The sequence below is a fragment of the Cydia fagiglandana genome, chromosome 24, assembly GCF_963556715.1.
Source record: "Cydia fagiglandana chromosome 24, ilCydFagi1.1, whole genome shotgun sequence".
NCBI lineage: Eukaryota > Metazoa > Arthropoda > Insecta > Lepidoptera > Tortricidae > Cydia > Cydia fagiglandana.
Window position 1 is genome coordinate 2231577 of NC_085955.1, and position 120995 is coordinate 2352571.

The 120995-nt window shown below is 38.9% G+C and overlaps 1 protein-coding gene across 1 annotated transcript; it reads left to right on the forward strand.

The window, feature by feature from the left end:
• The first annotated feature begins 20108 nt into the window (after nt 1-20108).
• On the forward strand, nt 20109-96008 carry LOC134676303 (glutamate receptor ionotropic, kainate 2). The gene is made up of 21 exons (XM_063534677.1): nt 20109-20373; nt 69008-69112; nt 69889-70053; nt 73601-73735; nt 76537-76668; nt 78554-78714; nt 80134-80187; nt 81237-81398; nt 82977-83120; nt 83951-84163; nt 85000-85203; nt 85996-86100; nt 88240-88376; nt 88860-88983; nt 89693-89890; nt 90956-91156; nt 91784-91967; nt 92584-92711; nt 93264-93374; nt 94230-94344; nt 95926-96008. Exons 2-20 carry the CDS (start codon nt 69043-69045, stop codon nt 94281-94283), a joined length of 2682 nt encoding a protein of 893 aa, XP_063390747.1. The 5' UTR covers nt 20109-20373; nt 69008-69042; the 3' UTR covers nt 94284-94344; nt 95926-96008.
• The last annotated feature ends 24987 nt before the right edge of the window (nt 96009-120995 follow it).

A 120995-nucleotide genomic window follows, 5' to 3' on the forward strand; every position in this document is an offset into this window, starting at 1 on the left:
AATGCGAGCCAAGCGTGCAGTCCAAAGCGCAACTAGTTGCGACCAATCGCGCACGCATGATGCGAACCCACCAAGTCATCAACCAATCGATGCAATACAAATAACTACTCGGGTACCTCGGTTTTTGCATTTTTAGGGTTCCGTACCTAAAGGATAAAAACGGAACCCTATTACTAAGACTCGGCTGTCCATCTGTCCGTCTCTTCGTCGGTCCGTCGGTCTGTCTATCACCAGGCTGTAACTCATGAACTGTGATAGCTAGGCAATTGAAGTTTTCACAGATGATGTATTTCTGTTGCCGCTATAACAGCAAATACTAAAAACAGAGTATAATAAATATTTAAGTGGGGCTCCCATGCAACAAATGCCGTCTTGTGTGTGATGGTAGGGAACCCTTCGTGCGCGATCCGACTCGCATTTTGCGGGTTTTTTAATTTAACGGCCTACCACAAATTTATATACTTTTATTTCTTTTAAAACTTTTTTACTCGACAGTACTCATTTAATATTTAACCAACGAGCTTACTGTAAGCAGTCGAAGGGTTAAAGTAACCATGAGTGTGGGAGCGGGCAGCCGGCTGCTGCACGCGAGGGTTAAGGCACAGAGTGTTTACAGGGTGTTTTTAGGGTTCCGTACCCAAAGGGTAAAACGGGACCCTATTACTAAGACTTCGCTGTCCGTCCGTCCGTCCGTCCGTCCGTCCGTCTGTCCGTCTGTCTGTCACCAGGCTGTATCTCACGAACCGTGATAGCTAGACAGTTGAAATTTTCACAGATGATGTATTTCTGCTGCCGCTATAACAACAAATACTAAAAACAGAATAAAATAAAGATTTAAGTGGGGCTCCCATACAGCAAACGTGATTTTTGACCAAAGTTAAGCAACGTCGGGCGTGGTCAGTACTTGGATGGGTGACCGTTTTCTTTTTGCATTTTTTCCGTTTTTTTTTTGCTTTATGGTACGGAACCCTTAGTGCGCGAGTCCGACTCGCACTTGCCCGGTTTTTAAAGTTTATACTCTGTCCCCCTTATTCATAAACGTTTACTAAAGTTGACAAGCCGATAATAATCGTTTGTCCCTTTCCGACGTATTAGTATGATGGAAAGGGACAAACGATTATTATCGGCTTGTCAACTTTAGTAAACGTTTATGAATAAGGGGGTGTATCTTTAAATAAAAGGAAACATAATCTACCCTCAAATGGCTCCTTAAGCCAGTTGAGGGTAGATGAAAATATTACATGATCAAATAATCTAGGTTAAAGTCAGGTCGTTCAGTCACTGTTCCAGGCGGTTTTGTATCTGGTCGGTTAGCCAATAAATGTTATAACTACCCGAAAATTTACACATTGTTTGTATACTTTAAATAACTAAAGATACAGAGTAATAGCTACTTATATTTTTCTAGGCTTTTTAGTTTGAATAATTTATTATATACAGGGCGTCCCACGGCGATGCCACATGGAGGGAAAGTACCTTAAATATCATAGATAGCATATTTTGCTGAAAGAAGACTTCATTTTATTTTTAAAACTTAGTAAAGTTGCATTCATACTTTTTTAATTTTTTTTGAAAAAAAATGTATGGAAAAAAATTATCGCGTCATTGGAGGAAAAGTACCTTAATTATTGTAAATGAACATCTTACTGAAAGAAGACATTATTTCGATTTAAAAAAACAAGTTGAATTGCATTTTAAATAATTTCATGGTTAAACCGGGAATCGAACCCGCTACCCGAGAAAAAAAATACCTTGTACCAAAAAATAATTCTCACATTGAAGCCTTTCGATCGGTATGACAAAGCTACAAGGTATTTTTTTTTCTCGTGTAGCGGGTTCGATTCCCGGTTTAACCATGAAATTATTTAAAATGCAATTCAACTTGTTTTTTTAAATCGAAATAATGTCTTCTTTCAGTAAGATGTTCATTTACAATAATTAAGGTACTTTTCCTCCAATGACGCGATATTTTTTTTCCATACATTTTTTTTCAAAAAAAATTAAAAAAGTATGAATGCAATTTAACTAAGTTTTAAAAATAAAATGAAGTCTTCTTTCAGCAAAATATGCTATCTATGATATTTAAGGTACTTTCCCTCCATGTGGCATCGCCGTGGGACGCCCTGTATACATATTCGGCTAGATCACCCACATTATGTTATACATATATATTTTTTTTAGGTATTAGTTTTAGTTTTTTAGTTAGTTTTGTTGTCGCTCAAGCGTTTCCGGCATATATTTTGGACTACAGCGCCATCTATGGAGTATAGCTGGACGTGGTAACTCATCGGACCGACGAAGTGGCCTCCCACCACTCGAACTTCCATCACCACGCGGAGCCACTGTAGAGGAACGGAGGTGGGGACGTGATGATGGAGACCCGGGCCAGCACTTTGCCATCGAGCAGCGTCGTGAGCGGTCACAATTGTATCCTCCACTGAGTAACTTTCCCTAGCTAAGCTTATATTGATTTGTGGTAAAGTAACTTTGAATAATTTAGTCAATCATTGATCTAGTCAAGTATCCATTGCTATTAGTAATTAGTTTTGCCGATATAATATGTAGCTATAATAAAGAAATGTACTGGGCGACTATTAAGTGATTAAATATATTCGTTAATTTAAATAGAACATACTTTCACATATATTGCCTGTATTCTATTTGTGTTGCAAATAAAAGGTATTAATATGTACTCTGTGTTCATTATTTTATCAGAAGTGTTTCGTACCTCGTGCGCCCTCCACAATGCCACGTGCTCGGAAGAGAAAGGCGGAGAAAAGAAGATCGCGCCATCGGTCTACTAGCTCTGAATCATCATCTACGAGCTCCAGCAGTTCAAGCAGCTCGTCGAGCAGCGACAGCAGCCGCGCTAGGAAGCGGCGTAGACGGCAAAAGAACAAACGAAGCCGAGATGCACTGCCCGTGAGTCAAAACATTGTTTTATCGTCAGTGATACCCGAATTCGATCCGTTAATCGATGACGTTGATAGTTGGTTAGATGTAGTTGAGGCTAATGCGCGTACGTTTGGGTGGTCGAACAGTATGATAACATATCAAGCACTACAAAAATTGAAAAATACCGGTAAAATTTGGTTAGATTCTTTTCAAAAGAATGAGTGTAAATGGACAAATTGGACATGGAAACAGTGGAGTGGTATGTTATCAGACACGTTTCAAGTTAAACGGAATACCTATGTACTTCTCAAAGAGTTGATAGAATCAAAGCCGCTGCCTAAGCAGTCGTTGTATGAATTTTACTTTCAACAAAAAGCCAAAATTGACAGGCTACATTTAGGTTTTCGAGAACGCGACGTGATATCAATTATCGTTGGGTCAATAGGCGATGTAAACATTATAAGTGCGGCGGAAGCGGGTAGTTTTAAATACTGTGACGAGCTCGCTTCATTCCTGCACGGTAAAACCTACACAGAACTCGAGAAACCCGTTCCTAGTAAAAATAATACGACTAGCAAACATCCTTTTCGATCGAATAACACGATTCTAGGTCAAACCGTCACAGAAAACAAAGTTTCCAGTAGTGCATCTGATACTTCTACGCCAAGTAGTAACAAGAATGCAACTAACGGTGTTACATGTTATCGTTGCGGTGAACCGGGGCATAGAAGAATCAACTGCACTTTAAAAGATAATGTCAAATGCACTTCATGTAATAAATTCGGGCATTTAGAAAAAGCTTGCAAATCCAAAACAAGTATGAAAGTCGAAAAGGATGCGGAAGTCAAAATGATTAATGATTCTAAGCAAAAATTTTTCAAAAAAATATATTTGGACGAACTTGAATGTGAAGGTTTCTTTGATATGGGGGCTGCTTGTTCTCTTGTAACGGAAGATTTCGTCAGACGGAATAATTTGCATACATTCCTGTTAAACGCTCCTGTCAATCTTTATGGATTTAGGAATGATTTATCGGCTCAGGTGACTCACGCGGTGGCGGTTAATTTAAAAGTCGATTCAGTTGCGTTGATTACGACGTTTTATGTAATTGACACGTTGTCGGGTGGCGATATTATAATAGGTCGCAATTTTACAGAAGATAAGAGGATTATGTACGTTCGATTCGGCGAGAACTTAATATTTCAATCGGTCCAGTCATTGGAGGTGTTCAATATTGACACTAATACAATGAATAGTAGTAACAGTAAGGAGCATGAATCTATCCTGAAGGGCATTTTTTCGAAATACCCTAAATGTATATCCAATGACTTGACAGATTTGGGTAAAACAAGCTGTGTTGAACTTGATGTTGAATTGACAACTGATAAACCAGTATGTCAACGACCGTATAGAATGTCTGAGTCTGAAAGAGCCACCACTCGCGAGATATGTAATGACTTATTGAAAAGTGGTATTATTCGTAACAGTAATTCACCTTACGCAAGTCCCGCACTGCTTGTTAATAAGGCGTCAGGAGCCAAACGCTTATGCGTCGATTACCGACAACTTAACAAGATCACGGTCAAAGAAAAATACCCAATGCCGTTAATCGAAGATCTCATTGATAGGCTTAGGGGTTGTAAATATTATACCTCACTAGATTTGAAAAGTGGGTATCATCAAATCTCAGTCAAATCCGAATCGGTCCATAAATTAGCCTTCGTCACGAGTGATGGGCACTTCGAGTATGTTCGTATGCCTTTTGGGGTCTGCAATGGTCCCGCAGTCTTCCAACGATTGATGGATACAATCTTAGGTAATTTGCGTTTTGGGCGTGTCATTTGCTATATGGACGATTTGCTCATTGCCACAGAGACTCTAGAGGAAAATGTCGCTTGCTTAGACAATGTACTGCAACTCCTTGAAAACAATGGCCTAACTATAAATATGGAAAAATGTAAATTTTTTCAAACAGAGGTCACTTTCCTAGGGTATCTAGTCTCACAGGAGGGGGTACGGCCTAGTGATCGTAAATTGAAAGCAATAAATGAGTTTCCCACCCCAAAAACTGTTCACCAGCTAAGGCAATTTTTGGGACTTATAAACTATTTTCGAAAGTTTATTAAAGATTGCGCTTTACTTTGTAAGCCTTTAAGCAATTTACTAAAGAAAGACTCTGTGTGGCAATGGAGCGACGAGCAAGACACGGCGGTAGCAAAATTAAAGGGTGCTTTAGTAAATAACGTCACATTAAGCATTTTTGACCCCAAGTTGCCAATCCATCTATATACTGATGCGAGTCGCGATGGTCTTGCTTGTATTTTAATGCAAACCACGGAAAATGGCGAAAGACCAGTGCATTTTTACAGCCGACAGACAACTAATGACGAAAAGAAATACCATTCTTTTGAGCTTGAGCTATTAGCCGTAGTGACGGGTTTACAAAAATTTCGTCATTATTTGTTGGGAACACAGTTTAAAATCATTACCGATTGTAACGCTGTGAGGTATGCATTAACTAAACAGGAAATAGTGCCACGCATCAGTAGATGGGTTTTGTACACTCAAGAATTTACGTTCGAAATACAACACAGAGCTGGGTCACAAATGCAGCATGTTGACGCTTTGAGTCGCAACCCAGTTAAAAATGATGACTTGCCTACTGAAAGGAATGAAGTTATGTTAATAACTGAGGGTGATTGGCTTTTATCGGTGCAATTATTAGATTCAAATATCAGTCAAATTCGACAAATCTTACAGTCAGGCGAGGCCGAAGCGAATAAACAATTGTTTAATGAATATGAATTAGTCGGTAATAAGGTATATCGCAGAACAGAATTTGGTAGACGCTGGGTAGTTCCAAAGAACTGTATATGGCAGGTTATTCGATTAAATCATGATGATGTCGGACATTTTGCGGTGGACAAGACAGTCGAAAGAATAAGAGCTAAGTACTGGTTCCCACGGTTAAAGAAAATTGTAGCAAAATACATAAAAAATTGTCTCAATTGTATTTATAACAAACATGTCCACGGCAAAAAGCCCGGCGAGCTTTATCCTATACCTAAACATTGCAGACCGTTTCACACGCTGCATTTGGACCACTTGGGCCCCTTTGTCAAAACTACGCAGCAAAATAGCCACTTATTAGTAATGGTAGACGCATTCACTAAATTTGTGTTCATATCTGCTGTCAAGAACACAAAAAGTCAAATCGTCATAAATGAATTAAATAAATTGTTTAAATTGTTTGGGCCACCAAAACGGGTTATTTGTGATGCAGGTAGTGCTTTCACGTCAAAATTGTTTACGGAATTTTGTAAAAATTCTGGAATTAGGGCTCATATTATTGCCACGGGTGTTCCTCGCTCAAACGGACAGGTAGAGCGTTATAACCGGACTATTTTAGACGCATTACGTAGTTTAGGCGCGGACACTGATGATAATAAATGGGACCAACATATTACAAAAATACAGCAGGGAATTAATAGTACAATTAATAAAACAATAGCTGCGGTGCCAAGCGAGGTATTTTTCGGGTATCGAATTCGGACTAGTAATGACGGAATCACTGATGATGATAATGTTGAGAACTCGGTCGATGTGACGGCACTCAGGAATCAAGTCGATTCCAACATCAAAAAGAATGCCGTAATACAAAAACAAGCGTTCGATGTTAAACGTAAGAAAGCGCCTAAGTATATGGTAGGTGATTTGGTAGTACTGAAAATTCCGAGCCAGTCAAATGAAGGACAAAGTACAAAATTATTGCCGCTTTACAAAGGGCCATTTCAAGTAACTGAGGTTCTAGGTAAGGATCGTTACAAGGTTGCTGACATGAGAGGAGCAGAAAGAACTTCAAAACGATACGATGGTACTGCATGTGTTGAGAACATGAAGCCATGGATCAACTTTGGAGCAGATTCTGACTCCGAACGGGACCCGGATGTTGTCAACAGTATCGAAGGTAACATCTAACTATATATATTTATCAATATTTGCATAAAATAGTTCATTTAATATTTCAATTCGTTGATTTAAACATACTTACTCGAACTGATAAAACCTCTAACTAAAAGGTTTTTCTTGATCTAATGCAGTAGCCTCGTACAGAAAACGTAGTGTGAGTATGTAAGTTGTAGAAAATAGGAAGTGAACGTCACTTACTATTTTATCGGGTATGTGGTGATACACGACTTGTAATCTGAACATTACAAGTTCAAGCCACAATGGGGAGTGAGTTGGCCGGCGATGGGATAACAAACTCCACCCGAATAAAACAATTTATTTACTTGCACTATTCTTTTAAGGCTGCTTTATTTATACCTACAGCTGTCGAATAAAATAACTTAGACATTTGTGTTCTGTCCTCAGCTCCTGCATAAGATCCGGACGTGACTCGGGACGAGCACGTACTCCAGGCTGGCCGGATGTTGTCGCTCAAGCGTTTCCGGCATATATTTTGGACTACAGCGCCATCTATGGAGTATAGCTGGACGTGGTAACTCATCGGACCGACGAAGTGGCCTCCCACCACTCGAACTTCCATCACCACGCGGAGCCACTGTAGAGGAACGGAGGTGGGGACGTGATGATGGAGACCCGGGCCAGCACTTTGCCATCGAGCAGCGTCGTGAGCGGTCACAATTGTATCCTCCACTGAGTAACTTTCCCTAGCTAAGCTTATATTGATTTGTGGTAAAGTAACTTTGAATAATTTAGTCAATCATTGATCTAGTCAAGTATCCATTGCTATTAGTAATTAGTTTTGCCGATATAATATGTAGCTATAATAAAGAAATGTACTGGGCGACTATTAAGTGATTAAATATATTCGTTAATTTAAATAGAACATACTTTCACATATATTGCCTGTATTCTATTTGTGTTGCAAATAAAAGGTATTAATATGTACTCTGTGTTCATTCTTTTAGTTTTATAATTTTAGGTTAATTTTATTTATTATGTTATATTTTTTTAAGGTTTCGTAGGTACCAAGAACGTAAAAAGGAATCGTTATGGTGCGCTCTGTCCGTCCGTCCGTCTGTCACATTGCTAAATATTTAGTTTTATTTGTATGTATCGTTACAGATGAAAATCGTATGAAAATTCGATCAGTGGTTTTTGAGTAGTTTTATAAGGTGTAGTGAAATGACTTCTTTCTTCTTCTTCTTCGTGCTAGGGGCTGTATAAGGCTCCAAAGCCTTTGTATCACTGCGACCATCCCTGCCGGCCTAGGCAAGGTTACAATCGCTGTCGCTTCGACAACGAAAAGCATCTCTCCCATATTAGCGCGACAGTGACAGTTGCGTTTCAATCGCTACGGAACGTAAGCGATTGGCATCTTGGCTACGCGGCCTGATCTATTGTGATCGCCACCTACTACAACTCTCGACACCTGCAACTTCAAACAGCTGCAGGATCTTTCTGATCTCGAGACTTCTCCTCCGGGCGCAATATGTTCCGCCCAGGATTAAGACGAAACAGGAGCTGAGGTTTAAACATTTTAGGCAAATATACCCGTCTGGCTAACGGAAGCGGCTCCTAAAACTAGTGGGATAAGGAAAAGGCGAGAAGTCCTGCGTAAAAAACTCAGAAATAGAGGTTTCGTACTCCTCTGTTTCCTCCTCCAAAACTTAACCAATCGTAACCAAATTTGGAAATCTAAATGATTATAAAATTATCTGTGTCGGACCGTTTTGATTTTTTGGCTAATTGATATCAGTTTTTAATACCACGGCTCTCATTGCGCCATAGTCAATTAGGTCATTTTGGCCATTTTTGAAGGGCTCTAGCGCCTTAAAAAACAAAAATATCAAAAAAAGCAAAACGGTCCGACACAGATATTGACAATATTAATCTGTGTTGAAAAAATCATTGCTCTAGCTTCAAAAACCACGGAGGAAAACGAGGAGTACGTTTGTATGGAGGAATGACCACTTGACCACTCCTGTTGGCTCTTAAGTCACGAGTGCGCATAGGCAAGGGCACTCTGTGACAGACAGACTCTGAGACAGGAGTTTACTTTCACCTGTCCCGTTGTCTGTAATCATAACGTTGTTAAATTTGACCCATTTCCCGATTTCCGATGAAGTTGAAGATTTGCAAACATTTGTCGTCGAGTCGAGTCGAGTGACAATGCATAATTATGGTACCATCGAGCTGAATCTGATGATGGAGACAATAGGCCATCGGAACTGTGTGTCAACGCAACACCTAATTGTGTATGGGGTTGTTAGAATTTTTTCGATAAATACTTAATAGTTGTGTTTGCTCAGAGCAAAAAAAGGTCAACCACGGCGTTGCATGAACAAGAGATTTCCTTTAGTAGGATTGGTCCTTAGGACCCAAGGATGGATTTAAGAAGTGGAGCCACCCAGATTTTTGATGCAGGTGGGGGGTGGAGGGGTTTTAAGCGTCTGCGACGTTTGAGGTTAATAATTCTTTAAGTTTAGGTTCTAAGTCAAGTTTAGTATCATTTTCAAATAGTAAATCAAAGATGTAGACATAGATTTCATCGAAATTGGTTCAGCGTTTATTGATTTCCCATACAATCCTACACCTTACCTTTCATTTTTAAGGTTTTTTTTTTGGAATAAAAACTATCCTATGTTCTTCCCTGGGACTCAAACGATCTCTATACCAAATTTTATCTAAATCGGTTCAGCGGTTATTGAATCCCCATACAAATTTCCTCCTCCCTTTTCACACCCTTAAGGGATGATTATTGAGATTAAAAGTATGCTACGTTATTCCCTGGGACTCAAACTATCTCTGTACCAAATTTTAACTAAATTGGTTCAGCAGTTTTACGTAGCATATTTTATGTATTTTTACTTCGGAATGGTGTCATTATGATATCAGAAATGAATTCGGCACGATTTATACGGAAACGATACCAAACTTGACCTAGTAGCTTAAATGATACAGTTATCAAGATCAAGTTGAGAGCCCCCCCCCCCCCCCCCTAAAAATTACATCAAAAATCTCGGTGGCTCCACTTCTTGAATCCATCCCTGGGTCCTAAGGACCAATCCTGCCAAAGGAAATCTCTTGTTCATGCAACGCCGTATATTAGCTCCAGTGCCATCCGCTATTATTAGTTGCCTGTGGAAAGAAAAATACAGTCAGCCATAAAAGCATGTATCAAAAATGATTTCTTTTACAAAAACTTATTATTTGCTAGGCCGAAAGTACTATTCAGAAAACCTCTAGAGTAGGTTTGGAAAGAAAAATATTAATTCGTATGAGATTTCGAACAGCGCACCACTTGTGGTGTTATGGAAACTCGAAATCCCATACCCTCTAGCCGCCCATACGTCAAACCTTGCCAAGCAAAATGAGATTTTATTTTGTCAACGCAAAGTTCAAATTAGAATGGAACAGGAGACCTTTTTATAGGTCTCTGGGCGGCTAGAGGATACAAAACGACACTTAACGCAAACGCGTACGTACGTCGCGGTATCGAATGATATTTACTCTAGTGCCTCTACCATCAGTTGGCAGAGTATTTTTCACTTACTTTCAGCAGAGATATATATAACTCCGTATAAGATAAATAAAGTCTAAGAAAAAAACGTGCCTCGGACGGCCAAGGAAAAGTCATTCTCGAATAGATGGCGCCATTACCTTTGGCCTATTCTCGGCTGGATGGCGTTAACGGCACCGTTTGGTATTTAACAATTTTAACACATATCAGTGAAAGAACATGGGTCAGTATGGAACAATAAAAATTAAGAATCATTTATCCGTAAACATATTTTGATTATTTTATACATTTTCAATTTTATTTTAAGTTTTAGTCGTGTGTCGATAGATGGCAGTAAATGTACTGTGACTACAAAATTGACAATGACAGGACCCCTCTATACTATCTATTCTTTTTGCTTTCAGTGAATAAACGTGCCGTGAGTCACGTTTTACGTTTCTTTACGGTCTTATGTACCTAACTTCACTCCACTCTAAACGATGCTGTCCCTTTCTTAAGTATACTAAAAAACAGAGCAAGAGTTATATCGGAGTTTTATACAGCGCCTCTAGGATTCACCTAAAGAACTAAATAACAAAATTAACACATTTTCTCACGTCTACGTAATTTACTATCTATGCATCTGGCTCTCGCATATTAGTGCAAATGAGATGCACAGAAAGTAATGTTACATATATAGGTAGGTAAGGCTACCATTAATTTGGCATTGACATAAACGCTATCGTGAACGTAATTTACTTTCTATATATTTCTTTCGCACTAATATGTCAATAATATTCCTATGAACGTAATAATCGTTATTTGTTTTACAAGGGTGCAAAGTTGTTGTTTAACCGCTCGTGCTGTTATATTGATACCCGAGCAAGCGAAAGATTCCTAAACTGAACCACGAGCGTAGCGAGTGGTTCGAAAATTGGAATCTTGAGCGTTGCGAGGGTTTCAAAGCACGAGGGTTAAACAAAATTTGCCCCCGAGTGAAAGACAAAAATTTTCACCTCACCAACCCGAAGCAAATATTAAATGTAAAATATCAAACAAAATCAAACCAAATGAAATCCAAATGAATGTTATTAAATATTTATCATCCAAAATCATCATTTAAAAGTCATTTCTACCAGCAAACATAAGAAAACAACTCAAAATTTGCATTTGATTACTTTGCCTCACATGTGGATAAAATGCAACTTTGCTATTCGTTTTCGAAGTGCAAAGTAAGCCTTTCCGAGCTGGTGTGGTGAAAAGTAAATTATGTTCACGATAGCGTTTATGTCAATGCCAAACTGATGGTAGCCGTAAAGGCTGTTTATTTAGGTTATGCCTGTCTTTCATTTCAAAAGAAGTATGATTAACTTCATAAAGCCCTCAGAACCTTATAAAGCCGTCAAATTATAGCAAAATCACGGACCTCACTTAAATGTTTTCTTTGACTCACAAACACCGACCCTCGTCAAATTAGTCTGAATTGTATCTCAACCCTTAAGTATTAGCCCTAATTAGTAAAAAACAGATGTATACATAAACGTGATATCGCAGTTTTTAATTTTTGCATTGGCAACATTTTGTAGGGACGGGCCGAGATAACGGTTTCGTTAATAAAATAACGGTTAAAATAACGTTTTTCTGACTGACGAAAACATGTTGACGGATGTTTTAAAAGACTAGGTATACTCTGCCAAACCCACTCTGTCAGTTTAAAAAGGCGCGAAATTAAATTTTTCTATGACTAGAGTCTGGCTAGCCAAAAATTGTTGACAGATATTTTGTTGTTGTATCACCAATTTTCTATGATTAAAAAAAAGCTAAAAGTAAGTTGTCAATTTATGCCATTCATTCAAATTGTTTGCGGTTTATAATGGATTTATTAAAATAATATTAAGTGAGCATATATAAATTATGTACACTGACTTTGAGTGCACGTCAACGTATATTTAACTTATATCCTTAGGTACCGTACGTGTGGACAGAAAATCAATAATATTTTCTAGTATCAAAACTATAATTCCTACTACACAAGGTGTGACCAAACCGCCAAACACTTGTGTAATATTTCAGTAGCCAGACTCCAGTCAACCATTCGCGCTTACTTTTTTAAATTTGCCGCCTTTTCTACTGACAAAAATAGCTTGTCAAACTATATAATGTTTTGATGTAAGTATACTTTTTCAAAATCATTCCACCGGCCATGAATTCTGATGCAATATGAATATTTGGACAAATAATTATAACCGTGTGTTTTGCCTGGCATTAGAGGATAAAGATACCAGGATTCTACATGCTTGTGCTACGAGTAATTATTTTATACAGTACATATAGAACAAATAATTGCGGCGTAAAGCTAAGGTTTAGAGCATTCTCTATGTACAAAGATGTACATTTTCTGCAGCTATGCATGTGCACTTTGATCTGACCCAAAACAACATCTCCGTGCAAACGATGCATCTGTACTTTGTCCAAAAAGTAGAGCGTCATCTTGCACACGCATCGCAATTTCCCACTCAACCTAGCTGTAATTATTAATAAGATCAACATTTTGTATTCATTGTAATTTCTAACCTTGCAGTAAAAACTCGCTTCTTATATTTGACATCTTTTCGTTGGTGTTTCGGCACCTCTCCTTACATTTGACATAATTTGACATTCCTTGACAATTCATTGGCATTCGATATTGACATTCATTTTACACTCTATACTTGCATAATATCGCCGTGTGCCTGCTATACGGCCACAATTCAAAAATTTTAATTTTCTGGATTATTGCAGATTCGTATTCAAAATTGTTCAATTTACGACCTTATTTCGAGAGCCATAGCAAAAAAGGTCTTTAAGAGCCTTTTTCTCACAAGTGGCCTTATGGATTTGACCATAAATTGTCAGACGATTCCCTGCAATACAGCCACTTACCAGTCTACCGCCTGCTCCCGCGGCGTTCGCATGTGAACTGAGGGACTACCGCGAACCACGTTCGACGTGTTGCCTTCCTGTTACACTTACCTACGAATTTACAAGTGCGACAAAGAGGCAACACGTCGAACGTGGTTCGCGGTAGGCCCTCAGACGGCCCTTTTGAGTTGTGGCTATATAGTACACGTTTTAAATGAAGCTTTTGAGTTGCGTCCTAGAAAATAATAATTAGTTGAGTTACACATATTATCGCGTACAGTGATCTTGTTCCTATCAAAATTGATAAATAATAATATAATAATAAATTTCTTTATTTCAATAACATAACAACTAAGATAACAACAAGTTAAAGATACATTTAAGGCAGCGAGGTACATACATCAGTCTGATTTAGGTACCTACATAAAGATTAATTTAGTTGCAAAGTTATACATTATATTATGAGAAAGTCCTTTACTCCCCGTACTAGTTAAAACTGTATCACGGTGAAGTAAGATTCGTCACCCGCAAACATAATAAACTTGCATAGAATTTATGTTAACAGTCATTACATTACCAAAGTCTGAGAAAATTAGATTTGAATCGTGTACATATATGAGACGAACAAACAAAAACAGCTGACGGTAACTTGCATTATTTCTAGCATGCGGCATCGGCATGTTGCTAAGCGTTAACTTAAACGTAAACAAGTAGAGTATGCAAACAATACAGATGCATTCCTTAATTATAATTGGATATTTATTTACTTAATAAAAATAATATTAAAAGTTGAGAATGTATTGTGTATGTGTACGTATGTATATGTGTGTGTGTGTGTGTGTGTGTATGCATGTGTGTTCGTGTGTATGGTTAGTTGGGTATGTGTGTTTTTGCCATTTATTTTAATAATTTTTCAGTGTCTTCGTAGCTAAGGGTATTCAGAAACGTGTCTAATAATCTTTTACACTCATATAAACTTCGGTCACGCAATTGGATGTGTTTACTTATTGTATTGTATAGTTTGGGACCTAGATATTTTTGAAACTTTCGTGAAAACGCAGTCCTAGATTCGGGGATATTATAAACAATGTCAAGTCTACGGCGTGAAGTAGGTTGATCTGGTAGGTTTTTATGTTGAGCTAGGATTAGACCCTTTATAAAAGATTGTCTTATAGTTAAAACCTTCGTATCATTATAAATGGACTGTGTCGGATATCTAAAGGGTTTGAACGTCATAACTTTGAGAACAGCACGCTGAGCGCGCTCAAGTGTAATTAATATTGTTTTTGCAGCACCTCCCCATGCCGTGATGCAATAAGTTGCTATTGATTGACAAAGTGGTGTCTATGTATGTATATTAAGTATGTGTAATTATAGGTACACATAATATACACTCATAGACAAATTCGGCCTCCCTGTTTCAATAAAGCAACATGTGAACGCTTACGTACTGTCCGGCAAATCGACTGATTACTTTTATAACTTCGTATCGCGCAGCGGCTACTTTATAGGATGGAGTATCCGTTGGGCGTCAACGGGACCGACAGCAACTCATAAACCGTAATACATATGTAAAGCCAGTTAACATTTTAAAGAGTGTAACACTTTAGGTATACATTAAGTAAATGGTGGTTAGCAACTTAACATCACAAACATGTCGGAGATTCTTAAAAATATAAATAAGCTTTCTAACTCTGTTAGTTAAATTTGTAATATGCTTATTCCAATTCAGGTTTTTATCTAACTCAATGCCTAAGTATTTTATTGAATCAGTACTTTGGATAACAGAGCATGTACACGCAATCAACTGTGAGCACGAATGAGCTTTGATTGTAATCATACCAGGTGTAGGCTGGGTATTATTGCGTATACTAAATGTGATATACTTAGTTTTAGAGGAATTTAAGGTAAGAAGATTATAGTCTAGCCACTGGATTACTTGATTAAAACCTAATTGTGCTGTCTTTGCTAACTTAGACCAAGTACTATCTTGGAAAACTAGGGCTGTGTCGTCAGCGAAAGTTACAATTTGACCATTAGTTAGTTTGAGATGACACAGCTCGTCAATATATATTAAAAAGAGGGTAGGTCCAAGGACGCTGCCTTGTGGAACGCCATAAGTAACCTTTTGTTCCGAGCTAAGAAGTTCCCCTACTCTCACAGCCTGTATCCTATTTGTCAAGTAATCGGTTAGTAGTAGAAGTGGAAGACCTCGAACACCTATGTTTTCTAACCTTTTGAGAAGGATGGGGACAGAGACTGTATCAAAGGCCTTTTTTATATCAAGAAATAATCCTAAGACTTTTTTGTGGTGGTCAATTTGGTTAACTATATGTGAAGTTACATTTCTAACTGCATCACTGGTGGATTTACGTTCCCTGAAACCAAATTGGTTAGCCGAGAGTACATTATTTTTCTCCAAATGTGATCTAAGTCTATTATTTATAAGTTTTTCGATTACTTTAGATAGTGATGGCAACAAGGAAATTGGTCTATAATTGGTTATACAGTCTCTGTCCCCCGACTTGAATACTGGGATGACTACGGATTTCTTCAGAGAATCAGGAAACTTCCCTTCCTGAAAACAGCGATTAAAGATGTTTGCCAATGGTTTGCTAAGTACCGTAGCGCCCATTTTGAGGAAAATTGAAGAGATTCCATCCCAACCAGTGGCTGAACTCGAATTTAAGTTGCAAATTATTTGTTTTATTTCCCTATCATCCGTAGGTGTTAAAAACATAGAGTTAGAATTTGAGTTTGTCATTTTTATTAAGTTGGCTCTCTGATGTTCAGATAATTGAGAATTGCGAAGAATCTCATTGGCTAATTCTTTACCGATACTAGTAAAATATTGATTAGCATAATTTACCGACTCTAAGGGGCTAGATTTCAGTTTAAGTAAATTGGTGTTTTTATCTTGATTATCTATATTACAGATGCACTTGATTAGTTCCCATTGTTTTTTAACATTACGCGAGTTAGTTTTAATTTGTTGTCTTTGATAAGCCCTTTTTAGATTATTGAGAAGGTTATTGCATGTGTTACGATACCTACGATAGGTTATTTTTAAAATAGTATTCTTAGGGTCCTTTTTCAATTTTAGATGTAAATGGTCCCTATTCCGCATACACCTTATTAGCCCTGGAGTAATCCATGGCTTGATATTGTGTTTTCTACGCGACATCGTTACATACTGGGTATATTTACTTAGAATATTGGCTATGTAGGAGATGAAAGTGTTAGTCGCATCATTACTATTCTTGTTTAATAACATTTCATCCCAGTTTGTTAACTCAAGTTCTTTCATTGCAGCTTCATACTCGTAATTAATTTTCTTTATTCTATGTAATTTTTTGTCTTTTTGATGTTGACGACTAGAGAGTGAGGTCATTACACATGAGTGATCGGTAGTAGTTGTATCACATACTATAGTTATTATTGGGAGTTTAGTTTTGACAAGGCAATGGTCCAGGCATGTATTAAACCTGGTTGGTAGGGTGTGAGCCGGTAAGATACCATTAAGTGCCAACATGTCTAGGTAATCTGATACATAATTATCTTGTTTATTCTCCCCAATGTCAATATTTAAATCCCCTATCAAAATTATGTTTTTAACTTGCTTCAGTTTACTCAGTATTTTGTCTAAACCGTTAATAAAAGTGTCTAAGATTCTGAACGAAGGTGGTCTATATATAGAAATAATTGCATACTCTAGACCCAACGTAGTTATTAGGCAGTTAGCTTCTATACTTTCAGTAGGTTCAACTGTGTTAAACAACATATTATCTTTAACGTATATCACAACGCCATCGTTCTGGTTAAAGTTTCGACTAGTAGCAAAAGACCGATAGTTATGTAATTTGGGTAATACCGTACTTTTATTCAGCCAACATTCAGTGAGCACAATAACTTCATAATTAATATTTAGCCTAGTAAGGAGTACTTGAAGGTCACTAAAATTCCGATTAATGCTTCTTATATTTAATGTGAAAATCTTCAACGAATCATTAGAATTACCCAAGACACTTTTGCATTGCTCTGGGACACTCAGCGCCACTGATTGCCCGATATTGACACTATTGTCAATATCACTAGAAATTTTTTCAACGTCACACATGATCGAAATATGCAAAGTGAAAATATGTAAGTATTGTTGAAGGAGCAGCAGCACACATGGCCCAGAATACAATGCAGCATAAATTTATAAATGGCAAAACAAGGATATAATTGAGCATGTGGGGTTGTGTATAGTGTGTAATGTGTGCGAATTTAGACATTGATGTTATGCCTTGTGTGAGTAATAATAGTAAACAAAAATGTGCAATAACTAATGAAGTTAACCTACGATACATAATGTTTTCAAAAAATAGTCATATTTCACCAGTGTTAGAAGCCTCCACTTCATCCGTAGAATCAATTTGAACGGGTACAGGATTATGTTCATAGTGTACAGGTGCTTCTTCAGTAACTGCCGGTTTTTTCAGAGCTTCTACTTGTTGGACAGACTTGATCTGAATGGGAGGAGTTCCGTCGGTATACTTAACAAATACGCGTCCCATCGAAGTTCAACAGTGCTGGTAGCCATGGTCCTTACGCAGTTCCCGTGCCAGAAAGTGTAGTTTCCTGCCAGTCGGGGTTAAGGATTCACTAATATATATAGGGGTTTTCTTACCCGGCAGGTCGATGCACGTAGTATTATACTTGTCTTCTTTATGAGTTTTATTGTAAGCTTTCAATGCTTTTAATACTGCGGCACTCGCGCGAATGTTAACATATTCCACGATAATCACTTTACTCTTACTGGCTTTAATGCGCCGGACTTGCTTAATCTGATCTGAAGAGACTGGGACTTCTAATGAATTATGTAGTTTTTGTATGACATCATCCAAATTTTCATTATCAACTTCAGGCATATTTCTTATCTCTAAGGTGGATACGCGCTGGGCTCTTTGCATGTCCTCAATTTGTTCTTCAAGTGCATTAATTTTTAGCACAGATTCACTATGCCCGCCTTCTAATTTATTAACTTTCTGTTTCAAATCTTTGTATAAGTCTTGTGTACTTAAGAGTATCTTTTCTATGTTCGAATTTGTTTTCATGATCTCTTTGTTTTGTACATTTAATGCATCAATAGAATCCTGCAGCTTTTGGGTTTGTGTATCTTGGTTTTGTTTAATGTCGTCTAGCCGTTCTCCAATATCCTGTTTAAAGGTCAACAAATCTTGCATCTCTGGGTTGGGTTTACGCTTCCTGTTACTTGAATTAGACCCGTTATCTGATGTGTTTTGCTGCAACCGTGATTTGTTATCCGATAACGCACTTTGTAACTTGCCCTTTTCATCTGTCATCGTAGCGTACTCTGTACTAGCGTACCTTTTTGCAGCAACTGATAAGCGAGCCGCCAGGTGTTTGTAATCCTCTCGACTTACTTTAGGTTGTAGCACACTTGTATTAGAGTTCATTTTACTTAGTTAGTTTATTATATTTTGTGAGCAATTATCGGGAGCATGACACACAACAACTCTCAACTAGCAACAAGCGACGAATGAGCAACTAGCAACAAGAGAGGATATAAAATAAAGGGATTTTAACTATTTTGGTGTTTTTATTTATATTTGCATGGTAACCTTTATCCAATAATTTTGTGTTTAAATTTGGCCGCATCCCAAAATCTTTAAAAAACGTTTCTGCAATACGGCCACAACTCTAAATACCTGTCTTTAGGGCCTTGTGTCTTAAAAAATATACATTTCTTTAAAAAAGTGGCGTGGTCATAAGGAGGGTTATATCATTCCGAGTTAAAAAAGCTAAATTTTAAATTCATATACCTAAAACTAAAGGAGTAAGATCCTATTAAACACCCTGAACTATACTCTCACAACTTTGAGACACGATTTCTCGAAAAAACGGTTTTTTGAGATGTGGCAGTGTAGCAGGCACACGGCGATATATCAAACACAAAAGCTGCCACTCAGACACCACGTCACCGTAGTGTCAAAACTGAAACTGAACTTTATGCATATGCACGTAGGTCTATGTTGCTCTGTAGTCTGTGACCGATTAATCCGTCTTTGGCGTTGGACCTGCGGTACAGATATATCGGTCATTGGTTAGACACTAAGGTTAGATCAGTATTGACAAATACTTACACATACAATAAATATTTCTTTATGTAATTATTTTAAACGGGTTACTCGCGTATTAGAGTTAGACGAAGAAAAGTCTGCGGATATTTTGATAGCCAACGCAGTGCAAGTGTTATTTTAAATGTCAAACTTCTATGAATTTATGACGTATAAATAACACTTGCACTACGTGGGCTATCAAAATCGCTGCAGTCATTTCTTGTTCTAACTCTAAGTTGATGATATGACACATCTCTTGATCAGTAAAGGCTATGTTACCACACCAAATTTTTCACAAAACCTCTTAAAAATAACTGAATTTTTCTCTCAACTTACACAACAAATAAACGACAAAAAATATAGTTTTAATTTAAAAGGTTTTCTTTTATTGTAAGTTCTCTGTAGCTCACTATCAGTTTTCATTAGCCCAATTTGTAGGGATACAATAAAATCAAGCGTTATTATATTACATAAATAATTGATAAATAGAAACGTTAACAACTAAAGTTAAAAAATAACATAACGTTAATAATACCGTGGCGCTTTCCCAACACTAACCAAGCAATAGGGGATGGGGTGAAGAAAAGCCCTGAAACGCCTGCAAGTGAATCTCAACTCAATTTACAAGCAATAAGATATAGATTTGTAATAGCGTAGCTTTGGAATCCTAGAGTGGAACGAACAAAAATATCAAATGAAATTGTACTTTGCGGTTATTGAAGTAAGGTTGAGAATGGAATGTGAAAGCTCACCCAGTATTATTTTGTATAACTATATATACTTACGTAGAATCGCGTGAAATAATCAGTAGCAATCCTTCGTCGAACGCCGCATGTGAAAGAACCTAGATTTTGACCTAAAATCGTTGGATTTCTAACTAAAAAACTGTTGGAATGTGTTGTGATATGCACTAGTGATGTGATCAATTGATATTTTGTGTGTTTCAGTGAAGTGCTGTGATTTTGCCACGATGAGGTTTTGATGGTAAGTACTTGACAATGTTTAGATGGTTTAGTGTGGGGAAACTGGATATATTTATATTTCCTTTAGTTAATTGATGTTATAATAACTTATTTCATAAGAAAACGTTTTATTAAATAATTACTAAGATGTAATTAAATTCATGTAGGCTTCTGTTGTTATTTATTTGTAATGTAAATATATTATAAACGTTTATTTCATAACGAAAATAACACACATTCTAAACATAAAACCAATAAAAAAACTAAACTTAAATATAAGTAACTAAAGTAATAAAACTAAAGTAGTAAATTACCTGCTATCCCCAACCCCGACGTAAATTATATTATTATTGTATGTATATTATTTCTCCCGATATATTATTTCATTGTATTTAAACATAATAGACGGTAAAGCGTTTCTATCATATTTAAAAAAGAAACACAATTAGTAAGTGTATTTTTAAGGCACTTACGTCCTTCTGTTATTCTTCTGTTTGTTATATCGCCCATAATAACTCAAAATCTGTACAAATATAATTTTTTTGTTGAGATGATTTTCATTTATCTCATCAGCTTTCAAAAAAATTATGTGACCATACGAGCTTATGCGGTTAATACAAATTTATGTCAACTGGGTACTTTCCTCTACTTAAAATATCAACGGGGCCTATTTTAGATTTAAGCTAGTTATTAATTTCGTTTAGTTGTACCACTGTATATATATTGTATGTAAATAAATGATTAAAAAAAAAATTCACACTGTGCACGAAATAAAGGACCAGATAATTAATAGAAAACATAGATAGCTGTTGTTTTTAAACACTATTTCTATTTAATTAATCAGATAGAAATATAAGAAGTATGGCGCTGGCAGCCGCCGCATGGTTGCGTTCAGTTCTACGAGGCCGTGCCGTACAGCTGCGATCGTGGCCCACCAAAATGGACTCGCCGGAAGACCAGCGCCGACTCTCGGGTCAGCATTATGCTGAGGCGAGCCCATTTCGTGGTAAACAATTTGTAATTATGTTTGTATTAAAAGCCTTGCATGTTACTTTTGTATGTACACTAAGTTTATCACGAAAAATAAATGATTTATGATTTATGATAAGTAGTTGAGTTGACCGTGACGTCACTACACACGTTTTCATATAAATTCCATATTAGCAAATCGTTTTGACAGTTCTAAATAATACGCTGATTTGACTATAGTCGCACCAAGAAAAGTCTGCAGCGGATTTGATAGCCCACGCACTCTAAGTGTTATTTATACGTCATAATTTCATAGAAATTTGACGTTTGTCATTTTAAACGTCAAATTTCTATGAGATTGCACTGCGTCGGCTATCAAAATCGCTGCAGACTTTTTACGGTCTGACTTTAGTAGGAAAGTAGCCAATTTATATGCCATGTTTGCCCAGCATTTAACAGTCTTAATGGATCCCATAATTCACATAAAAATGTAAATAAGTAACATAAGCGCCCGTGTACATGTCATGTAGACCATTAATCTTTCAATTTGACAGGCGGGTGCGTACGCAGACAGGACGTGATATGGTTAAATGATAGACTTATCTAAATGTACGCTCGTATTATACGAGAAAACGTTAGTAGTCGAGTAGTAAATAAAATATCACGGAAATAATATATCGTCGTAGAGTTTAACAGGTATTTTATCGTTCACTGCGAACTATACAATTTTGTTTCCTCTTCTCACCGACAAGGAGAAAGGAGAGAGGACGATATTTTTTTTAGTTAGCGTTCCATCAATTAACCGGTTTTTGAATGAACGAAATAATATAATGGTTTTGGGATCATATTAACAGGTATTAACATACCGGTTGATAGCCCTACAAGGCTGTAGTACGGAATATATTCCATATATAATAAATAATTATCATTAGGGGACATCTTACACAGATCAACCTAACCACAAACTAAGCAAAGCTTGTACTATGGGTGCTAGGCGACGATATACATACTTATACATTATACATATAATAGATTAATACTTATATACATAGAAAATACACATGGCTCAGGAACAAATATTTGTGTTCATCACACAAATAAATGCCCTTACCGGGATTTAAACCCGGGACCATCGGCTTCGCAGGCAGGGTCACTACCCACTAGGCCAAACAATTATGTTGTATAATGAGAAGAAGCCAGTTTCCAGAATTAGAAGGTGTATCATGTTCTTAGTTAAGGCGTTTTGGAACACACTACGATCACGTGACTATAACGTGACCGACGCGTCCAAGCAAAACTGTAACGAACAAACTGACTTGTGGAATACACGGAGTTCTCAATTATGTTATTGTTTCATTGAATACTAATTGCTTGACACGATACATGGCGCAGTCGCAGTCTACTCCGTCAATCATGTCGATGTTTAACATACCTGAAAAGTTAAACGTATCAGGAAATCTGTCGGAGAATTGGAAAACGTTTGAACAGAACCTGAAAATATATTTGGTGGCGTCCGGCTTAGACAAAAGCGATGACACAAGGAAAGTGGCGATCCTTTTAAATGTAATTGGTGAGGATGGCATTAAAATCTACAATAACTTTGCGTTGACGACGACGGAAGACGTTAAGTTTGAAGATGTCATGAAGAAGTTCAAGGACTATTGTGAGCCTTAAAAGAATGTTCTTCATTCAAGGTTCCTTTTTTACACCAGAAAGCAGGAGGAGAGCGAACCATTTGACAGCTTCCTAACTGATGTAAAGAGGCTAGTTAAGAGTTGTAAATTTGGAGCGGAAGAAGATGATGCTGTTCGCGACCGACTCGTATTGGGTACCAATGACCTGCATACCCAGAAGAAGATAGTCATAGAAGGCGATGCAGAATTGGACATGGTAATCACAAAGTTGCGACTTGCCGAATTAGGACGTCAACATGCTGCAGAGGTCCAAGGCAAAGTCAAGGTTGATGAGGTGATTGAAAAAAAATCTAACAGTAAACCGGTACATAATAATAATATGGTACTGAAATGCAAATGGTGCGGAGAACAACATGAGCGTAAACTCGAAGTGTGTCCGGCTCGTGGCAAATTATGTACAAAGTGCAATCGGTACAACCATTATGCTACAGTGTGCCGCAGCAAATATGTAAAAGCTATTGCAGACAATCAGGAAGATAGTGATGGCGAATTTTATTGTGGCAGTGTTCAGAAGGTACGTTCTAAAGAATGGACACAAGCATTATTAATAGAAGACACCAAGAGTATCAAGTTTAAGCTTGATTGTGGTTCAGATGTTAACTTGATTCCGTTCAGTGATTATCAAGCGATTAAACAAAGAAAAAACCTGAAGTTGGAATCTTCTAAATGTAATCTCTATGCTTACAACAATACAGGGATAAAAGTATATGGCTCTATATTGTTGGAAGTCAAATAAACGAGTAAATGCTATTTTATAGAATTTATTGTTACAGATTCAGAGTTTCAACCAACCCTGGGCAGAGATGCTTGTTCAATGCTAGGTTTGGTTGAAAGAAAATACATTAATAAAATTGACTCACTGGAAAATGACATTGTTACAGATGATCCAAGGAAAATTGAATTAATTGCAAAGTGCCAAGATGTATTTACTGGGACAGGGAGATTTCCAGCTGAATGTCAAATACTACTAAAAGAAGGGTCTGTACCAATTTCAAAACCACCTCATCGTGTTCCTCTAAAATTAAAAGAAAAACTTAAGACTGAACTTGAACGATTGTGTAAAAAAGGTGTCATATCAAAGATGGATGAAGCCACAGAATGGATCAATAGAATTGTGATAGTTGAGAAAGACCAAAATGCAATCCGTGTGTGCTTAGACCCTAGGGATCTAAATAAGTGTATTCTTAAGAAATATTATGAAATACCAACTATAAATGACCTTAAATCTAAAATATCTGACGCTAAATATTTCTCGGTCCTAGACTTGAAAGAGTCTTTTTGGCAAATTGGTCTTTCTGAATCTAGTAAAAAGCTTTGTACATTCTCAACAGTCTTTGGCACATACAATTTTAATGTTTTACCATTCGGATTAGACATTTCAGCTGAAATATTTCAAGAAAACTGTGAAAATTGTTTTTAAAAATATAGATAGTACATTTATATACATTGATGACTTTTTAATATATGGCAAAACAAAAGAGGAACATGATGTGGCTTTAGAAAAAGTCTTATTAAGGGCACGAGAATTAAATATTAAATTTAATCTTAAAAAATTTCAATATCTCCCTGAAATAGTAAAGTATTTTGGTCATGAGATAATTAATGGTTGCCTGATGCCTGATAAAAATAAGGTTAAAGCTATAATGGATTATAACTCGCCCTCCGATAAACAAAGTTTACAAAGATTTCTGGGCATGGTAAATTATATGAGAGATTACATCCCAAGATTGTCCGAATTAACAAGCCCGCTAAGAGAACTTTTAAAAAAAGATGTTATGTTTCAGTGGGGAGCGACTCATGAAAAGTGTATTGAACAAATCAAAAACATTCTTATTAGTCCACCTGTTTTAAGAAATTTTGATCCCAAGCAACCTTTAACTATCCAGACTGATAGTTCAAAAAATGCAATTGGCTGCGTCTTGATGCAGTTTAAACAACCAGTTGCATTTGCATCTAAAAGCCTAAGTAAAACTGAATGTGAATATGGTCAAATAGACAAGGAATTTTTAGCCATTTTATTTGCTTGTAAAAAATTTCATTATTATATATATGGTAGGCATACTGTAGACCAAACTGATCATCAACCATTAGTTGCATTAATGAAAAAAGAAATTTATTCTATTGCATCACAAAGACTACGAAAAATTAGATTAAAACTAAATATACAGGGCGTCCCACGGCGATGCCACATGGAGGGAAAGTACCTTAAATATCATAGATAGCATATTTTGCTGAAAGAAGACTTCATTTTATTTTTAAAACTTAGTTAAATTGCATTCATACTTTTTTAATTTTTTTTGAAAAAAAATGTATGGAAAAAAATTATCGCGTCATTGGAGGAAAAGTACCTCAATTATTGTAAATGAACATCTTACTGAAAGAAGACATTATTTCGATTTAAAAAAACAAGTTGAATTGCATTTTAAATAATTTCATGGTTAAACCGGGAATCGAACCCGCTACACGAGAAAAAGAAATACCTTGTAGCTTTGTCATACCGATGGAAAGGCTTCAATGTGAGAATTATTTTTTTGGTACAAGGTATTTTTTTTACTCGTGTAGCGGGTTCGATTCCCGGTTTAACCATGAAATTATTTAAAATGCAATTCAACTTGTTTTTTTAAATCGAAATAATGTCTTCTTTCAGTAAGATGTTCATTTACAATAATTAAGGTACTTTTCCTCCAATGACGCGATAATTTTTTTCCATACATTTTTTTTTCAAAAAAAATTTAAAAAGTATGAATGCAACTTTACTAAGTTTTAAAAATAAAATGAAGTCTTCTTTCAGCAAAATATGCTATCTATGATATTTAAGGTACTTTCCCTCCATGTGGCATCGCCGTGGGACGCCCTGTATATGATATTGATGTCCAGTATGTTAAGGGTTCACAGATGTTGATTGCGGATGCTATAAGTAGAGCATCTTCTAAAGCTGATGCTAGTACACTTGAACAATCTTTGGACCATGTTGTTCATACTGTGAATGTATGTGATAGCTTTCTCATAGAGATTACAGAAGCACATGTAAAGATGCAGCACTATCCCAAATGATAGAATACTGTAATAATGGTTGGCCTACAAATATTGATAAAGTTACAGATCTTGTCAAACCTTATTGGAAATTAAAAAATAACATTGTAGTTGAAAATAATATTTTATATTTAGATAATAGGATTATAGTTCCTTCATCTCTTAAAAAAACTGTTATGGAAAGAGTACACTCTGCACATTTTGGTATCACTAAAACGCTGGGTAGAGTAAAGTCACTTTTCTTTTGGCTAAACATAAAAAGTGATGTCATTGATACTATAAGTAAATGTCATTTATGTGAAAAATATAGTACTAGAAAAGTAAAGGAATCCTTGTTATTAGATGAAACTACACCATCACTCCCATATCATAAAGTGGGTTGTGATTTTCTAAATTATGGTAATGAAAACTATCTAGTAGTGGCTGACTACTATACTAAGTGGTTTGATCTAATAAAAGTTAATTCTATGACTGCTGCAACAGTTATAAAAATATTAAAAACCTTATTTGCTACTCATGGTATACCAAGCATTCTCAGAGCTGACAACATGCCATGCAACTCAATTGAATTTAAAAACTTTGCAAAAATGTATAAATTCTCTGTTGTTACATCTAGCCCGCTGTATCCTAAATCGAATGGCTTTGTTGAAAAATATGTTGGTATAGCAAAGAATATGTTAAAAAAATGTAAGGATGAAAATTTAGACATACATCTTGTTATCTTAGAATATAGGAATAGCCCAGTGATAGGTTCACCATACTCTCCATCTCAATTGTTGTTTAGTCGTTTTACTAAGTCTACATTGCCAATACACAACAACTTGCTTGCACCAAAAGTAGTCACTGATTTTGATAAGTATCAAGAAAAAAGAAACATTATGAATAAAACTAATTATGATAAAACTGCCAGACATTATAATTATACTCTAGAAAAAGGGCAAGATGTTGTATATCGCAGAGAAAATGTATGGTTGCCAGCCAAAATAGTGGACTCTCACAGTTCACCCAGGTCTTACTTGATCCAAGATGATCAGGGTTCTATGTTAAGAAGGAACTCTTCGCAACTGAAGCCATCAGCAACTTCCAAGATACCATCAGATGTTTCTGTTAGCTCGCCGAGGCGATGCGTTATACCTGAGGATGGGGACTCGGAGTTGCCTATGGGTTCTGAACGAATGATGGAACCTGGACCTTCGGCTAATTGTGAAGGAAGACCTAAACGCGTTATTAACCCTCCAGCTTATCTTAAAGACTATGAGACAGACTTATCACATAAGGGGGAAGATGTATCATGTTCTTAGTTAAGGCGTTTTGGAACACACTACGATCACGTGACTATAACGTGACCGACGCGTCCAAGCAAAACTGTAACGAACAAACTGACTTGTGGAATACACGGAGTTCTCAATTATGTTATTGTTTCATTGAATACTAATTGCTTGACACGATACAGAAGGTAAAAAGGCTGGTGATGATAATGATGGAAGAGAGAAATTAGTTTTGTTAGTCAGGTAATTAAATCAAATAAATGTGAGCGCGCCGTGTCAGAAGCAGTTACCGCTATTGCCATTCTGCCCTGCCAGTTATAATAACCGTAACTGACAATACTGATATTCAAAAACTCATAGAATAGCTTATCGTATTGTTGTGCAATGTACAGACGGGAGATTTCCTAATTCAGAACTTGATTAACTTTTGCTTTTACGATATGCCGAAATTAATAAAAACGTACGCCTTGCGGTACTAAGTAAAAGTATTATACATATATATACTGGCCAGCAACCTAATGACACTCATTAATCCGCCATACTCACGAAAGTACAAGTCACGAGAAATACATTTATGTTCTAAAATTATTTATATTCTACGAGCTTCTGCCCTCGTTTCCGTCTGCGTAGAACTAACTATCCTAAAACTGTCCTATTCTCCCGGGCTTTAAATCTCCATACCAAATAAGGTGAAGGTGGTTTAAGTGTGAATAGGTTACAGACAGATAGACAAAGTTACTTTCGCATTTATGATATTAAGTAGGAATTAGCTAATTCTGTACATCGTCCGGATATGCCTAGAATATTCTAAAATAAGCCAAATGGTAATTAAGGCTTTTAGACTACTTTACTCATAATTAACCCAAGTTACTTAGGCAACTATATTATGTAATAAAGCATGGCGCGTCGTGCGATCTTGTAATTCAATACATAGAAAGTTCACTACATATTTCTCTACAGAACTCATAACTAGACCTCAAGGCTCTTAAAACCTATTCGTATTTGTAGCTCAGACTTATGTTGGTTAGTTAAACTGTGTGAGCTGACATGTAATTCTATACAGCGTGTTATTCAAAAAACATTCCCCTATTGCATTCAGTGCCTTTAACAACCTGATCTCTAGCTGCGTCGAAAACCACGCGTATATGGAGCTTAGAGTTAGCTGGTTCGCTTTGGCCGTGATGCGGGAACTAGAACGGCATTAGTGAGGCTTCTAAATGTTAGCGGCGGCCAAAATGTAAGAGATTAACTTAAATTGAGGGCGGACTTCTTAGCTTTAAGTAGAAAAAGGTTATATTTATAACGTTTATGGATTTAGTTTTGTGGTTTAGAAGAAATGTGTGACTTAACATGAAAGAGGACGAGGTAGCGTAACGGCTTTTCTATACAAACGTAGTCTCCATTTTTGTCGCTGAATATTAAAATTACAGAAAATACTATATAAGAGTTGAGATCTTGTTTTCGCTCTTAACTCTGAAATAATAAAAAAATTGTTAAAAGCTATTTAAATAGTGAAAAGCTATTGATAATATACAATAAATTGTATATAAATATTTTCTGATAGTGTAGGAAACTCCACTCCACTATCCTCTTAAACACTTGGTTCGACGTTGGGTTGTGTATAAAGGTTGTCAGAAATCTGTAACGGTTCTCCAACAAGTGATTTTTCGAAAAACTAGGTATGATTCGTTACTAACATAATTGTATAGTGCGAGCGAGATGTAAAGTAAATTACGCAGACGTTAGCGTATAATATCAGTGTTGACACTATCAGTGACTCTTGTTACGGGTAAGTACTAATGTATAAAAGCGTTTTCTACCAAACCGTGCGCTTCAGAACTCTTTAAAAAGTGCAAAATATATCCTGAGCAATTTCTCGCGACAGAACCTTGGCGTACAAAACGGCTTAACTCACGCGTTTTCCCTATTGTACTAAGTATTTTGCTCTAGGGCGTAAAATTGTTGTTTGCCCCTTTGTAACGTTTTCTTGTTTACAAGTTATCAACAGTAACGATGTTTTCGTGCACACCAAATTTTTGCCAGTTTTACTTTTGACTGCGTTCAGAAGCGTTTGTTTATTTCAAGATTATTAATACTATTGAAAACGGGATAATTACTAGGGCAATATAATATTTAAAACTTTTGCGTTCTGAATACATGTTAAGTCACACTTATAGACGGTTCTATGGCGAATATTATTTTTATAATTATTCACACCAATTTCTTTTCTGGCTAGACTAACAACGCAGCGCTGAAATTACCCGTGTAAAGATGAATCCCTAGAGGCGAAAAGGCACGCTTTTCCCCCTGAAAAGCGTCGCGGGAGACAAAAACTGGGTACAAAAGGCTTTGCTTTTGTTATTTCTCTGCTTCAGTCTGAAAGGATAATAGGTAGGAACGTGCATAAGTATGAAAACTTGCATTTGCATGCATTTGCATTTACGGAACTACCTAGGTCACTCAGATATGTTTTGCAATGGACAAATTTGAAACAAAGAGATGGCCTAACAGATATACTTTTTAAAACTATATTTCCATAGACAATTCTTTGGCAAGAAAACAATTACATTATTTTTAAATTTATTTAGTAAAAAATAGATTTGAACTTAGAAAATGCCGGCGTGGGATAGAAACGACTTACGAATATTTTATACAATATTTTCATTTCATACAAAATTGAAATCTACATTTTAGGGTTCCATTATGGACCCTGTCACTAAGACTCCGCTGTCCATATTTTGTCTGTCCGTCTACCTGTCCGTCTGTCTGTCACCAGGCTGTATCTCGATGAAACGTGATATCTAGGCAGTTGAAATTAACACAGATGTATTCTGATGTTAAAATCAGAATAAGGACTGTATCGTTTGTTATGAATACAACTTTACTTAGCCGTTTTTCCTGGTATTATATTTTTATTAAAAAATTACACATATAGTTTAATTTGTGCTTTAATAATAAGTAACATTTCGTCCTGGGAGATCACGTAAAGCATATGGTTTGGACAATATTTACCCAATCCTCCCGATTAACTACAACGATTTTGGACAAATACTACAAGAAAATTTACGGTTTACGAACAAGACGAGATATTACACAAAAAAATCGTACTATGTAAACAGCAATTACATATGAATCGTAAAGCGAAACATCTGGGCATAGTCTAATCATTTCTTTTAGTTGGAAAAAAAGTTTTGGATCTGTGCTTGGTGGCCTTTTAGAGAATATGGCATGTTACTTACGACAACCCCGACTTTGGTATACAATATAACCATCATCATGGAGCGTTTCTATCGACCTGTTCTAGCCATGGTTCAACGCCATGAATGTCCGTTAGGCTTTGGATTTCCGTAGATTCTTTTAGCTGTTTCCCTCATTTCGCTGGCGTCAGAATTTGACGGGAATCCAAAATGTTGCATAAAAAGTCGTTTTCATGTAAAGATAAAAATTCACCACATTTATTCTGTGGATGTTCAATTGAGCAATCATGAAAAGGACACTTAGATGGCATATTTTGGCAGCATATTAAACTTTTGTTTCTTTAAATCGGACCAAGGAATCGGTGAAATAGTCTCAAATTAAGTTCGATAGGCTTGTCCGAATTACATTTGCTAGAGGGTATTAAAATCATCATAAAGTCCCTAAAATAAAATAAATGTAAAACCTTCTTATATCAGATATGGCTTAAAAATACCTCCAGATTATACCTTAAGAACATAGTAATACAAAATAATACACAGGTCAACAGTTAGACCAGGTTTTATCTGTATTTATAATAAACGATACAGTCCTTATGTAAATATTTAAGTGGGGCTCCTATACAACAAACGTGATTTTTTATTCGTTTTTTACGTAATGGCACGGAACACTTCGTGCGCGAGACCGACTCGCACCAGGCCGGTTTTTTACTTTTGTAGTACGGAGCCCTAAGACACACATGGAACCCTAATTCCTGGAGACAAGCTCCACGCAATATTTTAAAAATTCAAAGGGAACTAATCTCATTCGGGATTCAGACCGAACTTGGACTAATTCAATAAAGAAGTTGATAACCACAGACAACCACTTATAGACTCTGAGGGCCTACCGCGAACCACGTTCGACGTGTTGCCTCTCTGTCGCACTTGTCAATTCGTACGTAAGTGTGACGGAGACAACTCGTCCGACGTGGTTCGCGGTAGGCCCTCTGATAGCTATCACGACTGCGTGGGCTATCAAATCCGCTGCAGACTATTCTTGGACTGACTCTACTCGGGTACTGTATGATGAGATGATGGAAACACGTAGACATTGTAAGATTAATTATTATAATTAGTAAAATCAAGCACAAAGATGATATTAGTATCGCGTTGACAGGCAGACTGACATGAAAACAGAATCAAAGAGTATATCTTTTTACAAATAATAAATCAGCCAGTCACCAACAGACTCTGCTTTTAAAGGCGTCACACCGCGAAGATATTTGAATCGTACCAAGAAAAGTCTGCAGCGGATTTGATAGCACACGCAGTGTTAGTGTTATTTATACGTCATAATTTCATAGAAGCTTGACGTTTAATATGACACTTGCACTGCGTGGGCTAACAAAATCGCTGCAGACTTTTCACGGTCTGACTATATATTCCTTCAAGTGGCGGTCAACCCGTGAGTGGCCGGAGTCTGGATTGAAAAACAATATACTGGCGGCCCACCACGCAAGGGTCGATGCGAAACCAGTAAACTGTCAGCCGAATTCAGCCGGTAAGTACCAGTTTTATGGTGGTAGTCATTTTTAACAAGGAAATTGGAAAACTGTCACTCTTCCGGAGTTTAAGAGCGCTCTTACAAGAAAAGTCGAAATAATGCAAAATTGATGATACTAGTCGACGAAATTCAGGACTTTGTGCTCATTATTAGAAACAATGAGTACTTGTTCCAGTAAAAGCGTCTTCTTATCTTTTTAAATATCGTTGTAAATATTAGAAAAAGGACTTATTAAATTAGTAATGAATTTTTTTCTGATGGTCGTTTCCGAAAAACCCCGTGAAGCACTGAACGGCAAGCTCTTATTTGGAAATGTTGAGAAGTTTACTCTGCTAAACCTGGCTATTTTGTATTACTAATACCCTGTACTTTAGGCATATCAAACGATATTTTTCCTACATACCTTTGAGAAAGAGAAAATCAAAGTAAAACGAACTCAATTTTCTCTCCGAAACAAGTGTCAATTTCTACGAAAATCTACTTAATATCGAAGTCATTTTCATACTCAAGCAATCTGCAACGTTTGCTTATACTGTTGGTATACATTAGTGTTTATGAAATTCTACTATAATTTTTTGGCAATTTTTTGAAAACTACTCTATATTACCGATGACGCGCGCTCTCCAGCTCAGTGCCGCGGCAGAGCTTGTACAGGCAGGACGTGTGTCGGTCGGCTCCGCACATTTTCAACGGCGACGACGAGGTTTTTTATCATTGTGTGCGGCGGGCGCCGTGTAAAACGCTATACTGTGTGCGTGTAAACCGCAACGAGAGACTTTGATCCTAGCACTGTTTTTATAGTATTATAATTTATAATGGTACAGTTTAATAAACTACCGGACAGGATTAAAAATATTTGAAACGACCTGACATTCTATATGTATTTATTTGACTCATGATAGTACTCAGGGTCTGATGATGGAGCCGGAAGGTGGTTACCGGTACCAATCAACCATGCAACTAAACCACTTTGTGTTTAGGCTCGTTTTATTCATCTCAACAAGATCCTTGACATAAGATAGTACTCAGGGTCTGATGATGGAGCCGGAAGGTGGTCACCGGTACCAATCAACCATGCAACTAAACCACTTCGTGTTTGGGCACGTTTGATTCGGCTCAACAAGATCTTTGACTTAAGATAGTACTCAGGGTCTGATGATGGAGCCGGAAGGTGGTCACCAGTACCAGTCAACCATGTAACTAAACCACTTCGTGTTTAGGCTCGTTTTATTCGTCTCAACAAGATCTTTGACTTAAGATAGTACTCAGGGTCTGATGATGGAGCCGGAAGGTGGTCACCGGTACCAATCAACCATGCAACTAAACCACTTCGTGTTTGGGCTCGTTTGTTTCGGCTCAACAAGATCTTTGACTTGAGATAGTACTCAGGGTCTGATGATGGAGCCGGAAGGTGGTCACCAGTACCAATCAACCGTGCAACTAAACCACTTCGTGTTTAGGCTCGTTTTATTCGTCTCAACAAGATCTTTGACACAAGATAGTACTCAGGGTCTGATGATGGAGCCGGAATGTGGTCACCGGTACTAATCAACCATGCAACTAAACCATTTCGTGTTTGGGCTCGTTTGATTCGTCTCAACAAGATCTTTGACACAAGATAGTACTCAGGGTCTGATGATGGAGCCGGAAGGTGGTCACCGGTACTAATGAACCATGCAACTAAACCATTTCGTGTTTGGGCTCGTTTGATTCGTCTCAACAAGATCTTTGACACAAGATAGTACTCAGGGTCTGATGATGGAGCTGGAAGGTGGTCACCGGTACCAATCAACCATGCAACTAAACCACTTCGTGTTTAGGCTCGTTTTATTCGGCTCAACAAGATCTTTGACTTAAGATAGTACTCGGGGTCTGATGATGGAGCCGGAAGGTGGTCACCAGTACCAATCAACCATGCAACTAAACCACTTCGTGTTTAGGCTCGTTTTATTCGTCTCAACTAGATCTTTGACACAAGATAGTAAACAGGGTCTGATGATGGAGCCGGAATGTGGTCACCGGTACTAATCAACCATGCAACTAAACCATTTCGTGTTTGGGCTCGTTTGATTCGTCTCAACAAGATTTTTGACACAAGATAGTACTCAGGGTCTGATGATGGAGCTGGAAGGTGGTCACCGGTACCAATCAACCATGCAACTAAACCACTTCGTGTTTAGGCTCGTTTTATTCGTCTCAACAAGATCTTTGACACAATATAGTACTCAGGGTCTGATGATGGAGCCGGGAGGTGGTCACCGGTACCAATCAACCATGCAACTAAACCACTTCGTGTTTGGGCTCGTTTGATTCGGCTCAACAAGATCTTTGACTTAAGATAGTACTCAGGGTCTGATGATGGAGCCGGAAGGTGGTCACCAGTACCAATCAACCATGCAACTAAACCACTTCGTGTTTAGGCTCGTTTTATTCGTCTCAACAAGATCTTTGACACAAGATAGTACTCAGGGTCTGATGATGGAGCCGGAAGGTGGTCACCGGTACCAATCAACCGTGCAACGAAACCACTTCGTGTTTAGGCTCGTTTTATTCGTCTCAACAAGATCTTTGACACAAGATAGTACTCAGGGTCTGATGATGGAGCCGGAAGGTGGTCACCGGTACCAATCAACCATGCAACTAAACCACTTCGTGTTTGAGCTCGTTTGATTAGTCTCAACGAGATATTTGACACTGAAGATACACAAGGTTTGATTATGGAGCTGAAAGGTGGCCACGGGTACCAGTCTATCATGTAACTGAACCACTTCGTGTTTAGGCACGTTTTATTCATCTCAACAAGATCTTTGACACAAGACAGTACTCAGGATCTGATGATGGAGCTCGAAGGTGGCGACGGGTACCAGGGTACCTGTCTATCATGAGTATCATGTAACTGAACCACTTCATGTTTGGGCTCGTTTCATTCGTCTCAACAAGACCTTGAACACAAGTTAGTACTCAGGGTCTGATGATGGAGCTGGACTGTGGCCACGGGTACCAGTCTACCATGTAACTGAACCACTTCGTGTTTGGGCTCGTTTGATTCGTCGCAACAAGATCTTTGACACAAGATACTACTCAGGGTCTGATAATGGAGCTCGAAGGTGGCGACGGGTACCAGTCTATCACATAACTGAACCACTTCGTGTTTGGGCTTCGTGTTTGGTTTATCACCTAGTGTCAAAGATCTTGTTGAGACGAATCAAACGAGCCTAAACACGAAGTGGTTTAGTTGCATGGTTGATTGGTACCGGTGACCACCTTCCGGCTCCATCATCAGACTCTGAGTATCACCTAGTGTCAAAGATCTTGTTGAGACTAATCAAACGAGCCTAAACATGAAGTGGTTTAGTTGCATGGTTGATTGGTACCGGTGACCACCTTCCGGCTCCATCATCAGACTCTGAGTATCACCTAGTGTCAAAGATCTTGTTGAGACTAATCAAACGAGCCTAAACATGAAGTGGTTTAGTTGCATGGTTGATTGGTACCGGTAACCAACTTCCAGCTCCATCATCAGACTCTGACTATCACCTAGTGTCAAAGATCTTGTTGAGATGAATAAAACGAGCCTAAACACGATGTGGTTTAGTTGTATGGTTGATTGGTAATGGTGACCACCTTCCAGCTCCATCATCAGACCCTGAGTACTGTCTTGTGTCAAAGATCTTGTTGAGACGAATCAAACGAGCCCAAACACGAAGTGGTTTAGTTACATAGACTGGTACCCGTGGCCACCTTCCAGCTCCATCATCAGACCCTGTGTATCTTCAGTTTCTTGTAACTTGTTTCTTGTAAATAAGCGAGTACCTATAATTTCTTTCGAGTAACATACGTTCATAAGTACGAGTATGGGGCTATTCATAAATTACGTCGTTTCAAATGGGAGGGGGGGGGGCTGGACATCGGATGATGGTAGCATGACGTAGGAGGAAACAGAGTCATCCGAAGCATGATTTTTGGATAATTTGAGGGATGGGGGGGGGGGGGGTCAAAAATAGATGACGTAATTTATGAACAGCCCCTGTGTACATTTGCACTGCAATTAGTATTTTTGTACTTATCAAATAACAGTTTTAGGACTTTATAAGTTAAGTACAGTTAGTGTTGTTATGGTTGATTTCAATATGCTTCGCGAAGGATCAAGAATGTTTAATCCATCATTGTAGTGCGAGTGTGGTAGAAGGGATCGGAATACTGAGCTCGCACGGCCTGCCGCAGCGCGTAAAATACCTAAACTCGCTCAACCCCGAAATGTAATAGCACTCTTAATTAGGTCTGGCCAAATGTTTAAACATCACAATTATGTAATTGTTATTTAGGTGAAATATGGTTTATGGACCTATACTTTCATACATATATAATTAAACTTCTTGTCTGAGTGAACAAATCGTTTTCTAAGAGCGGGCTGTCAATACGCCGTGCTGTTAAACTATCGGCCTAGGTGACTAATTAGCTGGCTAACTTAACCAGATGGCGGATATATTTTAATTATTTCTCCCCCACTGTAGCGTACAGTCAACTGCAATAATATGTTACACAACGAAAACGCAAAAATAACTGACACGATTTTATTTGTAGAGCCATTAGAGCGTGTCACATATTTTTGCGGCCTTCAATAAGTAAGATATTGTAGGGTATTTGACTGTATTTTAAATAAATTATTTTACACCATGCATGAAATAAAAATAAAGCACCAGAAGATTAATAGAGAAACGTAGACGGTAGCTATTTTTATAGTTCGTTTTTTTAGCATTAGAAAGAACTTGCAAGAAGGCAAGCGATCTTGACGTCTTTTAATTGAAAAACGCTTTTTAAAAATCAAAAACTATTACTTATGAAAGCAGAAGAATATAAATGATCGTATTAGATTTATAATTGTTACATATTTGCCAAAACTTATTTTTAAAATGTGCTTTTCAATTAAAACACACAAGATGGTTTACTTTATTTCTAATGCTAAAAAAAACGAACATAGACACAATTTCTATTTTAAAACCTGTATAAAACTAAACTATAAAGAGTAGGTAATTTGATTGAGACGTCACATGCTAGTGTATCATATAAATTCCATAGTAGCAAAATCGTTTTGACAGTTCGAAAAAAGAAACTGATTTGACTAAGTAGTAGTCAAATACCCTATTGCAGGGCTATAACCGCGAAAATCGAAGTTCGTAAATTGTGGGCAACTTTCTCTGTCACTCTAATTACGCCTTCATTGGAGTAAAAGAGAAAGATCCCCGGAATTTGCGAATTTCGGTTTTCGCGGTAGCCCCTCAGGTGACTGTAAAAGCCGATGTGCTCCATCTACTGGTAAGTCATCCGTTGCTAACTTATGCCGACCGTCGGCTTATTCCAACGCTTTCAATTCGGAATTAGACTGTTTTGAGTTCTGGGACCTTTGGGCCCTTTTCATAACATAACTTTTGACGACCGGCTTATAGTCTAACACAATTAAGGCCCACTTGCATCATTCCACTAACCCGGAGTTAACCCGTTAAACCTGGACTTACCATGGTTACCAAGTACAATTTGACACTGGGTTAACGGTTAAACCGCTAACCCCGGGTTAGTGGGATGGTGCAAGTGGGCGTAAGAAGACTATTTTGACAGTTATGAATTGACCCTTATACAGGGTGGCCCATTTAAATCGGTCAGTATGGGATAATCTGAAGCCATAAGACATACGACGATCTCTTATGTCATAGATTTTAGTAAAAACTGCATTCATACATTTAAAAAAATGTGTAGGTAGGTAGAATCGGACCAAGTCTGCAGCGGATTTGACAGCCCACGCAGTGCAAATGTTATTAATACGTCATGATTTCATTGAAGTTTGACCTTTAAAATAACACTTTTAACGCGTGGGCTATCAAATTCGCTGCAGACTTTTCTTGGTCTGACTCTACTCAGGTCGGGAATTGAACCGGGACGTGTTGAAAAATAAAAATAACACTATTTATATTTAGATATCGATTGTATAGGTCTTTAGCAATAAATGTTACTGTGAAACATGATGTCTTAAATAAATAAAATGTATTGTTATCATACCGTAGAAGGGGGTGAGTAGGTTTCGCGGGGACAGTTGGATTATGAATGGGGAGAGAAGGTTTGAGAGGGGGTTGAGAAGGGATTTTAAGGCTACTGCTACAAAAATAATGTATTCCAATTTAAAATGGGGCTATAGTAATACGCATAATAAAAAAAAATCGATCCAACAATCTTCCAAAATCACCTTTGTATGAAAAACCCTCTCACCCCAAATACGAGGCACTACGGGGTGAGGTGGGTTTTCCTCTTTATCGTCAAAGTTATGAAATGGGACTACCCAAAATAAAATACAAACTAAAATACAAACGTCCGAACCACTTATTATATACACCATTCAGTTTTCACTTGTAAAAATAAAATTTTATCGAGGTTTGAAAGTCAAATTTCTCCCAACTCATCATACCGTAAAATTTCACCCATTTTACGGTTTTTTTTTTTTTTTTTTATTATGCATGGGTTTACTCATGGCCACAGACTAGCCGAGGCGTAGACGTGGCCTACGATGGAGCGAGCTCGCCCAGAAGGTGCCTGTTCACTCTTGATTTGAAGGATCTTTTTTCTTTCTTCTTTTGAAGGAATCGGTATCTTTTAATTTATTTTAGTAACCGCCTTGATGCATCAATGCCATATCTTATTGTCTGTGAAAACTTGTCAAAAACAGTTTAAGGCGCAGTATATATAAGTTACTGTATGGTTTACTAGCTAGCTTTGTGCTGCACTCTGGCGGCAGGACATTGCAGTAATACCCCCTATTGATAACCTCCTCCTTTTTTTTAAGTCGGTGTAAAATGCATTATTGTGAATGTTCTCTAAAACCCTACACCAGATGCGGCGAATAGAGCATTACAGAAGCAATAATGGAAAAATTCAACGATACTCGTATATCGTCTAATATTCTTCCTCGTTCACATTATAGAGTTGATATTATAAAGTGACATACATACATATAGAGAAATAAGTAAAGGATAGAGTGCTAACTCCATACATCTGTGTTCTTACCAACACCAGTGGGGAGACACTCCTGACTTCGGGCAAACTCGGCTCCATTCGGCTCAGAGGGGCTACCGCGAAAACCAAAATTCGCAAATTGCGGGGATCTTTCTCTTTTACTCAAATGAAGGCGTAATTAGAGTGACAGAAAAATGCACGCAATTTGCTAACTTAGATTTCCGCGGTTATAGCCCAGCATTGCTCCGAGCAATTATTAGGGTTGGCACCACTTGACTTCCTTTTGCGTGCACGACCACAGATAAGATTATGACTTGAATTTTGACCCTAAATAGCCGAAAGCGATAGTGCCATATTCGACCCCGAACCGCTGTCAATCTTCGTTTTTGTAGGAAGTGTCCTTTCTGTACTATTATGTATTTTCGTAGTCGGCATCTAGCGTCAAGATATAATAATACGTTTATTTACTCCATGGCAACACTTCGATATCAATGACCTTTAAAAGCAAAACTCTGTTGTACAAAATCTCTTTCATAATAACAGAAGTGGGGTCTCGTTTAAAATAAGGGTACTTATAATTAAGAATTTGCGAATAATTGGGAACAAAGATGGCTGAAGTATTCGCTTGATTTGTTTGGAACAATGGAGTCCATCGATCGACTTGTGAAAGAAACAGTAGGTACGCTATATATTAAATATTAGTTATAGACCGACTGCTTAAATGAGTCCTAGCCTGCGCGGTACGGGGGCGACGGGGCGGGACGACGTGCGGGTGGCGGGGAAGGTGCGGGCGCCGTACGCCTGCCGCCCGCACCTTCCCCGCCACCCTTAGTCGTCCTACTCCTTCGCCCCCGTACCGCGCAGGCGAGGACTCATTTTAGCGGTCGGTCTATAGCCATACACGCACCACCTGTCACGTCACAGATCTGGGGCCTTATTCGAGATGTACAACACGATGTGTGTGTTATGTGATGTAGATGATGTGTGTCGGAGACCTCTCGCGTCTCTGTCTCCTCGCGAACTGTCGCTTATATGTTGCCTATGGTCAAGTGATGGTCGCGGTGTCCGGTCACGGTCTTCTGTCTCGGTCGCTTGTCTCTGTCGCGGCGCGAACCTCCACCTTAAATGTTTTTGAATCGGACCTACTGTAGAATCAAATACAAATACAAATACAAATATTTATTAATAACACCAAAGTTACAGGTCAAAATGTCTAAATAGGTACAATTTCAATGTCGCAGTATATCATTTCATATAGTACAGATTTAATTTATATTAATTAATCATTTACATTTCGTATAAAAACAATAATTACATTAAGTATATGTTAATACAACGTATGAGTATTAATAAGTTATAACCTATAACCTATTACCTATGTATATGGTAATTTAAAAAACTCCTCGACGTCATACAAAGATAAGGTTAGTATCCACTTTCGCAGTCTACATTTAAATACATCGGTGGAGGCTGCATCTCTGACCGCTGCGGGTAGTCTGTTATACTGAATCTGTCTCATTTACGTATATTTGTCTTACGAAGTGCCTTTTCAGTACTTTCCATTGTATACACGGCGAGTTGATGAGTCAGCTTAATATCTTTGGGGTTTCAATTTAAACAATTAATTTAGGCATATTTCTTTGACGACCGGTCTGGCCCAGTGGGTAGCGATCCTGCCTGTGAAGCCGATAGTCCTGGGTTCGAATCCCAGTAAGGGCATTTATTTGTGTGAGGACACAGATATTTGTTCCTGAGTCATGGTTGTTTTCTATGTATTTAAGTACTTATATATTACATATGTATATCGTTGTCTGAGTACCCACAACACAAGCCTGCTTGAGCTTACTGTGGGACTTGGTCAATCTGTGTAAGAATGCACTGAGAGAAAAATCATCACCAGGAATTAAAAAACAGTTCTGTACTGGGGTAAAAAATGAAGTTTTAGTAATAATTATGGACGTTTCACTATTTCTATAAAGTTTATTTATTTCTACAAACAGCTCAGTGATCCCAAATATAATTTCAACAAACAGATAATAGAAATTGCAAAAAGTAATAGAAATTACAAAAGTCAATTTGTTCCTACTAGTTAACTCTCCTTGTCCCCGGATTAAGTTTATTTTTGTAATTCTAAGTGTATTTTGTTGTACTTTTCTCTCAGTGTGTCCTATAATATTTATTTATTTATTCTTACAGCAAAAATAAAGTTTTAGGGTCCCGTTCATCAAAAGGCAATAATGGAACCAATATCACTTTGTTGTCTGTCTGTCTGTTCCTTTGTTATTTAATTATCTTTGTTATTTAATTTAATAATCCCTTGTCTATAAAATATACCCCGAAACCTTGGGTTACCCAATACTTACAAAAAAAAACTGTTTATTTCATTAAAGGTATTTCATTTTAACTAACTCATATTTTAATTACTAAACTTAAATTATTATTTTTTGAGAATCATTTCATATTGTAGCATTTGGACAATGCCGCGCAAGAAGTTTGAAATTTATAGTTCGTTTTTTTACCATTAGAAATAAGGTAAACAATCTAGATGTGTCTTTTAATTGAAAATCACATTTTAAAAATAAGTTACGGCAAAAATGTAATAATTATGAATCTAATACATTTATTTATATTCTACTGCTTTTATTAATAAGTAGAATTATTTAAGCTAAAATGGGACTGGGCTGGTCACGTCTGCCGAATGCCGAATGAGTTGTGGGGCAAAATCACTTCAGAGTGGGAGCCCGAAAACTCAAATCGGGGACCTGGCAGACCCTGCCGGCGATGGCGGGATGAACTAGACTCCTTCTTAAAGGAGTGGCCAGACATAGCACTTGACAGAGATTTGTGGAGAAATTGGAGGGAGGCCTTTGCCCAGCAGTGGGATACGACAGGCTCCAAATAATAGAATTATTTATTAACGAAGAAGAATTGTTTTTAAATATAATACTTATGCAAATTATCGACGACTTCCACACTAGGCCTGTGTCGTGAAAGTTAGCTACATGCGGAAATTAACCGAGTAACAGCGGCTTGAAAAATCAGTATATCATAAGTAGATAGTGCATGCAAACTTACAACTAAGTATAAGAACTTGTGTAATTTTTAAATTTATTAATAATAGTTTTTGATTTTTAAAAAGCGTTTTTCAATTAAAAGACCAGTCAAGATCGCTTACCTTCTTGCAAGTTCTTTCTAATGCCAAAAAAAACGAACTATAGTGCGGGAAAATAGGACCGTATGTACTAGAGATGCACCGGATATACGGTTACTATCCGGTATCCCGCTTATCCGGCCATTATTTTACCATCCGGCCGGATACCGGATAGTGACCGACTATCCGACCGGATACCGGATAGTAACATTGCTTGATTTCGGAGTAAACAAATTGGATTTAAGAAACAGACACGTATACTTGTTTATTAATTATTATTCTAAAACAATTTAATCATTCTACTGACTTGCACGCGCACTCATTTCGAACCTAGAAACCGAACCGAACGTTTACTAGGAAACAGGTCAAAGCTGCATAATATGCATCTGAAAAACCGAAATGTAGGTATAGTTCCGCTGGCCGAATATTCGGCGCCCGGATACCGGATATTCGGCTGATGGTCAGGCTGTTTATCCGGTATCCGGTATCCGGCCAAACAACTATCCGTTGCATCTCTAATGTACTGTAAATTAAATTACAGTATAAATTGGAACAGGTGTACAAATTAATTCTAACTAAATTATTACGGCAATACGTTACCACAGTTATTATTCGTAATTATACAGGCCGTTTCATAATACATTCGAATGGAAATTAGCCGTATTTACCAGAGTCATGCGGCTCGATTCGGGAAATGAATTAGAGACTCACTAGATATGACATAGTAAAGATATGTGACGTTTCACTGTAAAAGGTACCTTATGGCGGCTGGCGCCGCGATTCGGGAAATGAATTAGAGATCGACTAGATATGAAATAGTGAAGATATGTGACGTTCCACGAAAAAGGTACCTTATGGCAGCCGACGTTTACGCCGCATAGCGCCGCAATAATATTGGAGCGGCGTTAATAATAGCGTAAGCGCGAACCGCCATAACATACCTTTTGCCGTGGGACGTCACATATCTTTACTATATTCGTATCTAGTTAATCTCCAATTCATTTCCCGAATCGCGTTCATGGAAAATATAATGACATCGTAATTATAGCCATTACATTGAAATACGACTAAATAATATATTATGTTGGTAAAAACAGGCGCAAATAGGAATTAAAATGCACATTATTAATAAGAAATAGATATTAATAATGTGTATTATAGTTAAGTTAATTATTAAGTATTTTTGTATTTAATTTTAGTTGTAATAATATATAGTTTAGATTGTTATTTGTAAGTTTTATGGTATTATATATATTTATCGATTTTAATTTTAATGTATTGTCAATATGTGTTATTTAAATAAATTGGACATAGATTTAAGTACGTATTTATCTATTTATGTCTACTAAAAGTATCTTGTATTTTGAAAATAGGTCTCAAAATCTATCATATATATAAAATTGAAAAACCAGAACGGGATAAAAAACGAGAGAAGAAGCGAGATGGCGCCTTACAAATTTCTAAAAAGTTTTTGACACGTTTCTCGAATACGACGCACGTATGATAAGAAAAAACTGTTCCAATCTATTATCTAAATATGAGAATAGAACTAGAACATAAAATTTATCGCTTTCGATGCGTATTTAATTTACAATAAGCAAATGAAATTTTCAAAATAACTTTATTCGGCCATCTCTCGGCAACTCTCGGTTGCTTTCGTTTGGCGGTGCTACAGATTAGACCAAAAAATCCGTAAGTTAAAGTAACCTAAATTATGTTTGTCATGTTGGTATACAGGTATTTCTGAGTTTTTTTACACGAAGTAAAATAACAAGTGCTGCCAACCTCAACCATAGCCCATACGAGTGAATTATGCCATTTATGACATATCAATCAAATTAATATTATCGTATGATTATCGTGTTAATAATTTGTATTTTATTGTTTTAAATTTCTTTATGAGTTATTATTATTCAGATTGATTTTCATGGCTTCGGCAAACATTGTCATTCGTCCAGGGAAAGGGCTGCCGAGATGAGCCAAAAATACAAAGTTATAGAATGGGAGACGAGCGTACTTGGGACAACAAAATAGGAGACGCCCGATGGCGAGAGCTATCGCAAGATCGCAAGAAACATGACGTGATCTGGTATCGGAGGCCAGGTGAGTCCTTTGGATAACGATCCAAAGGACTCACCTGGCACGCAACGGCGTCACCTTAGCCGTAGTAATGTTAAGATCCAGAAAGGGAAATGGGGACTACCTACGTTTGTATGAAAAGGCGATTTATGGGTGGTGGTCGTCCATATTCGTGGCTTAAAGCGGAAAATAAGTAATCTAATGAACGCTTTTGCAACTAGGCTTACAACAATAAGTAATAATTTTATGTTAAAACAAGTTTTAAATAAATACCTACGTACGTTATAAGAAATTTTCGAATTAAGTTATCCAAATAACGGCTACCTACTTGACAAATAAGAAATCCTTATCACAGTTATAAACCCGGGCAGGGTTGAATACATAATAATGTCGGTATTTAACTAAACATAAGACAAACTCTTTATTTCATTTACGCGAGCGGAGCTGCGGGCTCGTCTAGTACTATATACTCTCTGATTGACACGGAGAGTAAATCGCGTAAAGTTTCACCAAGCTAACTGTGCATGCCATTTGTAATGACAAAGTGGGGGATTATCATCATAAATGCAAAATTTCTATGAAAATATGACGTTATTAATGACACTGCCTCACTTTGTTCTATTGAAGTCGGAGAAAAGTTAGCTTAAACGGAGTTTAATCTTTTCCTGAAAGTACTAGGCATACATGATCGACAAAGAGACTTACGCTTAGCGAAATGACTTAATATTCGGTATTCGGCCGAATAGTGTAAAGACGGCGAGCTTCAAGAAGGAAAAGACTCAGGAACTTTAATGACTTTATTTACTGTAATCACTAACAATTACGAAAACTATTTATGTTATCAGATCTTAATATTCCAGTTATAATTTTAGTAACCCACAAGCGTAGCGTCTATCTCTGCCAACGTCTACTCTCTCTCTCTAACTTCCCGCCGGCCGGCGTTAGCGGACGGTGCCTCAAACTATGGCGCCACTGTCAGTATGCGTTGGCAGAGATTAGATTTTTTTTAAACAATTTAGATACTAATTTAAATATTATGAACATTATTACATTAACAAATTAATCATAAATTGATATATAAATAAAACGGTAATTCTAACAATTCGGCCATCCGCAACATGTACGCGTCCCGTGTACAAGATAAGTAGATAAATTGACAAATTGATATACATCACGAAATCATTACTAACGGGCCAATACAATCTATATAAGTACTTTTACTTGGTTAAAATCACTTCTATTAAGAAATACATTTTTTTTTATATAATTAATTTATTATATAAACTTAGATATGCGGTACAAGTCACGTCTACCTTGAAACCGTCACCAACTTAATTAACCACGAAATTAGTGGTACAAGTCGCTACTACCTTGAAACCACGTCAATCGTGGCGCAGTTCAAGTCGCTTCTACCTTGAGCCTGCCTCTACTGAAACTATATAAAACTTATAAATGCAGTACAAGTCACTTCTACCTTGAAACCGCAATAAACAATCAACCATGAAATTAGTGGTACAAGTCGCTACTACCTTGAAACCACTAAATTACCTTACAACTAATGACAGTCCAAGTCGCTTCTACCTTGAGTCTGTCATACTCTTTATTGGCAGCCTAGGATAAAAAGCATATATCCATAACCATTGGCACAATATTCATTCATCTCATCACATTAAAGAAAACTACTGGAAAGTTACTCACGACACAGTCTCTCCTTCATCACTACTACTAGGGGAGGAATCAAGATTTGCTCTGTCAAAACTGAGCCACGCCTTCATTTTATCCACAGAAACGACAGCACAATATTTTCGGTTCGACTTCTTTGTTAAGGGCGTATCTTCTACCTGATACCGATCGTTATCTAGGACCGCGGTGACACGATATGGTCCTTGATACTTAGGTACAAGTTTTCGACTTTGACCAGTCGACGGAACTTCCCGTTTAATACTTACTAGATCGCTAATTTTGAATTTTAACGGTGTACTAGCTTTTTTGTCATATGCTTGTTTTTGTTTTTCCTGATATTCTGTAATATGCTTGTTAATATTTTCCCTTATCTCGTCAACCGTACTACTACAAATTAAATGTTCATTATCTAAATAGGTCTTGATTCTACCTTCTGAACTACCTGTCAAAGATGTACCAAATAAAGCTTGTGCGGGAGTTGTACCTATTCCTTTGTTCAATGTGTTATTTAGACCCCATTGTACGTCAGGCACACTTAAATCCCATTTACGCTCGTCCTGACCTAGGCATTTAGCTGTGAGTGCATCAAGTAACGTACGATTGTATCTCTCAACCTGTCCGTTTGCTCTTGGTGTAGCCACAGCATTGAGAATATGTTTGGTCCCCAACTCATCAATGAACGCCTGAAACTTGCTACTAGTGAAACACGATCCGCGATCTGAAATTATCCGCTTTGGTACTCCAAAGATACTAAAATAATCGCGTAACCGATCTATGACAATTGACGTTTTTGTACTTTTAACAGGCCTTAAAACAATGAATTTTGTGTACGCGTCAATTATGACTAAAATATGTGTGTTCCCCTTTGAGCTCTTCACGAAGGGGCCGACATGATCAAGATGGATGGTTCCAAACGGAGTATCTATTTTTGGAATTGGGTGCAATAATGGTTTTTTTCTCCCAGAAGCCTTGGAATAAGCACACTCTAGACAAGAGTCAACATATTTTCGGACAAACTTTTTCATTTTACCAAACCAATAGGCTTCTTTTACTTTAGCATAAGTTTTATCAAATGCAAAATGGCCAATATCATCGTGACACTGTTTTAGTATCTGCCATCTAACTCCCTTTGGTACTACCCATCTCTCACCCTCATTTGTTTTTCTGTATAACTTTTTATTGCGAACCACATAATTTTCTATCACCTCTACTACTTCCGCTGATTTTGGGTCTGTTAACATGCTAATCTTACTTTGAATTTCCGAATCTGAGCTTTGTACTGTGCTTAACCAGTCAGACTCTGTTACAACCGTATTTATTAGCCTTACTGGAACGCCGCTAGGTGGTGGATTTCTGCTGAGTGCATCAACATACGTCATTGACTTTCCCGGTCGGTATTCAATAGTGTAATCAAACTCCTGCATGGAGATCCACCACCTAGCGACCCTCGGTATTAAATCGCGTTTAAGGAAGGTCGCCCTAAGAGAGTTGCAGTCTGTGAATATTCTAAATGTGATCCCAATAAGATATACTCGAAACCTCTGTAACGACGCTACAACCGCTAACGTTTCGAGTTCATATGACGTCATGTGTTGTTCTTCGGGAGTAGTTTGGCGGCTAAAATAAGCCACAGGTTTGAGAATTCCATCGTTATTTCTCTGCATCAATATGCCTGCAATTCCGATCTTACATGCGTCAGTATGAACTTCAGTAACCGCCTTTGGATCATACAGCGATAGAGTGGGTTTTCTGACTAGTTCGTTTTTCAGAGTTGTGAATGCGTGCATCTGGGATTCACCCCAAACCCACGGTGTATCTTTCTTAAGCAGAACAGTAAGTGGTTTTGCAATAACTGCAAAGTTTCTCACAAAACGTCGAAAGAAACTACATAAGCCTATAAACTGTCTAACTCCGTGTTGATCTCGAGGCTGAGGAAAATCCTGCACCGCCTGTACTTTACGAGCGCCTGGTTTTATACCCTCTGAGCTTAATTCAAATCCAAGATAGTCTACATTCCTACTAAAAAAACAACATTTAGATAGTTTGAGTGTCAGTCCCGCTTTTTCTAACAATTGTAAAACCGATTCTAGTTTAGTGATACCTTCGTCGATAGTTTTGGAGGGTATTATAATATCATCCATATAAGCGGATGCTATTTTACTAGTCCTATCTGACGAGTCATTATCTCTGTCAACACGATTGTTAACTGTACCTAATACTGAATGAACCATACGCATGAATGTCGATGGCGCGTTAACGAGGCCGAAAGGCATTCTTTTAAATTCAAACTGGCCATCAGGCGTCACGAAACTTGTTTTCGGCCTGTCGCCTTCTTTTACCCCAATCTGGTAATACCCAGATGCTAGGTCAAGAGTAGTATAAAAGTTGTACCCTGATAACTCATTCAACTGATCATCGATCCTAGGTAGTGGAAAATTTTCTTTTATAGTTTTTCTGTTGAGGGCCCTATAATCCACACAAAGCCTAATATCACCGGTCTTCTTCTTAACGAGGACTATAGGGCTCGCATAGGGGGATGTTGACGGTTGAACTATGTCACAATCAATAAGTTCTTGTACCATTTCTCTTACCTTTTCTCTTTCAACAAAAGGTAACCTATACGGACGATATACCACCGGTTCATCATCTTTTAACTGGATTGACATTTCAATTAAATCTGTCTTACCTAGTTCTTGTAAATTAAATGCAAAAGTCTTACGATATCTATTAAGTAAGTCTAGTAACTTTATCGTAGTTTCATTGTCAAGCGTGTTAGACCCTAAATCTTCTGCTACGATAGTTTGCGTTGGTTGAACTACATTGACGCGCATAACCTTATTAAGAATATCGCCGGGTTGAGCCTCTTCTGCGCGCTTACATCTGGCTAACAATGATCCTTTATCGAGGGGAAATGGTCTGGGTGATATGCCTTTAACTAATGCTACCCCATTACCTTCAGTCACTGTGAACAGTCCCTGTACTATATAATGCTCACGTCCTGATTGGTAGCGCGTACTACCATCGATGTATACTTCTCCCGTATACTTGGGTTCTGTTATGAAATCAACAGCCGTCAACCCATCGATTGTGGTGTCGGATGCGCAAATTAGTTTAACCCTATAATCTAAAGCATCTAAACTATGTTCTGAGCTACTTATTTGCAAACATGTACTATCTTTGTACACTACGATATAAGGTAGTTCGGTAAAAGTTTGCCCAACAAGTAGAGGTTTTTCTAAAAAATTATCCGGGACAATCAAACATTCTACGTGTGCCTTTGCTGCATCTACTTCTATTTCTAGTGTGCATTTACCTAACGGTCTAACAATGCCATCACCGAATCCTTTCAAGGGATCTAACGTGGTATCATCTTCCCATAATAAGGATAATTCTTGCGCAAACGTTGCCGTGATCATTGTTTCTGCGCTACCAAAATCAACAAAACACTCGCAAACAATTTTATTAACCAAGGCTCGCTTAAAGTACTTAGCCGACTTTGTGTCAGATACTTCTAATACACGCATAACTGGTTTTGAGGTTTTGGTAGCGTTTTCGGCATCCTTATTATTGGTTCGACAATTTTCAGTCAAATGACCAAAACGCATGCACTTACCGCATTTTACAACGGGTTTAGGACACTGAGATTTATAATGTCCGTCTTGTAGACAGTTAAAGCACTTTATAGGCCTATCATTACTAGCCGTGTTCTTATTGCCTAGTTCTAATTTAGTAACTTTTGCTTTTCGGTCACCGTACGTACTATTCTTGGCGCTCTTCAAAAAAGGCAATAGTTGATCCGGATTATCGAAACGAGCTGCTTCAGCCCCTAAGCGAACACTACGGTCGTCTATCCCAAACACTAAACAATCGACGGCCCTCTTGCCAGTAATCCCGCAACGGTTTAACAACATTATCTTATCATAGAAATATTCTTCTAAGGAATCGTTAAACCTAGCACGTTTGGCAAGCATTGTCGTAAGTAACTGTCCATAATTATCATCACTAGGGAATGCTAGTTTCAACTTTTCCTGCCACTCTTGCCAGGAGAACATAACTGTCGAGAGGCCAGCGTACCATTTTTGAGCCAGACCCTTAAGTTTTGGTAACGCAAAGTGAACTGTTTGACGATCGTCCCAGTTATATATAACTGCGCACTCGTTCACTTTGTGTATCCACATCGCGATTGTTTGTTCCTTACAGGCTGGATCAAATTCAGGTACTGTATTTTGATTTGACAATTTTTCATTAGATCCTTTTCCACCAATGGTACGCAAAGCCTCTACAAGTTGTAAAATGGTAACATTATTACTGGGAACAGGCAAAGTACTCGGAGACTCGCGTACAGGTCCGCTCTCGCGTCGGCCCCCTTGTAGCGAGGATGACACCGCCGCAGCCCTGCTGTGAGCCCCTTGTCTCTCGCTACGCTGCCGCTGGCCGCGCGAGCGAGACCTGCTTGGACGACCGCGTCCCCGGTGACTGCTACGGCTGCGTGTCCGACGCCTGTCGCAGCCGTCGCTGCGGGACCGGCGTCTGCTGGCACGCTCCCGTGTCCGCTGACTGCTCCGGCTGCGCTGTCGTCGCGTGCCGCCACGTCGACTGCGCGAACGGTAGTTACTGGCTCGGTCGCGTGTCCGATGGTAGCTACGACTACGCGAGTGACGACCTCCTCGTCTTTCTGCGTGCCTGGTCCTGCTGCGTGACTGGTGCTCACCAGAAGGTGGCGTCGTCAGTACACGCGACCTTCTCTGCTCAGGCCCCATTTCCTGAAATATACATTTCTAGCACAAATCTCTGTCTTTGAACCAACATAAAAACGACGGTAGCATGAAGCAACAAGCATTATAAGAGATACACTAAAAAAAACGAACATACACGGCACAGAGTTACAGTTTTATTTAGTACTATGTATGTAGTCATATGTAAAATACAAGAAACCCATACCCAGAAGCATGATTTCGTAGTACAAAACAATTCCATAGTGTAAATAATATAATTAATGTATTAATATTAGCAAGAAATATCATATATATCAGATTTAATTGAATAAATAGCCTTTTGTAAAAAAAACGTGAATAAACTATCCCCGTTTAACAACCTCTCTTTTTATTTCGTAATCAAACACAAAACTTCCATTGTTGTATTGTAAAACAAAATAAGAATAATAAAGCAAAAAGTGCCCAGAGAGAGAAACAAAAACGCCTCATTTTTACACTTAATATACTATTAAATACCATAATAAATACACCATGTATAGTATACAATGTATATAGTATACAAAAGAAAAACAATGGAATAGTATAATTATAAAATATCGTATTCATTTGTATTTTATTTTATTTATCTTATTTTGTACTTATAAACAAGTCCGCCATTTTTACTATCATATATTATGCAATAAAGATTACAACATAAATAGATAAATACAAAATAAGCACCAAACTCGAAAACACATACACTGTTTTGTTAGCCTATTGATGCATTTAACACCGCTGAACACAATTTATTAAACCAAACTAAGTATTATCATAGAATCACACCAATACTTACGTTTTATTATTTGTTCAAACCACTGGTTCGACTCAAGGAGTTTATACAACTTACAACTCCTTTACATCCCTTTCTTCTGAATTGTAAAGACGGCGAGCTTCAAGAAGGAAAAGACTCAGGAACTTTAATGACTTTATTTACTGTAATCACTAACAATTACGAAAACTATTTATGTTATCAGATCTTAATATTCCAGTTATAATTTTAGTAACCCACAAGCGTAGCGTCTATCTCTGCCAACGTCTACTCTCTCTCTCTAACTTCCCGCCGGCCGGCGTTAGCGGACGGTGCCTCAAACTATGGCGCCACTGTCAGTATGCGTTGGCAGAGATTAGATTTTTTTAAAACAATTTAGATACTAATTTAAATATTATGAACATTATTACATTAACAAATTAATCATAAATTGATATATAAATAAAACGGAAATTCTAACAATAGTAAGCAGCATTCTGCCGAATACCGAATATTCGGCAAAGTGGCTGAACAGGCTGATTACCGAATAGTTGCCGAATATGCGTAGCAGGGTCTTACTCAATGACCCTTGAACCTTAAGTTATTCAACCCAATTTTATCAGTTAATAGAATCGGTCCGATACCGAACCGAGCCCATTTGAGGTATTTGAATACCTGCGTTTTCTATTGGTTAAGCCGAAATCGCATTACGAAATTGGTGGCGTGAAATTGATTTCGTGACACACTGATTTAAACTTTCACGATTATTAAACATTATCAAACTGCACAACGGGACTTAATCGCGTATTTAAGTTTTAAGATTTACCTCCGACGTTTCGAGGACGGCGTTGTCCCCGTGGTCTCGGAGAAGACTGGCTCAAGTTGACATCAACATCTTCTAGCCGCGCGAGTTTTTTGAACTACCCGCCCGCGTACTTCGCAGCTGTCAAAAATCGTCAGGTCAACAAGTCTGCCGTGGCTGAGCATTTGCTGGAGTCAGGACCAAACCACTGGATTGAGCTGCATAACCCTAAAATCCTTTCCACGGATCGCCATTTCTACAGTAGAAAAGTGGGTGAAGCCATTGAAATCAAAAAACATTGCAATTTTAATCGGGACGAGGGTTTTAAGATCTCGTCCACATGGAATCCAGTCATTAGTAAATGTAAGCGGAAACCAATATCGACAGTCGATAAATCGAATATCGTTAGTGTTGTGTGTCGACAGAGTGGCATCCCTAGTGCGCAAAACGTTCAAACTGATAAACAAGATCATTAGGGCTACCGCCAAAACCGAAAATCGTCAATTGCGGGGATTTTTCTCTGTCGCTCTAATTACGCCTTCATTGGAGTAAAAGAGAAAGATCCCCGCAATTTGCGAATTTCGGTTTTCGCGGTAGCCGCTCAAGTGCGGGTAGTTCGAAAAACTCGCGCGGCTAGAAGATGTTGATGTCAACTTGAGCCAGTCTTCTCCGAGACCACGGGGACAACGCCGTCCTCGAAACGTCGGAGGTAAATCTTAAAACTTAAATACGCGATTAAGTCCCGTTGTGCAGTTTGATAATGATTTCGTGACATTAGTTTTACAAACAGTTTCACGTGTGATTTAATATTTTCGTAATGCATTAATTTCATGAAAGCAAATCAATTTCGCGCCCTGTGCGATTTTTGGTGAAATTATTTATTTATTTATTTAAACTTGCACAAAACATAAAAATAATGTACAAACGGCGAACTTAATGCCTAATGGCATTCTCTACCAGTCAACCATCGGGCCAAACAGAGACATGTAAAAATGGTGCAAGGAGAACAGAGGCATTTATTAGAACATTGGAAAACAACTGAACAACGAACAACTAATAATTCATTAAAATTTAAATTAAGTTAGTGTCATGCAACTAATTTGGTAGTATAAATTCGACATGACGTGTAGCTTCGATGCTGATTGTCACTGCGATACTGTGAATTTCACAACGTAATTACTTTCGCATACTTAAATCGAAACTGATTTCACGAAAGTAACTTTCGATATAAGTATGCGTCAAGAGGAAAGCGAATTTTAGTGATACTGTTAATTTCACGACACTAACTATTTCACGAAATTACTTTCGCATACTTATATCGAAACTGCTTTCGTGAAACTGATTTCACAAAAGTAGTTTCGATATAAGTATGCGACACGAGGAAAGCGAACTGTAGTGCTAGAGACCACCAGACCTATTAGGAACGAAAAAACTAGTAATTTTCATTGAGTTATTATTTGCCTTAATAATACGTAACGTGAGTAACCCGTTTAAAATAAGATAGTTTTAATAATAAAATATGTCCAAGTCTCAAGGGGAGTTTTACAATTGAAATACATATTTTCTTAGGTACTTATTGCACAAAATAAACCTGCGCATTCGTCGCCTAAGTAATACGCGGCAGTTACGTTAGATTTATTAAGCTGTACATTAACTAAGTCACTGCCAAATGTCCCAAAGTAATTATCCTATTAGGTGGCTACTTAACCGTTATTCTGCCAGTAATTAGGCAATTTACCCTATCAGATAGAAAACTCGAAACATCTGCGAAATTAGACCTAATTACGTGAGTTATAAATAACTAGAAAAACGGGTAAATCATGCCATGTGTCGAATTTAAGAGATTTTATACTCGTACCTAATTAGGGGAGCCGGGGGCTTAATGTAACAGGGGTAAGTAGTAACGCTCAATTTTGACGGGGAATTAAAAACATTTAATTTTTTTTTGCTGAATGACATTCTTATAACTTTACGTTATTCCTCGATAACGTAAACACCGCCATTGCCCCGCCAGACATCGAAGCGAGTGGATGTGCATACGAGCTCTACTTCGACTTCGTACTTCGTACTGTAAAAACTTACGGGGTAAGTTGTAACAACTCCCAGTTTTTCATAAAGTGGCTGGTGTAAAAGATGCGTAAACATTTAAAAAATATTTTGTAATCGGAATTACTGCTTAGATTACAAACCCTCATACTCAGAATCATAAAATTATACATATTTTAGACAGTACAGGCCTTTTTCCTAAAACTGTTACAACAAACCCCCCGCTCCCCTACGTCGAGATAATGGGTCTTGACAGACAGACGGACGGACAACAAAGTGATCCTATAAGGGTTCCGTTTTTTTTAGGTACGGAACCCTAAAAACGAGGTATAGTGACGACACATTCAAATCTACATTTGAATAACCCCGCGATACTCAAATCCACCTGTTTATACAATTTCCAATATATCTTGACCTCCAGCTTCGTAGTAACTACGTGTAATAAAAGACCAATATATACTGGTCTTATCGAACATTGTAAATATCGCTTACCATTCTCTCTGTCATCGCTCATCGTCACGCATAAATGAATGAATTCATGATACACCGAACTAGCGAATATTGGTGATGTTGATCAGGGATGTTGCGGATGCAGATTTTTTGACATCCGCGGATGCGGATGCGGATATTTAAAGCCTCACATCCACGGATGCGGATGTCAAGATTTGGTACTTAAAAAACGTCAAATATTACAATTTTAGCATTTATTATTTAAAAAAAAAAACGAGACGTATGTGAGCAAGAATATAGGTGCGTTTTATTTAATAAATAGTAACTTGGCCGATTTTTTGGAATCTAGACGATTTCGTTAGGTATCTATAATCACAAATTTATCTATTTAGCACTTACGCCGCCGGCTCCGCCGCTAATACGTTCCTGTTACCGACATCCGCATCATGCGGATGCTCCGCATCGATTTTATGCGGATGCAGATGCAGATGCGGATGTTGAAAATAATGCGGATGTTCCGCGCATGCGGATGCGGATGCGAACATTCGCAACATCTCTGATGTTGATGTACAAGAGTGTACAATAGTACAGATGTAGTACAGTCGCCATCAGATATATCGGAGCGGCCAAGGTGCTCACAATATCTGAACGCGCACTTTAATGCCTTGACAATAGAGGCGTGTTCAGATATACCTTGTTGGTTGTGTGAACAGAACACCTTGGCCGCTCCGATATATCTGATGGCTACTGTACATATAACCTGTATACATACTTCTTCTTCCTCGCGTTGTCCCGGCATTTTACCACGGCTCATGGGAGCCTGGGGTCCGCTTGACAACTAATCCCAAGAACTGACGTAGGCACTAGTTTTTCGCAAGCGACTGCCATCTGACCTTCCAACCCAGAGGGGAAACCAGGCCTTATTGCGATTAGTCCGGTTTCCTCACGATGTTTTCCTTCACCGAAAAGCAACTGGTAAATATTAAATGATATTTCGTACATAAGTTCTGAAAAACTCATTGGTACGAGCCGGGGTTTTGAACCCGCTAGACCACTAGCGCTTCGAATACCTGTATACATACATTTCACGCCTATTTCCCGGAGGGGTAGGCAGAGACCACGGATTTCCACTTGCTACGATCCTGACATACCTCTTTCGCTTCCTTCACTTTCATAACTTTCATCATACACGCTCGCCGGTTTAGGGTGCTCTTTACCTGGCCTTTCTTCAGGATTTCCCCGATCTGATCAAAGTCCGCCGATGTCTACCACTTCCAACATCCGCTTCTACTTCTCCCTTATACACTCTATTTGTTAGCCTTCTTTCACTCATTCTTCCCATCTAACCATCTCAGCATACTTTTCTCAATTTTAATCACTATACATATAGTTGTAGGCAATATTGTAATATTGCTGAACATTTTGAGTGCCTGTTGTCAAAATGAGAGTTTTCCAAAAAAATTTACATTTCATTCATGTCTTCAAAATATTGACTTCTTGGGCTCATTTTACTCAGAATAATTTGTACATTCACGCCTCATACATGAAAAAATGTGTACCAAGATCTCCTTTCCAGATCGTCACATTTTTTGTATGATTTTTTTTCTATTTGTATGAACGTGACACGTGACGCACTGGAAAAATATTTTTCATACAAAAGTTTGGGATACATTTTTTCATGTATGAGGCGCGATGGCGTGAATGTACAAATGATTCTGAGTAAAATGAGCCCAAGAAGTCAATATTTTGAAGACATTAATGAAATGTATTTTTTTTTGGAAAACGCTCAAATACGAGCTAGATACCGAGGCCACTCAAAATATGTGACATCTACAGTGGATCCGTTTATACTGACCAACCGCTTACTATTACATGACATGACGTACAGATGTTTGTAGTGCATAATTGTTTTCAACAACAATTATGACTACAAACATTGTTATTAAGGTCAATATTCATTAAATAGGTATCAGTCACATGTCAAGCGTTAGAATTGTTCTATCTTGAGAAAAAATCATTGATATTGTAAAAACATTCAGTTAGGAGAAAGGATCTTAACTTGGAGAAGAATTTGTTGCTTGGCAACTCTGTCCATGACATAGGAAGTGCGTTGTAAATACGAACAGCCATATAGTAGCAATTTTTCTTACTCACTTCTAATTTACATTTTGGGACTACTAAAGCTTTATGTGGGACTGTGCGCTTTCCAATGTTACATTTCTGATCAAACAGTTCTAAATTGCGTTTAACGAATTTACATATCTCTAAGATGTATAAGCTCGGAACTGTCAGGATTCCATTACAATTTAATTTTACTTTTTTGTCAATTACAATTTAACCCTTAATCAAATATCGGGAAATTATTTCCCACTTCATTCTAATTTACGAAATATTTTTTATCTTTTTAATGGCAGCACTCAGCGATACCAACCATACAGATTTAAAATCTTAGTAACATTTTGAATTTGAAAAACGGCAACACTTTTCTAATGGTGGCCATTTGTGACCATACGTCAAAGTCAATGTCAGTTGTTGTGATTTTTTTTGCAATAACGACAATTTTTTTAGTGTTTTGAGGTTAAGTGCGAAAAAAAATCTTGTAAGTGCATACACTGAATACTATCATAAACTAGACTTATTTTCCCTGTATTTTGCTTGAAAGGAATTGTGATAACGATATGATTTAGCCAAGATTTTAAGGTTTTAGTAAGTGGGTAATTATTTCCCATTGTTTGTGCCTGAACGTACGATTTACAAAAAAATTGGTAGGTTTTATCAAGTGGGAAATTATTTCCCAGTGTTTGTTCTCCACCTAAATTTTAATTGGTTTCCAAAAATAAAAATATATGCCCGTTTGCCTGTTGCACAAAAAAATCTGTGCCTGTTTTTGTTTTCTTTTTTCTTTTATTTATTTCTTTGTTTTTTAAAGATAACGTTAAAGGCTCATACTTGAATTCCAAGCAAAGCCGGGGGGAGCTACTAACTAGTAAAAAGTTCGTAACCGTATCGGACAATGGGAAACTATTTCCCACTTCATTAAAAATTTTGCTATTCCGTAACGGATAACGGGAAATTATTCCCCACCGCAAAAACCCCCTTTCCCCCCCACTAAAATTCTTTTTATATATTTATTCGTAATCTACGCACCCAATTTACCCAAAAACCATTCTTAGTTTTCAAAAATCTCATAAAAAGTGTTCCGTTTGATTAAGGGTTAACCCTTAATCAAACGGAACACTTTTTATGAGATTTTTGAAAACTAAGAATGGTTTTTGGGTAAATTGGGTGCGTAGATTACGAATAAATATATAAAAAGAATTTTAGTGGGGGGGAAAGGGGGTTTTTGCGGTGGGGAATAATTTCCCGTTATCCGTTACGGAATAGCAAAATTTTTAATGAAGTGGGAAATAGTTTCCCATTGTCCGATACGGTTACGAACTTTTTACTAGTTAGTAGCTCCCCCCGGCTTTGCTTGGAATTCAAGTATGAGCCTTTAACGTTATCTTTAAAAAACAAAGAAATAAATAAAAGAAAAAAGAAAACAAAAACAGGCACAGATTTTTTTGTGCAACAGGCAAACGGGCATATATTTTTATTTTTGGAAACCAATTAAAATTTAGGTGGAGAACAAACACTGGGAAATAATTTCCCACTTGATAAAACCTACCAATTTTTTTGTAAATCGTACGTTCAGGCACAAACAATGGGAAATAATTACCCACTTACTAAAACCTTAAAATCTTGGCTAAATCATATCGTTATCACAATTCCTTTCAAGCAAAATACAGGGAAAATAAGTCTAGTTTATGATAGTATTCAGTGTATGCACTTACAAGATTTTTTTTCGCACTTAACCTCAAAACACTAAAAAAATTGTCGTTATTGCAAAAAAAATCACAACAACTGACATTGACTTTGACGTATGGTCACAAATGGCCACCATTAGAAAAGTGTTGCCGTTTTTCAAATTCAAAATGTTACTAAGATTTTAAATCTGTATGGTTGGTATCGCTGAGTGCTGCCATTAAAAAGATAAAAAATATTTCGTAAATTAGAATGAAGTGGGAAATAATTTCCCGATATTTGATTAAGGGTTAATTTAACTTTTTGATTCGAATTGAAGGAACAAATCATAACAATTTTCGAAACAGTAATCGTATATTTTATGCACAAAGGATGACTCGCTCTAGACCGGGCCGTGCCCGGGCCGAGGCGTACGACAAATCATTTTCTATGACGGCTGATCGGTGATCACGTGGTGTTTCCATAGAAAACGAAGCACCGGAAGGCCCCGGCCCGGTAAAGTGGAGTCATCCTTGAGATTAAAAAAGTAAATACCCTTACCGGGTTTTGAACCCAATATTTCCGGCTTCGTAAGTCAAATATGTAGAAGCCGTATTTTATACATAAGAAGAAAACGCATTATAATCAATTGCAAATTTTATAAAATGAAATTAAATTTTCTAAGCGCCATTTCTCCTTTCCATGGGGCTCCATCGCTTTAAGAGGATATACCTAGTGGTTCCGCTTCTCCATACAAACGTAGTCTCCATTTTTCTTTAAAAACTGATAGCAAAGTTGCATTTTATTCACATGTGAGGCAAAGTAATCAAATGCAAATATGGAGTTGTTTTCTGGTAGAATTGACTTTTAAATTATGATTTTGAATGATAAATATTTAATAACATTCATTTATGTGTTCTTTTGAAAATAAACTTATTCTAAGGGGCCCACTGATTAACAGTCCGCCGGACGGTATCGGCCTGTCAGTTAGAACAAAATTTTGACAGTTCCGAACAACTGACAGGCCGATACCGGACTGGACTGTTAATCAGTGGGCCCCTCAACGTCACGCTATCGAATGAAATTTACACTAGGGGCTCTGACTGTTCTGAGAGAAAAAACCGGGCAAGTGCGAGTCGGACTCGCGCACGAAGGGTTCCGTACCATAATGCAAAAAAAAACAAAACAAAAGCAAAAAAAAACGGTCACCCATCCAAGTACTGACCCCTCCCGACGTTGCTTAACTTTGGTCAAGAATCACGTTTGTTGTATGGGAGCCCCATTTAAATCTTTATATTATTCTGTTTTTAGTATTTGTTGTTATAGCGGCAACAGAAATACATCATCTGTGAAAATTTCAACTGTCTAGCTATCACGGTTCGTGAGATACAGCCTGGTGACAGACGGACGGACGGACGGACGGACAGCGAAGTCTTAGTAATAGGGTCCCGTTTTACCCTTTGGGTACGGAACCCTAAAAATGAGGACTACGTTTGTGTGGAAAAGCTGTCGTCCCCTTTCCTCTCCAGTGCCAAGTAGGTACCTACGCACGACATTAACAAGGTTCGCGCATGATCGTAATATAATGAAGGGGATTTAGCTGTAATAACGCGATAATACCGCGTTTCGTGGCCGTAATAACTCCAGAAATAGCTTCGAGGTACACACGGCTTGATAAAATAACAAATAACACATGATGCACATAAATTAAATAAAAAAAAATCATTTATTATACAATTAAAATTAACTACAATTAAGATAACTAAAGATAAAAAACCGGGCAAGTGCGAGTCGGACTCGCGCACGAAGGGTTCCGTACCATAATGCAAAAAAAAAAGCAAAAAAAACGGTCACCCATCCAAGTACTGACCCCTCCCGACGTTGCTTAACTTTGGTCAAGAATCACGTTTGTTGTATGGGAGCCCCATTTAAATCTTTATTTTATTCTGTTTTTAGTATTTGTTGTTATAGCGGCAACAGAAATACATCATCTGTGAAAATTTCAACTGTCTAGCTATCACGGTTCGTGAGATACAGCCTGGTGACAGACGGACGGACGGACGGACGGACAGCGAAGTCTTAGTAATAGGGTCCCGTTTTACCCTTTGGGTACGGAACCCTAAAAATGAGGACTACGTTTGTGTGGAAAAGCTGTCGTCCCCTTTCCTCTCCAGTGCCAAGTAGGTACCTACGCACGACATAACAAGGTTCGCGCATGATCGTAATATAATGAAGGGGATTTAGCTGTAATAACGCGATAATACCGCGTTTTGTGGCCGTAATAACTCCAGAAATAGCTTCGAGGTACACACGGCTTGATAAAATAACAAATAACACATGATTAACATAAATAAAAAAATAAAAAACATTTATTATACAACTAAAATTAACTACAATTAATATAACTAAAGATAAAAAAATAAAAATTCCTATTAAAATTTTGCGCCCTTGGTAAGGTGCCCGTCATGCAGGCAGCGTTCCCGCGCTGGATTGCTATGGCCAATCTTTGCGCGAGAGAGCTGCCTGCGCGAGGGTCACCTGTGGCCTTCCTTAGGCGTTTGTTGAGCGCCTTGTGGAGCCCCCAAGCCCCGCTACCCTACGGACCTAGTGTCTCGACGCCAAAGGCTACAAAAATAGTGCTTAAATTGTATTGTTATTATTTGTGTTTTCTCGTATTTTTATTTGTTTTGTAGTTCGCAGTGCCTTAGAAATAATACTGAAATGCTGTGTAACTAATTTGATTAATAAAATAAAATAAATAAATAGTAAATGTATAAATAGTTATTTGTACAACAAGAGATCAAAGTTTGATATTTCTTCGAGTGCTTATTTTGAATCCCGTGCAAGCGAAAGATTCTATAATAGATTTACGAGCGTAGCGAGTGAATCTAATTTAGAATCTTGAGCGTAGTAAGGGATTCAAAAGCGCACGAGATGTAAATAACTTTGATCTCGTGTAGTACACAAAATTTTTCACCCTAAGCAGTGAGAACATACCTAGAGGGACAGAGATAATAGAACCCAAGTATATCGAACTTGTATTAGACCCCGCATGTTGAAATGACTCAGTGAGCAAAATGTGATTTTGCTCACTGAGTGAGACAAAATGACTCAGTGAGCAAAATCGCATTTTGCTCACTGTTTTTAAGAAGCAAAGTACCCTTGTTCGAGCTGCTGAGGTGAAATATCTATTTAATAAGCTCCCTACTGACCTAAAAGTAATTACGGACTGGTTCTTATTTAAGCGTAAGTTGAAGTCGTTCTTATTGACTAGATGCTCCTATAGTATTGAGGAAATATACGATAGGTCCTAACATAAGGTATTTATAATTGTAATTTAGTATTAACTTCGTATATTAATACCTCTGTATGAAATATGTCTGCCAAATTTCATAAAAATAATAATAATTAGTATTAGTATTAATGGTTTATTGTTGTTATTTATAAAATGTATTTAATGTGATTTCTGAATAGAATAAATGAAGAATAAAATGAAATGAAGAATATTTTATTAGACAACTTTCCACAGATCGATCTAGTCCCACAGTAAGCTCAATAAAGCTTGTGTTGTGGGTACTAGACGACGATATATATATAGTGCGAAGCCGGGGCGGGTCGCTAGTAAGTAATATATTTGTAGGCCTTAAGAGCCAACAGGAGTGGTCATTTCTCCATACAAACGTACTCGACTGTTTCCTCCGTGAGTTTTGATACTAGAGCTATGATTTTTTCAACACAGATTAATATTGTCAATGTCTGTGTTGGACCGTTTTGATTTTTTTGATATTTTTGTTTTTTAAGGTGCTAGAGCCCTTCAAAAATGGCCAAAATGGCCTCATTGACTATGCCGCAATGAGAGGCGTAGTATTCAAAACTGATGTCAATTAGGCAAAAAAGCAAAACAGTTCACCACAGATAATTTCATAATCATTTAGATTTCCAAATTTGGTTACGATTGGTTAATTTTTGGAGGAGGAAACAGTCGAGTACGAAACCTCGATTTTTGAGATTTTTACGCAGGATTTTTCGCCTTGTCCTAATCGCACTAGTTTTAGGAGCCGCTTCCGTTAGCGAGACGGGTATATTTACCTAAAATATTTAAAACTCAGCTCCCGTTTCGTCTTAAATAGGCAACATGAATCGAAACCGGCATAATAAAAACCGACTATCTAAGAATTTTGGCAGTCTATAAAATTATTCAATTTCTTTCACAAGTTTGCATGTTTGAATTAACACCATAAGACCGACTAATAAATTCCTCCCCCTAGGAATATTTATTATTAAATATAAATAAATATTATAATAGGAAAATTTTACACGGACCAGAAATATTCAGGAATTAAATGTATATACTCGTATTCCTTTTATCGTAACATAATTAAAGAGATTTAGCGGCAATTTCGAGATATTTCCGTATTTTGTGGCTGTAATAACGGAAATAACTGCGAGGTACACACAGTCTCATAACATAGTGAGTAATAAATAATATATTTGATTAATTCATTATTTTATGACCGAAGAGCTGGCGGCTACCTCGCACAACGTATCAGCATTGCGATACAGCGAGGAAATGCCGCCAGCATCCTACATCTGTCTTCTTTGTCGGTCCCTCGTTACTTTTGGAGAAAATGGGCTGGACAGACAGACAGACGCACGAGTGATCCTATAAGGGTTCCGTTTTTTCCTTTTGAGGTACGGAACCCTAAAACATGAAGTTTTCTTTCATTAAAATTCCCTATCTACAGTATTTAGAATACATTCCCTCCATGTGCCAAAGCCGTGGGACGCCCTGTATAATATCTACCGTATTCGACCTTTAAGATATTCACAAGAGACGACACGTACTAGATCCATTCTAGATACGTTATAGTTTAGATATCAACTAGTTCTCTTTTGCAGCGCAATTCGGGCAACCAATGTCACTTTTACGTTAGATAGAGTAAGATATATATTAGATGTGAATTGGATCTCTAAGTCATATCCTGTGGAAATCGTTCAAGAGTACCTCCAGAATCGCGCAAATGTCAAATTTGACATATTAGATCTTAAACATATCGTTATCGTATCTTGGTGATGTCTAAAAGATATCTAATAGATGTCTATTTCAAAATCCGAATCGGGCCCTATGTTTAAATAAATAAATATTATAGGACATTCTTACACAGATTGACTAAGTCCCACAGTAAGCTCAAGAAGGCTTGTATTGTGGGTACTCAGACAACGATATATATATATATATATAATATACAAATACTTAAATACATAGAAAACACCCATGACTCAGGAACAAATATCTGTATCATCATACAAATAAATGCCCTATGTTTGGCTAGCTATCCTTACCGTCCGTATGTCACGCCACGGCACGTTTTTCAGCATATTACGGGGCGCGGCCTCATATTTAGTACGAGTTAATGGAGTTACGCGTATACGTATGTATGAATATGTGTGAACACTCGTGTAAGCCACACGTACAGTCAACAACAGAGCTATGAATACAGGCAAAGTGTCAAAAATATGTATACAGTACTTTATTGCCTGTACATTAAGGTCGTGTATACATCTTTTTGGCACTTTGTATTCTTAGCTCTGTTGTTGACTGTGCGCCATAGGAAAGTGAGTTTTAAGACGGTTAAAGGATGACTCCCGTTAGACCGGGACCCCTATTCGACAAGCAACGTTTGACGTATCGTGTTGATCTCCCGTTGATGTGGGTAAAATCATAAGTTCTCGAATACGTACAATGTCAAAATTTGACATTAACAATCCACAGTTAGGGTGACAAGCAAACCAAACCGAACCAACCTTAGTTTAGGGTTGAGTTTTGGTTGTACCCAATGATATTATCCACCGTTGATGGAATCAACACTCAGTATGCAATAAAATCAACTGTTGATTTGACGTGGATGCGAAATCTGACAGTTGTACATGTCGAATTTGGCCCCGGGCCGTGGCCGGGACAGAGCTTCCGGAGCTTCGTTTTCTATGGAAAGCAAAACGTGATTACAGATCAGTCGTCATAGAAAATGACATGTTGGACGTCCCGGCCCGGGCGCGGCCCGGTCTAGCGTGAGTCATCCTAAAAGTGGTCGCAAAGTATGTAAAGCTTTTTAGGGTTCCGTACCCAAAGGGTAAAACGGGACCCTATTACTAAGACTCTGCTGTCCGTCCGTCCGTCCGTCTGTCACCAGGCTGTATCTCACGAAACGTGATAGCTAGACAGTTGAAATTTTCACAGATGATGTATTTCTGTTGCCGCTATAACAACAAATAGTAAAAACAGAATAAAATAAAGATTTAAATGGGGCTCCCATACAACAAACGTGATTTTTGACCAAAGTTAAGCAACGTCGGGAGTGGTCAGTACTTGGATGGGTGACCGTTTTTTTTTTGCTTTTTTTTTGCATTATGGTACGGAACCCTTCGTGCGCGAGTCCGACTCGCACTTGCCCGGTTTTTATGGAAAGCAAAACGTGATTACAGATCAGTCGTCATAGAAAATGACATATTGGACGCCTCGGCCCGGGCGCGGCCCGGTCTAGCGTGAGTCATCCTTAGAGTGGGCGCAAAGTATGTAAAGCTTTTTTTACAACACATGCATTAGAAAAGTGAGAAATAAGACGGTAAAAGTGTTAAATATGCAGGCTGTATTTAAAAAAAAAACCGGGCAATTGCGAGTCGGACTCGCGCACGAAGGGTTCCGTACCATAATGCAAAAAAAAGGCAAAAAAAAGGGTCACCCATCCAAGTACTGACCCCGCCCGCCGTTGCTTAACTTCGGTCAAAAATCACGTTTGTTGTATGGGAGCCCCACTTAAATCTCTATTTTATTCTGTTTTTAGTATTTGTTGTTATAGCGGCAACACTATCACGGTTCGTGAGTTACAGCCTGGTGACAGACGGACGGACGGACGGACGGACGGACGGACGGACAGCAGAAGGCCTACCGCGAACCACGTTCGACGTGTTGCCTCTCTGTCGCACTTGTAAATTCCTACGTAAGTGTGACGGGGAGGCAACACTTCGAACGTGGTTCGCGGTAAGGCCTTCAGAGGGTCCCGTTTTACCCTTTGGGTTTGGAACCCTAAAATTGGCGGGGATCCGTTTAAAGGCATATTCGGTAACGTGTGTTGATTAGGAAAAATTTATAGAAAAAAATTTTTGGCGCGAAAAAAAATCTATGGGGCAGGTCGCCCAAGTCGGCCAACCCTCCATATTCCATAAAAAATTGGTTTTGGTGTTCATTCCATAAACTATAAGCGATAGGGTGACTACTATAGTAATTGGCCACTCCTAAAAAAACAGAAAGAAACAAGTCAATTGAAGCCTTATTAAAAGTTTACTTATATATAGGTACCTCTCTATTTTGAAATATCTGAACACACATATTGCCAAGGCGCTAGTGTGTGGTTACATATTTTTGAGCAACTCGGTCGCTCCGATATATTTGATGGCAACTATTCACATCAAAAACTATTTCAAAAATGAATTTTCAGTTTTACAGAACGTACATTCATAAAGCCGGAACTCGGTTTGTAACAATGTAACTGTAAAAGTTGCTTTTAAAACAGTGTAATACAAATTTCATCCTTATTTTAATTGCATTACAGTTGCTTTTCGTTGTTTGAAGCTAAAACAATTTTTTCACATGATTATTCAGTGTTTTAAAAAAGTTACGGAAAAAAATAATTCTCGTAATTGTTTAGGGAGGTCGTACTAGGTCCTTTCATTCCGAAGGTCGCGGGTTCAAACCCCGGCTCGTACCAATGAGTTTTTCGGAACTTATGTACGAAATATCATTTGATATTTACCATTCGCTTTTCGGCGAAGGGAAACATCGTGAGGAAACCGGACTAATCCCAATAAGACCTAGTTTCCCTTGGTTGGTAGGTCAGGTGGCAGTTGCTTTCGTAACAACTAGTGCCTACGTCAATTGTTGGGATTAGTTGTCAAGCGGACCCCAGGCTCCCATGAGCCGTGGCAAAATGTCGGGATAACGCGAGGAAGAAGAAGTATAGTTTAGGGAGTTCACACTAAGAATAGAATATCTTAAACGATCTGAATCCCTAGTGTAAATTAGAGATGCACCGGTTACTATCCGGTATCCGGCCTATCCGGCCATTAATTTACTATCCGGCCGGATACCGGATAGTGCCATACTATCCGGGCGGATACCGGATAGTAACATTGCTTGATTTCGGAGTAAACAAATTGGATTTAAGAAACAGACACGGTCATAATCGTATATGTACTTGTTTATTATTTTAAAACAATTTAATCATTCCACTGACTTACACGCGCACTCATTTCGAACCTAAAAATGTGTCCGCGCAAACGTTCACTAGGAAACAGGCCAAACCTGGAGAATGCGCACCTGTAAAACCGAAATGTTGGTATAGTTCCGCTGGCCGAATATTCAGCGGCCGGATACCGGATATTCGGCCGATGGTATAGATGATGATAAATGATGGTATAAAAGCCGAATATCCGGTATCCGGCCAAACAACTATCCGTTGCATCTCTAAAATTTACAGGGGTACTGACCGAAGAACTTGACAAGTTTTCTTTGTTGTGAAGTATTTACATTTTGATGGCTGAAGTTTGAGCATCAGATGACATTTACTACTCTTGCTACAAATGATATATGAAAGTTATGCTGATTTTTGATTTGAGGATAAAATGTGGAATTTATGACGTTATTTGAATTTAGAATCTGTGCGGAAAGTGAAGAGTCATGGAATGTATGGGGCCCACAGACAAAACATCCTCCGGACCATAAATCCTTTATGTCCAGACTGAGCATAGTCGCGCTACCCCCTCTGCCAAGCATACGGTAATTTTACTCCATGTTCGAGTCGAAAGTGTCTTTGTTTGACGTCTGTGTCTTTGAACGGACCAATCACGGCACGGGGTTCGCTCACCTCGTCCCGCGCACCCCCGCATTTTTGGCATCATCGGTTGCATGAAATAATTGCTCTAAACTCGGTCTAGAGGATTCCTAGTCTATGATGGGGCCTAATACATTCCACGACTCTTCTTTTTCCGAACAGGCAGACTCTAAAATTGACATTTATAAATGCCGGGTTTGACGAAATGTCAAACGAGCGAGAGATTTATATAATTAAATTAGTCACAATATTGTGACTAATTTATATAAATATGAATAAATACAGGGTCATTTTTGGACCGTTAGCCATATTGTGCGAGGTGATTAGGTAGGTCATACTGAAAACAACTTTTTCTAAGGGATCAACTCCGAAATCACAAAAATTTTTTTGGCCGTTTCATACATTTGGTCGAGTGGATGTCGACGTTTTCTATGCGAAGACCAAATTTTTTTTGGGATTTCGTGGTTGGTCCCGTAGAAAAAGTTGTTCAGTATGACCTACCTTATCACCTCGCACAATATGGCTAATGGTCCAAAAATGACCCTGTATTTATTCATATTTATATAAATTAGTCACAATATTGTGACTTCACATAGAAAACGTCGACATCCACTGGACCAAATGTATGAAACGGCCAAAAAAATTTTTGTGATTTCGGAGTTGGTCCCATAGAAAAAGTTGTTCAGTATGACCTACCTAATCACCTCGCTTTATATTTCCGTGTTCTTATAACCCGGCAACCTTCAAATCAAGAGTGAACAGGCACCTTCTGGGCGAGCTCGCTCCATCGTAGGCCACGTCTACGCCTCGGCTAGTCTGTGGCCATGAGTAAGCCCATTCATAATAAAAAAAAAACGGTCCAAAAATTACCCTGTATAATATTTTTTTGAATTTAAGCATTTCCAAGCCGTATTTTTACGTTTGTTTAAAGTAAAATTCTATTTCAAAGAGCCTGTGTTTATAAAAATAATAGTAATGGCTAATGGAGCCTTTCAATCTAAAAGCTTGAAATCCTCAGGCAATACCAATGTAAATAAGTTCCGTATTTATTTATTTTGGAAATGGAGACTGAAAATTGGATGGGATATCAAAGAAAAGAGATAATGGATGTAGTTTAAAACAAAAAGAAACCCTGAAATTCTATTTTCAGTACCTATGGTCTGGTATCTTTAGGTAGGTATTTAAAAAAAAGTAAACAAAAAATTTTAAAAGTTGTAGTTGTAATGTTATAAGATTTACTGGCTAACCAACCAAATACAAATACAAAAAAACGGTGAAACCTAATGACATCGACACTTCGCTCTGACACTATTATACTCTGTATCTTTAGGTATTTCAATAAAATTTGATAAAATTTTCAATTTCTACAATATAGAAATCATAAAAGTTAAAACACATATGATATTAACATATAAACACATATTATGTTGTTATGTAAAACATCAAACAAATATGGCTTTCATCAGATAATAGTCCTTATGCATATGGACCTTTTCTAATGGAAAGCCACAAATACACTCCGTTGCTCATGCCACCTCATGCCGAAGCTTATGTGTTTTGTTACAGACAAGTCGTTCGGCAGTCTCTGGTGATGTGTCGCTATGTGGCCGTGGTGTGGCTGGCTAGTTGCTGTGCACGCCGTCGCCGCCGTGTCGCCCGTCATTAAGATAGGTACGTGATATACAAGTCACTTGGTCCATGTGACATTATGTGGCCGTGGTGTCGCTGGCTAGTGGCAGCGCTGTTGCCGCTGTGTCGCCCGTCATTAAGATAGGTACGTGTTATGATGTACACATCGCAAGTCACTCGGCAGTCCCTGGTGTGTCGCTATGTGGCCGTGGTGTGGCTGGCTAGTTGCTGTGCACGCCGTCGCCGCCGTGTCGCCCGTCATTACGATGAGTATGTGTTATGTACACGTCGCAAGTCGCTCGGCAGTCCCTGATGTGTCACTATGTGGCCGTGGTGTGGCTGGCTATTTGCTGTGCACGCCGTCGCCGCCGTGTCGCCCGTCATTAAGATAGGTACGTGTTATGTACACGTCGCAAGTCGCTCGGCAGTCCCTGGTGTGTCGCTATGTGGCCGTGGTGTGGCTGGCTAGTGGCAGCGCCGTTGCCGCCTTATCGCCCGTCATTAGAATAGGTACTTACATACGTGTTATGTTATATAATATGTCTCAAGGCACTCGGTGTTATATAATATATATGTTACAAGTCGCTCGGTCCATGATATGTCGCAATGTGGAGGTGGATGAGGTTTCACTGGCTAGTGGTAGCGCCGTCGCTCGCAAAAATGGCGACTCTTTTTATGAAAAGTACTAATGATTTTATGTCGAAGCACTCTTTATCATTCTAATATTAAGAAACTTGTAATTTTATATGTCATCATGATATTATTCGTATGTAATATAATATATACGAGCAAGTGTAGTAACGTATTTTTTTTCTCAGGTGCAATTTTAACGGACGAGGCGCGAGGGGGCAGCACCGAGCTGGCGTTCAAATACGCGGTATACAGGATAAACAAGGAGAGGAGCGTGCTACCAGATTCTACGTTAGTCTACGCTCCCATACAATATATACCGGCCGGGGACTCATTTAGAAGCTATAAGAAAGGCAAGTTATTAAGTAATTATTCAAATACGCGGTATTTAAATGTGACATTATCTATGAAAAGGGACTTTATTGTCGATGGCGCTTACGCCATTATTAACGATGCTCCGATATAAATACATTGGCGCGCGACGCTGTGCGGCGTAAGCGCCATCGACAATAAGGTCGCTTTTCCTAGATAATGCCCCATATAGACCTTATGAACCTAGAGTTTCAACTCTAAATGGTACAAAATGGTACTCTCTACCGAAGCTCTTATATGTATTACTTTTTAGAATTTCGACGCTTTTGGTCGCTCCGCCCGCTTTTACATTTAGTCCATTGGAGGTGGGACGGTACCAGTGTGTCTACGCAGGTAGCATCCAACACTAACGTCCGTCCCAAGCTCCAAGGAACTAAGGACACCCCATCGGGCTTCTTGCCATCTCTGATAATGCCAGTCGGCTCAAGAAGAGCAGGCACATTGATGGTGGCAAGAGACCGACGACATTTTAGGGCTGATTTAGACGGCGCGCGAACTTGCATGCGATTTTAGACCGATCAAAAACCGCAATGTAATGAAACTCGCATGCGAGTTTGTGCAACGTCTAATTGAGTCCTAAGCGGCGCATGCCTTGAATTTAATTACGAATTTTGGAGCAAGTTTTGGAGCAAAGTAGACACATCTAACGAGCCCAAAAAATGTAATTTAGCCTATTGTTTTGTGTACTGCCACTGAAATGTAATAAAGATCTACACGCATAGGGTGCGAGCGCGATGTATAATAAAAAACCGGGCAAGTGCTAGTCGGACTCGCGCACGAAGGGTTCCGTACCATAAAGCAAAAAAAAAACGGAAATCAAGCAAAACCATCCAAGTACTGACCACGCCCGACGTTGCTTAACTTTGGTCAAAAATCACGTTTGCTGTAACTATGGGAGCCCCACTTAAATCTTTATTTTATTCTGTTTTTAGTATTTGTTGTTATAGCGGCAACAGAAATACATCATCTGTGAAAATTTCAACTGTGTAGCTATCACGGTTCGTGAGATACAGCCTGGTGACAGACAGACGGACGGACGGACGGACGGACGGACAGCGAAGTCTTAGTAATAGGGTCTCGTTTTACCCTTTGGGTACGGAACCCTAAAAAGCAAAGAGAATAGAGTCTATAGAGACGGATTGTCAAAGTAAATTAAGTAGGCACTGTAAATTTACTGCCATCTTTCGACAGAACATAAAACTGTTAGAACGCCATTTGACTTTGATCCTTATTATTTCACTGATATGTGTTAACTTATTAAATATTAATATTAACGCCATCTACTCTACTATAGGCCAAAGGTATGGTGCAATTTCGAGCGATGGCGCCATAAACTTTAGCCTATGCTCGAGTAGATGGCGTTAATACTAATATTTAACAAGTTAACACATATCAGTGAAAGAATAAGGATCAAAGTCAAATGGCGTTCAAACAGTATTAATCTTCTGTCGAAAGATGGCAGCAAACTTCGAGCAACACCGGCTTCCGACACGTCGGAAGGGACGGGCCCAAGCGATATCTCGCCGTACAAATCTTTCTGCCATTTTTCGCGGGGGGAAAGGTGCACACAGTCGCATTTCTCACACACTTACATACAAAATCCAATCTGTAATGACGACACAAATACATAGAGATGAGAAGTCGGATTTGTCGCTCGACCGATCCGCAATTTGTACTGAGCGAGCAAAATCGATAAATCCAACAATTACTTGAGACTAAAATATAATAATTGTATTTAAATGTAATTTAACGTATGATATGTAAAAAAAATATTACTTGTGAAATGTAACACTTTCTTTTTGTAAATTTGATGTCCCCGACTTCTTTTTATAACAAAAAACCGAGCAAACAGGCATTTTTGTGCAGCAGGTTCACGCGCGCGTCTGGACTCGGTCTAGTGAAAAATCCAAGTGCAACTAGTTTTATTACCCGCGGTAGATTAGATTGACGCGCTAATCTTGTACCTCGGCAGAGGGGAAATAGTGCGAATGCCACCTCCCTTCCGTGTTGCTCGAAGGCAGCAAATGAACTGTAGCTTCATAATTTACCATGACAGTAACTCTACTAAAAAGTAAATTACGTAGACGTTAGCGTATATGCCAGTGTTGACGCTGTCAGTGACTCGTGTTATAAAGTACACAAATTTATATATACTTTACGTTTCACAATTTATTTCAGTTTATTCGCTTCCACATTCCCCCCCAAAACCCCTTTTACTAGCAAAAAGCAAGCTCATATTTCACCACCGCAAAAACTAAAAATGTAGCGTAAAAACAGACCGGAAGCGGAGTGGCGGGAAAGCAATATGGCCGCCGGAAACTGTAAATTTGAGGATGCTTGACACGTTGCGTTTAAAATAAGGGCTTTGTTGTATTCCGTCGAGTCAGGGGAAAGTTAAGTGTCGAAAGAGAGCCATTATGTAACTGCGACCACTCAAAACGTGGTGTAATCATTGAATTATTATCACTGTGGCGTCTCCTCTAGCTGTCTCTGCCAACGTCGTGCCATAATAATCTAACAGATGGCGTTAGGGAGCTAGAACGCACAAACTGCTAAAGAAGATACTACGTCTAGAACGCAATTAGTATGAGAGACCTACATCGCGCTTACGGAGTTATAATGTCAGCCCCTATATATATAACTTCCGAACAACTCTCTCAGTGGACTTCGGTCCCCAGGCATAACACCCGCCTGGAGAGAGTACTCTCTATTGCTTCTCTACCTTCTACAGTGGAATTTGTAAATAGATGTAAATATAATTGTAAATACTCTCCGCGTCTTCTCTTGTACATAACATAGTTTCCCCTATCCACATTGGTGACCCCGACGTTCACATTACTAACGTATAGTACCTTCATAGAGAACCAGTATTTTGTGCCAAGAGTTGTTGTTTTGACAACAAACCGTAGAAGCGGAGCGTGACTCTCGCGACCTAAACGCGGAAGCGCCCCGAACAGCATTTCGGCGCTTGGGACGTTTTGGTCGCGTGGTAGTTGCGATTGCGACAATTTCAATGTTTAGTATCGCTTCTCTATAGCAAAGAGAATAGATAGTATAGAGGGCTATTGCCATAGTAAATTTTGTAACCACGGTACATTTACTGCCATCTATCGACACACGATTAAAAATTAAAATAAAATTGAAAATGTATAGATTAATCAAAATACGTATACGGATAAATGGTTTTTAATTTTTATTGTTCCATACTGATCCATGTTCTTTCACTGATAGGTACGAGTTAAAATTGTTAAATATCAAACGGTGTCGTCAACACCATCTAGCCGAGAATAGGCCAAAGGTATGGCGCCATCTATTCGAGAATGACTTTTTCTTGATTTCCGAAGCACGTTTTTTTCTTAGACTCTATATATCTTATACGGAGTTACATATATCTTTGTCTATAGTAATAATAACTCAATGGGTGTACTTAATGAAGATAAAATTCCTTTTCTACTTATTCTATGCCAGAAGTACCAGACACTTGATTGACTCTAAATAATAATTATTAATTTGTTTATTTCGTTGCAGCGTGTCACGAGATAAAGTCTGGTGTAGTGGCGCTCTTCAGTAGCGGCGGCCCGACGTTGAGTCGTTCGTTGAGCGCCCTCTGTCGGTCACTCAACGTCATACATCTGTCATCTTCAGCAGACACGGCTAGTCAAGGTTAGTCACACAATATATATGAGTTCTAATGAAGTTATATACTCGTAGTATACCCTAAGTAAATGTTATGTAAAGCCTCGACGTTGAGTCGATCGTTGAACGCCCTCTGTCGGTCACTCAACGTCATACATCTATCATCTTCAGCAGACAGTGCTAGTCAAGGTTAGTCACACAATAAATATGAGTTCTACTGAAGTTGTACCTAAGTAAATGTTATGTAAAGGCTCGACGTTGAGTCGATCGTTGAGCGCCCTGTGCCGGTCACTCAACGTCATACATCTGTCTTCAGCAGAAGACACGGCTAGTCAAGGTATGTATCTTTCTTTAGTATTAGAGTCGCACCAAATAAAGTCTGCAGCGGATTTGATTTGATGATTATGTATACGTCATAATTTCATAGAAGTTTGACGTTTAAAATTACACTTGCACTGCGTGGGCTATCAAAATCGCTGCACTTTTTACGGTCTGACTATAGCTCGACGTTGAGTCGGTCGCTGAGCGCCCTCAGCCGGTCACTCAACGTCATGCATCTGTAATCTTCAGCAGATATCGCTAATCAAGGTCAGTCACACAAAATAAATAATTATGCACTACATCTGTAGATCTGTTGGCGAGAGCTCTGTGTCCACTCAACGCCATACACTTGTGAGCTGCGAATACAGCTCACGTTCTCACGTGTGACCTAATTGAACAACAACAATTCTTGGCCTAATAATCTGGAGTTATGGCAATGCCCCTGCGAAGGGTTATTTCTCTATAAAAACTCTACTCTTTCCTCCCTGGTTTTTGACACTAGCTAGTAGAGCAATATTTTTGTCAACACAGATATAATAAAAAAAAACAAATAATGTATGTACATAAAAAAATGTACTAAAGGATGACTTACGTTAGACCGGGCCGTGTCCGGGCCGGAGCTTCCGGCGCGTCGTTTTCTATGGAAAGCATCACGTGATCGCCTGTCATCTCATAGAAAAGTAAGCTCCGGACGCTCCGGATCGGACACGGCCCGGTCTAACGTGAGTCATTCTTAACTCAGACTATCTTTCTGCCACACGCCGTCCACAACAGCCGCTATTGCCATGTTATCAATATCTTACTGCCGTATTCGAACTTCAAGATATTCATAAGAGACGACACGTACTAGATCCATTCTAGATACGTTATAGTTTAGATATCAACTAGTTCTCTTTTGCAGCGCAATTCGGGCAACCAATGTCATTTTTACGTTAGATAGAGTAAGATATCTATTAGATGTGAATTAGATCTCTAAGTCATATCCTATGGAAATCGTTCAAGAGTATCTCCAGAATCGCGCAAAAGTCAAATTTGACAGTTTAAATCTTAAACATATCGTTATCGTATCCTGGTGATGTCTAATAGATGTCTATTTCAAAATCCGAATCGGGCCCGCAGTTGAACTTTTTGGTATTTGTATATTTTGGTTTTTTAAGCGCTACAGCACTCCAAACATCACAAAAATGGCCTAATTGTCTAGGCCTCAAAGAAAAGTATTGTATTCATAACTGATAACCATGAGCCCAAAAAGTAAAATAGTCCGATTTTTTCTCTGCAGAAAAGAGGTTTTGTAATTGACAACTATTACATTCTTGGCTTTTGCCCAATAGATCGCACGTTAAATCTTATTACAAGGCGGTATAGCAACTTTTCTTCTAATGAAGTGCCGGAGAATGGGATTTGAGTGCCAAAACTGTCGGTCCTTCTTTTATTTACAGTACACTTACGTAGTGACGCTGCGTCTTACGTAAGCGAACAACTCGCGAACTCGACGCGGCGTACCCAAGACGTTCGCGTTCGCAAGGAGATCGCCCACGTAGGACACTTCTATAGGTATCAAAGGATTGATTCACCCCACGCCGCGTCGGTTCGCTTCGCGTTCGCGTGTTGTTCGCCTACGTAGTACGCTGCGTTACTGACACTGTAACAAAATACTTTAAGCCAACCCCACACTAGCGTCTTCTGAGCGTCGGCATCTATACTTCGTTTTTTTTTAGCATTAGAAATTAGGTAAACAATCTTGATGTGTCTTTTAATTGAAAAACACATTTTAAAAATAAGTTACGGCAAATATGTAACAATTATGAATCTAATACGATCATTAATATTCTTCTGCTTTCATAAGTAATAGTCATTGATTTTTAAAAAGCGTTTTTCAATTAAAAGACTTGCCAAGATCGCTTACATTCTTTCAAGTTCTTCCTAATGCTAAAAAAAACGAACTTTAGTCAGCGCTATGGGAAACGGCGTCGCTTGAGCCAAGGTTGCGTCGAGCAGTAGCCTTAGAGTTAACTAGACGCCGACGCTCTGGAGACGGGAGTGTGGGGAATCTCTTACAGTAAAGCTATAAAAATATATGTAACTATATCGTAGGGTGACAAGCAAAAGTAACTAACTAACACCATTGTAATTATTGGACAATAAACCGTGTTACAAGTGTAATAAAGTGCATTGTTACTTTAATTTTTTGATAGTACTTAGTGACTTTTGCTTGTCACCCGACGATATATATTCAATTTTATTGAAAATTTTAAAGTTTTACAGTATTTTAGTGCCGTAATCTAATGTTTCGCCAAACTGTGCGACAGTTTGTTGGCGGTTGAGACAGTTTGTCGGCGGTTGAGTCAGTTTGTTGGTGGTTGAGACAGTTTTCTAGCGGTTGAGTCAGTTTGTTTACGGTTGAGACAGTTTGTCGGCGGTTGAGTCAGTTTGTTGGTGGTTGAGACAGTTTCTTAGAGGTTGAGACAGTTTGCTGGCGGTATTAATTGGCACGTTTTGCGTTCCAGAACACAACGACCCAGACTCTTTCACCGTAAACCTGTATCCATCGCGCCAGCTCATGGACAGAGCATTTGCGGACCTCACAGCCTACCTCAACTGGACCAGGATGGGTGTCATTTATGAAGACTATGGCTATGGTAAGATCTTTAATGGCTCCTCTACACGTTGGCCCAGCCTATTGGTCCAATATGTTGGGACAACGTGTAGAGGGGGTATTGGTGTCGGTTGGCTTTTGGCGCGCGGGATGGCGATGAGTTGGCCGCGGTGTCGGTTTTTCGGCCGCACATCAAAGGGATTGGCCAAGCGATTGCGGTACGCATCTACACGTGGCCCAATCGGCAGTGCGTGCTCGGACGCGGTCGAGGGTGGACGTTCATGCTTTTTGTGTTTTTTAAAATTAAAAATGACGAATACGTGGCCACGTTTAGTAGCGTTCCGACCAAGGCACGGCCAACTCATGGGCCAAGCGTAGGCCAACGTGTAGACGAGCCATAAAGTGTCGCTTCAACTCATCATCATCCTCGCGTTTATGGCACTAGATATTACGAAGATATTTTGTAAATAATCTTCGTAAAACGGCATTTATATTTAAAGTTGTACCCCCAACTTGTTATTTAGATTTTGGAGAATTTAGTGTATTATTTCCACTCAGAATGACTAGTGTCAGTTCGGAAAGAGAAGAGTCGTGGAATTATTGGGCCTAGCAATGCACCGAGGAGAAGTTTCTTAAGTTGCGAAACTTCTATGAAGAATATTCTTTGGAACTTAAATTTAATAAACAATCTAATCGTGTCAAGACCGACGTAGACACATGCCATTTTAAATATTTCGCCTGCCCGCTTTACTGTTATGTGGCGTGTAATATTATATATTACACAAAACGTTAAAGTTCTCATGGGAACGTTTACAGAGAACTTTCTAAGTTTCTTTCATGTAATTTCTCTGAAATTTCCGAGAACATTTCTGCAATTTTTACATTGCTAATTGGGCCCCATACATTCCACTACTCTTTTCTTATCCTAATACGAGGAAAAAAAAGTGTCCCCAGAGTTTCATAATTACCTACATTTTTTTGTTTGTTACAAGGTTGTATTTAAAACTTTTTACAAGCTTTTATTTAGTTTCACCCAAAGAATATAATACTCACTAGGGTTTCACCTGACCGTTGTCTGTCTGTCTGTCTGTCTGTAATCAAATCTTGCAAGTTAAATTTGCTCCACTTCCCGGTTTCCGATTGAGCTGAAATTTTGCATACATATGTAAGTCGGGTGACAATGCAATATTATGGTGTCATCGAGCTGATCTGATGATGAGACCGGAGGTGGCTATAGGAACTCTGTGATAAAACAACGAAACCTAATTGTGATTGGGGTTCTTAGAATTGTCTCGATGAGTATTAGTTGCCTATGGAAAAAAAATACAGTCGGCGATAAAAGCTTGTACCAAAAATGAAATTTTTGCCAAAAACTTATTTCTCAGTAAAAATACAAAAAAGCTCGTGATTCTGAATAGAAATAAATTAAAAAATCCAAATTGTAACTATTTTTTTCTGTACAGTTTAAATAGAAGGGTCAAACAGAAAACCGTGTTACGTCTTTCCGACATACACAAGAGTTAAGGGCTATAAAGGTTCATTTTCTTATTTAACCCTTATCCAAGTGAAAAGGTACTCCTTTTATTTGAAGAACTATGATAAAATTATTACTTACATGCCCACAAGCTGTTAACTATAACTATTGCCCACAGGAGAGAAAAATGTACAGTTCGCGCGAACACACTAGAGTTTTCTCTCCTGTGGGCAATAGTTAACAGCTTTATCATAGTTCCCTAAATAAAAGGGGACCTATTCACGTGGATAAGGGTTAAATAAGAAAATTAACCTTTATAGCCCTTAACTCTTGTGTATGTCTACAGGAAAGACGTAACACAGTTTTCTGTTTGACCCAGAAATGTGCAAAACCTGGTAATTTATTCTACTATTCTCTTTTTCTTTAAAAAAGTAATTATTTACTGTTTTTGCAGGTGAACTGAATATAGCGAACATAGCGAAAGACGGGCGCGACATGTACTGCGTACGCGCATCCCACGAGTACCGACGCGCACTGACACTTCTCAAGGCCCAGGGCGTGACGCATATAATCGTTGATACTGACCCGAAGAAGCTACGGCAATTAGCCAGAGCTGTAAGTATTTTTTTTAAATGGGACTGGGCCAGTCACTTCTGCTGCATGCATCCAGACAGATGGACGAGTGTAGTTACCAAGTGGATGCCAGAAGGAGGGCGCGGACGCGGCATGCCCAGACGGAGATGGAGGGACGACCTAGACACCTTCAACAACTGGCCGGAAGAGGCACTAAGTCCGGAGTCGTGGAAGACAAGGGGAGAGGCTTTTGCCCAACAGTGGCCCAGCAGCAGCTTTGCTTTGCTTTGCTTCTACTTTCCTTATGCGCACTGCCAAGGAATGGAATTCCTTGCCGGCGTCTATATTTCCGTGTTCTTATAACCCGGCAACCTTCAAATCAAGAGTGAACAGGCACCTTCTGGGCGAGCTCGCTCCATCGTAGGCCACGTCTACGCCTCGGCTAGTCTGTGGCCATGAGTAAGCCCATTCTTAATTAAAAAAAAAAAAGTGGGACATCATAATAGGATAGTAAAAAAGTATTGCACAGAATAACTATATACAAATATCTGAACATGCCTCTATTGTCAGGGCGTTACAGTGCTTCTTCTTCCTCGCGTTATCCCGGCATTTTGCCACGGCTCATGGGAGCCTGGGGTCCGCTTGACAACTAATCCCATGATTTGACGTAGGCACTAGTTTTTACGAAAGCGACTGCCATCTGACCTTCCAACCCAGAGGGGAAACTAGGCCTTATTGGGATTAGTCCGGTTTCCTCACGATGTTTTCCTTCACCGAAAAGCGACTGGCAAATATAAATGATATTTCGTACATAAGTTCCGAAAAACTCATTGGTACGAGCCAGGGTTTGAACCCGCAACCTCCGGATTGAAAGTCGCAACCTCTTACCGCTAGGCTACCAGCGCTTCAGGGCGTTACAGTGCGTGTTCAGATATTTTTGAGCACCTCAGCCGCTTCGATATAACTGATGGCGACTCTACACAATATTCTTTATTGCATACCTCAAAAAAACACCTTCTTCTTCCACGCGTTATCCCGGCATTTCGCCACGGCTCATGAGAGCCTGGGGTCCGCTTGACAACTAATCCCATGATTTGACGTAGGCACTACTTTTTACGAAAGCGCTGCCATCTGACCTTCCAACCCAGAGGGTAAACTAGGCCTTATTGGGACTAGTCCGGTTTCCTCACGATGTTTTCCTTCACCGAAAAGCGACTGGTAAATATCAAATGATATTTCGTATATAAGTTCCGAAAAAACTCATTGGTACGAGCCGGGGTTTGAACCCGCGACCTCCAGATTGCAAGTCGCACGCTCTCACCGCTAGGCCACCAGCGCTCTCACCGCTAGGCCACCAGCGCTCTCACCACTAGGCCACCAGCGCTCTCACCGCTAGGCCACCAGCACCTTAAAAAAACACCATTTATTAGATAGAACTTTAATCTTTTTTATGTTTTACAGATTCTTCAGCTACAAATGAACAACGAAAACTACCATTATATTTTTACATCATTTGTAAGTATTTTGCATAAAAACATTTATATTTAACTAAAGCCCCATTGAGACTGTCCAAGAACTTGCATGCAATTTTCGTTACATTAATATGCGGTCCGATTAGAACTTTAAGATACGTCAGTTAATAGATCTAGAAACGATATGGAATAGATATGTCAGTGTCAAATGTGACGTTTCTTCAAACAAAAACGTCACTTTTGACACTGACACTTCTGGCACACTGGTATTTGGTCGATCGACTGATTTATTCTATTACTTATAGTTTCTGAGTATTTTTTCCTGTTTCATGGGTGTTTTTTCTATGTATAAAAGTATGTATTTATCTATACAAGTGTGTATATCGTCGCCTAGCACCCATAGTAAAAACTTTGCATAGTTTGGGACTAGATAATAGATTGATCTACCTATCTAAGATGTCCCCTAATATTTAATTATTTATTTAGTTAAATACTCTGTAGTTAGCAATGTATCGAATATTTCATGCGAATTCTTGAACCGGGGTTTAAGCCTTTATAAGGCAGAGGGAATATATTTCCCACCTGATTTTGAACTTTATTTCAAAGTGATAGAGTTCAATTTTGCATAATTCCTGACACCATTATGCCTTATAAAGGGTTAACTTACCCTTAGAGCATTTAGTAACTGGAGACGCCTTCTGTCACTTTTTGTACAAATCAGTCTGCCGATTTTTGCGGGGGAGGGGCAAACTGTCAGATAAACGTCAGTCCATACAAAATTTTGCACAATTGTGCAAGGTTTTCGGCAAGCTCTTAAAGGCGCCTCCAGTGGCCTATTTTATAAAGCTACAAGTTACAATTTACAAGCGGAAGTCTCTTTCTAAACCATTGTGTTAGAAAGAGACTTCCGCTTGTAAATTGTAACTTGTAGCTTTATAAAATAGGCCACAGTTATTAAATGCTCTAAGAACTTACCTAATGTCTTGTCTGTAATTCCTTTGCCTATAATTAAGTACTATAAAATTAGCGCCCACACAATTCTCTTAATTTTGAGAAACTACTCAAATTTCACCAATAAAACAATTTTTTCAGGACATGGAACTGTTTGACCTTGAAGATTTCTACTACAACCGGGTCAACATGAGCGGTTGGCGGCTGGTTGATCGCGACTCTGACAAGGTCAAGGATGCTCTGCTAGTCATGGAGAAGTTCCACCCTATAGGCGCTAGTATACTTACTGGAGGTCATATCAAGGTCAGTAAATAAAGGTGTTAAGGAACCCTAATCTCACGGAGATCCGAGGGGAGTGCACCGCGCGGGGAGGGCAGCCGCATCTAATTTGCATATCACTCTTTGCCGTTCGCTGTTGACGAGCGCACATATACTTACGCCTTTTTCAGAACTCAAAATCAGTGTCAAAATGGTGTAATAAAATTAATAAGCCTAGATACTAAAAACTGCATGTATTCAAGAATTTTGCATTAAAAACTATTTAAAAGTTCATCTGTATACGTTATTCAATCATCCAGTCATCTATCAAGCATCCTGCATTCAAAATCCAAAAGTAATTGACGCCAAAGTCTACAAAAGGCAAAGGCAAGAACACTCTGCTACATAAATTGGCCTCTTGGCTTGGCTCTAGTATAGGTGCTCATTACTCACTGAAGGTTATGTAAAATCAGTGGTGGTCAACTTGAGTAATTAATTGAGTGCAAATCGGATAAGTTCAAGGATACTACTTATGCCTGATCTTGTTTCATCTTATTGGCTCTAGTATTAGGTACTCATTACTCACTGAAGATCATGTAAAATCAGTGGAGGTCAACTTGAGTAATTAATTGAGTGCAAATCGGATAAGTTCAAGGATACTCTGCTTGTCATGGAGAAGTTTCATACAACTGACGCTAGAATACTTAAGTATTCTTTCTATACAGACAACAGTACACAGTGGACAGTGTGGACGAACCATTAGCGAATGACGTAGTGAGTGTTGTGTGCAACCCATCATTTGACAATAATGCCATAAACGAGGGTAGTTTCTATCGGGCGCGGAGAGCTGCGGCCCGCAGTCTGCGCCGGTCCGTCACCGTAAACGCAAGCTCCTGATGACACTCCTCGGTACGGAGTGAAACATGTCGAGCGTTTTTTGACTTAAAATACGTGAGTGACCCGTTCTTAATATATTTAGTATATTCTTTCTATATGGAATGCTGGCAAAATACCAACGATGGGGTCGAGTGGACGAGACCGGGGGAGGCCTTTGCCGAGCAGTGGCACACTAAATAAAAATTTGTTAGTGAACGTTGTACAGCTTGGCAAAAAAGAGTAGAAATTAAAAAGTGGCAACACTGTAGTGTCGTCCCTTTCAAACCAATTTAAATAAGAAAACGGGACGACACTACAGTGTTGCAACTTTTTAATTTCTACTGTTTTTTGCCACGCTGTATTAACACTTTAAACTCTCGCGTTTTGTACCACCAAAGAGACTGAGTTGCACCAGCTGAAACGTCGGAATTTAAGGTAAAATAATGAAGTTATATCGCGGTAGACCCCGTTTGTGTAGTGAAAGTTGTGTTTTGGAAACTTATGAATGCATTATGAGACTTTTTATAATATGCTTAAAATAAGCTGTAAGTATAATTGTATAATTTGTGCCAGGAGTCAAGACACGTCTGTGATCGATGCGGCAAGAAGTGCCGTCCGGCCACTGGTCTATACAGCCATCGCAGTCCATGTAGACTGTAGACTACCTCCTCAAAATACCTTCTTTAGTCGCTGCAACTACCATCTGCAAAGATGCTGTGGCCAATGATGATAATTTGTATATTCCAGACGGAGCCAGCTCTTCTCTACGACGCTATACAAGTCCTGGCGATGGCTTTGGCAGCAAGCAAGGAGGTGGGCCCGACCAACGCCTCGTGTGATGACGAGACCACGTGGAGTAATGGAAAAGAAGTGATGGAAAATATCAATAAGGTAACGCAATTTTTTTTAATGGAAATTTTAGGGGTGGGTCCAGTTTTCCTCACGATGATACTTTCAACGAAAAGCGACTGGTAAATATTCGAGCAGGGGCTTGAATCTACGGAAACAGAGGGTTCGCCTGCCAAACTTTGGTAGTCGCACACCTTATGGCTCCTCTACGCGATGGGCTAGCGCCGGCCGCTCCAAGGGACGCAGCCATGCGGTAGAATGAGATCGCAATAACACTTGCTCCCTCTAACGCATATTCGTTCCTTGGAGTGGCCGGCGTTGGCCCATCGTGTAGAGGCATTAAGGTTGACTCACGCTAGACCGTGCCCGGACCGAGGCGTCCGACATGTCATTTACTATGACGGCTGATCGGTGATCACTTGGTGCTTTCCATAGAAAATGAAGCTCCGGAAGCTCCGGCGTAGCCACGGTCCGGTCTAACGTGAGTCGTCCTTTAAACTATCAACTTTCAGTAACATCGGCTTCTGACACGTCGAAAGGGGGTAGCGAAAGCGGTATCTTACCGTACAAATCGTTCTGCCATCTTTTGCGGGGGGGAAACGTGCACACAGTCGCACTTCTCACTCACTATACAAAATGCAATCTGTAATGACGACACAAATACCTAGAAAATGACACCCATCAAAGAAAAATCTTGCACACCTCGATCTCTTTAGTGTACGGACGAGTCACAGCACGCACCGCGTCATGCCCAGTTGGGCATGTGCTTCGGGAGAGGGGAAAATCCTTCTTGGTGTTGCTCGAAGTTATCAACACTTCTTTCCCATACAAATCATTAGAATACAATATTACAATGTCCCAAACTCTTTCAGATCCACGCTCACGGCCTGACAGGCCCCATCCAGTTCCAAAATGGCGTCCGCACTAACTTCAGCCTACAGCTCATGCGGCTAGTGGGGGGCGAAAAGGGGGGAACTAAGGTGTCCGGTCATTGGAATCCGGGCGACGGTCTGACCATCACTGATCCAGCGGCGTATAAGAGAGATCCACCGCCTAATGTGACATTGACTATTGTTACTGTGGAGGTGCGTAACATTTTCTACTTCTTTGTAGGTAGCCATCGTGCAGGTCAGGATGTCGACGACTCAAATAAAAAGCTTAAATTTTTAGTGGTTATTGTATCGCGGCCAATGGGGTTGGCCGTTCGAAGCTTTTAGCAGATGGCGCCATCATAGCTTGCCCTGTCAATCCCTAAAATTTAGTCAAATTTTTGTTTTTTTTTATCCTTGGTACAATGCCGCAAGGGCCTATTTTAGATATAAGCTAGTTATTAATTTCATTTAGTAGCAGAAGGGAAGACCAAGGAGAGTGTACATGGATAAAATAAAGGAAAAGATCAACGTCGTGTCGTATCGGGCTGTCAAAGGGAAGGCGGAGGACCGCCAAACATGGAAATTGCTCCACCGACAAGAATCATACTCTTAAAATACCGGGTGTGGCCTGTAATATGAGCAAAAAATTAAACTGTAGGCTGTACTCCTCATACCGACCAACATTTGTTCAGCGACTTTTAAAAATAACTTGTGGTTTGATTTTTAATACACTTTAAAGTTTATTCTAAGACGCAAGGTATTGCGAACTTTGTTATGTTTAAGGCGTGATAAGCAACGTCAATCACAATGATATGGCGTGGCGATGGCGTCCATTGAAGATAATATTTATTTTGTATGAAAAATAGAGAGTCAAAATACTTCATAATTTTTAAAAGTTGTAGAACAAAAGTGTCACCGTTTGAGGAGTACAATCTATGTTTTAATTATTTGCTCATGTTACAGGCCACATCCGGTATATAATGATGATGAGTACCACTTTATGTAAATAAATGATTTAAAAACTAACCAGACACATTTTCATTTTGCAGGAAAAACCCTACGTAATGGTAAAAGAAGGCTGGAACCTCCAAGGCAACGCCCGTTTTGAGGGCTTCTGTATCGACCTGTTAGCCAGAGTGGCGGCGCAGGCGGGCTTCGCGTATCGGCTGCGACTTGTACCGGACAACATGTACGGAGCCAGGGACCCCGATACCGGACAGTGGAATGGGATAGTCCGGGAGCTGGTTGACCGGGTATTTTGTTTGGATCCCTTTTTTTATAGCCTACTTTGGTATCCCACTACTGGGCAAAGGCCTCGTTTTCTCCACTCGAGCCTGTCATCGAATGGTGGGAAAATGCCGGGTGAAATATTTGAGAATAAAATTACGGAATTGCTTATACCATTTTGCTTTAGAAAAGGATTACTGTACCATAGAGAAACTGTCATCATCTTCCTATCGTTCTCATGGATTTTTGCAAGATGATCGAATGAAAGAATTGTTTTAATGAAAAACGAACAAATAAGTTAATGGTGAATGAATGATAAATGAATAAAGAATGGATAAAAAAAGCGGCGAAGTGCGAGTCAGACTCGCGCACGAAGGGTTTCGTACCATTACGCAAAAAACGGCAATAAAATCACGTTTGTTGTATGGGTGCCCCACTTAAATATACGGCAACAGCGAAATTCATTATTTGTGAAAATTTTAAGTGTCTAGTTATCACGGTTCATGAGTTACAGCCTGGTGAGAGACAGACGGACGGACAGACGGACAGCGGAGTCTTAGTAATAGGGTCCCGTTTTTTACCCTTTTGGGTACGGAACCCTAAAAATGATGAATTAATGAAATAATGAATGAACAGCATCGACCGACTAGGCTGGGAGGCCGTTATAGCTGTAACCTCAAGCCGCCCATACGTCAAACCTTGCCAAGTCAAATTAAACTTTGATGTAGTCAACACAAAGTTCAAATTAGAATGAAATAGGAGACCTTTTTATAGGTCTCTGGGCGGCTAGAGGGTAATATTAATGATTTCGGTTCCAGAAAGCTGACATCGCCGTGGCATCCATGACGATAAACTATGCGAGAGAGGCGGTGATAGACTTCACCAAACCATTCATGAACCTCGGCATTGGCATACTTTTCAAGGTGAGCTGATCTTTTAACCTTAAGGGGATAAAATACTTTTCAAAACCATTACAGGGCATTTATTTGTGTGATGACACATATATTTGTTCCTGAGTCATGGTTGTTTTCTATGTATTTAAGTACATATATATTATATATATCGTTGTCTGAGTACCCACAACACAAGCCTTCTTGAGCTTACTGTGTGACTTAGTCATTCTATGTAATATTATATCTCTCTCTCTCCTCAGCATTATTATTCCCATCTGATTGTGGGGTCTGCTTTTCTGGTCTTTTCTCTCCACTTCGCGCGATCGGACGTGTCGTCTACTGAAACGTCGCAGGCCCTCATGTCTTTTGCTATGGTGTCCGCCCATCTCATCTTCGGTCTTCCTCTTCCTCTGGAGCCGACAATGTTCAGATCCATAGCAACATTCCCGATGTAATCAGGAGGTCTTCTTTTTACGTGCCCAAACCATCTCAGTCGGCTCTCTTGTAGCTTATCGGCGATATCACGTACTCCGAGGCTACCGCGAACGTACTCGTTGCGTATCTTATCGAGCCTCGTTACCCCGCACATCCACCGGAGCATCTTCATTTCGGCGACTTGGACAGATCGGACATGGCTCTGCGTCATAGCCCATGTTTCACTCCCATAGTAATATTATGTCTATGTAATATTATATATATTTATAATATTTATTTATTTATTACAGCTAAAATATCTTTGTTGAGGTATTTATGAACACCTTTGTTGCTCCGATTTATCTGACGACGACTGTACTTGCGCCAACGATATCTGTATGTCGGCGGCCGATCGTAACATCAGGCCGGTCGTAAAATCCCTGTGTATTGTTTTGACGGTAGTCACAAACTAAAGGATAGGTAGCATAGGTTCGTTAGGTTGCTTCAGATGCCCGAAAAAGGAGCCCCGCTATTGCGGGGCTTCGTCGACTCAGGGACCGAGATAATGATTTTTAAGATTCATGATATGCCTAAGAATTTAATGATCTGCCGGATTTCACGATCGTCCGCCGACATGTTTAAACATGTAAAAAAAATACATCAAATTGTTGTCAGAAAGGATAAATGAAATTAAAAATATCTTGCATAATTCTATTTCTGACAATGTTTCAAAAGTGCAAAAATTTATGGCCCACCCTGTACAATTTGTCAGGTGACAAGCAAAAGTCACTAATTACAAAAAAAAAATTAGTCATAAAATCGACCTCCTTTGGATTACGCTGATGTCTCATATCCTGATCTAACGGAGGAGCAACTAAGTAAACTTGAGCGCATCCAAAATATATGCATCCGGTTCATATTTGGGTTACGTAAGTATGACCATGTTTCTCTTTTTCGCTCACAGCTCAAGTGGCTGCCTATTCGTTTGCGTCGTAATTTTCATATTCTGTCTCTCCTATATTCTATTATTTTCCTTCCAGCAACTCCTCGCTATCTGAAGGAGCGTTTCAATTATTTAAACTCTGTGAGGCTGTCGCGCAGTCTGCTACTTTCCGTTCCGTCTTCTTCTTCAAAATTTTATAACACTTCTTTTACCTTTCAAGCTGTCCGACTCTGGAACTCTTTACCAGTAGGCATTAGGCGCGCTCAATCTCTTGCTGCTTTAAAAAAACTACTAAAAGAACATTATCTATCTCTCCCCTAGTGTTTGTATATTGCCTACTCTGTGGCTGACATGTTGCTGTCATATTTTTAGTTATATCCCGGTTATTTTATATATATATATATATGTATGTTTATGTATGTCTATTTGTATTTCGTATATGTGTATGTTTATTCAATGTGATTGTGTGACTGTGTGTGTGAACGTAGGCTCCATAATGTTCTCTTTGCAACACCTACTTTTTCGATTAAGTACTTCTCTGTTTCCGCTACCCAAAGGTTGTCTGGAAGAGATCGCTCTTTAGCGATAAGACCGCCTGTTCTCTGCCTCTACATTTAATCTATTGTATTTTTCTTTTGTATCTTTTTACTGAGGTGTGCCAATAAAGAGTATTCTATCTATCTATCTATTCTATCTATCTCCTTTTAGTACTAATATGGTTCATTATGGCTATGTACTTGTGGTGGTACTTAGTGACTTTTGCTTGTCTCCCGACGATACCTCAGGTATTATAAGCAGTGATTTATTGACAGGTACCGACTTCTCAGCCGACGCGTCTCTTCAGCTTCCTCAACCCATTGGCCATCGAGATCTGGCTGTACGTCCTCGCTGCGTACATCCTGGTGTCTTTCACGCTGTTCGTCATGGCACGATTTTCACCGTACGAATGGTACGTATTTGTAATAATATTTTTTTAATTTTCACTACCTAGTGCTCACCTCAAGCGAAGATAATAAAAAAGAAAGCAACACAATAGAGACTTAATCAAAAAAATCAAAGACGATGCTCAAGCTATAAAATCGAGTGTTTTCGAAAGCCAGATAACTGGACTACAACGAATCAGGCTTTTCCTATTTTTCCTCTTAAAGGCAACAGAGAAATTCCATCGTAAACGTAAACTTTCGTAAAATTTCCATACATCCGCCATATCTGTCAAATTCTCCTTTGGATCAGATGCCCGCTGGGCTTGGCCCGGAGCGGTCGCGTACCTGGATCTCCCATTTTGACATTTCGTATTGGCATATATATTGACAGAAATTCATGTCCATATACGAATGATGATACCAGTGAAAATCGGATTGATTTACAGTTCCTTATTATGACAATGGTACAAGTAAACCATTTAATTAAGATATTGGTTGCATGATTACAGGTCGTCAAGCACGCACGTCTGCGGACACGAAACAAAGTTGCTCACGAACCAGTTCAGCGTCTGCAATTCTCTGTGGTTCATCACGGGAACGTTCCTGAGACAAGGCTCTGGCTTGAACCCGAAGGTACCTTCTGTTCTGCTTTGCTTTGAATACTTTATGGAGTTTACGGCATTAAGTCTGCCTTTAGTATCATACCTACAGAAATACAAACTCCAGAAAAAGAAATTTGCGCTCCAAAACCAAAGTAGCCGACGTAGCCCTGACAGCCGCTTAGCTTAAATGGGACTGGGCCGGACACATCTGCCGTATGTCAAGCGACCTATGGGCCAAAAAAATTGCCGGGTGGACATCAAATATAATGCGGCGTCACGGCAGACCTCGAAGGAGATGGCGACATGACCTTGACGTTTTTCTGAATGATTGGCCTAATATTGCCCCAGACCGAGATGCGTGGAGAGAGAGGGAGGCATTTGCCCAACACTGGGACACAATAGGCTAACAAATAGCATACTGTCTTGACATTTATTAAAACAAATATTAAATAACAAAATAAATTAATCATAAATCTAGCCCTAAATTAGCCTGAGGCATTGTTCCCAGGACGCTGGCCGCGTTCCCCCTCTGCACAGCGAGACTGAGTTTTTGTGCAAAAAAAGGGGCAGCTCGTAGGCTAACAAATAAATATTAAATAACAAATAAATTGCTGCATGATATTCACATGACGATAGACAGCCAACATACATTGATTAACATGTGCGGCAGAATAAAGTATCACATTTTATATTTAAAAATATTTTCTCGTTTCTAAAATTGTAATATTCTGTGCTTACAGGCAACCTCCACCCGAATAGTTGGCGGTATCTGGTGGTTCTTCACTCTGATCATCCTGTCCTCGTATACTGCTAATCTGGCAGCCTTCCTGACGGTGGAGAGGACAGTTCTCCCGATACAGAGTGCCGCGGATCTGGCGGCTCAGAACAGTGTGCAGTATGGAACGCTCAATGGAGGATCCACTATGACGTTCTTCAGGGTAAGATTCATTATCCTCTAGCCGCCCAGCGACCTATAAAAAGGTCTCATGTTCCATTATAATTTGAACTTTGTGTTGACAAAATAAAATTTCATTTTGCTTGGCAAGATTTGACGTATGGGCGGCTAGAGGTTAATTTGAATGGACTTCTAAGCTTTTGTTGTTATAGTTTATGCTGCCCAATAAAGCGATCAGCTAGCTAAGTCATTCTAAAAATATATATATGTTATTTCCTTACCTTACATCAGCAGGGATAGGAAACTAGAGAGTTTGGGTATTTTTGGCCCCGTTCGGCTCAGCATTGCTCGGAGCAGTTATTAGGGTTGGCACAACTTGACGTCCCATTGCGTGTACGACCACAGATAAGATAATTCCCTGAATGTTGACTACTACCCTAAATAGCCGAAAGGGATAGTACCATACATACGAAAGGGACAGCATGATTCGTTCCTGTACCGCTGTCAAACTTCGGTTCTGTAGGAAGTTTCCTTTTTGTACGGTATTACTTGTTCTGAGCCATCATTTGTACGGTATTACTTGTTCTGCTTTGCTTCTACTTTCCTTATGCGCACTGCCAAGGAATGGAATTCCTTGCCGGCGTCTATATTTCCGTGTTCTTATAACCCGGCAACCTTCAAATCAAGAGTGAACAGGCACCTTCTGGGCGAGCTCGCTCCATCGTAGGCCACGTCTACGTCTCGGCTAGTCTATGGCCATGAGTAAGCCCATTCATAATAAAAAAAAAAAAATCAGTCGGGCCCATAAACTAGGAATCCTCTAGACCGAGTTTAGAGCAATTATTTCATGCAACCGATGATGCCAAAAATGCGGGGGTGCGCGGGACGAGGTGAGCGAAGTTCCGCGCCGTGATTGGTCCGTTCAAAGACACGGACGTCACACAAAGACACTTTCGACTCGAGCATGAAGTAAAATTACCGTATGCGTGGCAGAGGGGGTAGCGCGACTATGCTCAGTCTGGAGGATGTTTTGTCTGTGGTCGGGCCGTTGGAATGTTTGTCGAAAAACTACCGCGTATCTCTCCAGTTAAAATAAACAGTTTTTCAGGACTCAAATATCGACATCTACCAAAAGATGTGGCAGCACATGTCTACCACCTCCCCTCCTGCGCTCGTCTCCTCATATGAGGAGGGCGTGAGGAGAGTCCTGCAGGGGAACTACGCGTTCCTCATGGAGTCCACAATGTTGGATCATAGAGTGCAGAGGGACTGTAATCTCACGCAAATTGGAGGGCTTCTGGACTCTAAGGTGAGGATTTGAGTTGTTTTTCAGGAAAAGGTGCCACATTGTGCACCTATATGAAGATGCTATGCGAAAAGAGAATAAGTTTCCTTTTTTCCCAAAAATGCCACGTAAGTTTAGAAATGTTTTAGTTATTTTGGGTTGGAAGGTCAGAAAGCACCAAGTTTTATAACTTTATCTTTATAAGCACAAGCTGCAACCTGACTGAATAATATATGGGAACTGCACGCCAGCGTTGCAGTTGACGTGCGGTTAGAGTCCATCTGTATCGGCCCTTAAGGGGCCCACTGATTAACAGTCCGCCGGACGGAATCGGCCTGTCAGTTAGAACAAAAAGTTGTCAGTTCCGAACAACTGACAGGCAGATACCAACCGGCGGACTGTTAATCAGTGGGCCCCTTTAAATAGTTGGACTCTATGTTCTTATACTTTATGTCACTATGGGGTACTTTCCTAGTCAAATCAGTTTTTGTTTTCGAACTGTCATAACATAACGATTAGCCACTATGGAATTAATATGAAAACTGCGCATGTGACGTCACGGTTAAGACGTCTACTTTTTTTAGTTCTATCCAATTAATTATCTGTTGTGAAATAAATAATTTTAATAAACAGTAAACATTCCTATTTCAGGGCTACGGCATAGCGACGTGGAAGGGTAGTCCATGGCGGGACCGTATCTCGCTCGCCATTTTAGAACTTCAAGAAAAGGGGGTCATACAGATACTGTACGATAAGTGGTGGAAGAACACTGGTGACGTGTGTAACAGAGATGGAAAAGACAGCAAGGCCAATCCACTAGGAGTACAGAATATTGGTAAGTTGTGTCTTTGAGCTGCATTATTCTCAGTCATATGTTTTTATTCTGAACACTACTTGTCTTCATTGTTGGTTGTAATGTTGGTGAGTTCCTATCTATTTCTCTCTCTCCCTCTTATCCTTAAGTGATGGGAGGCTTGTGTAACAGGGACGGAAAAGATAGCAAGGCCAATCCACTAGGAGTGCAGAATATTGCTGAGTTATGGACTCTTTGAGCTGCATTATTCTCAGCTGTATGTTTTCTTTTTCTTGTATCAGATGTGACCAGCGCTAGTTTCATAGCTAGCAATATGCTGAGTTCCCTTTCTTGATGCGCACTTAACCTTTTGGACGCCAATGACCGATATATTCGCACCGCAGGTTCAATTCCAAAGACTGATTAATCGGTCACAGACCACAGAGCAACATAGACCTATGCATATTTTTTTTGTGGCATAAAAAATGCATAAAGTTCAATTTCAGTTTAGACACTTCGCGGTGACGTGACGTCCGGGTGACTGCTTTTGACGTCGAAAAGGTTAATGTCCTGGTTCTCTGCCTTTATTGTCTGTACATGTTCGTACATGTTTGTGACTGTCACGAATAAATCTCTATTTTTTTTACTTTCTGTTTAGGTGGTGTGTTCGTGACGCTGCTCTGCGGATTGGCTCTGGCCATAGTGGTGGCCATCTTGGAATTCTGCTGGCACACCAAGAAAAACGCGTCACAGGGGAGACAGTCGCTGTGCAGCGAAATGGGCCAGGTACGACACATGTCAAGTGACCCTAAGGGCTGATTTAGACGACGCGCGCATGCGATTTTAGTTACATTGCGGACTGTTGGTTACGTCCAATTCAACCGACCGATCAAAACCCGCAATGTAATGTAACACGCATGCGAGTTCTTGCATCGTCTAAATAAGCCATTAATGAAATGATTCTATTGGCTCTTAACTACTGATGTGCCGGAGAGAACTTTCCAAAATTGCGAAATTTTCCACACAGGAAAGTTTCAGTAACTTCTCACATTTTTGTATGGGGATTGAAAGCTTCCGAAACACAAAATATTAAATTTCTTATATTTCTGTGAAATTTTCAAGAAATTTCCGAGAACCATTTTATAGCAACTTATTCGCGACTTAATTTTTACTCGGCACTTTTACAGGCGGGATACATTTTTATCAAAACGGGATATCTGTGTACTAGACTCGTATTGTCTTTTAACTTTTATTGTATTGTCCACAGAATGGACCTATTTCTAAACTGTGTCCATCCCTCGGTGAGATCTCTCGGAGAAAATAATCTTTTATTTTCAGGAGTTGAGGACAGCGATGCGCGGTGGGTCTTCAAGTAGGACAGTCCTACGGCCGGGCTGCTCGCGTTGTTCCCCTGCGACCCACGTACCCCCAGCACCCTCTAGATACGAGGTAACTGCAGATAGAGACTCGAAACCCTGTGCAGTCTGTATAAGAACATACGATGCTCCCCTGCGACCCACCTGTCTCTAGGACCCTCTAGATACGAGGTAACTGCAGATGGAGACTATCCTAGTCAGTCTGTATACGGAACAGTACGGTGTTGCCCTGCGACCCACCCGTGTCTAGCACCCTCTGTGATGTTCCCCTGCGACCCACGTGCCTCCAGTATCCTCTAGATCTGATTTGAAATCAGATTTCCTGTGGGAGCGTACGACGATCCTACCGACTGCGCCATATAAAATATGTTTTACAGCACATATGGTGCTACTTTACCGCTGTAGTGCGGTAAAGTAGCATAATACGTGCATATGTCGAACACTTTAAGGGCCACATGTAATAGTTATTGTTTGGCCTAAATCGCAATTAGTAAGTTCGCCTTTGTACTAATGATGTGTGTTCTTTCATGTTTTATGTTTCTTTTTGTACAATAAAGTATTTTACTACTACTACTATTAGTCTACGCAAAATGCCCGAATTATTTTTTCCCTTTTATCTTAACTTTATAGCGATGTCGACGGAGCCCCGCGGGGCTCCTATTCTGTGCTGTTTGGCCTTCGTCCATTTGAAGATACCTAACGAACCTAACCTACCTATATAAAATGTGGTGATATAAAAATTGGGCTTTTTGCGTTCTAGACCGTTTGCGATGTCTGCAGATAACCCGTTTTAGGGGTTATGCGCGTTCTAGAACGCAAAATGACTAGTATGTTGTTATGCCTAAATCGCAATTAGTCTACATGGTCGTAATTAGTCGTTCGTCATCTGAGTTGATTTTTTTTTAACTTGATTTCTTGTAACTTTTAGGCCCAAGACTTATCGAACAGCGTGGTGGAACTGAAGGAGCTCCGCTGGTCGTAGCGACATGCCCGCGGGCCCGCCTCCGCGCCCGCGTCCCCCGCGCGCCGCCCGCGCCCCCACAGTGAGTCTCCCTCTAACACTATCCGTCCCCCTCTAACAGTGGCTCACTTCGCGATTTCGTCGCTTTGCTACAAGTAGCTAAAAGTCCATCCGTTCGACCCCAATTGGGGTTTGCCATAAGCCGCGCGTGGCGCTGTCGCCACCTAGCGGCCATATCTGTGCTGCACGTGACAGACGCGTTTTGTTAGAGAGTGAGTCTTCTGTACCTAGTACTATTATTTATTCTGTGCCCTTGCAACGCATCGAACGCTTTCAATCCGCCGACCGCGCTCAATGTGACACCACCGCCTTGCTACCGCGCCGGTCCGCGGCCGCTCCGGAACACTTCCGCGTCATTCGCATTTTAAGTTACGCAGACCTATTCGAATTTTAAGTTACGTCAAGATACGATGTGGATATGTCAGTGTCGAAAGTGACGTTTCTTCAAACAAATAAGGCATTTTTGACACTGACTTATCTAATCCATATCGTATGAAGACGTAATATTTGACGTATCTTAAAGTTCGAATCAGGCAGTTAAAATCGGTTTGATACCTGAATTCGAATTGGCCTGTCACTTATTTTATTCATTCAACTCTCACGGAAGTTTTGTTACCGTAAAATGGGGTGAGTTGGGTGAAATTTGACTTTCAAACCTAGATTAAATTTTATTTTCACCACACCAGCTCGGAAAGGCTTACTTTGCACTTCAAAAACTGATAGCAAAGTTGCATTTTATTCACATGTGAGGCAAAGTAATCAAATGCAAATTTTGAGTTGTTTTCTTATGTTTGCTGGTAGAATTGACTTTTAAAAGATGATTATGGATAATACATATTTAATAACATTCATTTGGATTTGATTTGGTTTGATTTTGTTTGATATTTTACATTTAATATTTGCTTCGTGTTGGTGTGGTGAAAAATTTTGTGTTTCACTCGGGGGCAAATTTTGTTTAACCCTCGTGCTTTGAAACCCTCGCAACGCTCAAGATTCCATTTTTCGAACCACTCGCTATGCTCGTGGTTCAATTTTGGAATCTTTCGCTTGCTCGGGTATCAATATTAGCACGAGCGGTTAAACAACAACTTGCCCCCGAGTGAAACAAATAACTATGGTACATGTGAACTGAATGCTGTATATAATAAGTGGTTCGGACGTTTGTATTTTAGTTGGTATTTTATTTTGGATAGTTCCATTTCATAACTTTGACGATAATGAGGAAAACCCACCTCACCCCGTAGTGCCTCGTATGTATGTATGTATGTATGTATAAACTCTTTATTGTACAAAACACAAAACACAAATTTATGGCACAGGATAGGCAGTACAAAGGCGAGGCGAGGAAAGGCGAGGATATCGTATTTGGGGTGAGAGGGTTTTTCATACAAAGGTGATTTTGGAAGATTGTTGGATCGATCTTTTTTTATTATGCGTATTACTATAGCTCCATTTTAAATTGGAATACATTATTTTTGTAGCAGTAGCCTTAAAATTTCTTCACACCCCCCTCTCAAACCTTCTCTCCCCATTCATAACCCACCTCTCCCCGCGAAACCTACTCACCCCGTTTTACGGTATTAAAATGATCCATTCTTTTCAGATGCAGTGGGATCCCTCAGAAGAACGACATCGTATGTTTTGAAGGAGCCCAGAGAGGGACAGAAGAAACACGTCCAAATTATCGCGTAGTTACTTTACTATACCTAATATGTATAGTATGTATTACCATATAATATAATTTTATTAAAAAAGTTGTGGGTGAAAACTTTTTCATCATACTTTCTCGTAATAGTACATTTCGATGCTAGTGCGGATTTCCGCACGTGTATCGAACGACGTTTTTTAATACAGTTGCGAAAAAATAAGAAAAACATTGTTAATCGTACACTAAACAAAAGTGGTAACAGTGACAGCTCGGTTAAACGTCGCCTTTAAGTATATTATATCTATGGGCGTTTGGCAGCTATTCCGTTCCATTCAGTCAACTTATTAAGAACGGAATTTTCAATATTGAATATTAAAAACTAAACGTGTTATAATGATGAAGAGCTAAATAATTAAATATGAAATATGTAATATTTTTCGTATTCTTACATTAACGGTAGGTTTTTATGCTGATTACGACGTTTAAAGGAAACTAATATTAACACTCATCAATAAGTAGTCGTGAATTGGAACAAGTATAAATTTAAAAAAATTGGAAAAGTAAAAAGCACTAGTTCGAGATAACCAACTTTCCGCACGCTAAACAGCTACGTAAAGTAGCACTTTTTGAGCAACTGTATTAAAAAATATTTTATTTCTGGTGTACTGAAAGACAAATGCCTATATTGATCCCGCGGGAGTTATGGATTGTTATAACTCCCGAGGCAGTTATGGTTAGTTACTTCAACTCGTCTTCTATTCTATTCCGTTCCGTTCCGATCCGTTTCGTTCCGTTTCGTTCCGTTGCGTTCCGTTGCTTCCGTTCCGTTCCGTTCCGTTCCATTCCGTTCCGTTCCGTTCCGTTCCGTTCCGTTCCGTTCCGTTCCGTTCCGTTCCGTTCCGTTCCGTTCCGTTCCGTTCCGTTCCGTTCCGTTCCGTTCCGTTCCATTCTATAATATTCTCATTAGTCATTTTACATGGTAATCTATTATGAATCGTAAAACGAGAGACTTAAGGTATACTTTGCAATACACGCGAAGCTATTAAAACTCTTACTGCCTATATTTTTAATAATTCTAATGTATAGTAAATATGTGTGATTTAAATTAATAATAAAATGTGTATATGTACACTCTTTCTATTGGGATTGGAGCAAAACAAAAAAAAAAGGGTCAAATACATTAGTTGACTTTTTGACGTGCGAAAAAAGAAATTTTAAAGTCCTATTTAACTTTGGTGGTTTGGGTGTGCATGTACTATAGGGGGCAGCATAGGAGCCGTCAGATTTTTGGATGCCCTCGGACAAGACAGAATTAAAGAGCTTCTGGAGGACTTTAAGGACCTTTAAGGACCCTATTACGTTATCGTAAGGAATTTAATTACGGTACCATTTCGTATCTTGTCACATTGACAATAGTATGAAGCCCTAGCGACTTTTATGATTGTCACTGTGACAAGGTACAAAATGATACTGAAATTAAGACGAAACAGGAGCTGAGTTTTAAATATTTTAGTTAAATATACCCGTCTCGCTAACGGAAGCGGCCCTTAAAACTAGTGCGATAAGGACAAGGCGAAAAATCCTGCGTTAAAATCTCAAAAATCGAGGTTTCGTACTCGACTGTTTCCTCCTCCAAAACTTAACCAATCGTAACCAAATTTGGAAATCTAAATTATTATGAAATTATCTGTGTCGGACCGTTTTGCTTTTTTGGCTAATTGCCTCTCGTTGCGGCATAGTCAATGAGGCCATTTTGTCCATTTTTGAAGGGCTCTAGCGCAATAACAAAAATATCAAAAAAGCAAAACGGTCTAACACAGATATTGACAATATTAATCTGTGTTGAAAAAATCATTGCTCTAGCATCAAAACCCACGGAGGTAACAGTCGAGTACGTTGGTATGGAGAAATGACCACTCCTGTTGGCTCTTAAATTCTTTGACTTTAACATATATTTAAATCAATGTATCATCTACCTAATAATAACATTGCTATTTAAGTTTGACATTTTAGTTAAATATCCGATGTCTGCTTATAATAATATAAAATAGAAAAAATCTGGTACAAAATGGTACCTAGAAGACTCACTTCTTTAGTAACTACAGATGTAGCGTATAATTGTTTTCCATCGTATTCTCACGGAAACGTACGAACGCGTCTTGCTATTTCAGTCAGTCTCGGTACAAAAAGTACTGAGGTTGACTGAAGCACGACAAATACGAACGTTTCCGAGAAAATACGATGGAAAACAATTATGTACTAGTTCTGTAGTCGAGTTTGAATTTACTGATTTGTTAATATAAGAAATATACAAACAAAATGTGTTCTTATGTAAATATCTATGTATTGTATGTACGTGTTTGATGTATACTGTAAGTATATGGTATTTAGAGTATATTTGTGGTGTGACCAGTTTGCTTATAATGGATATCTGAGACAGATCTCAACTATAAGATGGAGGTAAACTATAACTACAGTGAATGATATCAAGAAATAATTTGGACTAAGTGTTAGATCAAGAAAAGTCTGCAGCGATTTTAATAGTCCACGCAGTGCAAGTGTTATTTATACGTCACAATTTCATATAAGTTTGAAGTTTAAAATAACACTTGCACTGCGTGGGCTATCAAAATCTCTGCAGACTTTTCTAACTCTACAACTACATTGAATAATAATGAGCGTGCTTGATCTATAGGGGACAGCACAGGAGTAAGATTTTTGCCGCGAGGCGTAAATATGAAGTTTGTGCTTCCAATGTATCTCACTAGATGGCAGAATCTACTAAAAACAAGAAAGCGTACGAGTATGCTAGATGGCAGCAGTGGCAGCACTTGCTTTGGCAATGTACATGTTTAAGTTTCCGATTTAGGCTACTAGATGGCAGACTCTCCAACGCGCACGGTGCCTATCAAGAAACAAATTAGACCTAGATACCTCGGTATAATTGCTTAGATAAGCAATAAATAAGTTTTTGGCAAAAATTTCATTTTTGGTACAAGCTTTTATCGTCGACTGTACTTTATTTTCCACAGGCAACTAATACTCATCGAGACAATTCTAAAAACCCCAAACACAATTAGGTTTCTTTGCTTTATCACAGAGTTCCTATGGCCACCTCCGGTCTCCATCATCAGATCAGCTCGATGACACCATTGCATTGTCACCCGACTTACGTATGTATGCAAAATTTCAGCTCAATCGGAAACTGGGAAGTGGAACAATTTTACTTGCAAGATTTGATTACAGACAGACAGACAGACAGACAACGGTCAGGTGAAACTAAATAAAAGCTTGTAAAAACATAAACTTTATGGTATAAAAAGGTATTAGTCGTTTTCAAGAAAATTTACAACACATCACTTTGCCAGTCAATAAGGCCGTAATATCAATAAGATTAAACTAATAATCGTCTTTAACGACAACCGACAAAATAGCGACGCCACGTTTCAAAATATTCATTATAAGCAGAACTTTCCGTGTGTTTTTTTATGTGTTAAAAACGCTAGATTTTAATATGTAGGTATTTATCATGTTTTATATAACGAATTAAATGTAAACTCATCGAAATTCTTCGAATACTTATGTGATTATTTTGAAACTTAAGAGTTAAAAAGAGAACAATTATTTTTTGCGATGAGAACATGAATGAAATATGAAACAGGTGCCAAAATATAACGGGACTAATATAACGTATTATTGGAACTTCGTTAAAGTGTGATTGTATTATATTTTTGAGGAGCATTGAAATTTGTTAAATATTTCGCACTTTAAATGCAATGTAGATTTATTTAGTGCATAATTGTTTTTCGTATCGTAATTCCTCGGAATCTTTCGTATTTGTTATGCTATTTCAGTCAACCTCAGTACTTTTTGTACCGAGACTGACTAGCAAGTTCGTATGTTTCCGTGAAAATAACATTGAAAACAATTATGCACTAAATCTGTATTTATGAATAAGTTTTTGGTAAAAAGTTCATTTTTGGTACAAGCTTTTATCGCTGACTGTACTTTTCTTTCCACAGGCAACTATTAATGCTTATCGACACAATTCTAAAAACCCCAAACACAATTAGGTTTCGTTGTTTTATCACATAGTTCCTATGGCCACCTCCGGTCTCCATCATCAGATCAGCTCGATGACACCATAATATTGCATTGTCACCCGACTTACGTATGACAAAATTTCAGCTCAATCGGAAACCGGGAAGTGGATCAAATGTAACTAGTAAGATTTGATTACACACAGACAGACAACGGTCAGGTCAAACTAAATAAAAGCTTGTAAAAACGAGCTTCGGTTTAAAATTTGTTTCGTACGTGCAAAAATGTTATAAAAAGTCTTTAAATACATATTAGTGATTTTACTTTTCATGTTTTTACTTACTCTTTAAAAGAGGAGCTGGATAATTAATATACGTAATCTTATGATAATATTTTTGTCAGTATTAGTCACACAATCTGCTCATTTACGTTTGTATAAGAATACTAAGAATGTTAAAGTATTAATTCTTATGATGAATACTTTTCTAACTGTTATACCGGATGTGGCCTGTAATATGAGCAAAAAAATTAACCGTAGGCTGTACTCCTCATAGTGACCAACATTTGTTCAGCGACTTTTAAAAATAACTAGTGGTTTGATTTTTAATACACTTTAAACTTTATTCCAAGACGCAATGTATTGCGAATTCTGTTATGTTTAAGGTGTGACAAGCAACGTCAATCAAAATGATATGGCGTGGCGATGGCGTCCATTGAAAATAATATTTATTTTGTATGAAAAATAGGGAGTCTAAATACTTCATAATTTTATAAAGTTGTTGAACAAAAGTGTCACTGTTTGAGGAGTCCAATCTAAGTTTTCATTATTTGCTTGTAACATGAGGCCATACCCGGTATTTGTTTTTGTCGTAAAGTAAAAAATTTGCCAAAAACTATGCCAAACTTAACGTTAAATAGTGCCAAATGGAAATATATACGTTTTTGTTACTAATATTTAAAAAATGATTGTTCTGTTCAAAATTGAGTGTAAATTTTATACCAATTTATTTATTATTCGTTGTTTATTTAGTGTAAGTGTATAATTGTGAGATTTTGTAATAAAAAAGACGTGTTAATATGCTTACGTATTTTATTTACGTTACTGTTGTTTTTATATTACATTATTTACTTACTTACAAACAGTATCAGAATTATCAAACAAAATCTACCCTCAAATGGCTCCTTAAGCCAGTTGAGGGTAGATGAAAACATTACACGATCAAATAATGTAGGTTATAAAGTCAGGTCGTTCAGTGATTGATCCAGGCGATTTTGTATTTGGTTGGTTAACAATTACCTGCCCGGAAAATTACGAATTGTTTTGTTTACTTTTATTTAAATACTTAAAGTTACAGACTATATGAAATTAAAGGGTCTACCGTGAACACCGAAGTTCGCAAATTGCGGGCATTTTTCTCTTTTACTCCATTGGAAAGCGCAATTAGATTGACAAAGAAAGATGTCCGCTATTTGCGAGTTAAAATCTACGTCTTTCTCTAATCTTTAAAATATATAATGACTTATATAGGTGAACCAGGATCTATTGAGGGTGCGCCATGTTACGGAAATTTGTTGGTACTAATTTCTAGCAATGGCAACAATTTTAATAATAGACAACATCTACCCTCTATGATAGTTGTCAATATTGACAATGTAAACATTGCTTTGTCTAGTTTCGTGTGAATTATTATGGCTACAAATATAATGACCACCAAAAAATACTTTGGTACCCTAAATAAAAAAATCATGCTTACCAAAAAAAATTACTGAACACCAAAAAAATAAGGCCTAAAATTACAAATGTACCACCATTTTAATTACGACTGCACTTCAAATTGTATTCGAATACCAAATATACTGAATGATTACCAAAAATCATTAATGATCACCAAATCTTGAAGACCAAATAAATGCGATATTTTCACCTAAATAAACCACTGTGATACCAAAAAATTTATACATATTACCAAATAAAGTAAAATGATGCCAACATTACTAGCCCCTCCCGCTCAACCCCCGTACCCCGCACCGCATAACTTAGGTAGGCATACTGAAATGCTACTAGAAAAGTAGGTTAGGTTTGTACTGCTATCAGTTAAGTGGGCTAGGTTAACACTGCGACCCTTACAGAAACGAATTGCTACTAGAAAAGTGGGTTAGGTTAGGTTTGAACTGCGACCCTTACAGAAAAGAAATGCTACTAGAAAAGTGGGTTAGGTTAGGTTTGAACTGCGACCCTTACAGAAACGAAATGCTACTAGAAAAGTGGGTTAGGTTAGGTTTGAACTGTGACCCTTACAGAAACGAAATGCTACTAGAAAAGTGGGTTAGGTTAGGTTTGAACTCCGACCCACACAGAAACGAAATTCTACTAGAAAAGTGGGTTAGGTTAGGTTTGAACTGCGACCCTTCCAGATAAGAAATGCTACTAGAAAAGTGGGTTAGGTTAGGTTTGAACTGCGAACCTTACAGAAACGAAATGTTACTAGAAAAGTGGGTTAGGTTAGGTTTGAACTGCAACCCATACAGAAACGAAATGCTACTAGAAAATTTTGCTTTGCTTTAATAGGATAGCAAGATTTAAAAATTTGGTTATAATTTTACATTAAAATCGAGTTCTAATTTTGGTGGTCAGTTACTATTTTTGGGTTTACAATGATTATTTTGGTGTCATTTTATTTAATAGGATAGCACGATGTAAAAGTTTGGTTATCAATTGACATTAAATTGGGGTTTGAAATTTGGTAATTATTTACAATTTTTGGGTTAATAATGATTAATTTGGTGTTATTTCCTTTAATAGGATAGTAAAATGTAATAAAATTGGTAATCATTTCACATTAAAATGGTGTTATAATTTTGGTGATCATTCATTATTTTAGGGTGGTAAAGTAGATTTTTTTGGTATTAAATTTTATTAAATCTGGTGATCAGTTAAATAGCAGCCAATTATTATTAGACTGCAATAATAATGCCGAAAGTTTTAGATTTTACAGAGAAAAAAGTTGTAAATAGTGTATAATATAGTTATTTATTGGAAAAAAAACGTGCGGGAGGGGAATTTCTTCCATTAGAAAACATAACGAAATTAGCATCTGAATTGACGGGTAAGTTTCAAAACTTATGGACAAATGTCACTATAGTCAGGTCGTCACGATTTGGTTGATGTCTTGTAATAATTTGATTTGTGTATTAGGTGTATCGCATGCATCGGTATCACGGATTGCTTTTGTTCCAAACGCACTGTTGTCATATAATGACAAAGAAAAAAAAAGTGACTACCACGAGTTCTTGAATAAAGATAATTTTAAAAAGTGGGTCACAGAAAAACTTATTCCCAATCTCGACAAAAATTCCTGTGTTGTCATGGACAACGCAAGATATCTTTCTTTTCAGGTCAATAAAGCACCTAACACTCAATGGAAGAAGGGAACAATTGTCAAATGGCTCGATGATAATAATATTAGTGATCCGCGAAAAGCAACTATAGCCACTTTGCTAGTTATCGTGAGGAAAAATAAGCCCGATTCGCACTTATTAAAGTTGTCGGAATAAAACAAAAATCATCTGCCAATTTCCATTGTCCCCACTATACAAATTGTTGCTATATAAAATTCAAAACGAGCGCCCTCTTGACAATACTCCCAAAGTTCTGGTTTACCTTATACTAAGGTTGTTATTTTATAATTGGTAAGGTCAGATGGGGTAAATAAAATAAAATAAAAATCATTTAATTTCAGGTTTCAGGACCCATATGACATTAACAAAAAAAAAAATTAAATTAAATACATATTCTGAGGTAAGAACATTTTTTTTTATCCTCTAGCCGCCCATACGTCAAATCTTGCCAAGCAGAATGAAATTATATTTTGTCAACACAAAGTTCAAATTACAATGGAACAGGAGACCTTTTTATAGGTCGCTGGGCGGCTAGAGGTTTTAGGTAGCTCGGGGCAAAATGGACACTAAATTCGATTCCATAAAGTAGTCATGCTTAGATACAAGAAGTGCTGGGTGGTCGTCGTGATAGCGGACATGGAAGAGAACAATCTCACACCCGTGGATGCTGAAGACCGGGCAAAGTGGAAAAGATTGAGTAGGAAAGCCGACCCTGGCGCTAGGCCGGGATAACGCTATAATATTTTTCAACCCCTGGCATCTCCATGTTATTATAATTTATTAAATATATTAAAAACGGGTCACTCACGTATTTTAAGTCGAAAAACGCTCGACATGACATTTAATATGTCCGTCTCTCACGGAAGTTTTGTTATTATAATTTATAAGTTTTATAACGTAAAAATGCCAAATCTCACGAAGTTTAAAAAAATTACAGGCGTCATGCTACCCTTCAAGTTTGATAAATATTATAGTTTGAAGAGGAATGCGTAGGTTTTTTTTTTAATTTTTATATTAATATCATATATATACTTTCTTTAAATTATTTTGAAAAATTGGTTTGGTTTCTTCAATTTGAGCTTGTCGAAGCGTTTTCTTAACCTCTGGAACTCGGGTGATATCTCCTGTAAAAAAAAATTATCATATTTGACAATGATAATTTAAAAAAATAGTATTGTTTTTGTATACCAGCTGGTAAAGGCTCTCTTGATTGTTCAAAAACGAATGAGAAAGTTGTATTTTATCCACATGTGTGGCAAAGTAATCAAATGCAAATTTTGCATTTAGCTTCAACTACTCGTTAGGCACACGCTTTACAAAACACCCTACGAGTGTCCTCTTATTTTTAATTATCACGCGTGGCAATAACAAGACCCTTACGCAACATTAGGGCCCAAAAAACTTGTTTCCACCCCACGGTCCCTTAAGTAGGTCAACTCATTAAGCACCCTTAAGAGAATATGGATGACCGCCTCTCATACAAACGTAGTCCCCATATATCTCACTGGATATTGTCAGGAAAACATTTTTATACAAATAACCATTGTTAAGTTAAACAAGAAAAGTCTGCAGTGATTTTGACAGCGTGATACAAGTGTTATATGCGTCATAATTTCATAGAAGTTTGACGTTTAAAATAACACTTGCACTGCGTGGCCTATAAAAAGCGCTGCACACTTTTCTTGGTCTGACTATATGATGCTGCGTTTGACTTTTTTTTAATTTGTTGATTATTATAAGAGTTGGAAGCAAAAAACAAATTCCATTTTTTTCTAAAAAGCTCCTAACTTTTATAATCATTAAAAAAACGAAGAAAATAATGGTTAATAATACTATTACATCAAATTGCTTAAAAACATTTTCTTCAATGTTTATATCCAGTGAGGAAAACAGGGACGTTTGTGTAAGTGCCTTCTGCTACGGACGCCAGTCAATAGTTATTTAGTTATCTCTATCTCCCTATGCGCTGTTTCCATGCGTTCCTGTTTCTCAATATATAATGTACTTACTTCAGCCTCATATATTTTGTCCTGTTTCCTAAACCGGTCAGTTATGGGTGCCTTCGGCAGCGGACGGCGGTAGTCGTCGTCTCCGTCTCCCTCTGCGCTGTCTCCATGCGTTCCAGTTTCTCAATATACAATGTACTTACTTCAGCCTCATATATTTTGTCCTGTTTCTGAAACCGGTCAGTCATGGGTGCCTTCGGCAGCGGACGGCGGTAGTCATCGTCTCCGTCTCCCTCCGCTCTGTCTCCATGCGTTCCTGTTTCTCAATATACAATGTACTTACTTCAGCATCATATATTATGTCCTGTTTCCTAAACCGGTCAGTCATGGGTGCCTTCGGCTGCGGATAATGGTAGTCATCGTCTCCCTCTGTGCTGTCTCCATGCGTTTCCGTTTCTCAATATACAATGTACTTACTTCAGCCTCATATATTCTGTCCTGTTTCCTAAACCGGTCAGTCATGGGTGCCTTCGGCAGCGGACGGCGGTAGTTGTCGTCTCCGCCTCCCTCTGCGTTGTCTCCATGCGTTCCTGTTTCTCAATGTACTTATTTCAGCATCATTTTGTCCTGTTTCCTAAACCGGTCAGTCATGGGTGCCTTCGGCTGCGGATGACGGTAGTCATCGTCTCCCTCTGTGCTGTCTCCGTGCGTTCCTGTCTCTCAATATACAATGAACTTACTTCAGCCTCGTATATTTTGTCCTGTTTCCTAAACCGGTCAGTCATGAGTGCCTTCGACTGCGGACGGCGGTAGACATCATCTCTATCTCCCTCTGCGTTGTCTCCGTGCGTTCCTGTTTCTCTATATACAATGTACTTACTTCAGCCTCGTATATTTTGTCCTGTTTCCTAAACCGGTCAGTCATGGGTGCCTTCGGTAGCGGACGGCGGTAGTCGTCGTCTCCATCTCCCTCTGCGTTGTCTCCGTGCGTTCCTGTTTCTCAATATATAATGTACCTACTTACTTCAGCATCATATATTTTGTCCTGTGTCCTCAACCGGTCAGTCATGGGTGCCTTCGACTGTGGACGGCGGAGTCATCGTCTCCCTCTGCGCTGTCTCCGTCCGTTCCTGTTTCTCAATATACAACGTACTTACTTCAGCATCATATATTTTGTCCTGTTTTCTAAACCAGTCAGTAATGGGCGCCTTCGGTTGCGGATAACGGTAGTCATCGTCTCCATCTGCGCTGTCTCCATGCAAAGTCAAAGTCAAAGTCAAAAATACTTTATTCATGTAGGCCTAGTAACAAGCACTTATGAACGTTTTACATAATAATATATTATCTTAAGCTAATTATCAGAGCAATTTATTGAAGTTAATATTATTCCATAGTAATATTGGATTATTATACAGATCAAATTTAATACTAAAAATTTCACAAAAAGATCGTCAAACATAAAAAAAATTGTATAAAAAATACTAGTCTAGAATAAAATCTAAATGTCAATAACAAATGTCAATAAAACTTAACAAAGAAGTACATACATTGAATTATCTATTTCGAGTCACCATTAATCCCACGTGGTTTTATCACTCATGTAGTCTTGTGTGGTATAATAAGCTTTAGAAATAAGTTTACGCTTTACATAATCTTTAAATTTATTAATTGATAATTCAGTAATATGGTTTGGAAGTTTATTATAAAATCTTACACAATTACCCATGAATGATTTTTTAATTTTATGGAGCCGTGTGAAGGGCACTGCGAGCTTATGTTTATTTCTAGTATTAATATTATGAATGTCACAATTTTTCCTAAAATTAACAATATTTTTATGTACATACAGAATATTCTCATAAATATATTGACAGTGCACTGTCATTATGTCAATTTCCTTGAATTTATCTCTAAGTGAGTCTCTATGGTTCAATTTATATATTGCTCGAATAGCCCGCTTCTGCAGAACAAAAATGGTATTTATCTCTGAAGCACCGCCCCACAGTAAAATACCATATGCCATAATGCTATGGAAGTAACTAAAATATACTAATCGAGCTGTTTTCACATCAGTTAACTGACGGATTTTGCTCACTGCAAAAGCTGCAGAACTCAGTCTATTCGAAAGAGTAGCAATATGGGGACCCCACTGAAGTTTAGAATCTAAAGTTATACCAAGAAAAACTGTACTATCAACTAATTCCAATTCCTCATCCTTCACAATGACACTTGTTTGCACATGCCTTACGTTACTACTAGTGACAAACTGAATACATTTAGTCTTTTTCTCATTTAACAATAAATTATTAACATTGAACCAATTTACTACCTTTGAAATAGCATCGTTTACATCATTGTACGCTTGTTGCTGTCGTTTGACTTTGAAAATAAGTGAGGTGTCGTCTGCAAACAATACTATGTCATGGTGGGTCTTTACAAGGAATGGCAAGTCATTTATGTAGATAAGGAACAGGAAATGCGTTCCTGTTTCTCAATATACAATGTACTTACTTCAGCCTCGTATATTTTATCCTGTTTCCTAAACCGGTCAGTCATGGATGCTTTCGACTGCGGACGGCGGTAGTCATCGTCTCCGTCTCCCTCTGCGTTGTCTCCGCGCGTTCCTGTTTCTCAATATACAATGTACTTACTTCAGCATAATATATTTTGTCCTGTTTCGACAACTGGTCAGTCATGGGTGCCTTCGGCAGCGGACGGCGGTAGTCATCGTCTCCCTCTGCGCTGTCTCCGTGAGTTTCTATTTCTCAATATACAATGTACTTACTTCAGCCTCATATATTTGGTCTTGTTTCCTAAACCGGTCAGTCATGGATGCCTTCGACTGCAGACGGCGGTAGTCGTCGTCTCCACCTCCCTCTGCGCTGTCTCCACCCGTTCCTGTTTCTTATTTTGTCCTGTTTCCTAAACCGGTCAGTCATGGGTACCTTCGACTGCGGGTGGCGGTAGTCATCATCTCTATCTCCCTCTGCGCTGTCTCCGCCCGTTCCTGTTTTTCAATATACAATGTACTTACTTCAGCCTCATATATTTTGTCCTGTTTCCTAAACCGGTCGGTCATGGGTGCCTTCGGCAGCGGACGGCGGTAGTCGTCGTCTCCATCTGTGCTGTCTCCATGCGTTCCAGTCCAGTTTCTCAATATACAATGTACTTACTTCAGCCTCGTATATTTTGTCCTGTTTCCTCAACTGGTCAGTCATGGGTGCCTTCGGCAGCGGACGGCGGTAGTCATCGTCTCCGTCTCCCTCCGCTCTGTCTCCATGCGTTCCAGTTTCTCAATATACAATGTACTTACTTCAGCCTCATATATTTTGTCCTGTTTCTTAAACCGGTCAGTCATGGGTGCCTTCGGCTGCGGATGACGGTAGTCATCGTCTCCCTCTGTGCTGTCTCCATGCGTTCCTGTTTCTCAATATACAATGTACCTTCTTCAGCCTCATATATTTTGTCCTGTTCCCGAAACCGGTCAATCATGGGTGCCTTCGGCAGCGGACGGCGGTAGTCATCGTCTCCGTCTCCCTCTGCGTTGTCTCCATGCGTTCCTGTTTCTCAATATACAATGTACTTACTTCAGCCTTATATATTTTGTCCTGTTTCCTAAACCGGTCAGTCATGGGTGCCTTCGGCAGCGGACGGCGGTAGTCATCATCTCTATCTCCCTCTGCGCTGTCTCCGTGCGTTCCTGTTTCTCAATATACAATGTACTTACTTCAGCCTCGTATATTTTGTCCTGTTTCCTCAACCTGTCAGTCATGGGTGCCTTCGGCTGCGGACGGCGGTAGTCATCATCTCTATCTCCCTCTGCGCTGTCTCCGTGCGTTCCTGTTTCTCAATATACAATGTACTTACTTCAGCCTCGTATATTTTGTCCTGTTTCCTCAACCTGTCAGTCATGGGTGCCTTCGGCTGCGGACGGCGGTAGTCATCATCTCTATCTCCATCTGCGCTGTCTCCGTGCGTTCCTGTTTCTCAAGATACAATTTACTTACTTCAGCCTCATATATTTTGTCCTGTTTTCTGAACCGGCCAGTCATGGGTGCCTTCGACTGCGTTTAGCGGTAGTCATCATGTCTATCTCCCTCTGCGCTGTCTCCGCGCGTTCCTGTTTCTCAATATACAATGTACTTACTTCAGCCTCGTATATTTTGTCCTGTTTCCTCAACCGGTCAGTCATGGGTGCCTTCGGCTACGGATAACGGTAGTCATCGTCTCCCTCTGTGCTGTCTCCATGCGTTTCTGTTTCTCAATATACAATGTACTTACTTCAGCCTCATATATTCTGTCCTGTTTCCTAAACCGGTCAGTCATGGGTGCCTTCGGCAGCGGACGGCGGTAGTCGTCGTCTCCACCTCCCTCTGTGCTGTCTCCTTGCGTTCCAGTTTCTCAATATACAATATACTTACTTCAGCCTCATATATTTTGTCCTGTTTCCTAAACCGGTCGGTCATGGGTGCCTTCGGCAGCGGACGGCGGTAGTCGTCGTCTTCGTCCCCCTCTGCGCTGTCTCCGTGTGTTCCTGATTGTTTCTGGATCACTATACATCTGGAAGAGATCGCATACAGGGATGAGTTCGCCTTTGTTGTATTTGATTCACTCTGTAACTGTGTTTCTCGTGTTTTTATTTCTTTGTACAATAAAGTATAATATACATACATACGTACAGAGAAAATATGGGGACATTCATTCTGTTTTAGACAACTCTTTCGTGACGTTGTAGATATTTGTATCGCGACATAGACTAAGAATCCTCTAGACGTAGAGCTTAGAGCAAATATTTCATGAAACCGATGCTGCCAAAAATACAGGGGTGCGGGGGACGAGGTGAGCGAGTCCCGTGCCGTGATTGGTCCGTTCAAACACACGGGCGTCACACAAAGACACTTGACTCGAAAATGGAGTAAAACTACCGTATATTTGTGGCAGAGGGGGTAGCGCTACTATGCTCCTGCTGCTCAGTCTGGAGGATGTCTTGTCTGTGTATCACGACTAAGAAACAAGAAGCAAATGTCTATCTCAATGAATGAATGCTCACTTTTTGTCTAAGTTAAAGTATTTATATCAAAGCATACATACAGTTAGTCATACTTACAAACTAAACACACACAAGTTACTAACTAAACATTGCTGCCGCTCCTAGACGCTTCCGGTGCAAAAGTGCCCATAATACTCTTGTCTAAGTTGACTATTAAATAAGCGATAAGCAATAAAGCGAAGTGACTACCACAGGCCGCTTGATATCTGGCGCCATAGGTTTACAGTTAGACCAAGATAAGTCTGCAACGATTTTGGTTGCACACGCAGTGCAAGTGTTATTTTAAACGTCAAACATCTATTAAATTATTTATTCATTTAGGTATTTATTTAAACTTTATTGCACAAACATTTATAGACGGGTCTAAGTCGAGCGTCGGCGTCTGTCGGCGTCGGTCCACCGCTATGGAAAATGACGTCGCTGCGCAGTTGCGTCGACGCTGCGTCGACGTTGCGTCGACGTCGGCCATAGAATTGTAGACGCCGACGCTCGAAAGACGCCAGATGTGGGGGGGCCCTAACGCGAATTTTATTCAATTACCATGATCAGCCACTTACTTGTCAGCCGCGACCACTACCAGTGAAACCTGTGTCGAAACGTCGGTAAATCATGGTAATTGAATAAAATTCGCGTTAGACACATACATATACATAGACATACGTATAAATACATACATACATAGACATACATAGACAACACATATTAACTCAAATTTATAAACGTATAAATGTGAGTTAATATGTGTTCAAAACGCGAAAGGTTAAAATATTTTATTGCACAAAATATATACAACAATGTACAAATGGCCGACAATGGAGAACACGCATAACACTTGCACTGCGTGTGCTATCAAAATCGTTGCAGACTTATCTTGGTCGAACTCTAACGTTGAAGCTAAATATTTTTTTCGTCAAAAATACTGTAATGTCATGATGATAATAAACAGGCTGCTTACCTCTTTTGTCTCGAGAATCCTGCGTCAGGCACGACTGAAAACAGATAATTAATGACCTCAGATTACAGATTTTTACGTACAAATTATTATACTAGGCCAGCGGTTGGCAACAAGCGGCCCGCGAACCACTCACTTGCGGCCCGCGAGCCTACCTGGCTATTTTGTATGTACCTAATATTGACAAAAGACAATGTCTGATAAAGTCATAATTGTTTACAAAGTGCGGCCCGCGTTTACTTCGATAACTACTATTTGGCCCTTAATTGGCTGCTAAGGGTCTCCCCAAATATATCGACGCGCATTCGGCAAAAGCCGATAGGAAAAAGCTTTATGTCCGCGCAATAAGAGCGAAGAAGCCGACGACGCGAGCCGAGCCGAACGACGACTTTTTCGCTCTTATTGCGCGGACATAAAGCTTTTTCCTATCGGCTTTTGCCGAATGCGCGTCGATATATTTGGGGAGACCCTAAAAGGTTGCCGACCGCTGCACTAGGTCAGGTATGGTGCAATCTTTTCGAGCGATGGCGCCATTACCTTCAGCGTACTCTCGAGTAGATGGCGATTAATATTTAACAAGTTAACACATATCAGTGAAATAATAAGGATCAAACGGCGCGATTCGGGAAATGAAATAGAGAGTCACTAGATATCAAATAGTAAAGAAATGTGACGTTCCACGGCAAAAGGTACCTTAAGGCGGTAGGCGCTTACGCTATTATTAACGCCGCTCTAATATTATTGCGGTCGCCATAAGGTACCTTTTGCCGGGGAACGTCACATATCTTTACTATTTCATGTCTAGTGAATCTCTAATTCATTTCCCGAATCGCGCCGATAGTCAATGGAGTTGGCAACTGTCAAAAGTTTGCATAGATGGCGCCATCATAGTTTGCCCCCTTTTCTATGAGATTTGGCTTAAAGGGCTGGCATCCAGGGTATTAAAAAAACATAAATTTGACACAAGTCTAGGGACTGACACAGGGCAAGCTATGATGGCGCCATCTGCTAAAACTTCCACCGGCTAACCCCATTGGCGTTATAACAGTTTTAATCTTCTGTCGAAAGATGGCAGTAAATGTACTGTGGCTACATCATTTACCATGACAGTAACTCTCTATACACTCTATTCTCTTTGGTAACACGTTCAGTCATGGCGTCCCAAATCTAAAGTAAGTAGCTGTTCGAGATGACAAGTACCGGAAATTGGCAGTTCCAATCAAAGGAAGTAGGGGGTGGCAATGTGGAGGGGGCGACCCTTGACAGGTGTTGTCTTTAGACTTGACCTTACGGCCTTTTTGGGTCATCCAGATATTAAACTCGCACTGTTTTCGATGATTTTCGAGATATACTTCTTAGCCATTCCTGAATATAAAGGAGTTAAAAAAAACATCGTGTATTTAAACACAAACCACAGGTTTCTTGCACTACCTAATTTAGTAACCTGCCTTATTGCGGCCACTTGCACCATTCTACTAATCCAGGGTTAACCGGTTAAACCTGGAGTTGCCATGGTTACCAGTAGAATTTGACATTAGGTTAACGGTTTAACCGCTTAACCCCAGGTTTGTGGGTTGGTGCAAGTGGGCCTTAAAGTTGAGATGGACTAATTTAGAGGAACGCAAAGAAAAAATATAATTACTCATTTTGAAATTACTTTAGGAAGGCGTGGCTCACTCACAGGTAGCTAAAAGTACATACATCCGTTCGGCACCAATTTTGGGGTTTGCCATAAGCCGCGCGTGGCGCTGTCGCCACCTAGCGGCCATATCTGTGCTGATTGTAAAAGACGCGTTTTGTTAGGGAGTGATTCTTCTGTACCTAGTACTATTATTTATTCTGTGCTTCTGTGATGGAAAAAAACATACGTTCTTAAAATCCCTCGAGTTCCCGAGCACTCTGTAGAGGTACAAGAATAATATACCCTTATATTTTCTAGTGGAAATTGTCGTGTCAACCCCATCTGGCTGTGAAGTATCTTTGATCAACGAAGTAACACTCAGCAGCAGAAGTTGCTAAGCGGGCGAGGTGTTCAAAATGATCTTGACGCGGCTTTATTGTTAAGAGAATAAGGGCGTGCCAAGGTAATTTTGAACACCTCGCCCGCTTACCAACTTCTGCTGCTGACTTTACATAATCTAGATTGTCCTTCGTCGCGGCCATTTTCTATTAAAATTATGATCCAATGTTTAATGAAGTAACAAGTGAGTTATGGTTTTAAATTAAGATCCTATCAACGTGCACACTAGCGCCACTGCTAAATAATCGTGATTATTTAAATTTAACGACAGGTATTTAAAAAGAGGGGCCGCTACGGACTGTATTGTGTATTTAAGTACCTTTTGAATACATCAAACTAGTTTTTATGCTGCTCGATTTGTCGATCTATGAGCTCAAAACGAAAACGGCCGTTTTAACTTTGGACGCGTAGATCGACGAATCCAGTAACATAAAAGCGGCCAAGTGCGAGTCGGACTCGCCCATGAAGGGTTCCGTAACAGCAAGTAACAATAAAATTGCGGTTTACGGTTTATGACGTATTAAAAAAAAACTACTTACCAAATCTTGATCAAACCAATTTTCGGTGGAAGTTTGCTTGGTAATGTACATCATATATTTTTTTTAGTTTTATCATTCTCTTAGTTTAGAAGTTACAGGGGGGGGGGGACACACATTTTACCACTTTGGAAGTGTCTCTCGCGCAAACTATTCAGTTTAGAAGAAAATGATATTAGAAACCTCAATATTATTTTTGAAGACCTATCCATAGATACCCCACACGTATGGGTTTGATGAAAAAAAAATTTTTGAGGTTCAGTTCTATGTATGGGGAACCCTAAAAATTTAGTATGTATTTTTCTATTTTTGTATGAATATCTTAATGCGGTTCACAGAATACATCTACTTACTAAGTTTCAACAGTATAGTGCTTATAGTTTCGGAAAAAAGTGGCTGTGACATACGGACGGACAGACAGACAGACAGACAGACAGACAGACAGACAGACATGACGAATCTATAAGGGTTCCGTTTTTTTGCCATTTGGCTACGGAACCCTAAAAACTAGTTTGATGTATTCAAAAGGTACTTAAATACACAATACAGTCCGTATTAGCGGCCCCTTTTTTAAATACCTGTCGTTATATTTAAATAATCACGATTATTTAGCAGTGGCGCTAGTGTGCACGTTAAAAGGCTCTTAACTCGATCAGGCGTGGCTCACTCTGCGATTTCGTCGCTTTGCTACAGGTAGCTAAAAGTCCATCCGTTCGACTGCCATAAGCCGCGCGTGGCGCTGTCGCCACCTAGCGGCCATATCCGTGCTGATCGTGACAGACGCGTTTTGTTAGAGAGTGAGTCTTCTGTACCTAGTACTATTATTTATTCTGTGACTCGATAGAGTAAAAGGACGACTCACTGAGTTATTTATACGCCGTAATTCCATAGAAGATTGATGTTTAAAGTTACACTTCAATACTCAATACATTTATTGCACATAATGGTTACAGAGGTGGTATATACATACTATAATTACAGATCACATTATGTACCCTGTTGGGCGCAGTAAAAAATAAGGAGAGAGGCACTTATATAATAATTACAATGATAAAATACATATAGATTTCACTTAAATACTAATGTACTTAATGATAATTCTAAATATTCATTTAAGGAATAATAAAATAACACTTGCACTGCGTGTGCTATCAAAATCGTTGCAGACTTTTCTTGGTCTAAAAGATGTCTCACGCTAGACCGGGCCGGGGTTGGGTCGGAGCTTCCGGCGCTTCATTTTCTATGGAAAGCACCACGTGATCACCGATCAGCTGTCATAGAAAATGACATGTTGGACGCCTCGGCCCGGGCACGGCCCGGTCTAGCGTGTGTCATCCTTTACTTGATGATTTTAATAATATATTTAACTCACCATTTTGTATAAAAACAAAAATATAAAAAACACCAAGCAACTCTCGAGAGCACATTTTGAGTAAACTGACAGTAAAATTCTACATTTTCATTCTTTTATAATACAAAAACATAAAATTTTGTAATCAGTTACTTTGTATGCGGGTATAGTGTCATGTTTTCTATAAAATTACTTGTTCACTAATGATGCTGTTATCTGTGTAACATATTAGGTACATTAGTTAAGTACTATAGATACCTCTATGAAGTAGCGGCCTTATCACTACTAAAAATAAATAGTATAAATACATAAATGAAGATTATAGTAATTATAGGACAATTGTGTTATGAGTACTAGACGGCGATCATCATCATATCAGCCTGAGGACGTCCACTGCTGGACATAGGCCTCCCCCAAAGAGTGCCACAATGACCGGCCTTGCGCCACCCGCATCCAGCGGACTCCCGCGACCTTTACCAGGTCATCAGTCCATCTTGTGGGGGGTCTACCTACGCTGCGTCTTCCGGCACGGTTTCTAGACGCTAGACTATACGACGATTTTTTTTAAGGAGGCAAACTAGCAGACGGATCACCTGATGGTAAGCGATTACCGCCGCCCATGGACACCCGCAACACCAGAAGGGTAGCAAGCGCGTTGCCGGCCTTTAAGATGGGAGTACGCTCTTTTCTTGAAGGTTTGAAAGTCGAAATAATAATAAAATTGATGTGAATCTACCACACAAATAAATAAATGCCTTTACCAGGATTCAAACTCAGGATCTCCTGCCTCGGGGGCAGGGTCACTTACTCACTACCGACTAGGCTACGAGGCCTTCAAGTAAGTGCCCCGAGGCATTGACCCAAACCCTCACTCCGCGATTTCGTCGCTTTTTAGCTTTTTAGCTACCTGTAGCTAAAAGGCCATCCGTTCGACCACAATTTTGGGGTTTGCCATAAGACGCGCGTGGCGCTGTCGCCACCTAGCGGCCCTATCTGTGCTGATCGAGACAGTCGCGTTTTGTTAGAGAGTGAGTCTTCTGTACCTAGTACTATTATTTATTCTGTGCTTTAAGGCCCAATAAGTGCATGTTTTCTCTCACTTTCCTGAGCGTAAACGTGACGTACTCTGTATTTAAATAAAAGTAAACAAAATCTACCCTCAAATGGCTCCTTAAACCGGTTGAGGGTAGATGAAAACATTACACGATCAAATAATGTAGGTTAAAGTCAAGTCGTTCCGTGACTGATCCGGGCGGTTTTGTATTTGGTTGGTTAACCAATAAATATTATAACTACCCGAAAATGTACAAATTGTTTGTTTACTTTTATTTAAATACCTAAATACCTATACTTCGTTAGCATTAGAAATTAGGTAAACAATCTTGATGTGTCTTTTAAATGAAAAACACATTTTAAAAATAAGTTACGGCAAATACGTAACAATTGTGAATCTAATACGATCATTTATATTCTCCTACTTTCATAAGTAATAGTTATTGATTTTTAAAAAGCGTTTTTCAATAAAATTAAAAGACATGCCAAGATCGCTTACCTTCTTTCAAGTTCTTTCTAATGCTAAAAAAAACGAACTATATAGTTCGTTATTTTAGCATTAGAAAGAACTTGCAAGAAGGTAAGCGATCTTGACATGTTTTTTAATTAACGCTTATTAAAAACCAAAAACTATTACTTATCAAAGCAGAAGAATATAAATTATCGTATTAGATACTGGAGTCAGTTACGGATCGCTGCCATATATGACCCAAAATTTTTTTATTAAGCTATGAGCTTCATCACATATGATCTCTGAGTAATTCTTAGCATTTCTAGCCTCGGAGGCGATAAGAAGCGTGCGTCTAGTCGAAGAGGGCGGAGTACAAAGATGGCCGCCACCCGTCATCATTCAAAAAAATCTGTTCTGGTCTCGGTGGCTACTAGGGCAATTTTGGTATCATTTTCGTATAAACCGAAGACGTGGAATTCATTGCTGATATTTGTTTTTTTCAGTTTCATAGTAATTTTGCAAGGAAAGCGTAATAAGATAAAAATTTGGGATGGAGGTTTTTGCTTTGAGAGCTAATAACTTTTGTATAGTGGCCAAAACTATCATACAAAAAATACTATAATAAAGCGCAATTCATGCAGCTTCTAAACATATACATGTTTAGTTATATCCTACTGCAAAAAGATGGTGATAAAATTATTAAATGACCGCAGCGCGGGTAGTTGGACTCTCGCTAGGCGGCGTTTATCTTACAAAATGGTCGAGTACGAGTATCTACGTAGGTAACTATGCTTACTTTGCTAGATTTTATGATGACGAATAAAATGCTTTCTGTATATTTAATGTCCGCAGTTTCCAGTACACAGACATAATTCTGGTATAGGTTAAAAAATACACACAGGTATCCCCATGTCTAAAGAGGAGGCGGCTCGCTTAACAAATAAGATCATGTACAACCGCAATTTCAGGTTGGGTTAGGTTAGGTTCGTTAGTTACCATTTATCCCTCAGAGCAGAAAATAGAAGCAAGCCGGGGCTTCGTTGGTTTGTCACCAAGTCATACTTGCATAACCTATATTAGTATGACAAATATACATAGCTGTTATGATTTCTAAATGTAAGCTCTCCGCATAATAGTTATTTGTTTTACAAGGGGGCAAAGTTGTTGTTTAACCGCTCGTGCTAATATTGATACCCGATCAAGCGAAAGATTTCAAAATTGAACCACGAGCGTAGTGAGTGGTTCGAAAAATGGAATCTTGAGCGTTGTAAGGGTTTCAAAGAACGAGGGTTAAACAAAATTTGCCGCCGAGTGAAACACATAATTTTTCACCACACCAACCTGAAGCAAATATTAAATGTAAAATATCAAACAAAATCAAACCAAATCAAATCCAAATGAATGTCATGTGCAGGTTGAAGTTATTTATTAAAAACAACAAGTACCTACCTACCTACCTACCTACCTACCTACCTACCAAACCTACCTATAAAATTACTTAAAGTGAGTTATAGCATGAAAATTATCGTGAAAATAAATATTTTGCCTCTTCCTAAGTAGTACAATTTCTCTCATAAATAGTGTTTTAATATTATCAGCAAAAATAAGAGCGCTATTTTATTAGAATAATTTCATTTATAATAGTTATTTCTCGGACCCAATTTTGGACCCGGGTATATCCTTAAACTACGTTCAAAAGAGAGGTATGGGCACTGTGAATGTCATCTCGTTTTGTGTGGTAGGGCACAGCACAGCGGATGTCATTCCAGATCTATCCGAGCAGAGCCCAACTGGGGAAGTACGTACTTACCTCCACCTTACAGAAAACACCGGTCAAATAACACTAGGCCCCACTCAAATCGTTGCAAGTGCATTAAAATTAAAGTGCATAAAATTATGTCTGTATGATAAATTATGTCTGGATGAAAGTATTTTATTCGTCATCATAAAATCTAGCAAAGTAAGCATACCTACGTAGATACTCGTACTCGATCATTTTGTAAGATAAACGACGGTCCGCAAGATAAACGAAAGTCCAACTACCCGCGCTGCGGTCATTTAATAATTTTTTCACCATCTTTTTGCAGTAGGATATTACTCAACGTGTGTATGTTTAGAATTTGCATGAATTACGCTTTATTATAGTATTTTTTATATGATATTTTTGGCCACTATACAAAAGTTATTAGCTCTCAAAGCAAAAACCTCCATTCTAAATTTTCATCTTTTTACGTTTTTCTTGTAAAATTACTATGAAGCTGATAAAACAAATATCAGCAATGAATTCTACGTCTCCGGTTTATACGAAAATGATATCAAACTTGCCCTAGTAGCCACCAGGACCAGAACAGATTTTTTTGAATGATGACGGGTGGCGGCCATCTTTGTAGCCCCCCTCCCCTTATTGCCTCCCAGGCTTGAAATGCTTAGAATTACTCAAAGATCATATGTGATGAAGCTCATAGCTTAATAACATTTTTTTGGGTCAACTTCATAACTGACTCCGCTAAGATTCATAATTGTTACATATTTGCCGTAACTTATTTTTAAAAAGCGTTTTTCAATTAAAAGACTCATCAAGATTGTTTACATTTTTTCTAATGCTAAAAAAACGAGGTATAGGCTAGGAGGCCGTCAATTAAGTGCCCTGAGGCCAAGGCCTCAAGGGCTTAAGGTCAAGACCTTACACCGAAGTGCCTTTAAGGCCCAATAAGTGCATGTTTTCTCTCACTTTCACTGAGCGTAAGCGTGACGTACTCTGTATTTAAATAAAAGTAAACAAAATCTACCCTCAAATGGCTCCTTAAGCCAGTTGATTATACATAATAATGTAATATATCCTTTTTCACCACACCAGCTCGGAAAGGCTTACTTTGCACTTCAAGAACTGATAGCAAAGTTGCATTTTATTCACATGACACAATGACTTTTAAATGATGATTTTGGATGATAAATTTTTAATTACATTTATTTGGATTTGATTTGGTTTGATTTTGTTTGATATTTTATATTTAATATTTGCTTCAGGTTGGTGTGGTGAAAATTTTTGTGTTTCACTCGGGGGCAAATTTTGTTTAACCCTCGTGCTTTGAAACCCTCGCAACGCTCAAGATTCCATTTTTGAATTTTTTCAAGATGAATTTTGGAATCTTTCGCTTGCTCGGGTATCAATATTAGCACGAGCAGTTAAACAACAACTTTGCCCCCTTGTAAAACAAATAACTATTGTTTTTAAGCTATTAGAAAATGGTAGACACTTTTGACGCGTTGTCTGATCCGATACTTTTGCTGACTAGACTCAAACAAAAATCATAAGTCTTAAAAATATAGTAGGTGTAACATGCGATTTCCATTTCTTGACTAACAAGCCAATTCGAACGTACACTGACATCAGAGTTACATTTAAATGATATCATTCAATAGTGCATTTCGCTCGTACTTGTAACCACATTCATTAGCGCGAGCGAAACGTACGATAGCAATGAAATGACATCATTTCAGACACCATTCCGAGGGCCTACAGCGAACGTTCGACGTGTTGCCCCCCTGTCGCACTTGTAAATTCGTACGTAAGTGTGACAGGGAGGCAACACGTCGAAAGTGGTTCGCGGTGGCTCTGATGTCATTGTAGTTGCAACGCTCACGAAGATACCTTAGAGTCCGCCACAGACAAGACATCCTCCAGACTGAGCATAGTAGCTCTAACCCCTCTGTTACAAAATATGGTAGTTTTACTCCATGTTCGAGTCGAAAGTGTCTTTCTGTGACGTCCGTGTCTTTGAACGGACCAATCACGGCACGGGACTCGCTCACCTCGTCCCCCGCACCCCTGTATTTTTGGCAGCATCGGTTTCATGAAATAATTGCTCTAAACACCGTCTTCTTCTTCTTCTTATGGTGCCGTCTCCTGCCGGATGTTGGCTATCATTAGGGCTATTTTCACTTTTGATGCTGCAGCTCGAAACAGCGATCTGGTGCTCATCTTGAACCAGCACCTGAGGTTGAGCCGCGAGGTTCGTCTTCTTCCACATTTTCGTTTACCCTGGATTTTCCACTGTATTATCAGCTGGAGGAGGTGGTATTTGTCATTTCGTAATATATGACCAAAGTATACTGCACACCGTCTAGAGGATTGCTAGTCTATGGGTTCCGCCGACTTAATCAGTCTAATTGTTCGGTTCGTAGGTCAAATGTTATCAACGCGTACCGATAACGGAATGGGCGAA

Coding starts and splice junctions, on each gene's coding strand:
- LOC134676303 (XM_063534677.1), top strand. CDS start 69,043: ATGTGGCCGTGGTGTGGCTGGCTAGTTGCTGTGCACGCCGTCGCCGCC. Junction 69,113..69,888: donor GTCGCCCGTCATTAAGATAG/GTACGTGATATA, acceptor TTTTTTTCTCAG/GTGCAATTTTAACGGACGAG. Junction 76,669..78,553: donor TTATGAAGACTATGGCTATG/GTAAGATCTTTA, acceptor CTGTTTTTGCAG/GTGAACTGAATATAGCGAAC.